This window comes from Amphiura filiformis, chromosome 17 (genome assembly GCF_039555335.1).
Source record: "Amphiura filiformis chromosome 17, Afil_fr2py, whole genome shotgun sequence".
Lineage (NCBI taxonomy): Eukaryota > Metazoa > Echinodermata > Ophiuroidea > Amphilepidida > Amphiuridae > Amphiura > Amphiura filiformis.
In genome coordinates this window covers 43,080,553-43,211,228 of record NC_092644.1, presented here as the reverse complement: position 1 = coordinate 43,211,228, position 130,676 = coordinate 43,080,553, and the positions used below count along the sequence as shown (strand labels likewise).

Sequence of the window (130,676 nt, the reverse complement as noted above, 5' to 3'; positions counted from 1 at the left end):
TTATTTTTCTCTGATTTTTTTTTCATTATTGAACTTATTTCACAAAAGAAAATATTGGCAAATTAAAATAAATTAAATACATTTTAGACCTTTTTTACTCTCGGTGAAAAGTTGGCGGTATCAAATAAAATGAGGTGGTCATATAGAGACTTTTCGTAAATCTGGCCAAGACAGAGTATCGTTGTTAAATATCTCTTCAAATCGCTGTTGGTTTAGGGATTCAATCATGTTTCACCGTTGTTCATCACCGTTTAACAACGATGCGGCCGCGTCGTCTGCGTGGTTTACTTCGCGAGGGCAGCTTTAGCTGCCCGAGCGAAGTAAACCACGCAGACGCGCCGGACGCGAGTTGTTAAACGGTGATGAACAACGGTGAAACATGATTGAATCCTTTCAACAACGAAAAGAAGCTAAAGATCGTATAATTCACATGATTATTTTATGAGGAATGTCAATTAATCATTGCCACTCGGCCTTACAAAAGCGTCGATGATTTCTCTGTTGATATCAGCAATAAAACCACAGAATAAAACTGCATGTTTTGCCGCTGCCTGAAAAATACTGAATTCAACTGGCAAAGTTTGCATACGCACATAGGTTCCAGGCGTGACGAATTTTACGCGCTCTCGCGTTACGCGTAGTCTCGGTCGCGTTCGCGTATACGCTACAGTAAAAGTGTGGATTCATCACGGATTAACAACGGTTGGCTGCTGTACAAAGGTATAGGAGGAGTTGTTGAATATAGAATATTGGGATTATTGTCCATCTCTAACCGAATTTAAGCTCTCGAAATATAGTTTTATTCTCTGTTCAATAAAATAAAATACTGCGTTGGCCATCGCATACATATCGAGCATACTATGGCTGGGCCTACTCAAATACCCCGGTAAATGTAACCTATATGTTGCATGTCACGTCACACATTGTCCGCACCAGGTAAAGAATTATTTTGTATAGCCATTATAAGTCTTTATAAACTGTCCGCCGGCCGCTGAGAGTAGCTTCTAAACTGAGCTCAAAAAGAAACTTATATTTTTTACAACTTGTGAATCACAAGGTCATATCTTAAAATACTGTCAATCAAAATGAACCAAAATTACACACAGGATTACATTAATACTCTACTCAAAACACATGTCAGTAACCAAGCAGTTTGTCCAACTGACACAACAGCAAAATGCACTGCCATGGGACAGCTTCCTGGACTTCCTCCACTTTCACAGCCCAACATTTGGCACCCAGCACAAAAAATCTGTGAGAATGCACACAAGATCCTTGCACAGATGATAAAACGGTGCTGCATTCAGCTTTTCATACACTTTTTTCATGAAACAGGGCTGGGCTGTGAATGTGGTCCACGAAGCTGTTCCATGTCAGTGCATTTTCCTGTTGTGTCAGTTGGATAACTGCTTGGTTTCTGACATGTGTTAAGAGTAGAGTAATGAAGCAAACCTGTGTGTAATTTTGGTTCAATTTGATGGACAGGATTTCAAGATATGACCCTGTGAAAAATTATAAGTTTCTTTTTGAGTTCAGTTTATATTTACAATAATAAATACTTGTACTCCGCGCTCGGTGAGCGATTGAGCGATTGGTCATTTTGGTTAAAATCCAATCATTGGCTAAAAAAACAATCGCTAATAGAGTATCGATGCAGGTTAAATCTATTGTCACTTTATTGTTGAAGGTCGATTCTTTCAATGGTTTGTAAACTCAGGGACAATAAGATCACATTCCTCAGTAAGTTGAGATGAATTGGTTTTATTCCTAGTTATAATGAAAATAGAATGATGGTGTAGATTCTTTTGATTCTCAAACAGTTGAATACACACGTTATTTTCGGTCAATTTAAAATATATGTGTTGAAAGAATATGATAATCGTATCTTAGTTATATTGAACTTCCAGTCAGTTTATTGAAAACAAAAAATGACAACAAATCATGTTGGCAACGTTTAAAGAGGGTAATGAGCATGCGCAGATCGTAAAAACGTGTCATTTGAACAGCTAATGAATGGAAACGCTGTGGTATCTTATATCGTTCAGGTGATGTGCTCTAAATCAAGGCTACGGTAGGTTAACTTTCCGCATAGTTCGGCAATATAATGTCGATTTTCATGAATACGGGTATGCACGCACATGCACGCAAATTACTCGGCGAATTACCATGGACAATTATGTGTGTTTGTATAGGTGGGGGTGCAGGTATGTATAAAGGGTGACTGGGTGGGGTTGGTCGGGGGTAGGGGTTTATGTGGGGAATCAGTGACGTAGCCAGGACTTTTTCAGAGGTGGAAAGAGGGCCAGCCCATTTTCAAGAGGGACAAAATTTGACGAAAATTGAAAATTGTTAAAAATGGGCTAAAGAGCACACCATGCCCCGGAAGATAAACTTAATATATAGGCCTAAGGGCTACCGACACGGAAGGCAAGCCTTCTAACTTCTCACTGTGTCAGCTTTCCCACTTCCCCTTCTGGCTACGCCACACAGTGTCATCGCCCCGATATCTTCATGGCAGAAATCGCCATGGTAGGTTAAATCCACCGCCACGCATGGCCATTTTGTATCGACCTGTTTAATAGTTTTGAGTCGCATAATGGGCCGAATGACATCTGACTAAGGCTACTGACAATAGCCCCGATTAGCTCGGTGACTGACCTCGCTGTGTGTCAGTGGAGCATGGTAGGCCATAGGTCATATGCTTTTAGATTACCTCCACGATTGTCCTATACACTGCGCTATATATAATTCGGCACATATAAATCAGAATTATAGTCAGTTTTTGACTCAAGACGCAAGCTACTCTCTCAAGACGCAAGCTAACGACTATCATATCTGTTCAAAATATATATTCATGTGCAAGGAACCACATCTGGTTTCTTTACACGAAATCATTTACGGGAGATATTCATCATTTTCTACCCCGGTATCCAAAGATTTTCTTCTCATATCAAACTCGTGCATGGCAAATTGACGTGTATCGATCCCGGGTATTTATTTTAGTATCTCTGCTGATAAAGTAATGTGCGAGTGCTCCAATCGATTGTGACATCACATATTATCATACCACAAATTTGTATAGACTTGAAAAACAAAATAGCTGACCTAAGCCTATATAGGTTGCATTTTACCATTTGCCCAGATATCGTCTCAGTGTTAAATTCTTCTAAGAATATAACCTTTTCATTCTGGTGTCGTCCAGTTTTCTTGCTTTTTAACGTGTGCTGATAAAACCATTGAGGTAATGACTAACATAGAGGAAATGAATTCAACAAAACCAATGAATAAGATGGAGTGCTGGTAACTGCCAGTTACATCGTGTATCCAACCTGGAAAGTAAAACACAAAATAGATTAACATACGAAATTGAATGGTTGACTTTAAAAGTTACTGAAATTGGTAATTAACAGTTACACTTATGGCTATTTAGAAGTTGTTAATGAATCGTCAACCATGTCTATTTTTTCTTGTATAATATTTATTCCAATAAATATGTATTATAGTAGGCCTATTTAAACTGATGGGAATTTAAACAAAAACGGCGTCAAAACTTTCACCACAAAATGTGTTTAGTTATTTTACATCTTTGAACAAGTTCATTTGGAATGTTAGATTCAACTGTTAACAAATCTCTTTTAGTAAAATTCCAGTAAAACAAAAGTAGTAGTTTACTAGTTTACTCACATTAGTGACGTTTCACCACTATCATGACTATACACTAGTTTCATCAGACTGGCAACCCAGCACACCTGACTGTTTTCTATTATAGACGAGAGGAATAAGGATGAGGGGCCCTAATGACTCGATTATATCTTTGACCAACTCAACACGCCATCAACAACGGTACATGTCGCCTTTAAAAGGAAACAGTTAGATGTGATGAGTTGCCAGTCTGAAGAAACCACTAGTATAGTGGTGAAACGTCGCTAAAAATGTGAGTAAACAACTGTGGATTTTACTGGAATTGCACTAATCGTCTTATTTTACCAACGTTTTAGCTAAAAATGACCAAAAATGTTTCAAGCTGAGCCCCGGGAGCTGAGCATGACACCTGTTACCAACTGTCAACATTTGACAACCAATTGCCTCAGGCGAAGGTTACTATCTGAAAAGCTGGACCGAACAAGATCATCTAATGTACGGTATAGTAACTGATTCCCCACCTGGGTAGCCCTTCACTGTATGACGAATAGGAAATAATTCCCTTGAAAACTAAAGCGGTCAAGAAGACTTAATTTAGATTTGTAGCGTAGTGAAATATAACATGCAAAGCTATATACCTGCCAAAGTAGTCCCAGGTAAGCATGCGACACCATAGAAGAAAAAGCTGTACGATAGCACAGTATCTAAGCTTTCTCTGATCTCCGCTGCCATCGGGACTCTCAAGGCTCCTCTTCCAAGCAATGTGAAACCACCAATGAAAGCCGCCAATAATTTAATAGAATACATAGGAATGAGGTAATCACAAACTATTGCCAGTATATTCAATATAGTCATGTAGAGATACACTTGTGATGATGTCATCCATTTGCGATCCACTATGGGTCCTAGATGGATCTGACCAATGAGACCACCTGTATATAGTAATGTAGGAGAAGGAATACATTAACAGCAATTTATTTATTAATTAATGCTGACGGGCTTGCGCCAAGATATATATAGCGGTTTGCCTCTAGCCTGAAGTTGTGCATAATTATAACAGCAATTTATTTATTAATTAATGCTGACGGGCTTGCGCCAAGATATATATGGTGGTTTGTCTCTGTGCATAATTATATGAGCTTATATGCTGCTTGGAAACAACATATTAAGGAAGGGTATTCCATATGCCGACAGAAAGGGGGGATGATCCCTTGTTGCTGACCTTCTCCTTTAAACTTACTTACCTATTCCACCGGCAGAAGATAAGTAGACAGCCCACTTCATTGGTATTCCACTATCCACAGCATGAGGTACCAAAAACACAGCCCAGGTCAAGACTGAAAGCCCCAATAGTGCGAAAATGGCTACGTGAATTTTAACTAATGCGGGGCCATATTGGTTTTTGTTTTCATTATGTAAAAGTTCACTCCGTTCACTGATGTCATTTTCTTCGGACAGTATCACGTGTTTAAATTTAGATTCGGGTATGTTTTCATAATTTGATTTTGTTGCTGCATCGTATTTGCTGATGTTGAATACTGTGGGTCTAAGTAATGCTACAATAGCACATATATGAAAGACAAGGCCTGACAATATTAATATCGAACCTCTCCAGCCGTAGATATCATTCAGGAATTCAGCTAGAGGTGGCATTATCATAATACCAAGGACTTGGCCGCTGTTTCCTATGGAATTTGCAAAAGCTAAGTTCTTATTAAAATGAGGAACTATTGCGACGTTTGAAGGCACTACGAGAAATCCTGCTCCCAGTCCTACAGAAGACAAAATAACAACAAAAGTGTTTTATACGTCAGTTGGGAAAGGCAACAGTCATTATTATTATGCAATTCGAAATCTTCAAATATCTTCCCCGTGAGTTATCTAACACATTAATGATATGATTGATATCCCTTAAAGAGACGCTTCCCAAAGTTCCAAATTTTCCGATAAAATAATGTATATCTAAAATAAGAGTTGCCAAGAAAGATATTACAATTGGTACATGGAATGTGAGGACGCTCAATGCTCTAGGGAAAGTTGAACAACTTGATCATGAAATGAGGAGGTATAGATGGTCTGTGCTAGGCTTAGACGAACTAAGATGGACAGGGATTGGTGAGACTACCACAAATGATGGGCACACATTATGGTATAGTGGAGAGGACAAACGTCATGAGAGAGGTGTAGGTTTCTTGGTGCACCGAGACATAGCGAGATCAGTGCTGGAATGCAGGCCAATATCAAGACGTATTATCATACTGAGGTTAGCAGGACAGCCTTTCAACGTCTCAATTATCCAGGCATATGCACCTACAAGTACGGCATCAGATCAAGAAATGGACATGTTTATTAAGTTTTACCGGCAACTTCATGGCATAATGACAACAATTCCTAAGAAAGATGTCTTGCTCGTAATTGGTGACTGGAATGCAAAGGTAGGACCAGATGCATATTCAACATGGCAGGGTACTGCTGGCAAATTTGGACTGGGAGTGACAAACGACAGGGGTCACAATCTGCTTGAGTTTTACGACCTTGTCCTGACCAATACATTGCATATCCACAGAAAGAATCAAGAAAAGCTACATGGCACTCACCAGATGGCAAAGTCCACAACATGATTGACTACATCATGATCAGCAAGCGTTTCCAATCAAGTGTGAACCCCGCCCAAACAAGATCCTTTCCTGGCGCTGACATCGGAAGTGACCATGACTTGGTGATGACATCAGTAAGAGTAAAACTGAAGAAGTTGAGGAAAGAGAAGTCACCTAGAGTTAAGTTTGATCTAGAAAAACTCAAGGATCCTGACATTGCTACTGAATTTGAGGCTAAGATTGGAGGCAGATTTGCTCCACTTATAGCAGCCAACTTGGATATCGAGAGTTTTAACAACCAGGTGAATGAAAACTTCATTGACACATCACAAGAGGTAGTGGGCAAAGTAAGAAAGAAGAAGCAGGCATGGATGACAGATGATGTATTACAATTATGAGACAGGCGCAGGGAGATGAAGAAGAGGCGTTTCATAAGTGACATCGACCATACCAACTACAGCAGAATTAACAGGGAAGTAAAGAAAGCAACTAAAGAAGCAAAAGAACAGTGGATCCATGATCAGTGCGATACAATAAACACCAATATGGAGCGTAACAACACTGCAGTATCTTTTCAAACCATTAAAGACCTTACAAAGAAGAAATCTGGTAGAACAACAGTAATTGAGGACAAAGATGGACATTTTTTGACTGAGAAGAAGGAAATATCCAACAGATGGAAGGAATATTGTGAGGAACTCTACAACTATAACCTAACATCAGATCATAACCTGTTAAATAGGCTGAAGGCAATGGCAAACACAGAGCAAGAGGAAGATCCACCAATCCTCACCTCGGAGGTTGAAGAGGCCATAAGAAACATGAAAGATGGGAAGTCACTAGGTATTGATAATGTTCCGGCAGAGATGCTGAAAAGCGGTGGCCAAACAACAATCGAGGCTTACACAAAACTCTGCAATGAGGTATGGACATCAGGAATTGGGCCGTCCTCATGGACACGGTCGATCATCATTCCTCTCCCGAAGAAGGGCAACCTTAAATCTTGCAACAACTACCGCACCATCAGTTTGATCAGTCATCCGAGCAAGATACTTCTCCGAATCATTCTTAATAGACTTCGACCTCAAGCAGAGAGAATCATAGCAGAAGAACAGGCAGGATTCAGAAAAGGGCGCAGCACAGTGGGACAAATCTTCAATCTGAATTCTGAGTGAGAAATTCCGCACAGATCAAAAGCCACTTCTCCACAACTTCATTGATTTCAAAAAAGCATTTGACCGTGTTTGGCAAGAAGCAATGTTTGACATCCTAAGAAAGTTCAACATCAGTAATGGAATTGTAAATGCAATTGAAGCATTGTACACTGCATCTAAGAGTACTGTACTGCTAGGAGATGAAATCAGTGAGTGGTTTCGTACCCGAGTTGGAGTCCGTCAAGGTTGACTACTGTCACCAACCATCTTTAACATCTTCCTTGAGTATATCATGATGGAAGCTCTTGATGGATTCGAGGGAACAGTCAGTATCGGAGGGTGAAGGGTTACCAACTTGCGATTCGCTGATGATATTGACCTCTTGGCAGGACAACCTGAAGAACTAAGTGACCTCACAAGAAGGCTAGATGACAGTGCAAGGCGACTTGGCATGGAAATCAGCGCTACAAAGAGCAAGGTCTTGAAGATGGGGTCTGATGGAATAGTAGAAGTTCATGTTGGAGGGGAAGAACTTGAAACAGTTACACAATTCAAATACCTTGGTGCAACCATCACAGATGATGCCAAATCAGTACAAGAAATCAAAATCAGAATTGCTGTAGCGACATCATCACTAGCCAATCTGAAACCCATTTGGAGAGACAAGAACATCTCAATGGCAGCAAGAATGAGCCTCCTGAGAGCATTGGTAATTTCCGTATTCCTGTATGGGTGTGAAACCTGGACGCTTAATGCCGAGATGGAAAAGAGGATTAACGCGTTTGAGATGAACTGCATGAGAAGGCTCCTCCAGGTCCACTATCTCTACGCATACTACCAACAATCAAGTAAGGGCAATGATGGAAAGTTTCATTGGAGAGCATGAACACCTGATCTCCATTGTGAAAAGAAGGCAACTCCAGTGGTTTGGCCATGTGATCAGATGGAAGAACTTCCCGAAGAACAGTCTAGCAAACACCATTCTGCAGGGAGGTACAGATGGGGTAAGGAAGAGAGGAAGACCAAAGAAGACGTGGATTGATAACATCAAAGACTGGACTGGATTGAACTTTGACCAGCTCATACGATCAGCTGAGGACAGAGAACTTTGGAAATTATGTATCTCTAAAGCCATCACTATGTCGCCCCAACGGCCTCCTAGCTATGGGACATAGATAGATAGAATGTATATCTTGACAAGTAAACTTTACATTATAACAAAATCACTTGAGAACAAGAAGGTCGTATGACTCGATCGTGTACATTTTTACCATTTGGCAGGATCTACAAACCGTTGAAATTAAAATAAGACCTTCACTGCTGTCAAGGTCCGTTCATACTACGCCGTAATTGCTTTGCGATAAGGTCCGTTCATACTATACCACCGCATTTACGATGCGTTGCTTTGCGATGCGTTGCCGCACTGCATCGTACTGCAAACTAGTACTACCATCTAATACTAAAGGTTCGTTCATACTACCACCGCATTTGCGATGCGTTGCTTTGCGATGCCGATATATCGATTACTTTTGCCGCAACTCAACGCAACTCGTCGCATTTCCAAGTTAAAATGTATTTAACTTTATTGCGATATCGCAATGCAGTAGTTTGCAGTACGATGCAGTGCGGCAACGCACCGCATCGCAAAGCAACGCATCGCAAATGCGGTGGTAGTATGAACGGACCTTAATACTGCATCATTGCGATATCGCAATAAAGTTGGAAATGCGACGAGTTGCGGTGAGCTGCGGCAAAAAGTAATCGATATATCGGCACCGCACCGCACCGCACCGTACCACAATTGCGGCGTAGTATGAACGGACCTTAATTTAGCGTGTTTAGGTGCTTGAAAGAACTCACCAACAATGGTAAAGCTGACCAATATGTAGAAAACTGTAGTTCCAAAGAAAGACGTAACGCTCCACCCTATGGTAAGAAGAAGGGCCCCGGACATCATACATAATCGGAAGCCAAAACGTCTACTTAGATATATAGCAATGGGTGCTGTAATTAAACATAATACGAAAGAAGGCAAAGTATCTAAACATATAAGATTTTTGGTGCAAAAATTATATATATTTTTGTTTGGTATTTGCCCAAAATTATGGAGCCCAAGAAAGAAAACATCCTTTCCCCGCGACTCCGAAAGGAACAGGGTGAGGCTAAAGAAGGCCTAATTAAAGGCCTATTCAGCGATCCCAGCGGAGGTGTAAAAAATTAAAATTGTTTATAAATTGTCTGTAGGATTCGTCATTAATATTGTCATTAGGTATTTTTGCTAAGAACAATTTGGCAAAAGAATGAGGAAATTTGCAGTATTTACAAAGTTGAAGCCCCATTCAAATCGTATAGTTAATCTTCAGAAATTACAGATTCGTGTAAAATGTCTCATTGATGACTTTCGGCTTAACCACAAGCAGCCTGTGTTAGCACATCTATGACACTAACAAAGATGCCAAAATCTGAATTTTTATGATTTTTACGATCCTCAGAATGACCAAATCACTGAATGGGCCTTTTAAAAGTAAGTATAGAAGGGTTGTTTCTTCAAAAAGGTGTTTAAAGCGATAATATATGATTTCAATCATATTTTATTGTGTCATTCTTTCTTTGCCTGCACTATAAAACTAATGCAATACCTGCGAATATTTAACCGATTTTCGGCCCTTTCGATATCATGGGGTTGTCCCACTGCCTGGAGCCCAATACAATTGGAAGGAATTACATGTTCCATCACTGGAGCCCCACCCTCTGCTACTATGATATAGTACATATACGATTCCTATAATTGGCACGTTCCTGCCGTTGATGGGGTGATATCGATATCACTACGCCATTCTTGGCCTCACATTCGTTATTTAATAATCACTTCTTGTCCTCGATTTCGTTACTTATATCGATGTTCCCCAGAAAAAGGCAGGAAAGTGTCAATTATAGGAATGATAGGAATGATAATTACATTTTAAATAGTTTACTATTTCTACATATTACCGTGTTGCAGTGCTTACCCATAATGTACGTCAAAGCTGATGGAACACCAAATGCAAATCCAAGTGCTGTAGCCGTACTATTCTTCAACTCCAGCTTAATATATTGCAGATACACCCCTAATGATTTCACCGTTCCTCCATGTAAGAAGTTTATGGTGAACATGACGCTTAAAAGTAAAAATGCCCGGTATTGTCCAAGACTAGCTAAACCACTCAAGAAAGCTAATGATGAAGAAAGTAATCGAGAGATGAAATTCATTTTTTGTCTTTTTTGTCTAACCAATGTTTCAAAACATAAAGAATAATAGTTATTGTCGCGATACAACTGAGATGAATATTTGATGGCAATAAACGTATGTACTTTCATAACCATTTAATGGTTAAAAAAGTCTTACAGCTGTCACTGCACTTTCCAGGTTACATTGATCATGTCGACATTGCGTTGGCGAACCAATCAAATATCCTATCAGCTTCCTTTCATAAGTTAAGGGTAGATGCGGTATTGTTGGTCTAAATGAATATATTATTTTAAAAAAAAACAATAATGTTTTGTTCTTTCTACAAATCATATACTTGCTTGATTTATTGTTGTTAATGAGTTACGGTACGTTTTGCAAAAGTGTTGTTGTTTCAGCCCTCTTTACAACATAACTCAAGAACCACAAGACCTACAAAACTATATCTATGATATTTGATTTCTTCTACAAACTCGCTATGAATTAATGCAGTTTATGCCTAAGCTCACTACCATTCGCAAGATGCTGTGAACTACCAAACCGCAACAGCTTAGAATATTTTCGGACACTCTCCTCATTTGTTTTACTGAAGTTCACTCATCATTACATCACAGAGCAACAAAGCATCCAACATAATAGTGCATGATCTAGCAAGTTTCAAGCCTCACTGGCGGCAAAGTAAAATAACAATTGAAATCTCCATTGGCGGCTAATAATGTTTCCCTCGCAGTAAATGATGTACCAGGTTTGGAACGTTGGGTGTGGCATGTAAAGATGGACCTGTAATGAAAGGACGAAATGCTATCAGTGATGCCTTTCAGTAGAGTGATTTATTAACTTATCTAAAACTAACAAGTATCAATAACCCTTGTATGCGGTCTACACACGATCAATTGATCAATATCAAAGACCCTGTAGTGTACCAATGGGTGTCAATCCGGTGGGGGGGGGCAGGGGACGTGTCCCCCACCTTTTGGCAAAATGGTCCATGTTTTGTTCTTTTCAGCCACTTTTTGACAATTCAGGCTGATTCCCCCGGGGATTCCCCCCCACATTTCAAGCCGGATTGGCGCTAATGCCTGTACCGTACACTCGAACATAGTCGAGTAGATGCCTTTTGTTCTTTCCCCATTAAAGCCATATTATAACATTTGCTGAGGAGGACGCCCTCACTGATTTTTTTTAATTAATTTTTTTACACGATTATATTGTACTTTATTAAACCAATATACCCTGAAAAAATCAAGACTCTAGGTGCTGTAGTTTGGTCAAAATCCGAGATTTTGAATAAAACGCCGGAATCAGCCTTTTATTATTACGATGGAATTATTAGTCGAACGCATACACGATGTTCATAACACACAGTACGTACACGGCGTGCGCGACGGTGATCTACACAACAAAGGGCCGTACCATAACATGACCGAAGGAGTGGTACGAATTGGCGACATATGCGCTGATAGTAAATTCCAATTTTCTTTGCTCTGCCGTAGTTGTTCGGCTCAAAAATAAAAGGGATATATCTGACAGTAAAACTAACATTTTATGGCAAAGAAATGCTAATCTATTTTGTATGAAAATGTTATAATATGGCTTTAATGCAAAGTTGCGTTGCGTATGACTAACATGATGTTTTCATTTATCGCAGATTCTTTACAGATCTCTACAGCCCCTCGAACATGAGTTTACTTCTTTTTGACTAAGCCTATATGAGCTTGAACACTGTAACATAATGATAATAAATGAAGTTGATACAAGTAAAACCTATTTATTATTGCTTCTTGCGATCAGGTTTCTTCTCATAACACAAGTTCTAAAGTTGAAATTGACTTACACGCTATCGATTCGATAGTAGAAATCATCTTTCAGGATATCCTTGTTCATTTTAATGACAATAATTACATTAATTTTGAACCACATTAAAATCATCAAATTAAAATAATGAAATAAATTGCACATACCTGCATGCAAGTACGAAATGCAACCAGTGATGCCAGTGAATGATGACATCACAAACAGCATCTTCACAGTAATCTTCACAACCCATTCACCATACCAAAATGTGTGAGGTCACTGAGGTGTGGCTAATTTATCACAAAACATTTGATAATTATACAGATTTCAGCCTATACACATTTTAAAGGACCAGAAAAAAGCGGTATAATCCGATTTCTTTTACAATACTCTTTGTTATTCCAAAGTATTGTGACGACAAAAGCCACCGTGTCACGTCATTATCCGCATAGTATCAGTTGCATGGGTCTCTATTATATCGCTAAGTCACATGCCTATGTCATTCAATCCAGAGATTTGATTTCTATTCAGAATTCATTCGATAATATTTAATGAAAAGTTATAATCAACTAGAGTCAACTAGACTTACTATTTTTGAACTGGCGACCGTAGCACATATTCTGGCGACATATTTGATAATTCAACTCTTTATATTAAATACAATTATTAGTCTTGTCAACGAATGGAAATATTAGGCTATATTATTAGTCTCTTTTGCGCATTGTGAGGGTTCATTGTCTTTTTTGTTAAATACCGGTATAGAAGGAAGACTACATTGGCACCATCTGATCTGATGCAAACATCATTTTGATTTGAACATTATTGTTTCCTCATAATATACCTGAATGCTTTTAAAACAGTGCCATAACTGAACGAGAGCTATACTTTTCCTGTATCGCAATATAAGACCAGCCTCCAAAGTAACAAACCAGGAGTACCTGCAATATCAACACCGTAACTTGCTACCGGAACTCAACTTTATCAAGAAGAACCATTGGCAGTGTAAGTATGCAATGACAATTCCCAGTTATTGCTAGACTCGCTGAGTCTCATGGACGCCGTTCCTATGTCCATCAGACTCGTATTTCCCATTTTGGATGTCAATGGGAAATACACACTTAACGATTTGCGCCGGTTAGAAACTTGAAAAAAAATCTTTAAAATTTTATTAATGTATATAAAAGTGGTACCAACCTTATTGTGCTTGCTAATTTAAGACTCGGTTGAAACAAAATTAAGGATCGAATGCATTTTAGTGTCCAAAAAGGCAAAATTATCGTCAAAGTTCTGCCGAAATCGGCACCCTTGCGAAGGGTTCAGAATTCGAATCGGGAACGAAAATATCCGATCTTTGCGATCAAAAACACAAAATTACAACTTTAAACATACTATTGGCAAAAGACATTATTACCAAACAATATAGAATAGAAAATTTGACATCATTTTCTCAAAATATTGAAGAAATTTGCTCACTAGACATCGAAAAAGTACGCAATCCAATTCCCGTTCAAACGCGTGAGAAACTGAAAGTGCATAATCCCGACTACAATGATTCACGATTCAATAACTTCACTGTACTAGCTCACATTAATTCATTTCACTGATATTTCCGTAAAATCAGCACATACTTTTCCTGGTATATAGATGTTCCATGGCAGAAGGACAAACTGATTCATAATAAAATAATTGTCTCATAATGTCATGTCGCTTCTGTGAGGATATTTTGTGAGGACGCCCGCATTGAAAGCTAAACTGGAGTCAGGGTGACTCTAAAAGCAGAGTCTAGCCACTCTGCGACCGTATGTCTAAAATGACTCCATATTGGGAGTCATCTGACTCCCTTGAAGAGACATAATTGAAGAGTTACCGTTGATGACTCTACACAGTCATCAGTGTACTTCGGTTATATCCATGGAGCTATTAAAGATGGAGAAGCAATAGATTATGTAACGCATTGTTCACTTGTGCCGATTTGAAATCTGACAAGCTATTCATCGAAAGGTACCTTTTGTTTGGGACACAGGGCTTCCGCCATTAAATTGGTAAGCTGGTCCGACAGTGTATTAAGGCTTTACCTAGCAGGCTAAGTGATCAAACGAAAGTAGCGTGAAAGCGCCTATTAGAACGAAAAGTACCTATTGTTATCATAAAACCCAAGGGTGTGATTGAGTAGCCGTAAGCACAAAAGGCACACATTAGCCGCTGATGTACAGTTCGTTGTCACCCTACTGAATTTAGGTGCTTCATTTAAATAAATTGAATGCGCTTGCTGAATGATTACACATCAAGGCTGCCATGTCTGCATGTCTATAGTACTGTAAAATGGTAATAGCTACGTATACATGTAACATATAATAAGTATACCGGTATAGGCCTATATAAAAGTTGTTTTTCACAAATTGACATTTTATTTTATTTTAAGAAGGAGAATGTCATAAACAGTGGCGTACTGAAGGGGCAGCTCTTCTGTGAGAGGTCTTGGGAGGGGATGAGGGAGGTAGAGGTGGAGGAGGGGATATGAAGAATGAGAGGGGGACTGGAGGAAGAGAGAAAGAGGAAGAAATGAAGAGAAATAAATAAATAGATATAAATAAATAGAAAGGTAAGGAAAATGATAGGAATGCGAGGGGAAAAAAAGTAAGAGGGGATGGAGAAGGGAAGGGTGATAAGAAGAGGGAGTGATACTTTAGCAAGGAAAGAATAAGTACAGAGAAAAGAAAAGAAAGGAATGACAAATAAATGTAGGCCTTATAATAATTATTATAGAAACTAAACACAGCCCCCCCCCACATAGGCCTAACACTAACAGCACTTTATGCGTTACGTATTTAAAACGCCCAGTCATATGTATTTTACACCTGCCAAGCACAAGTCACCCAATTTCGAAAATTGGACGTTGAATGTACACTCTCATGAATATTGATTGGCAACATTTTCCAATATGTCAGCGCTCAAATCGGACACAATAGAACAACAGACCATTCAGTGCGTTGGTTATATCTATACGCCGTAGAAGTGACATCATAATCGGGTTAGCTACCATAGCAATAGATGAATACAATTTTTGAATAGACCGCCCTGCACTACAAGCAGATTGCACTAATCACCTGTGTATGTCACCAAACATAGATTGAATACAATACCGCTCTTTTCAAAGATACTTATCTTACCGGTGCGAGTGATCAGCTATTCTTTGACATCTATGGTTCAATGAATCGGTACCGCGTGATCGTTGTAGTGCAGGGCGGTATAGTCAAAATTGTATTCATCTATTGCTATGGTAGTTAATCCGATTAACTACGTCACTTCTACGGCGTATAAATGCGCTTTTATAAATACGCACGTGACCCATGGCATGGCATATACCAAGACCAGCAAGCGTGACCAAATCCTCATGCATTGACCACTATACAGAAAGGGATAGGAACTCCCAAAATAAATATCATCAAATTTGAAGTCATAATGTACGATCTTATAATATGAATTTTGTTAATTTTTTCAAACCTGATTTTTTGGCATTAAAGGTCGGAACAAAATTGCCATGCGTGACTGTGGATTCAACCTATGGCGATTTCTGCCATGAAGATATCGGGGCGATGACACTGTGCAGCAGTCTCATGTTGTTCCGCCTTTGCATTCAAATGTATAGATCTAGAAGGACTACTCGCTATGTAGAAGGTCACTTCGAGACTTAACTGTCTATAACTAGCTGTTATGGCAACGCGGAGGTGGTCACGTGCGCATTTGTATTGAACCGAAGTACACTGGTCATTTGACTCCCAATATGGAGTCATTTTAGACATAGAGTCACGCAGTGGCTGGACTCTGCTTCTAGAGTAACCCAGACAACATAAGAGTCACACCGGCCATTACAGGGTCACTTCGACAGTCGGACTCCAGATAGGAAAGCTTACTATCATTAGCTTTACCTCACCGTCAGATTAAATTCTCCTGTGGAATCCAGCTCAAGACCAAGTTAGCCTACAACATGAAAATACCACATCACACTGTCCAAACATCAATACATGATACACCGTGCATGCGAATAATCAGCATGCTGAACAGCAGCAAGGGAACAGCATAATCCAAAATGGCCGCTACCTCAGCAATACACGTGTACCGCGTCGATGACTCTGAATGTAGGGTCAATTGACTCCACGGGTAGAGTCAATTGACTCTGTAGTGAAAGTCAGGTCTGATTCCTTTTGAGAGTCAGTGTCAAATAACGACCACGTCGTGCACGACTCCACAAGTAGAGTGTACTCTCTTGAGACAGTCAGTCGACTCCTTTTGAGAGTCAGTGCTAGTTTACTCCACTTTGAGAGTCACTTTACTCCATTATGGCTATCAGTGCGGAGCAAGGAAAGTCTCCTCTGCAGTGGGCATTCCTAGGAAGATATTTTGTGAGGATGTCCGGATCTTTCCATGAGATCTACAGCTCAACTGATCATACTTTTCCTACATTCGACCTTTCATGATTTTTGAGTTGACACAGTCATGAAAATAACTATAGATACTTGACAGACCATTAGTAGCCCAGTTCTGAACCTTTACATTGATCATTCATAACAATAGGTATCTGATAGATCAGTGAAGATAAGAAGGGATTATAATATATCCGTAACCTTGATATTATAGTTTATCTCGAGGAAAAAGTGCAATGGACATGTTTTCATTTTATGTTTCAAATATCCCGCGCATGAAAATTGAGTATTTAACCCAAAATGGAAAATGGAACAATTTATTGGAAATCTGTTTAACAGATTTTTGACATCTTTTCTGCACTGTATTATACCTAAATTAAGAAATTTTTATAAATATTCAAAGAAAATATAGGTCATCCAAATAATTGTGATTTTTACACATTTTGGGGCAAAAAAGTAAAAATAAGCAAAAATATCAAAATCTGTTTAACAGCTTCATTCATCAAGTCATAACAAACGGCCTACATGCTTAATTTCTAATAAAATATTGAAATTGTGAAAAATATAGGTATTTATTGATTTTCATGTTTTTTCTTGCAAATATGCTAATAATATGCAAATTATGAAATTGCAAAATAAAGTTTCTACATAGCATACATCTTTCAAGTGTGATGTTCAAAATGACAGACATCAAAAAGAGATTCGATGAAATGTAAAGGTATAGTAACAATTTTGGCATGGACTGGGTTAAATGGTCTATGGGTCAGGAAAAGTACGGTAAGTTGAGCTGTATAGGCCACCATTTTGGCTCGCTACTGTTAGCTCGCTTGTATTTTTTCAATACCAGCATTATGCGATGGCCCAAACTCATGACGAGTTGGTTGTTTTTAATATAAATGTGTGTTTTATTTAATGCCAAAGATGCTCATGTAATTGTAATTTGAATTAATGTCTTAATTTTATATTATTTCCACATACAGATTGATATCACGTATTCAAGATGTCACTAGAAAGCGTTTCAAGTACAATAGAGGAAGAAGAGATAGAATTCGTTCGATTTGAATTCTCAGACTTTTATGGCATATCGAGATGTAAAATCATTCCAGCGCGACATTTCGTTGATAAAGCATCAAATGGTATCGGTATCCCATTTTGTCATCTTTCTAGTTCAATCGACGGAGCTGAACTTCATTTGGATACACCATACGGTAATGGTGAAGTAGGAATTGGGGACGGAATATGGTTTCCTGAGTTTAACACATTTCGTATTCTACCCTGGTATCGCAAAACTGCATCCATCCTGCTGGAGCCGAAATACTACAAAGGTGAACCAGTATCCTGCTATCCTCGTTACATCGCAAGACAACAAATCGAACGTCTCGAGAAGCTGGGCATTTCCCTTCTGGCAGCGCATGAGCACGAGTTTTATGTTGTCGACCAAAAAACTCAAAAACCGTTTACGCAAGATATGTGTTTTCGTTCAACTATCAGAACCTACACGGATCCGAATCTGTTGGATCAGCTCATGACGAATTTGTATAAGGTAGGTATTGATGTCGAAAACTGTGAATCAGAGAGTGGCCATGGTCAAATGGAAATCACCTACAAGCCAAGGTTTGGAATTCAAGCAGCAGACAACGCGTACTTCTTCAAGACTACGGTAAAAGAGATAGCCCAACAGCACGGTTATATAGCAAGCTTTATGTCCAAGCCATTCGCTGATCAAATGGGAACATCCGCTCATTTCTGCCATTCTCTTTGGGACAAAGACTGCAAGAAAAATTTACTCTATGACGCCAATGATCATAACAAGCTTTCCGAGATAGGTCGTTATTGGATGGCGGGAATTTTGAAGCACTCGCCGGCGATCACCATGCTTATGGCGCCTACTGTAAACTGCTACAAACGATACGGGAAGCAATCATATGTAAGCACGACACCCAACTGGGGAATAGACAACCGCTGTTGCATGCTTCGGCTAAAGATCAATGGTACGAAAGGCACTTACTTAGAGAACAGAAGCAGCGGAGGTGGAAGCAACCCTTACCTCACTCTTGCCGCTGTAGTAGCTGCTGGTATTGATGGGATAGAGAAAAAGCTGCCTCTTCCGGAAGAAGAGACCGGTGACCCCTTTAGGATGACAAACAACGACCCTGCTAAAAACGGCTTACCGTGTACTTTGTCGAACGCGATATAAGCATTCAAAGCTGATGATGTGATCATGGAGGCATTTGGTGACGATTTTTCAATATATTTAACAGTTTAAAACATACGAAATTCGTGCTATGAAAGCCGCAGAGAATGACCTTGAAACAGCCAACTTGAATTGGGATCGCAAGATGTTCTTTAACTATCTATAAGTATAACTTAAAATAAAGTAAATAAGACTGTTTGCCCGGCGTGTTTGCTGAAGTACAGTGCTGAAAATAAACAAGGTACCGGGTTCTTTTCAAGACTCTGTTGCATAAAAATGATAAGAAATAAACAAATTCAGCGTTATTCTTTTAACTTTAATAGCAGGTGTAGGGGACTGAAATAAGCCCAATCGCCATTCTAACTTCCGGTTTTGGAGAGAAGTTTTGGGACACTTTGACCTCTGACATATCGGGGAAATTGACGTAATTATTATTAATTTACTTATTATTGTCATAATGTTATCATTACAAATACTTAAATAATTAATTTATAAAATAATAATATTTTTATATTTGTTTTAATTATTGTAAAACATTTTAGATTATATTTTGTATGTACTAAAACCCAATATTTCTGAATTTTCCCAATAGGTCAAAGAACAAAGTGTCCCAAAACTGCAAAAACTGTCCCACAATGCATTGCAAACTTCCAATGCCGATTTGGCTTATTGATATACGTGTATTGAAAAGATTATACAATCTTTCTGACAGTGAGTGTAGTGAATTTTTTTATTTTGCCATTCAAAACTACGCTTAATTCAAAATTGAGGTTGTTTTAATATAGAACTATCCACAGTATCCTTCCAACGAACGCATGGCTTTTTAAGATTAATTTGAATGATGTAGATGTATGTATGTTTTGCCATAAAGAACCATTACGCACATTTTTGCCTATTGTGAAGTTGTTAATTTATTGTGGCAAACAGTTAAGGAATATGTTGATGTGATACCTGACCTTACATCTTTTATTAAATTATATGGTCTTATTGATACAGATTTGGAGGAGTCTTTAATTATTAACCAAATCATTCTCACTGTGAAATATTAATTATATGTAAATGGGATGAGTCTAGATTGTCTTTTAATGCTGTTAAAAATTTGATTGCTGATGTAGAAATACTTGAGAATTATTGTGCAAGAAGGAACTGTAAAGAAGAGTTTCACTTAAAGGAGGATTTCGTGATCATAGCATCCTCTTTTTATGACATTTTTCAGTAGATATCCACGAAAAAAGCTTATTCCCAAAATTTCAGTTGATTCCGATTTTGCGTTTGCGAGTTATGCATGATTATGTGTAATACACTGCTCCTTAGACAATGTGTTGTAATTTCGTTCTGGTATAGGCCTACCAGAACGAATTTCAAATTTGGCGATATTTAGAAATATTTGGTACATAAACATTATGTAGCCAGAGGTTTCCAGTGGTATAAAAATCTCAAATTTTTTGAGAAAAGTGGGGGGATGAGGCTGTGGATCACGAAATGCCCTTTTAAATAAGTGGAGCCATATTATACATTTGATATGAATATTGAATTCGTCGCTGGGTGGACGTGATTGTGTGTTACAACAAAAGAATTGGTTTCTCCATAGGGCCTGTACTTAAGCAATTTTAGAACTGGCAGGTACGGTGACTAAGTCTTTATTGGGCGAATTATCGTGTGTCCACCAGTAATGTGTTTGGGGCAAGCTTTAACGTGAAGTGAATACAACATTTTGTCTAAAATGGAACTTGCCTTCTGGGTTCTTTTTATAATGTTATTAATTTCCACGCGTAGAGAGCACAAAAAAGACTTGTTTCCAATGGGAAAAAATCGTCACTTTGAGATGATATTTTGGTGCCGACCGGCCTGTGGCCGGACGGCACGTTAAATAACATACCTGTTAACTTGTCTACCGCAGGGGTAATCGACAGCCAGCTAAAGATTGGTACCGGAAAAGAAGACATGGATTCTACGCCACTTGTGTACGAGTCCGTCAACCAGTTAATTGGTGAAAGAAATCAGACCAAAATAGCCGGCCTGACGGATCTCAAGTTTCCTGGGAAAGACTCACTGAATACACGAAGAGAAATACTTAGATAACAAGATATAACTTCACTACAATCTTTAATTCCGCATATCAAATATAAACAAAGTCTCACAATTTAAGTTATGATTTCCCGTACGCTAGTGCGATGTTTCTCCTTCGATAGCTGGCCGTCGAGTACCTACAATCTACGAAAAAAGTCCTTGGAACGCTTGGCACACTCTGTCGAAATTCCGTGCAGAATTTCTTGTGATCATGGAAATGACTATGAAGCAATTTCAGTCAGTATTAGTGTCTTAAATTGACGAAAAGAAAGTCTCAGTTTCTTGATATTCATTCGAATTTTGCCAACAGTGTCTTGTAAAGTCTTGTATGAAAAGGACCCAAAATATGGATATTGACCCAGGTCTTAATATGAGGAGTTTCACCCTGGTGGGGAACTATTTTTATTATGTTCTTTACTCTTCTCCCTTTCATTTGGCACCCAGGGGCGTCGCTAGACCAATATATGATTCGGGGGTGTACAGTATGGTTTGCCGACGGAAATTTTTAAAAATGTGTTGACCCATATTCTTTTTAGCCAGGACGGCGCTCAGAAATCAAAGGAGTCAAATTTTTTTTATCTGTTATATGGCTCTCACAATTTGCCGACAATCACACATACCTTTGACTACATTTGCCGACAGTCACATGGTTTTGCAGTCGGCAAAACCATGGGTAGGGTAGGAGTCAAAAAAATTTTCACAAAAATTTTTTCACAATTTTTTTTTAAATTATGTTACAACACAATTTCGTAATACATTAATCTGTTATATGGGGGGGGGAGGAGTCAAAAATTTTTTATCTGTTATATGGCTCTCACAATTTGCCGACAATCACACATACCTTTGACTACATTTGCCGACAGTCACATGGTTTTGCAGTCGGCAAAACCATGGATAGGGTAGGAGTCAAAAAAATTTTCACAAAAATTTTTTCACAAAATTTTTTAAAATTATGTTACAACACAATTTCGTAATACATTAATCTGTTATATGGCTCTCACAATTTGCCGACAATCACACATACCTTTGACTACATTTGCCGACAGTCACATGGTTTTGCCGACAGTCACATGGTTTTGCCGACAACAGTCAAATCTTGCCGACAAAATTGTGTATTGGGGGGTGTCACACCCCCCATACCCCCCCTCTAGCGACGGCCCTGTTGGCACCACTCGGGGGTCATACCTTGTTGGCATTTCGAAATATGAAAAGGACCCATAATATGAATATTGACCCGGGTCTTATGAGGAGTGCCACCCGGTGAGAAAAATTTTTATTGTATTTTTTACTTACCTTATACATTCTCTTTCATTTTGACACCACTCTGTGGGTCATACCTTCTTGGCATTTGGAGATATACTGTCCACAACTTATAAGTTCCCACCTAATACTTTTCAGAATAAGTCAAAAAATATTTTACGAAACGTAAAAATGTAAAAAGATATGTATAGCCCTATTCGTGTTACACATGTGGACCAATTTATAGCGTCACACGTCATTGCGTTCAGTTACAATGGAAAAAAAAAAAAAAAAAGAGGCAGTTTTAAAATTTGCACCTGAGTCCATAGCAGTCAGGGTTTCTTTAACAAACACACGAATAGACCTGGCCTACTGTATTGTTTGAGAGCTGACTCCTATGGACTCAGATGCAAATTTTAACACTGTTTAAAACAGTCTCTTTTTGGGCGAAAAACGCGAAGCGTTTTTCGTCCTTATTGCGATGGGTTTTGGCATACTTATTTCCTCACAGCGTTGCAGAATAAAAATAAAATAATCGTGCTGTCTATGTAATCAGGAAACTACAGAGGCGATAGTGTACATTTAAATTTGTCATTACTACTTCATGTTGATATTCAAACAGTGCTATAAAGTTGTCTTACCATGGAATGTGTTTGTATTAAAAGAAATAATTGTTTTACAACTTGGATGAACTAGAATTACTTTTATGCAAATCCGAAAATTGCAACAGATATTTTTCATTTCTTTAAGATTTAGCGGTATTGCCAGATTGTACGTACAGTTGGCCTACATTAATAGCCTCATTATAGTTTTATTGATACTGGCAAAATACTTGCCTGTATGTGCTTGTTGTTCTGCTATAGCGTATAGAATCTGTTAATGATACCACACTGTCAATTAATTTATGTCAACATGACCTTTTCACGAGGCTGTGTTTATATAACTGAATCATTTATACAAACACAACCTTGAGTAAATTTAAGAGAGTACTTAAGGGATCTGGAATGGGCGTTTCGATAGTATTTTTTGTGGGACATGAGAGCACATCAGACATGGAATTGCATTCCTAATACGAAGAATGTCTTTCTGATATCAAATAATTTTCATTTTTTGAAAATCACGATGTAATAGGCCTACAAATTTTATGACAAATTATTAAAATTTGATATTTTTCATATTTTTGATATATAACAGTCCTCGAAGTTAATTTTATAAATCTAATGACATATTCTTAAAGTGTATGTAGCTGGGAGGAAAAGCCGATCAATTGAAAAATTTTGACCTTTCATATTGAAAATATGGATTTTTTCCCCAAAATGACCTAATTTTTTTGTGTTTTGGGAAAAAGATCCATATCTTCAATACGAAAGTTCAAAATTTTCAATTGATCGTCGGCTTTTTCATCCCACCTACATACACTTTAAGTGAAAATCATCATTTGCGAATTTCAAAAAATCAAAATTATTTTATATCAAAAGGACATTCTTCGTATTCAGAATGCAATTCAACATGTCTGATGTGCTCTAATGTCCCACAATAAATACTGTCCAAACGTTCATACCCCATCCCTTAAATGGTGAAACTTAGGCAGGCGATAAAGAGAAAATATATTTACTTTAGCACTGAGCCCTGTGCAATACAAATCGCCCGGACTTATTTGCTCAGACCATGAGTGTTTGCTTATTGACCAATTACCAGGAGAAAAGTCAATAACTGGTTGCCCTTTATCTGCTAACTTGGTTGAACCTGGTATGGTGGTATACAGTTGTATACGTTGAAGTCAATGTTCAATAAATGCCAAATGTTGCTAGCAGTAAAATAATTAAATAGGCCTACTGCCTGCAATGACAATAAAAAAGTTTATGATGTCGTCATGCATAGATCTTAAGGTGGTATTTGCGGCATATTCTAGAAATTAATAAATGGCTGAGACAAAACCGTTTGTCTTTCAGAAGATTTTAAGGTATGTAATTTGAAAATAAATTATTTGAGTTTGATTTGTAATAGGTCTAATTCGTTTTAGGCCTAAATTTTTCATTAATAGTATACTCTTTATAATATAGATATTTTATTACTTTCAGAAGATTTTATTTTGATTTTGATTTTGAGTTAATAGTATGATCGCCACATCTCTAACTTAAAAGACGGAAAATAAAGTACTAGTTTTAATAACCAGAGTGACATAAAAAGTAGAAATACAATGCATGGGGAGGTACATTATTGGCATTCAACATGTTCAAAATAAAAGAATTTTATGCAGAGGGTGAACTTGTTCAACTGATAAATAAATTTTGTAGATGTCAGCATGAAATTATTTTAGGTATCAATACTTTCGTTAACGAATAACCGGAGCAACATGAAAAGTAGAAATATGGGGGAGACTCACTATTGGCATTCAACAGAATGAACTAATGAATGTTTTCATTCAAGTGCAAATTATGTTAGCTTAAACTTTAATAATTGACAAGAACCTATTCATTTTTTTTTAATCAAATTTGATTCTTTTCTTGTCATTTTGATGAGAATATCCGATTCATTTTGAAGAGAAATATGTTCATTTTGCAGAGAAATCTGTTATATCCCCATCCGAATAGCTCCTCATGTCAAAAGTTTCTATTCAAAAATAATTAGATCTTTTTAAGAGTGTAGCCATAATACTCATATTATTTTTAACATGCATAGAGCACTTCCAAAATGCCTCAAATACCATCTTAATGCGAGAGCTTTTAAAAACGACTTGTTTGGAGATTATGGCAGCGAACGAGGAAGAGCGAGGTTTATAAACAATATTTTTGAAAATATGATTTTCACTAATCACACTGATTTAGCCATGTCAAATCGGTATAGACTACATTTACACTTTATTTAGTATTCATTAAAATATTTAAACAGATTTATTGTAACACAAAAAGTCGAGTCAAGTGGGGTATGAAAAGTCGGGTATGAGAAGTAGGGTCACCAATCGTACCAACCCCATTAAGACATAGATGTAACAAATTGTTATACGTTTATGAACATTAATAAATAGATGTATAGAGGATGTTACGCTTATGAACATGATTTTTAACAATGTTAACAATATTGCTAGTATGTCAACAAATGAAAGTTCTGTAATTTGTTGAAATTCTTCAATACTAAATTATTTTGAATGTCATCAAATTGTAAATCTCTAGTCACATTTTCGATGTATTAACAACTAGCTATGTAGCAAAGACGTTAACTTCATGTACAAAACATTAACGCTCTTATTTTGTAAACATTGTATACCCATAGCTACATTAATCAACAATACATGTTCTGTAATTGTTCCTTATCCTTCATTTCTATTAGACTTTCAGTGTATTAGCAAGTAGATGTATATATGTATAACAGATGTTATTCGTTTGTAAACACTTTATTTCATAAACATAGGAGAAGCTACTTATTATGCTAACAATGAACGTTCATTGACTTTTAGGCTAAGTAAACGTTACAGGATAATATGTATTCAAATTCTGCCTCAAGGTTCCTGCTTAAATTGTGTTCAAGAATCAACTAAGATTTATTTGGCCCACCTTTTGCCAGTAAATAGGCTGTCATGAATTATCCAGTGTATTTTTTATACGTGCCCGGTCTTATCACTTGGTACACAATAGCTCACCAATCTGAAAGCCTGCTTTAATCACAATGGTCAGAATTAAATAGCCAAAATGATTAGACAAATAGGCTACACTGTCCATACACTGAGTACAGTCTCATTGCAAGATCATAGGCTAAGTACCGTAGTCCTTGTCATTTGAGGTACGTAAAAACATACTCATTATGATCGATGCGAATTATAGAAACAGTTCAAACAATAAAATAACTACACCTTTATCTTGACACTTCCTCATTTGTTCGCCCTGTTCCTTTTAAAGGAATTTTATTTACATAATTAACCATTGTGACTGAACGCAATGACGTGTGACGTTACAAATACGGCTACACATACTTTTTACTCCTTTGCATTTTGTTAAATATTTATTGATTTATTCTAAAAAGTATTTAGGGGGAACTTATAAGTTGTGGACCCTTATATGTCCATTTCAGACCAAAAGGTTGCTGAGTAAGTAAGTAAGATAGGCTAATATAGACTGAGACCATTTCATGGTTCAGCAAAAAAAACCCTTTTTTAAAACAAATATGGCCCGGAAATATGGTTTTGAGATGTGAAAGTGTGATTTTGTGTTTTTCAAAGTTGGCATGTCCGTAAGAGCCACAAGATCTGTTGAATCATTGGATCTTTACAGTAAGGTTTATATTGCTTCCCATATTGTTGTCAGTTGTGGTTAAAAGGGTATTGTCCAATCTTGTCATGTGCTGTTTTATACCCGGTTTTATATCTTACTGAGGTCTACCATTTTAATGTTTCCTTGAGTTGTATTGTGTCAGCAGTTTTGATATGAGAAGCAAAAACATGGATTGTAGGCCTACAGTGGCGTACCGTGGCCGCCCCAACCCCGGGGTGCTGAAGAAGAAACAATTTTGCCGCCCCTTCCTTAACAGCCCGAAAAGGTTGACCCAATTTTTTCACGGCCGTTTGAAAAAGTGAAGAGCAAAAAAAAAAGCAACCTTTTTCAAACTTTTTTATGCTTTTTCAATTTTTGGCGCCCTTTTTTATTTGCTAATTCGTTTTGCCGCCCCTTCGTTTTTGCCGCCCCTGTTTTTGCCGCCCCTTCTTCTTCCGCCGCCCCTTCGTTTTTGCCGCCCCCTACTTTGACCCCGGGGGGCTGGCGCCCCCAAAGCCCCCCCCAAAAAAAAATACGCGCATGTTGTATAACAATGGCTTTAGGAGTGTATACACTTTTCGGTTACCACAATCCACTATGTTTTTGTTCACACCATCTAAACGAAACATATCATGAGCGATAAGTTTTACTGGGATATTATGCTAACGAGATTTCTTCTGATACCAAGATCTTAGTTTTGATGAGGAAAAATGGGGGATGGGGCTGTCGATCAGGTAAAGGACTTTTAAAAGTAGTAAATGTATAAAACTAGAGCGGTTACCGCACCATAGCTGAACCGTGGAGCTTATAATGTGACATGTTTCATGTTTGTTTTCATCTCAATTCACATCAATGTGATAACTAAGGGTTTCAACCGGCTTTTATGGTTGGCATTAATTAATAAATAATTAATTAATTAATTGCTTAATTTAATTAATTAATATTAATTAATTAATTAATAATTATTAATAAATAAGTAAATTACTGATAAATTTAATTAATTAATTAATTAACTAACTAACTGGGGGTCATACCTTCGTAGCATTTCCATGTCCATTTCAGACCAAAAGGTTAGTCAGTTAGTAACTTAGTAAGTAAGCTACTAGTACTAAGCTAGTAACATGCACTATTTTAGGCTGATACCATTTCATGGTTCAGCAAATACTAAATGTTAAAACCATCTACCCTCTCTGAACTGTTCTGGTCGTGGCTGTCAGCGAGTACTGAATATTTCGAGATCAGAGGGAAGGGCCCGGTGAAGGGGCTTTCTCAGCAGTCAGGACCTGTGGTGGTGATCAGAGGGTATGTGCTAGTCGATCACGAGTGCTCTGCGGAAAATATTTCGCGAGCTGCAGATTGAAGGAAGTTTTCAGAAGATGATCTTAAGGTCCGCATTGGACAAGATCGGTAATGAATACGGGTGCCATGCCATTTAAAGCCTTGTACTAAGTGACGAGCAAGATCTTATAAAGCGCTCTGTACTCAACTCGAAGCCCCGGCTCGAAGCCAATGCAGTTGGCGGAGGGGCAGTATCAGCTCAGGACTTCTAGGGGTGTGTACATAGTTTATGTCCGGGTCACTAGACTGGACTTGTGTCATGATTATGAGGCTCTGATTAAGATTTATTTGGCCCCTAGAAAAGTAACCGATGGGAAATTGTTTATTTCCGATTGAGTCTGCCAATTAGGACATGTGAAATTATTGTAATACATGCACATGTGTTTGACCGAATTACTATAGGACATTGAAGCCGTTTTATCGAAAAGTCTTACTGCCTGTTCTCAATCCAAGTATTTTGGCAATATTGCTGGTTCCTACACAACTTACACAGATAAGGTAAGTGGACAGTGATCTCTGACATTTCTATAAACCGCTGCCTGAAACACTTACAAAATGTGATTTTAATATGGGCAATTTCGGCAAAGGTCCTGATTTCTTAACTTGATGCTCTCTGAACATGTTGAAGTTATATTCGGTCATTTCAAGCACTTTAAAATATTGACTGCCAGCTACACACTACTAGTACGCCATGCTGACGAGTTTCTAAAATTGTTGTTACAATAAAACAAAAGTTAATGCACAGGTTAGGGAAACCCGATTATCTTGCCGGGAAGAGTGCATGGTAGGTTTTTCAAATGAATATTTTTGTGTACAAAATTAAGGTTGCAGTCAATTTGCTTTTGAAGTTACTAGTATATGGCTACTTTAATATTTGGCATAATAATTTATCTTACCATGTCAACATCAACATTTTTGCTAAGTTGATTAGGTGTGATAATGTATCTTGACATGTTAACATGCTGATAAGTCGACATGGCAAGATAATTATCTTGCCAAGTCGTAGCACTTAAACGCTTCCTTAAAATACAGATTTTTTTTGCAATAAAACAGAACAAATCGATTCATTGCTTGCAGTGCGTAAGTCACTCAAATATCACTAAAATCAGTACGTCTTGTTCAACTAGTATCCGATATTGCGCGTTTCCCAACTACATTATAGGGCCAATAATCCAATATGAGGAATAAAAGTCACATTCAGCATGTTCAGCAGTTTTTTTCCCCTACACCATATTTTTGCCTTGATCTCAATTACAAATTTGCCGGCTTGGGCCCTAAACCAGATATCACACATTGTTACAAAACATTCCAGCAACCTGTTATTTCAATTACTTGTCTTTATATGAATATACCAAAGTGAAGTCAAATAGGCTTATAGCATCTAACTCAATTCATACAAAATCTCAGTTTTGTTAGGCATTGAGTGTTAATGCTGTGCTGACCTTTCAATTAATATTAATTAACAACATTAACAACATTGAAGACAAACCTGCAGTGACAAAATCATTAAACGGAGACGAATATAACTATTCGTCTCAGATGTGACATGTTTTCATTCAAAGATTATTTATTCTATATTTCTCTTAATGAGTTAAGTGCTTTCAGTGATCCCAGCGAAAGTGCAAAGAAATTAAATTGTTTATAAATTATCTAAAAGTGAAGGATAAGTAATAAAATAGTCATTAGGTATTTTTGAAACGAAAAAACTGTGGCCCCATTCAAATCATGTCTTATTTTGTCTTAAATACATGGCTTTCAGCTGAATTACTATACCGTATGTTAGCACATCTATGACAATGCAAAGGTACCAAAATCTGAATTTTGATGACTCACGATACGATCGTCCAAATGAGCAAATCGCCGAATGGGCCTTTAAAACCTGTTACCTTTAAATCAGTGGCTCCGGAACCGAGGCAAATCCAGCATGTTTCCTTTAATCACTGCGTTGTCTTTTTTAAAGACATTTCTTGTTGTTCATCCGAACGATCGTAAAAATCATCCAAATTCAGATTTTGGTACCTTTATCATGTTTGTCATTGTCATATATAGATGTGCTACCATAGCCTGCTAGTGGTTCAGCCGAAAGCCGTCCATTTAAGACAAAATAAGGCATTTACATGAATTTGTAAATTATCAGCTATACATGTATATGAATGGGGCCTCAACCTTGTCAATTATACTGCTGTTCTCCTCATTTTTTGCCAGCGTTTTTTCATTTCAAAAATACCTAATGACAATTCTATATCTAATGACTATCCTTCACTTTTAGGAATTTATAAACAAATTTGATATTTTTTGCATTTTCGCTCGGATCACTGAAAGGAACTTTAACATGTTTAATGGAAAGTTTGCAGATATAGTATTGGTTGTAAACACTATCGTGAGCCAGGGGTGACGTTGTCTCGGTCCCAGCCGGTTTGTGTTCCTCAGTGACGAAGGAGCACAAATCGGCTGGGACCGAGACTAGGGGGGACGATCTACTAAAGGTTCCCAAAACTATTTCTAAATGAAATAAAGTTTTAATTTCAACACTACACTATTTTTCGCTCACCTGTAACGTTTTCACTTCACTAGTCCGAAAACGTTCCAGGTGAGCGAAAAATAGTGAAGTGTTGAAGTTAAAACTTTAATTCATTTTATCTACCACTACCTATAAATATCCACTCGTATATTTCTAAATGCATCAGACCATATGAGAAGTTTTCAAGAAAAGGTGTATATTAAGGCGATATAATACCCCGATTTTCATCAGTACCCCTCTTCTTTTTTTTTTCTTGCAAATTTATTAAGTACATATATATGTTTATCACCTCATGTCCTGAACTTATAAAATATATCTACATATAAAGTGAATTTCAACAATTTTAGTAAGTCATTTTAGCCCTATATATTTTTTGTTTACTGTAACCTAGTAACTCAGATCTGTGTTTCATAACAAACCATAATTTATTCTTTTGAAAATGTTCAAGTAGGGTACATGAATAGAATACATTAAATCCTTTGTTATACTCTCTATAGAAAATCTATAGTGGTGCATGCAAAATACCTACCATGATATAACACTGAATAAATTAAATAAACACTTATACAATGGATGCATAGTCATTAGTTGTTAGGAGAAGAAAAGGCTATTAGGTCACCGTATGTCAGGTTATAGGTCAATTGGTTCAGGTCAAATTTAAGCATCAATTTTGAATACACATGTGAGAGTCTGTGATATCATATGAGGCATAATTTTGATATTCTGTCTTTAACTGGATATATATCGAGAAGTGCATGGTGGATATACTAATATACCTTGGGATGTAAATGGTGAGTACAATTTAGAATGCCTAGTTGAGACGGATTTCACAAATAAATATAAAATAGTTACCAAAATCACAAAACTTAAGCTTACGGAAAACTACCCAATATGGTTGTATAGGTGACAAGAAATACAATTTTTTCATCATTGTTGTAGTATGGTTGTTGTAACCTGTTACCTATGGCTTAATTAAGTTTCAGTGCAATAATGTCGCAAGTTAAAAATGCAAAATATAGCTCAACATTGAAAATAGAAGCATTTTAACCAGTTCCTTTTTTTTTTTTTTTTTAACACCAAGTTCATGAAGTCATAAAAAAAATCAGGAACCACTTATTCCCATTTTACATATCAACTTTATTTCTCTAATGTGTTAGCAACACATATCCAAAATTTTAACGAAATCCGTTGATAGTAAGCTTTCCAAAATGAAGTGAATTTAAATCATCAGTGATGTACCTCCTTTTGGCTTCTATCTGTAAAAGCATGTAAGCTACATTGATACCGATACCACCAATAAAACGAGAAGATTTGCCCCTTCATTTTGCATACCACTTTGTCCAATTTTTTTTTTTTTTTCTTTACAAAATGCAAAAAACTGCAAAAAAAAAAATCAATGGGTGTAGTACCCCCTTAAGCCGTCCCTAATTGAGTTTGTTGAATGGCATAAAAATATTTTAAGCACGGAATTTTAATTCTCCCTGCACGGATTTTAAATCTCTGTATTATCTTAATAATGATTTCACATACAAAGAAGACACTCAAAAGCTATAATGAAAGAACCTAGTCATATACGCTGATGATTCCTAAATATTATATGAGTCAATTGCAGACTTCTTACGATATTAAGACAATTTTGAGGGAAGATTTTTAACATAAACTCACATAAGAACCATTTAAAATCAGTGCATATAGTGCTTTAATATACTATTTGGAAGCCACACACCACTGATTGAGATTTATTTGTGTATCAGTGCAAAATACATAATTATGTCATCAGAAAATGTAAAGATAGAGGGAAATTGTGAATAAAAGACGTTCTACATGTTCTAGTACACACTTAAAACTACGGGGTCAAAAAATGACCCAAACGGGGTCATTTTTGACCCCAGCATAGTTATCAACTAAACACCATACCACTAACGGGGTCATTTTGACCCCATTGGTCGGGGTCATTGCAATGACTACGTATTTGGGTCAAATAGTAACCCCATTGGGGTCAAAATATTACCACATTTCGGGGTCAAATGAAATGACCCCTTCAAAAGGGTTGCCTTATTGGGTTACTTAATGACCTCATTTCGGGGTCAAATGAAATGACCCATTTGAAAGGGTTGTTTTATAGGGTTACTCAATAACCACATTTAGGGGTTGTTTGGATTTTTTTTAGTAGGCCTATGGTCATGCTGGTCCCACCAGGACATAAGTGTGTTTCTGCACAGAGAAAGCATTACATAAACAGCAAACTGCCAAATGCATCTGTGTATCACACTCACACACAGTCAGTCATCGCCTATGACAGTTCACGTATTATAAGCTTACATGATATAAGCTTATAACAACTGCAGCCAAGACACCAGCCACGACAGCATGAAATTGAATGATTCTGCATGCATAGACAAGGGTCTATGCATCCTTGCAGTCTCACTTTTCAACTAACTTTTCATATTCCATCATGCAGACAAGCACACACGACAATCCGCTGAGCTGCACAATCAGAACAAATATGGCGCTGATGTGACCACGTGGGAAGCCGATGCACACCGTGTGTGCAAATAGTTCCGAAATGCAAGTCATTATAAAGTTGACAAATTGGGTAACTTCGGTCAAAAAATTAGTTTTATTTATTAATCAACAAACATTAATTGCAGCTCATGTTTAAACTCATTTATGAATTGAGATTTTCAAAGCGGAAGATTGAAACTGATATCAATGCGCGACGGTATCGGCAAAATGACCACTAAGTTTTTGACCACGTTCGTCGTGGCTAAAATGACCTCGTGAATGTGGTCAAATTAAAACAGTACAACCCCCTTGAAGGGTCAAAACAACCCCAAACGTGGTCAATTCAAAATGACCACGGAAAATATAACCCCGTAGTTTTTAGTGTGTAGTAGTTTCTCTTTATTTAGCTCTCATGCTAATTTAAGAAGTGACAATGTTATTTCGATTAAAGTCTGATTTTTGTTTATATTTCCCCATGCAGATTGAGATCACATATACAAGATGTCACTAGAAAGCGTTACAAGTACAATAGAAGAAGAAGAGTTAGAATTCGTTCGATTTGAATTCTCAGACTTTTATGGCATATCGAGATGTAAGATCATTCCAGCGCGACATTTCGTTGATAAAGCATCAAATGGTATCGGTATCCCAATTTGTCATCTGACCTGTTCAATCGACTGCGTTGATTTTCAGACGGAAACTATGGGAGACGGGGACGCAATATGGTTTCCTGATTTTAACACGTTTCGTATTCTACCCTGGTATCGCAAAACTGCATCTATCCTGCTCGAGCCAAAATACTATAAGGGGGAACTATTGTCCTGCTATCCTCGTTACATCGCAAGGCGGCAACTCGAACGTCTCGAGAAGTTAGGGGTGTCTCTTTTAGCAGCGCATGAGCACGAGTTTCATGTTGTCGACCAAAAAACGCAGAAACCGTTAACATCGGATATGAGTCTTCGCTCAACCGTCAGAACCTACACGGACCCCAATTTGTTGGATCAGCTCATGACGAATTTGTATAAAGTTGGTATTGATGTCGAAAATTGTGAAACTGAAACTGGCCACGGTCAAATGGAAATCACGTACAAACCAGCTTTTGGCATTCAAGCTGCCGATAACGCGCACGTGTTCAAGACTTCGGTGAAGGAGATTGCCCAACAACATGGTTACATAGCAAGCTTTATGTCCAAGCCATCTGCTGATCATATTGGATCTTCTGCCCACTTCTGTCATTCTCTTTGGGACAAAGACGGCAAGAATAATTTACTCTATGACGTCAATGCTCCTAACAAGCTTTCCGAATTAGGTGGTTATTGGATGGCGGGAATTTTGAAGCACTCACCAGCGATCACCATGCTTATGGCGCCCACTGTAAACTGCTACAAACGATACGGGAAGCAATCATATGTAAGTTTGGCATCCAACTGGGGAATAGATAAGCGCTACTGCTTGCTTCGTTTGAAGATCAACGGTGCAAAAGGCACTTACGTAGAAGACAGAAGCAGCGGAGGTGGAAGCAATCCTTACCTTACTCTTGCAGCCATAGTAGCTGCTGGGATTGATGGAATAGAGAAAAAATGCCTCTTCAGAAAGAAGAAACCGAAAACCCCTTCACAAACAGCAATCCCACTCAGAATGGCTTACCATGTACTTTGCCGGAAGCGATAGAAGCATTTAAAGCTGATGATGTGATCATGGGGGCATTTGGTGATGAATTCTTCAAAATATTTAACAGTTTAAAAGCATACGAAATTCGTGCTGTGAAATCAGCACCCGCATCGGCCAAGGATGATTTTGAAAAAGACAACTTTCAGTGGGATCAAGAGATGTTCTTTAAGTATCTGTAACAAACTTTGATCCGGACGTATTTTGCATGCAAGACATTCTGCCATGTTAGCTGTCTGAAACAAATAAGCACAATTCCTTTACTCTTTGCATAATAAGACCAGGCCTATTTCGATATTGCAAAACTTAATAATAATATTTAATTGTGATGCACATTATATTCATCAGAGCATTTCAGATTGACCCCTACAAAACCTGTGAAAGCACTCTCGTATGTCACTTTTAAGGACGTGTTTAAAAAGAAGCCATCGGATTAGTGTAGTGCGCCCTGAATATAATACGAGGGTCGGTCAATAAGTATTAATGAAAGTTGTCTTGTGACCCCATATGTATTATTTTCAAAGCATTTCTCTAGGATCACATTACCTTTGTCTTTCAAACAACACATGTAAAAATGATATCGCACACTTGATTACGTAACAGCATCAGCATAAAAACAATGGTCTACAGTCACTGGCTGAAATGAGGTATTGTTGTATTTATTTTTACAAGTTTCTCAGAAGTTAAAATATAGAGAGTGCTACCTTTTGGAAGAGTATAGTAGAACACAAGCTTCCAGCTTATCTTTGTCGAGCTGTTAAGGTTTATTAGTTTATGTGGTAAAATACATTAGACTATGGGGCATGCATCTCTACGGCCCTTGGTTTTCCACTTTTGTAGTCCCCTCTTGGGCACTACATGAAAACACAACAAATCAAGAGTAAAGATATGTCTGAATTAATATCCAAAAAGTTCCCACGTTTTACTTGGCACATTTAGAAGTTATTTAGGGTTAAAAATGTGTTTTTCGTGATTTTTTTTTCTTCAATTTTTGCACAACAAATGTCAAATATTAAAATAGCTGTAACTTTAAAATAAATTGAGTAGACATTTCATTCCTGTTGTAGATGTTACATGTCACATGCATGTCCAACACTGGTAATAAAACTGTCACAGCACAACTCTAAAATATAAAAAAAAAATGGCAAAAATCATATTTTTTGCTATTTTGGCCATTTGGACCTAAAATGTAATTTTTGCATGGGGAAAAAAAATAAATATATATTTTATTGATTTAAAATATATGTCATTATGTCAACCTAGTTATTCTGAACAAAAAAGTCAATGATGGTGAATGCCTGTGACCTATAGTTTTTGACCTATGGCCCTTTCAAATTCACATATGGACTAAAATAGCATGTTTTTGTTCAATATTTCCAATATTACGCCAAAAATGGTCCTTTATGGCCATTTTAACCAACTTGTTAGTTTTTGGAAAGTGGGAACTTCACTTAATATTTGGACATTGTACTTTAATGTTAAGCTATTTCAAGATCCACTAGTATGCCCACTACCGGGGTAGCAGCAATTTTATCTACTTTCAATGCAGTAAAATGTTGACTAAAATGATTTTGCTGCATTGAAATTAGTCAAATTGATGATATAATTGCTGCTGCCATGGAAACCGAGCTACCAGTGGATCTACAAATAGTTTAAAACGAAAGTACTATAATATATCCATAATATAAATGAAGTTCCCAATTTCCAAACACTGAAAAGTTTGTTAAAATTACTAAAAATGACCATTTTCAGCCTAATATTGGAAAAATTAACAAAATCATGCATTATTTAGTCCACATGTGATCATTAAAAGGCCCATAGATCAAAAACTATAGGTCACAGACATGCATCGTCATTAACATTTTTGTTCCAAATAAGTAGATTGACATAATGACACACTTTTTAAGTCAATAAAATATATATTTATTTTTTTCCCATGCAAAAATTACATTTTAGGTCAAAATGGCCAAAATAGCAAAAAAATATGATTTTGCCATTTTTTTATATTTTAGTGTTGTGCTGTGACATTTTTATTCACCAGTGTTGGAAATGCATATGACATGTAACATCTACAATAGAAATGAAACTTCTACTCAATTTATTTTTAAAGTTACAGCTATTTTAATATTTGACATTTTTGGGCAAAAATGGAAAACTATCACGAAAAACACATTTCTAACCCTAAATAACTCCTATATGTATGAAATGTGCCAAGTAAAACGTGGGAACGTTTTGGATATTAATTCAGACATATCTTTACTCCTGATTTGTTATGTTTTCATGTTGTGCCCAAGAGGGGACTACAGAAGTGAAAGATAAATGCCCACGCCCCATAGTCTACATGTATGTGTTCATTTTTGACAAAAACAAGGCTTTTCTTTCTCTAAACATTTTGATATTGCCAACAATAGCAAACGTGGAAGTTTAATTTTTTATGCCAGTTCTGTTTACTAACCCCAACAGTCTCACTAGAAAAATATATGAACCCGTGATTAAAATACAATTGTTATTCTACTATTGTTACGTTTATACAAAAAGTAGTGGTACAAAGAGAGGGGTCATCGTTTGAATGAGAAATTTTTATTTAAAAAATTTCTATTTACGTCAGGTTGAGATCATCCATAAAAGATCACATGAATTATTAAATTTCTATTTTCATAGCATTTTGTAATATTTTGAGGCCTACTTACATTAAACGGGATTGTTTATACATTGTATATAAGTACAATGCTTCCACTGTCTTTTGATGGTATTTTTACAGAACATCAAGCAAACTACCGTTAATAATGTATTTATTTTGATACATCATCCTGAATGACTGATTGACTGACATGTTTAATTCATTGCAAGTCAATTCCATTGTATATTACCTACAATCTTGGGGAAAATATTGTTCAAAAATGTTTTTGAATGTTTATCAAAATGTTTCATACCCTTTGGCCCTTCATTTAACGTTTTCTGTAAAACGTTGTGTGTGTGCTGACATTTTCGTAGAGGACGATCTTGAGATGTGTAGCATAAATAAGCATGATAGGACACCACCAGTGTCTTGTCATGTTTGAATCTCATTACGCGTAACGTGCAGTTCACGGGTCATTTTAATCAGATCAGCAGAGTGGTTCTTCCCGTGCCAGCTTACCTAGCAAAATCTGCTTTGAAACTTGGGAGTCTCCTAATTATGCAGAGAATTACTCCACAGTACTGTGGGACATCATAGCTCATCCTAACATCCTGATACATGCAGACTGCGAGTGGCTCGAGATGATGGTAAAATTTCAATGATTTGGAATTGGTGAGTATACACATCTTATGTTTGTTTGGTTTTTGGAAATTATTTTTGTAATGGTCTATTATGGTGAATGCTGTGGGAAAAAAAGCACATCATTATTGAGGTCATATATATAATTTATATGTGACTTTATATTTATTTATTTTATTATTAATTATTAGATTTAATTCTTTTTATAATTTTATTTTTAATTCGTTTACTCTATAGGCCTAACATATTTATAATTATAAGTAATTAATAAATTTCTTCTTTGGTCTGGGAGCCTAGTCAGCCTACTTCCCATTTCTGTTATCTAAATTCATCATTACGGTTTATTTACCGAGCACGATAATCATCATCATCATCATCATCATCATCATCATCATCAACATTATCATTTACCTCAACACGTCGTCACCGTTCGCGGCATCATCAGTTAACCATTATCAATTATTCATTTATGATCTTTATAATATTAATTACAATCATCCAACAAAATTACAAACATGCACTGTACTGTATCAGCTTGTATCTCTCTCCATAAAATAACTTCCTCGCATATCTGGCATGATAATTTGTGCATGTCCGATCTGATGAAATATTTTTGCAACATACAGGTTTAACAATTATCGTATTCTCGCACATTAATTCGGTTTTGTGAAAGGTCTTCCGGGCACGATGACAAGGCGATCGGTGCAAGTGCAACCAAAATATTTTATCATATCATTTCAACCTTATACTTTCAAACACACCTATTCAGATACATACGTAGTCTCATTCCTCACTGCATTGGACTATTCAGTTGAAATCCATACACCCCATGGAAAGCATGACCTTAATCTCCCACACAGGGTGTAGATTTCAAATGGTATTTTGAAATTCACACTCCCTGTTGGATTTATTCCAGCTTCTTCCACAAGGGGTGTACGGATTACAACTGTAATAGCCAATTATTTTTTAGATTAAACGTGCATTTTTCACACTAAGGAAACTATGCAACTATGCAGGTATTAAAAAAACCATGCAGGTATTTATCATGTTTGCAATATATCTGAAACCATCGTAAATTTGAGGATTATTATTAATTTAAGTCTAATTTGCCGTAACGTGTTTTTTTTTTTTAACTTTGTGCCACACACATAAAATATAATTATCAAGAAATATGATTTAGCTTCACAAACGCTATATTTTCCAGGACTCTATATACACTGTCATGCGGGAATAATTGCTCCAATTACAAGACCTCTTCTACATTGAGACTGGCTTTCCTTTTAATGGGAATTTTATTACCATACTGAGTTGTCATTGTAGCTATAAAATATAAAGGAATAAGAAATTGTCTTTATAACATGGAATATTACTAATGATTAATGCTGTATCTGGTGTATCACTTATATATCATTCTTTGCTGACGGGTTTGCTGAACAACATACTTCAATTACAAATTCCTAGGGTCCTCAATATAATAATCTACATGTATTATAGTTCTGGTAAATCGCTTAACATCATATACTATTTTACCAAAATAATCTTCTCAAAATTAAACGTCCGTATATATAAGGTACTGCATTTTGCTCATTTGCTTAATAAGAGACTAGTGGATGGATTTATTCTCCTCCCAGAATGATTTGCGGCCATACAATGTTTTTAAACGTTACAGTGATATAATCTACGGGCAATGGCACGGTTATAGATCTGTGGTGCAATGGCGCATTGTGGGTAGACCTGAAATTAATCTCTTCGTATCAGTGCATGTGGGACTCGGGGGCAAGTAGATTTTCTCTAATTTATTCTCAACCTGAGTCACCAATAACCTAAAGATAATAATTATGCTCCTACGCGAAATGCCAAATCAATATGTCGCCCTTGTATATGCCCGTAACCGGCAACAAACGACCTATATCTTAATTTGATTTCACAGGTCCATTTTGTCCACACTGATGAGTTCATGTCAGGGTTTATTTATCACTATATTTATTAATTAATAATATTCGTATCATCCCGTATCATCGCTATTGTACAAGAGACACTACAAGTTATTATTTATATTGGCTCAATTTTCGATACGGTGTATTTTTAAATTTGGTGGCAAAAATATAGATGAACTAAACGATGCAAACGACGGTGTCTCTTTTATAATTAAGAGCCGATCCATTTGTATCGATTTAATATCTTAGATATTTCAAATGAATTGAAAATGAAAGTGATATGCTCGCCCGAAGTGCCACTGCACTATATGTTAAGGGATGTGGAATGAGCGTTTCGACATTATTTTTGTGGGATATGAGAGCACATCAGACATATCGAACTGCATTCTGAATACGAAGAAAGTCCTTCCGATATCAAATAATTTTCATTTTTTGAAATTCGCGATACAACACAAATTTTATGACAAATTATTAAATTAAAAATTTTTTGATATGAGCCATTCCATTCCATGTCAACTCCAGGGATGTGCACCGCAGCACCTCTTCAATTTTTTTCTTTTTCTGTGTGGTAGTAGATATTGATAAGAAAGTAAAATCCTGAAAATTTGAGCTTCATACTCCATTTCGTTTTTCCGTGGCATCAATTTGAAATTTAGGGGGTCAGCGTAAAAATGTGTCGCAACAGGAAAGACGATGTTTGGAGGTCCATAAATGTATAAATGGAACCCCCAACAACTTTGAAAAGTATGTATCCTGGGGTACTTTTTTGTGTAGAATTCAAATCTGGCATCAGAAAACTTGTGACTCCTTTACTTTAAAAGATATAGGGCCCTCAAAATGCAACTTCGTCCATCCAGGACCAACTTCGGGGGGTCAGAACTCCAAAAGTAAAAATAATTTTTTTTGTCCATTTTTTGCCAGTCAGAGCCCTTTGGTAGGACATTACTCTTATCCCATATTGAGCCTATTAGAATACTTTCAGCTGAGATATTACCCATGCAAAACTCCAATTGTACATTTTTTGTACATTTTGACCCCCCTGAAAACCAATGTCAGACATTTTGCCCCACCATCAACTTCAGGTATGTTGAAAATATGTTCTTGGACAACATTTCTGAGAGATATTGGCTTTGGGACTCGATGACTTTGCTTTAAAAATATCAGTTAGGTTTGCCTACTCACATATATGTCATTCCAACCACATCAACAAAATGGGTTGGTTGGTCAGTGGTCATCCCCTCAAATTTTGCTGAATATCATTTCTAGCATACCTCTATGAGCATAATGAACACATGGAAAAAATGAATGCTAAACTCCAAGCGGTTTTGGAGATATGGCTTGTCAAAATTTGGCCCAGACCCCCACTTTTTGCTCTCTCAAGTTGCGTCGTTGAATTATAGTAGCGTTTTGGGCCATTCATGATCAATTGTATATGTTTATGACTAATGCAGGTCTTCTCTCTGAAGATCAATCTGGTTTCCGTGCCAACCATTCAACTACCACAACTTTACTTAATGTAGAAGATTTTATACTTAAGAATATGGACAGTGGATTCGCTACTGGTGTTATATTTATTGATTTAAAGAAAGCTTTTGACACGGTCAATCATGAAATACTACTTAAAAAACTTGAAAAATATGGTGTTCAAGGCAAAGAGCTTCTGTGGTTTAAATCATATTTGTATAAAAGATCTCAAACAGTTAGTGTAAATTCTTCTTTATCTGACTTTGAAAATGTTAATATTGGAATTCCGCAAGGATCAATCCTAGGTCCTTTGTTATTTATTATTTTTGTAAATTGTATGCCTAATGCTGTTAACTGTAAAACTATCATGTACGCAGATGACACAAGTTTAATGTGTAAAGGAAAGAATGTTTTGGAATTGCAAGCTAAATTAGAGTCAAGTCTTTGCAGTGTAGCAAATTGGTTTCATGCAAACAAACTTACTTTAAATGTTGATAAGACCAAGTTTATGGTCTTTGGTACCAACCAAATGCTTGAAAAGTTTAATGATATAAATCTAACATATGAGGATACTTTTATTATTGAACAAGTTCACGAGTTTAAATATCTTGGAGTAAAACTTGATTCTAAACTTTCTTGGTCAGCTCATGTAGATTATTTATGTAAAAATGTTTCTAAAAAAATTGGTGTCATTAGGCGTGTTAAATACTTCCTGCCTCGTCAAACCATTGTTATGTTATCAAATGCACTTGTTATGCCTCAATTTGATTATTGTAGTTCTGTATGGAGTAATTTTTCTTGTGAATCTCAAGCAAGGCTGCAAGTGTTACAAAATCAGCTAGCCAGGACAATTTTATCTGCTGATATTAGAACACCAATAAGTAACTTAATGAGTGCACTACAGTGGATAAAACTAAATGATAGATGGAATAATCAACTTCTTATTTTAGTTTTTAAGTGTTTAAGAAACCTGGGTCCATCTTATCTATCATCTAAATTTGAATTTGTTCATGATAGTCATATGCATATTACCAGGAATCATTCATCAAATACTCTTGTTGTACCAAAATGTAAGTCAAATTCAGGCAAGCGTACATTCCATGCCAGAGCTGTTAATACTTGGAATGAAATTGCACCTCAAATCCGCAAAGAATTAAATAATATGTCTTTGTATCAATTTAAAGCGCGAACAAATACTTCTGCTAAATAATTTGGGATTTCTATTCCCTTATAAATTGTACTTTTTATAAGGACATTTTAGCTTTAGCTTGTATTTTGTATAATCTTTGCCATATGAGTTCAATACTATTTATTATGTTATTGATTTACCATGTGTAAGATGTAAATTTACTATGTATCAATATGTATTACAGTATTTTATAATTGTATGAGGGCCTGCTTGGAAAGCAGTGCTTGACACTGAAGTGGAATTACCTCAATAAAGAAAGATTATTATTATTATTATTTTGGAACACTCATATTTTGACTTTGCGAAGAAGATATTAAGCTAGGAAAAAATAATTGCAAAAAAAGATTGCAAAGAAATAATACTAAAAACATGAATTGCGAAATTATATTGGCATTACCTAAATACATTACATCTTAACATGATTAATACAAGAAATTATATCTAAGAGATCCTAATCCTAATAACATCAGTTGGTCTATGGATGTCAGCTATAGTAAAATCGCGAGAATTTGGTTAAACTTTGCTTTCATTTATAGATCATTAATATTTAATTAATGCAATTTAAATTTAAATTTAAAGGGGCATTGAGAGATATCGCGCACAGAACGCCCTCAATTTCGGTCAAACTAGCTCAAAGTCTGGTTTTTTACATATACGTAATGGTTATACATATACAAATCTTAATCTGAAATAGTTAAGCGAAATTCGGCGTCTTTCGGGTAAAATTTCATGATTTTCTAATATTTTGTATAGATCTATACATAAAATTCCCGTTGATTTTAGGTTAATGCGTGCATTGCATCATGGGAATGAGCCATAACATTTACGTTACGTTGTTGATGTTGATGTTGGCAGATGATGAGTTGGCGAGCGAGTGAAACAGTGTTGTTGTACATGGTGCGATACACCCAGGACGATATGTAACTATTCGTTTCTTTAGCTTCAAGGGTCAGTTTGCTTGCGCTTCAGTTTAGTCATCCTCAGGAACCAACTGAAGTTGGAAAACTTTACATTTCAACCGTTGCGTGTGATGACGATGTATGTACTGTGTTCAGTCTGAGACGAATATACCGGTACCTACGCACGAGTGCAGAATTCGACAGCATGCACTTCTTCTCTCTGTTCAGCAACTGGATGCATGTTCAATATGCATTGCAATTTCATTATTTGCAACATCAACTACTAGTACCACGTATGTATAATGTAGCCGATCCTGTGTAAGTGAGGACGCGATAAACATTCTGATGAGCCTAATGGTGAAGTACATCAATACTAGACTAGTCAGTGCTATAACTATTGCACATGAATTAGTAGTGATCAAAGCATTACTTCACATGCTGGGCAAATAGGCGCAAATGCATGAATGGGGTGCAAATGTACATGATAAAAACATGAAAAGTGGGGAACATCATGGAAAATCAACGGAGCATTCAAGAATGATTTACTCGAGTCTAACTCTAGCTTCCATGGCATGGGATGGCGATAAACTGGAAATGACTTGATGGCACACACCGTCGACGTCCTATACGATAAATATAAATTTAATACTCCGTTGGTGAGCGACGGGCGAGTGGTAGTGAGCGACAGGCGAGTGGTATTTCACTGAACGCAAGAAAAGGAGTTCTATCTGATTGGCTAGCAATCGATCGCTTAGGTCGCTCAGTAGTCAACTACAAACTCATGCATTCAATTCGATTGAAATCGATTATTCTATTATTGACGAAGATAAAGAGCGTGATAGTGTGTCAATAATGTACATTGTATTGCAGCTGGATTCTACATGCATTCCTTTATATTATTATTTCTCAAAGAGTTGAATATGATCACAATTTTTACCCAGGATTTCAAATTTTTTACCCGCAAATTGCAGTTAAACATATCCACAGCAAAATACCGGTCCTCACTAATTAGTACATTTAATTTCCAGTTAGTACATTTAAACGAAACCTGTGATTTACGTGACAACAAATAAAATTTTCTTACAATAGAAATATCATATGGGATACTGATATGGTAGGCCGCAACCGCCACAACGTGGAGCTGCTACGCGTAGCTGACTTTTTGTTCCGTGGAGCCAAATTGACTGGTCATGTTAGAGTTTTTCATTACTCGGAGGTAAAACTGACCAATCAAGTACGACTTACTCATTACGTGAAGCGAATTTAGTCATTAAGAATTTGCCAGACGAGCTTCACGTAGTTGCAAGATATCCTCGGTCACGATAGTTATGATTCAAAAAGTAATTTATGAAAAGTACGAACCGACTTATTATTAAGATGGACATGCACTCACAAGAAACTCATACAGTATTGTACACAAATATATAGCTAGGCAGAGTGGTGGTAAACCATGCACACAATTCTGCGATCTGCAGTGTATCGCCGGGAGCTGATTTGTACATCTTGCGCTGGCGTGGCTCATGGAATTCGACCTTCAGCAAACCAGTTCGGATTTACTTTATATACTAGTAGTAGGCCATACATACTGTAGTTACGGTACTGCCCGTTTTCCTATATACAATACTCAGTGCGCCACCATTGACGCGTGACCTAGTGTATGTTAGAAGTATTATGCCATTGCCTATATGACGTCACTGTGTAAAAAATAACCAGTCAATATTTAAAGTATTCTCTGAAATTCTAGAAAATATAGTTTTGTAACATTTCCTAAATTTTTAGCTAATTTAGGTGTTTGGAAATATTGGTACTTTTGTGTTTTAGGAAGGATATGTAAACGACAGATAACACAAAAAAATATGAACAAATTATTTCTAAACCGTGTTAAGTCTGCAAACCATTACGCTTCTCATTTTCAAGAACGCTGGTTAACAATAAGCAGACTATTGTCTCATTTCGTAAACAAAAGCCCAGACAGTATTGTTACCTATGCGTTCGCTTTTATAATCATTCACCCAACTGAAACTATAATACCAGCTCATTGTTCATTGCACAGGTAAAACAGACACAAGTGCAGTGTGTATTTAACCAGAGAAGATCTGATGTAACATAGTTGAGCTGTTTTCATTGAGTGTTATCTTGGTTTAATAGCTTTTAATGGGGTTTAAGTCCTTCAAAGGTCGTGGTGAATTCTACTGTAGACATGACTGCATCATGATTATTTTAAAGTCAACAACATTCAACAATATGATCACCGTGATAGTATGACAGTATCAGTACCGTGGGTGTCAGTGATCCTGGCCTGACACAGTAGACAAACAAACAAACACGCCACACACATGGCACATGCATGCAAGGTAACATTGACTATACACTAATCAAACAATGGTATTGATCCTGTACAACTGTTGGTGGTTTATTTACATTCGATTCATTTAAAATCCACATAGTAAACATTAATTTTGGCAAGAGGTTTCACTCTCTGGAACGATGATGCATCAACTGGCTCGCGTAATGAAAAGATCTAACATGATTGGTCAATTTAGCTCCGCTGAAGTTTAAAAGTAAGCTACGCTGCCGTAGCAGCTCCATCGCCATGGCGGTTACGGCCAGCCATATACTGATCATGCGCGAAAATCGTAAAACATAGAATAGAAACAGTGTGGCGGCTCTCAAAATCTCAAATTGTATGCATAGCCTGAGTCGCACGGGCTATCTCGAACAAAATCACCATGCGTAGTTTTTGAAAAACGTGAGGATTTATCGTACTACCACGGCAATTTTTAACACGAAGATATAGGGATGACGACGGTGTGTGGCAGCTGCCAGCCATGCCAGCAGGGACTCAATTCAAGAAGAAATGCCATCGCATGATACCGGTAGCTCTTTTTGCGATGTGACCCCGGGATGTGACACCTGATATGAGACCTTTGACTGACATTCAAAGTTGATGAAATGTCATCGTATTGTTATGTAGTTGATCATGTACTGCATACAACAAGTAGTAAATGGTGTTCATTAAGGTGGTACTACACACCCTGATAAATTTTGTGACTAATTTTGCATTTTTCTCAAAAAATAGCTATGCATTGGTATCAAAAAAAATAGCTATGCATTGGTAACAAAAGTTATGTATATCATAGGGCAAGGAATCCAATTACTTCATTGAAATTTCAGTGATTCAAGACAAGTGGTTCAGTTACATTAAGAAATTAGGTACATTCTAGCGGTACCACTTTTCTTATCATAAATAACGTACCGTTTGTCTAGAGTCACTGAAATAATTATTCCAGTGTAGTAACTGGATTCCTTGCCCCTATAATATACATAAATTTTGTTACCAGTGTCAGTGTGTTATTATTTTTTTTGAGAAAAATAGTCACAAATTTATCTAGGGGTGTAGTACCACCTTAAGCCATGGATTTTCAGGTAATAAATTTGTGCCCGAGTACCCGACTCATTTTTCGGGCTGGTAATATGGTACCCAAAATTTTTAACAAATATTTTATTCCTTTTTCGGTTGTCTCTGGACCTACACATAGAGCTATTTTTTATAAATGCTAGGATCATTCATGGTCGACTTACAAAAAAAAGGTTTATGTTTTTAATATACAAATTGATAATTTGTATTCATGTTCCATTGTTCATACTCTGTTAAGAATTACTACACCTGTAGTAAATTGTGACCATTTTGCATTTTTCTCAAAAATAATAACACACTGAAAAGTTATGTATATTATTGGGGCAAGGAATCCAATTACTACACTGAAATTTAATTGACTCAAGACCGGGCTCAAGACAAGTGGTTCAGTATATATGATCGGATATGAGGTACATCCTAGCAGTACCTCATTTCTTATCCTAAATAACGAACCGCTTGTCTTGTGTCACTGAAATTCCAGTGTAGGAACTGGATTCATTGCCCCTATATTATACATTAACTTTTTTACCAGTGTGTTATAAGTTTTGAGAAAAAGCAAAATAGTCACAAATTTACCACAGGGGTGTAGAAAATACCCTCTTAATGATTTCAAAATGCATTGAATTTGTATATATATATATTGAAATCGAGTACCGGTATAACATGAACAAAAATATCACTTTGCATTAAAAAAACAACAACCATGAATGATCCCAGCATTTAGCTCTAGGTCCAGGGACACACTCCAATACTGGAAAAATAATTTTTGTTGAAATTTCGGGTACCTGGGCAGGGAATTTCCTGCCCGGTAATGTAATCTTGGGCGGAACCCGTGAGCAGTGTTCATAAGCATAAAGTTTTAAATTATGAAAAGTTTAACATAAGTTATTATTTGTAGGCCTATTCATGTCATTAGTCTATTGACATATTTCAAAATGGATACAAATCCAATGCATTTTGAAGTGCCAATTATAACTTTGCATATTGAAAACACAAAATGTAACTTTTTTAATTTTTTGAAAAGTCAACCATGGCTGATCCTAGCATTTAGCTCTTTGGTCCAGGGACACTCCAAATCCAAAAAATAAAATCCAATTTTTTGGACAATTTGTGGAATTTGTCAAAAACCTAGGGGTGGAACTTTACTCAAACATGGGACTTTACTATACTATACTATACTATACTATACTATAATACTATACCCATGTTCTGGGAAAAGTGAGGTGTTTTTGTATAATTATTGTAATTTACAATGTTATATATTAAAAGAAAAGGAGCAGAATAAAATAAAAGAGTAATTAAATTTATTTCCATAAAAGACTTCAATTTCTTCAATACTGTGTCCACTTTCCATGTTCTTATATGTTTGTAGCTGTACCAGTGGTTTGATCCTGGATCATCAACACATAGTGTTCATACAGTACATGGCCCATTCACTCTGTGAGTGGTCCAAGAGAGAAATTATTTTTGGCATACACATGCCCTGTGTCTTACATGTAGTTGTACGCATTGGCTGACTGGCTATATAATATGGGGATATTATATAGTGTGCATTCAGTGAAGGGCCTGTGGGGCTATTTTCTTTGGAAAGGAATGGGGGGGCTATCAGTGACCAGATTGCATTGTTTTTGTCACCTACATGTATCTGAAGTAAACAAGGTTTTTAAGCATTGGATAGGTTGGAGGGCCATGATGATACCTCATTTACAATCTTTTTCATTTTTCAATTTCAATTGTAAAAAACCCTCCATGTTCCACACATTTAGTGGAAAACAATTTGACCCCTTTAGTAGCCTATGCCAAACCTATCATTATTTTTCAATTTCAATTGTAAAAAACCCTCCATGTTCCACACATTTAGTGGAAAACAATTTGACCCCTTTAGTAGCCTATGCCAAACCTATCATGATCCTCCACTTATTTGGGACCCCTCCTAAGAACTGGCAGCACCCTGATGACATTGTTGAGTTCAAAAAGCTTACCCAAGCACTGAATACCAGTATGAATGTTGAGTCCACCCCAGACCCCAGTTATAACAAGTCACCAAAAAGTCAGGGCAAGTCAAGTCATTTCAAGTCACTTGATATCACAAGTGGTTGAAGCGTAAATGTAAAAAGCAAAAGTCAGAAGTGTAAAAAGCATGTCAGAATTTTAGAAAATTATATTTGCATTTTGCAAGTGATTTATGGATACTTTTGTGTGTGGGTATGCACTTGTGTTTCTAGGTGTTTGTGCTTTGTGAAATTGTTTAACCCATAAATGCAATTTGTATAAGTTGAAACAAAATTCTGACTTAGTTTACACTTCTGGCTTTTGATTGTGTTTATTGGTTAGGGTTAGGATGTGGGTTTGAATACAGTATATGTGGTTTGCATAAAGGGTCAATGTGTTACTATGATCCTGATTGGATTTTCTCAAGGGTTTTCTGATATCGTATGACCCGCATTAGGGAGCTGTCACTTTCTTCAGAAGGGGTCCCAAATATACAGGGGGGGGTAGTCATAAATTTCGGACAAAAAAAATAAGGGGTCATAAAATTTTTGATGACCAAAATGTAGGAAGTTGCAAGATGTCCACAGATAGTGTATTTATGTAAATCAAAAAGACAGATTTCAATACAATTTTAGCCTGCCGGGGGTATGGTGTATTGGTGGTGGACTGTGGTGGTGGGGAGGGGTGTTTGGGTCATAAAATTGTTGTCGAAATAAGGGGTCGAAATTTTATTGATGCTGACTTTTTGTAAATTTGGGACTGGGGGGCAAGGGGTATTTCTCTTGCCCCCCCCCCATTTTTTAGGCAACTTGACTCCCCCCAAAAAAAAAAAATCACACACATTTCCAATTTTTGCTGCAACTTTTTGCTACAAAATTGGTTGATCCCCCCCCCCCCTGAAATTCACTTCCCCCAAGTCCCCCTCCCGAAAAAAAATCCTGGGTCTGCCACTGATTACACGTAATCGTCATGCACTGAGGGAAATTGTATACATAAGCTTACTGGAATACTTCCTTTACATGTACGTGCATGGTTCTTCATGTATAAGCTGTTCTTATTTGAATTTTATAGTGGGAAATTAAACACGATAGTGGACAATATATTGCCGGGATATATTGACATGAAATCATTTATCTTTTCAAAAGAAAATGAATATAATTAGTACGGCGTAATTTGCTGTTTACATAGTTTGTACACACATGTCCATGTGCCCGATCGACGGTCAATTGTTTACGTATCGCGAGTTGTCACCACAGCTGTCAAATCGTTACCGAATTGCCTTGGTTCAATCCCATAATGCAACGCGAGTGCAAAACTCAAGATCTAGGCACGCTAAACGAAACGCTCATAAAATGTCGTTTATTTTACTATTTACTGTTTTTTTTCTTGAAATTACCACTGTGGTAGGTTTTTCTGGATCCCTTTTATCAATATAAAGTGAAATGTTCTCATTCAATTTTCCTGCGAAATCTCTCACTGCCCCTTTAAAGGTCATCTAAACCTGTCGTCGGCGGTAACACTATAATAAATTTGCATAATTAGACACCTCTGAGTCTGATGCATTTGCACGATGTCCTCAGCCTCATCAGGTCACCATGGACATGATCATGAATGATGTTAGACAGGAGTCTGGAATCATCCTCCAGAACGCTTGAAAACGCTTAATTTTACTGCGAATTTTGCTTAAAAATTAGTATAAATGGCTGTTATCACGGAAACTACCTTCTCTTTGAATTCCCTTAATAGCTTAAAATTAAAGACGCCCAAGTTGTATCAATAATATAAAGTGTAATACAAATTTTATAATGCAAGAAATTGCTAAAAATTATGACTTGACAAAATGATCAAGATCAATAAAAACATACATTTTATGCCTGCGTGTGAAATATTTCAAGAGGTCATAGGTCAAAATAACGTTTGTGATCCAAACAACCATCTCAATAAATTTAATTAAATCAATTTTAATGATGCGTTAATCATATTTTTTCAAAAATATTCCCATTTTTGGTCAAATTTGGTCAAAAATCACTAAAAAGTGACATTTCACCCGAAAATATCTCATGTATTGTATGAAGTTATGATTTTGCTCATAGATATTAAATATTCATGTGTCATGTATTTTTCCACAGCAAATATGAAGTTTCTATTAGTTTTAGTTCCAATGAAATTCCCATGTAAAAATTAAATGTTTGGTCAAATTTGGTCAAAATTCACCCGCAAAAGTGAAAATTTCACCCGAAAATATCTATTAAATGTATTGTATGAAGTTATGATTTTCACAATAGATAGAATTTCCTGATCATTTCAGTCACCGTACTCTATGTAAGTTACCCAAGTAATGGTTTCGTTATCAATACTGGTATATACCCCAAAAATCAGATATGTTCAGTAAGTGAGTTCTCATTATAATTATCAGGATATGTTTAAAATGATAATGATATCGATGATAATAATTAAATTAGCGTAGCTATTTTAATATTGATATGGGTAACATTTCATTTTGGAAAATCATTAGAAAAAATTCAAAATATTTTAACTCAAATTCAAAAATGTCAGCCGAGCAAACTGAACAGAACAGCACAAATTCTGCATGTGAATAATGCTTTTGACATTTGCTTAGTTTGCTGTGCAATATGCATTCATGAAGAATAACAGACTTTGATTATCTACTGTAATCACAATCTTTTCAGAGCCTGTACTGATTCTGGAATGCGTTTTGACTGCTAATTCCACCTTGTCAGTCACTAAGGGACGCACCATTTGATATTATCGGGGGGATAGGGAGTTAGGGTCAGGCATAATACTAGTGGGTGATTTTTTCCCAAACAACTCCCTCCTCCATATCTAATGGTGCGTCCCTAATGTGAATTGGCAAAACACATGCTTATTACAGTTTTGAGATTATTTGTTACAAATTTCCAACCCCATCCCCCAGGTCACAAAGAAATCTACGCCGCTGAGTATTTCATTTTCATATTATGGTATGATACGGGTAAAAGGAATTGGAAGGCACGAGCACACTCTGGTCAACATGTTACCATGTTCAAAAAAAGTATGGCTAACAGTTACTGTTCGACAATGCATCTTATATGAATACATGATCTTAGGACACACCCTGCGCGCGTAAGCCGCTTGTTGAGACGCTTCTCCAATTATAGGACACAAAGTTATGTCTCTAAACGTCTCAAAATTTAAGACACGGCGTCATGTCTCAATGCAAGACACGTGTAAAATGTAAGACGTGAGACACGTCTTCGTCAGCAACCTCATATGCCTGCTCTTGGGCGTATTATGTACTCCACAGATCATAGAAGGAACCTGTGATGATGTATCACACACCTTGTGTACTTCCCGGCGCATGCTCATTTCACTAACCAGTATGCTTCGACTATATTTATAAATACGTTTTTATAAATACGCACGTGACCCATGGCACGGACCAAGACCAGCAAGCGTGACCAAATCCACATGCATTGACCACTATACAGAAAAGGATAGGAACTCTGTGGATAAACATTAGCAAATTTAAATATTAATTGAATAGCAAAATTATTAAACATGGGAGGATTCCGAATTTGTATTATGCTATCAAAAACAACATTTTCAAAGTATTTGACGATGGGAAAAAATATTCAACGACGGAAACGTTTACAATATAATCACAATGTTTAACAAAATAGACAATTTTGCTGCACAGTAGTCTCATGTTGTACCGCCTTTGCATTCAAATGTACAGGAAGACCACCCGCATCGTAGAAGGTCACTTCAAGACTTACTGTCTACAAGCTGTTACGACAGCGCGGAGATGGTCACGTGCGTATTTATCAAAACGTATTTATAAATATAGTCGAAGCATACTGCTAACATAACAATATTTTTTTCTTTTTTCCAGTTTTTTACACAAGATTACTACACCAAACAGGTTACCAAAATGAATAACGAAGAATTGCAGAAAGCTTTAGGACCCATTTCATCCCTAATTAAAGAGGAAGAGCTTGAATTTATTAGGTTTGAGTTCAGTGACATGTACGGCATTTCCAGATGTAAGATCATTCCAGCAAGGTATTTTGTGGATAAAGCAAGCAATGGCCTGGAAATGCCTTTGTGTCACTTGGCTTTGACGGTCGATGGTGTTCTTCTGACCGAAACCCCATATGGTGATGACATCATTGGTTTCGGTGATGCTACGTGGTTTCCAGCCGCGGATACCTATCGCGTTATCCCTTGGTGTCGAAAGACCGCTTCCATTCTATTGGAGCCAACGTACAAGGGTGACATGGTGACCTGTTTTCCTCGCTTCATCGCCCGACAACAGCTGGAACGTCTCAAAAATCTTGGGATATCACTTTTTGCTGCTCACGAGCACGAGTTTTATGTTGTTGATCGTGAGAGCAAAAAACCGCTTACCCAAGATTCCTGTCTCAGATCAACGTTAAGAACGTATGCGGATACAGATCTTCTGTATCAGCTTATGGCAGATCTACCGAAGGTTGGTGTCGAGGTTGAAGCGGGGGAGACAGAACACGGCGATGGACAGATGGAAATAACCTATAAGCCTGCTTTCGGAATACGGGCTGCGGATAACGCGCACATCTTCAAGACTGCTGTCAAGGAGATCGCTCAACAGCGTGGGTACATTGCAACCTTTATGTCTAAGCCTTACCATGACCAGATGGGATCTTCCGCTCATTTCTGTCATTCCCTGTGGGATATCGATGGTAAGAAAAGTGTATTATATGATGCTAATAGCAAAATAGGACTGTCTAAAATAGGCCAACATTGGATGGCGGGAATTTTGAAACACGCACGCGCGATGACCCTACTTATGGCGCCCACTACAAATTGCTACAAGCGACACGGGCAACAATCATACGTCAACACACGACCCAATTGGGGTATAGATAATCGGACATGCATGTTACGCGTCAAGATCAACGGTTCTAGAGGTACTTTCTTTGAAGCCAGGAATTGCGCTAGCGCCAGTAACCCATACCTTACACTTGCTGCGGTCGTTGCGGCTGGGATCGATGGCATAGAACGGGAACTCCCACTCGTGGCACCAGAAACTGGCGATACGTTTAAATTGAAGCGTATCGACGATGAGAGTGACAACAAAGCTATTCCTCGAAACCTCTCATTAGCAATGGATGCATTTCAAAGTGATGACGTGATCAGAAAAGCATTTGGTGATGATTTTTGTAAAGTCTTCCTTGCTTTAAAATCCTATGAGATGAAAGCTAAGTTGGTAAACGACAAGTCACAAGAAGAAGACAGCTACGGGTGGGATCGAAAAATGTTCTTTAAATACATGTAGAATAAGATTAGTGCATGCATGGTCAGCGTATGGTTAGGGTTAAGACTAGGCTTAGGATTAGGATTAGGATGAATGATCGACCAAAATATTTAGCGGCGCCGAAAAAGTCAAACTCTTTAAACTTATTAAAGAGTCCATTTGGGTAGTTATATATTTCGAAAATTAGACCGTATTTGCCGATTAAACTCAATATAAAATCACTTCATTTTTATTAAATCTTTTAACCGGATAATTTTTATTTTTAACGAAAATAACGAAAGATCTTTTGGTGTCTGGTGTAATAAAGTTTTGCATAAAATCAATTGATGACAGCGCTTTGAAAATGGTGCTCGATTAAGCGCTCCACAGACTCCGAGTATTAGACGTACAATATTGTATGTAACATAAACGTTATTTAATCTATTGCCATTCTATTTCCAGTAATGTGTAAGTTCTAACGAATGTTTAATGACGAAAAATCGATAATATGTTAGATATAATATCTAGCAGAAATATATTATCGATTTTTCGTCATCAAACATTCGTTAGAACTTAAACATTACTGGAAATAGAATGGCAATAGATTAAATAACGTATATGTTACATACAATATTTTACGTACAATAAAAAGTCTGAATACTGCTTTATGGTGGTTTTGATACGCATGCGTGAACACCAGATGTAGCCAATACTATAGACGAATCCAACGAGCCAAGTCATGGTCAGGATTTGGTCGGCCATCTTTGGGTCCCCGCAACACCAAAAAGCCGCTTAAAAATCGATGTTAGATTCTTTTGTGTTGTAAATTGTCATCATTCTTTTGTCTACGTGTAACACGGGTGATAGAATGCAGTTTAAAATACCCTCCAAGGCCGCATTATTTCACATTTTAGGTGAGATTTAGCCGACGGGGACCCAACTTTGGCAGCCATTGAGGTATAGGAATACGTGAAATTGGATTCGTCTATAGCCATGATAGAAGTGTAGAATAGCACTTGTTCAGTGCGTTGGGGACCATGACAAGACCTCTCTGAAATAACAAAATCCACTTGGGTGCTTCGCGCGCACACCCTTGTCGAGGAACTCAAACTATAGCTGTCACGACAATGGTTGTGTCAGATTTTAGGCAAGTCTAGAATTAATCATTTCATGTAACGACATATAAACATTCACGTTGTGAGTATTAAAAGTATTAGTTTTCTCTGTTAATCCAGCTGTAAGATGTAACATAATTTGATCCAGTATATTTGTATATATTTGTAAAACCTCCTAGGTTACAGGTATACTAGGCTTATTATATAGCTACTTAAGTATAAACCCACATGATACATAGGCCAACATACCCTTAACGTCACTCTGGTAAGTACACCCCTACATAACATAGGATATCCTACACTCGACTCGGGGTTACTTATGGTTGTGGCTTGTTATTTGTGGGAGGTAATGGAACATTTTGAGATTTTGGTCTTAAATGATAGATAAGGGTTCTAGGAACTCAAATCAAATTGTTACCTTTTTTTTCTCCCAGCCCCTTGGCGGCCATCTTGAATTTCAAAATGGACGCCATTTTCGACATATTTTGGACTATAACTTGGCTTCTGAGCTCCACATCAAGCTGAAAGTGGTGGCAATACCCATGTTTATGATGTCAAGGATTACAATAAAGGCATATGCAGTGTTATACGTCATTTCGTTTGGTGGCCATCTTGAATTTCAAAATGGCCGCCATTTTCTAAATATTTTGGACTATAACTTGGCTTCTGAGCTCCACATCAAGCTGAAAGTGGTGGCAATACCCATGTTTATGATGTCAAGGATTACAATAAAGGCATATGCAGTGTTATACGTCATTTCGATTGGTAGCCATCTTGAATTTCAAAATGGCCGCCATTTTCTAAATATTTTGGACTATATCTTGGCTTCTGAGCTCCACATCAAGCTGAAAGTGGTGGCTATACCCATGTTTATGATGCCTAGGATTACAATAAAGGCACATGCAGTGTTATACGTCATTTCATTTGGCGGCCATCTTGAATTTCAAAATGGCCGCCATTTTCTAAATATTTTGGACCATTTCTTGGCTTCTGAGCTCCACATCAAGCTGAAAGTGGTGGCAATACCCATGTTTATAATGCCTAGGATTACAAGAAAGGCATATGTAGCGTTATACGTCATTTCGCTTGGCGGCCATCTTGAATTTTTAAAATGGCTGCCATTATCAACATATCTAAAGTTGTGAGCCACACAGCAAGCTTAAAATGGTGGCAATATCCATGTTTATGATGCAAAAGATTGCAAATAAAGCATGCACAAAGGTACAGGGCATTATATGTTTGGCAGCTCCCTCAGATTTCAAAATGGCCGCCACTAACAACATATTTCAGACTACAATATTTATCTTAAAGAAAATTACATTTGGGATGGCCATAATTGCAGGTTCTACATAATTATTTCTAATATTGCAAGATTGAGACATGAATTCTAAGTAAACCATTAAGAGCTGTAACTTACTAGCTTGACTATAACACTCCATTATAGTTACTCTCTCCTCTCTCCATCTTAATGCTTGTTTCTGCTCAGTCAGTGTGTTGCAACAGTCCTCGCTAGGATTGCACTTACACAGTTCAGTGCATTCTAAGTTATTACTTTTGCAGGTTTTTGCACAGTTACATCTAACAAGTTCTGCGACTGATTCCGGTGCACACTCTACAGATGTTAACACCAGAATTGATTTAGATCCATCTTTGCACCATCCAAGTGTACAAGGATCATAAATAACTAGGTGCAGAACATCATCCTGTGTCCATATGCTGGCTTGAAGATGCATGAGCAGGTTACATCTTTGGTACTGAGCAACATGCACATGAATTCCTCGCAGCCACACAACGTCAGGTGATGGTACGTTTCCTTTGCCGAGATCTTTCAGGGCATTTACAATGTTGTCTGGTGCTTGTAATAATTTTGAGAGGGCAGATTTCTTCCCCACTCCACTTATTCCTCTGGTGGTATCACTACCAGTCAGTACATGAAAACCAGGTAGGGCCATAGCTCTTGAGACTCCAAGTTAATTATAAATAGATTTGTTTCAAAGTTATAGCTCTCCTGTTTTCTGATGTTCCTGTGATTATGTTAGTGTCAAGCCCTACTTCAGAGAGAGAGTCTTTTTAATAGAAAATATGCATCTTGTGTGAAGAAATCGACTTCAATATCTGACCTCACAAGATCAAGACCATGGAAGATCATCAAGGTGTCTACCTCCTCCAGTGCGCTATGGCCAGTGCGGCAGTTCAGGTCTGATGTGTTTGTTAAGACATCTCTTAATTCTGTTGACATTAGCTACATATTCTGTCTCAGAACTTATTTATCTTTGAGTGTCAGCTTCTTGTTGTAGATATTAAAGATGACACGTCTTACTGTAAAATTCTTGAGCAGTGACTTAATACTGGTAACAAATAGTCTTGCAATATCACGTGTTTGTTAAAGGGACTTCACAATTTATGTTGAGGTAATTCTAGGGATTTTTCAAATGAATTGTCATCATTGTGTACATTTGCTGAAGCTGCAGATTCATCAGTTTGCTCCTCCTCTGAAAGACTTTCCAACGCATAGATGAGCTGACTCTTGTTTTGCATTGTAAGGCGGTGTCCAGTAGTGTTCATCAAAGTAGAGTTTATGGAATTGAGCTCATACTAAAACCTAAAATTGACTGTTGTGTTTGATCTTTGACAACCTGGTTAGTCATGACGTTATAGAGATTTCCCTAAAAATGTATCTTGGCCCAATAATGCTTTTCAATGCATGGATTTCTCTTTCCTGCTATTGTATCTTTGCCTGGGAAAGGAGATTGTGCTGATCTGCGGAGCTGGACGGAAGTCTAAGGATAGCCTAACTCTCTTTCTGGCTGATAAGGTCATTTCCAACTACACAAAACCTGTAATTACTGTCACCAGAAGAGATATCTCAGCAAACACATCAGACCTGAAGTACAGTACTGGCCATAGCACACAGGAGGCAGACATGATTGATGATCCTCCATGGTCTTGAACTTGCGAAGTCTGGTATCGAGGTTGACTTCTTCACCCAAGATACAAACTGGGGGTTCTGCTATTGAGAAGACTCCCTGAAGTAGGGCTTGATAAGCTTTGACACTCACATAATCACAGGAACGTCAGACAACAAGAGGGCTTTAGCTATCTATAATGAACTTGCATGGAGCATCAAGAGCTATGGCTCTACCTGGTCTCCATGCACTGATTGGTAGTGATACCACCGAACGAATAAGTGGAGTGGAGAAGACATCTCTCCTTTCAAAATTATAGCAGTAGACAATGTTGTAATTTGTAAATGTCCTGAAAGATCTCGGCAAAGGAAACATACCATCACCTGAAGTTATAGGTAGATGTGAGGAATTCATATGTGCATGTTGCTCAGTACCAAAGATGTAGCAGCCACTACTGCTGCTTCGCTGCGGTGGAAAAGATTCAAAAACTTAAACCTATACAGGGTATTGACAAGCTTCCTCCAATGCCCAATGCTATTTTACAGTATTATTACCTTTCTCATCTTCAAGCCAGCATATGGACACAGGATGATGTTTTGCACCCAGTTATTTATGATCCTTGTACACTCAAATGGTGTAAAGATGGATCCAAATTTGCACCGGAATCAGTCGCAGATGTAACAGTGCAAAAACTATGTGTTCTACAATGTGCAGTACCTGCAAGAGTATTAACCTAGAATGTACTGAACTGTGTAAGTGCAATGCTAGCGAGGACTTTTGCAACACACCGACAGAGCCAGAAACAAGTGAGAAGAATTAAGATGGAGAGATATAATGATGTGTTCCAGTCAAGCTAGTAAGTTTCAGTTCTTAATGGTTTACTTAAAATTCATGTCTCAGTCTTGCAATATTAGAAACAATTATGTAGAACCTACAATTATGCAGTACCTTACAAAATATCAAGAAGTACAAGCCAAAATATTTTAATAATGGTGGCCATTTTGAATTCTAAGGTGGCCATCAAAAATGATACTTTCTTGGAACTTTGTTTTGTAATCCTTGGCATTATAAACATGTGTACTACTATTGCTACCAGTTTAAGTAACTCTGCATTTAAGATAAACATTGTAGTCCGAAATATGTGGTTAATATGTTGTTAGTGGCGGCCATTTTGAAATCTGAGAGAGCTGCCAAACTAAATGCCCTGTAGCTTTGTGTATAATGCTTTATTTGCAATCTTTTGCATCAAAAATATGGATATTGCCACCATTTTAAGCTTGCTGTGTGGCTCACAACTTCAGATATAGCCAAAAATATGTTGATGATGGCAGCCATTTTGAAATTCAAGATGGCCGCCAAACGAAATGACGTATAACACTGCATATGCCTTTATTGTAATCCTTGACATCATAAACATGGGTATTGCCACCATTTTCAGCTTGATATGGAGCTCAGAAGCCAAGTTATAGTCCAAAATATAGAAAATGGCGGCCATTTTGAAATTCAAGATGGCCGCCAAGGGGCTGGGAGAAAAAATGGTAACAATTTGATTTGAGTTCCTAGAACCCTTATCTATCATTTAAGAACAAAATCTCAAAATGTTCCATTACCTCCCACAAATAACATAGGGTACTACACTATAAACAATAAAGGCATACACTATCCACTCATATAAATGATTACGCATGCGCGTGCCGACGAGTACACACGTTTGAGACAAATAAGCAATCAAAGTTGTTTTTCCGTTTCCTGGAAAGCCATTGTTTAGAGAAATCTTCACAATCAGGGCGCGCAATGTTCGTTTGCAGTCTTATCCTCCTGACCGAATGCTTACGTCCGTCTTTGACATTGCGTCCCATACTTGAATGTACCTTTATAACCAATAGTGTAAATATAAGTATATGTATATATTTATATTAAAATATATTATAAAACGTGTATATAATTAGATTTTGGATGTTTACGTATAATAACATTTTAATTCATATTTGTAAGCTATAGGCTATTCCAGATTTTTGATATTATTATTAAAAATAGCACTCCTTTAATACAAAAGCATACAAACATGTTTGTCTGACTATACGGAATACGCTAATTCTGTAAAAAAAAAGAACAACTATCGGCTTCTGTATAAAACTTGGTCGCAAATTTGATGTTTTAGGAATTTAGATTTTTAATTACAAAATTACAAAAAGGGATAACCGTTATTGTCTTCCACAGGAGATGGTGCATGTAAATTCTAGAATAGCTTGTCTAATTATATAGGCCTATAGAATTATATATATACAGTAATTAATGTGTTATCTATACTCTCGTATTGTGCATAAAATATGGGCTATTCCGGTTGAAATCCATACACCCCCTATGGAAGACATGACCTTAATCTCCCACACAGGGAGTGTAGATTTCAAATGGAGTAACCTATTCAGGTAACCCCTTTTCAAATTTACACCTCCTGTGTGTATTAATATATTAAGGCAATGTCTTCATAGAGGTTGTATAGATTTGCGCTTACAACCAAAACTGGTTGGCCTTTAAAGATTTGATCAACCATATAGGCCTAAGCTTATATAGGCTATTTAACAGGAACTTGAATTATCGCCTGCAGTGGCGGCACCAGAATTATTTTTTTTCGGGGGAATGGGCATGGCGGGTGGAAGGAGGTTAACAACACACTTTGTGCAAAAAGGGAAATTTTTGTAATGTCTGGTTTTTACGGGGGGGGACTTCTGACTGGAGTGGATGGGCATCTGCCCTCTCATGACCCCCCTCGTGGTATCGCCACTGGTCCTCTGGGCCAGAGATGTATTCTCTGTCTAAAGATAAAATATATCGAGGAGCTTGAATTGCAGGATCGTTGTTTTTCCTAGGATTTCTATTTTGATAAAAGAATCAAAATGTTCAACTCAAAAACACATCAATGGATAATTTATTTTGGTTTTAAGCCCTTGATATGAAGTATTTTAGTCAAGTATGCCCCTGTATAAACACACCCACCCCACATTATATATGCATTTTCTTCGTGAGCGACAGGCTATACTGTATGGAGACATCATAGCGTAAAAATAAATATGTTTTAATATTGCAAAACATATAGCTAGATTTTTAATTGTTTATAAGATTATTGTTCAGATACTCGGGTACAATACGTGTATTTTATGTATAATAACAATTTTTTTTTTCATTTATACATGTACGGGAACGAAATGCTTACATATACATGTAATATTAATAGTCCTTGACAAACATGACATTCCAAACAATATTATTGCTACTTTTATAACGCTAATTTTAGTCCTTTGTCAACGGTTGCCATGCTGTGGGCAATCTTAATGTTTTTCGTAGTCATGATAGTGGGCGTTCTAATGTTTTTCACATCGTTGAGCAAAATATTGAACAAGACACGGAAATTCTAAAAATTCCCGCATTTTCACACATTTTGGATAAAAACTCTCAGTTATTTTTTAAAATAAAAATAAACATGCATATTGTATCAAATGATTGGTACCCATCAGTTGCGATGTTTGTTGAAACAAATCATTTACAGGGGCCTAGATACAATGTGCATTTTAAGAATGTAGAATTTTAATTATGAAAACAAAATCTGGTAGTGGTTCCCATTGTTGTCATCCAAACAAGTTGTCTTCCAAAAAAGATTTCTAAAACATCCCAAATAACTTAACAGAAAATGCGTAGTACGGTTGCCTTTCCAGAGGCCTATACTTTGAATTTGTTTCTACGCTCACCTGTAATGGGTTTCAGCACTTTTGATTCCAAAGTTAGTCACCTGAGAAATTATAATCTCATTAATAGTACACTCATAAACATGTACATACGAAGTGTGCATCACACACCCCCACCACACCCATGGGTGGTCTTTGCGGGGGTGAGAAGGTCAAACCCCTCAAATGATTTTATTAATTCAATCTCCAACGAAAATTTCACCCCCCCTATTTTTACCCTATCTCGAGATTAAAACAATTAAATTGAACAAAACAAACGGTATTTGAGAGCTAAGACTACGCACTTGACGTTGATGTATGCATCATGTCACAACGGTATTTTCTAATTGCCAGAGAGGGCGCTTTTCACCTGCACAACTTTTTTTTTTGAGACAGGCTGTACATGTTATACTTTGCAAAGTAGTTTCCACTCTTTGCAATGCCATTGTTTAATTCCTTCTTTTTAAAATTTAATTTTACATACGCACACAGGAACATAAAATACGAATAAGAGAAATTCGTATTTCTTGTGTTACCCGGAACGGAAATGATCATAGTGGGCTTTTTTCGTTTTTCGTGGTTGAAACAAAAAACGATAAACGGTTATATTGGGCCTTAGTCGTTTTTCTTGGTTGAAAATGAAAAACGATTGGCCGGTACACGGACCGTACTCCCCCATATACAATTTTAATTTGCACTAACAATGTAAATAAACATAATTGTATTGATAGAATGTGTAACCTATATTATGCATATTGTCATGTTCTAATGACAGTTTTACTGCATGAAGATATTGTTAATAATAATTATTAACAACAAAAAAGAAACGCTAAGCAATCTGAAATAAATATACCATTTGAATGTCAAAAACGTTTGTGTTTTTTGCTTTTTTATTCCACAGAATTTCAATTGCGTGATACACTCAGTTCGATAGAAGTTAGGGTGTATCCTTCGTGTAAGAGAATACCAAACAAATCCCAACTCTAACCCTAATCCTACCCTAACCCTAACCATTAATATATTACCCTGACCCTAACCCTAATTCCTAACCCTAACTCTAATCCTAGTATTTCGTGCTCTCTTACACTGAGGATAAACCAAAAGTTATATGCTCGGACACCAGGGACTTATTTCCGAGGGTCTGGTACAGTGAAAAACATGTTTTGTTCTGATTTGGGAGCCCAACCCCACAAAATGAAACCCATGGGGAATTGTCACTTTCAAGGAATCGGATAGCAACGTTTGTATAGTATTTTTGTGGAACCTGAGAGCACATCAGACACATCGAATTGCATTCTGAATACAAGGAATGTTCTTCTGATATCAAATAATTTTGATTTTTTGAAATTCGCGATATAATACAAATTGTACAGCAAATGATTAAAATTTATACTTTTGAATTGATATTTAACAGTCCTCGAAGTAAACTTCGAGGATATAATGATATGTACTTAAAGTGTCTGTAGCTGAGATGAAGAGCTGACCATCAATTGAAAATTTTGACCTTTCATTCCACCCTCCAAAAGACATACATCATTTTTTTGGTGTTTTTAGGGAAATATATATATCTCTAATACGAAAATGTTCATGATGGACGGCTAATCACGGCTTTTACACTTTAAGTACATATCATTAGATTTGTACAATTTACTTCGAGGACTGTTAAATTTCAAAAATATCAATTTTTAATCATTTGCCATAAAATGTCTATTAGGCCTATATCGCGAATTTCAAATTATTTGGTATCAGAAAGACATTCATCGTATTCAAAATACAATTGGATATGGCTGATGTACTCTCAGGTCCCACAAAAAAATACGTGGAAATGTCGCTATCCGAGCCCTTAATGTTCCCCGGGTTTAAACTCCACAAATCATACCTGTAATTCCTCAGTTGACAAGATTTAGAAAAACAGAGGATTTAGAAAAAATTGACGTTTGATATTAGCTAAACACTGTAAATATAATGTGTATAGGTTCTAAGTGTCCATCAGCTGAATACATAAAGGTGTTTAGGAATAACTGAAAATATTTTGTTTATCATATTTTCACGGAACGATTGGTATTTTTGGAAACCCCTACTCTAAAACATCACAAATCACAAATAAAAACCTGACAATGTCATTCTGTTTTGAAATAGTGACACTGTTAAGTTAAACACATCAACATGTTCTACAAACACCTGTTTCTTGCAACACATGTAAGTTTCAATTCTAAATACAATATGGTGTTTAGCTTGTGTTTAGAGTACTATACAGGTTGATGTTTAATATCTAAACATGTCTCTTTGCTAAACGGTTTTTTTTCTGAAAAAGTACTGATAACAACAACAATTTGGCTAAACGCCTAACGCATGCTTTAAAAAGTGTTATAGCTATGGATTTACAGTGTACACTGTAAATCCCTAGCTATAACACTTTTAAACACGTTAGGCGTTTAGCGAAATTATTATTATTATCTACAATGTACCTTTTCTGAAAAAGATTTCATATTTTGAAACCTATAATTCTCCTACACATCACAAATCTAAAATAAAACCAACACCGTCTTTATAGGTTTACAAGTTATCGCTTTGAATATGTATCTAAACACCATGTTTAACTTTTTATGTGTTTTATATTATGTTTAGATATCACTGTTTAGCTTGTATTTAGATTATATACAGGTTGATGTTTGTTATCTAAACATGTCGTTTAGCTAAACGGTAGAGTTGTATAAAGGCGTTTAGGATAAACTGAAATTGATAACGGATAAACCAAAGGGACGGTGTTGATTTTATTTTGGATTTGTGATGTGTAGAAGAATATGTTTCGCTTTTCTCAAATTTGTGAATTTTTCCTCCCACAATTTTCGTCAATTTAGATATTTAAGGTAAGTTGTTATTGTGGACCGAAAAAAATTGGCTTGGAAATTCAAACTTGGCGCTTTTCTGACAAACTGCTAACTTTTGCAGATATCTGCCGTGCTAGTTGGATTCCTTTCCTTGCATCATTTTTTTCTGAAAATGTATACTTTTATCATCATTACTTTAAGGGATGGGGTATGAACGTTTGGACAGTATTTATTGTGGGACATTAGAGCACATCAGACATATCGAATTGCATTCTGAATACGAAGAATGTCCTTCTGATATCAAATAATTTTGATTTTTGAAATTCGCAATGTAATACACATTTTATGGCAAATGATTAAAATTGATATTTTTGATATTTAACAGTACTCGAAGTAAACTTTATAAATCTGATGATTTATACTTAAAGTGTATGTAGGTGGGATGAAAAGCCGACGATCAATTGAAAATTTTGACTTTCGCATTGAAGATATGGATTCTTTTTCCCAAAACACCAAAAAAATTTTGGTCTTTTTGGGAAAAAAAAATCCATATCTTCAATATGAAAGGTCAAAATTTCCATTGATCGTCGGCTTTTCCTCCCAGCTACATACACTTTAAGAATATATAATTAGATTTACAAAATTTACTTCCAGGACTGTTATATCAGTTCGGGGGCACTGCTAATTCAAAGACGTCTCTGATATCAAAGACTCTTCAGTGCCGAGTCACCTGACAGTATCATAATTCAAAGACGTCTCATAAATCACATACTCCCTAGTCTCAAAACCCAGCCGCAAACGATATTGTGAACGTGAACTGGCGCAACGGGAATAATTTTGCGAGTAGGCCTAATCAGCATGATCAGGGTTGTAGCTAGCCCAAGTGCCTGCTAGCTCCTTCTAATTTTACTATCCAATTTATTAATTAAATCGCGGGCTCGGGATACACTCTTTCTAGTGAACGTGAGAATCGGAGAATGCTAAAAAAATGTTGCTCTTTTCAGAATAACTTTGCTCCCTCGACGACATTTTGCAGACTTTCAATTCTCCGGACACATCAAAACTGTTTATTGGTTATTTTCGGAGCATATATTTTTGTACAGATTTCCAACTGAGCCGCGAATTTTAGTTTTAGGCCTATATGAACACTCGTGCTCAATAATTCCTCCAATTCAGCCTAAGTTTAGGCTTTTCTGTTTTGCTTGAGGGGGATGTGCTATAATAGGCCTATAGTCATTATATCTATGAAAGATAGGCCTATAATTCCTAACAAATGTCCTGCGGACCTGACTTCTGCATGGGTATGAACCTGCTCAATTAGGCCTATATGGATAAATGCAAGTTAGCCTTTTCTTTTTTGACGGAGAAGGGTGCTTGAGGGGATGTGCTCCCTCAAGTTGGAGAATTATTTTCAAAAAGTTGTGAAAGGCACAATAAAGTCATTTGGTGTAAAAGTTTACACTTATTATTCGTATTATTTTGGGCACAACAGATTTCAACGGACCCGACTTGTGAGGGGGATATTATCCTCAAACTAAAAGCCAATTTGTGCATCATTTTGCATTAGGCCATTTACTTATTTTTCCGACCATCATGATTAAGCATAGCATATAGGCCATATAACCATGTCATGATAATGCATAATATGTATTTTAGAATGGATTTCCAGTGGATGCGACTTCCGTGTCACAAATTTCTAGCATGAACATAATTATGATGCGCAATGACTCAGAACGTACTCTTCCTCGTTTCTTCTTGTTTTCTTTCCACTTTCCCCCTTTCGTTTGCCTAAAATCCCCGGATATTGAAATGAGCCTGGTTGGCTGTGGCAAAACAAAATTTTCAACCCACTTTTGCTAATATTTTGTCCTGATTTTTGTAACATTTTCGTCCCGATATTGGCAATTATTTTATATAGGCCTTTGTTTTCAGTTGTCGGGGTATTTCTTTCAATTTTTGGGAAATCAGATCGAAAAAGTAGACATTTTCCTTTTCCCTCCCTTTTCCGCCCTTCAATTTTTTAGGGGGCACTACTGCCCAACTGGCTATGCCCAGGCCCGTACGCAGAGTGGGGCCGTGCGGTGGGGCAAAAGTCCTCAAAAATCCTAACTTGCGACCGTAGCGAGCAAAAAAATATGTTTTTTATGCTTTTTTTAGTCAAAAAGAGGTCCAAAGTTTGTGAAGAAGGTCCACGTTTTACAAAATCGCCCCCTGGAAAAAAAAGAACCACTTTTTCAAAATCAGCACCCCCCCAAAAAAAACGGGCCTGGCTATGCCACTGCTCTGTCACTCCCCTTCCTCTCCCTCCCTCTCCCTTCTCTCTCTGTCTCCCTCATTGTTTTTAAGACCCGGGGCTGCAGGCCCCAAAGCCCCACTCCCTGGGCAGTGGGCACGCGCCTGGTTTACCGTAATTTGTTGATCTATTTTGAGCCACCTAATCATAACATAACCCTACCCCTATCAATAAAATACAAGTGTCCATATTTCTCCAAATTCATCCCATAAAAAAAAGTAAGTGATGCACGTGTGCAAGAGTCAGGCCACGAGGTTAGGCCTGAACGTTTCCGTAGGGGCCTTCAAGTCATTTTTGAATATATTTTTGAAAAGTTGCCGCCACAATGCGTGCCAAAAATCGCTCCCCTCCCCCTTCGTTGACTGGCCAAAAATTCATTGTTCCCTCCTTTTTTTCCCTTGCCAAAATATTCACTCCCCCCCGTGACTTGGGATTTTTTGTTACTTCAAAACGTTGGATATGGCTCGATTTTGCCAAACTAAGTGTTTTCTGGGACCATTTGTCAGAATTTGCACAGATAGATATGATGTTTGCACAGGCAGATATTTGCTAAACATAGGAAAACATATTCCGATACAGTCACCTTCTTTCCGATGTGCTGCATCTAGTCCCAAACTGTAAAAAGCACGACGTATGTGATATCACAGACCCCGTATGTGAAATCACTGACCCGTCTTTGATATCAGAGACGTCTTTGAATTAGCAGTGCCCCGAACTGATATATCAAAATGTGAAAAATATCAAATTTTAATAATTTGTCATAAAATTTGTATTATATCGTGAATTTCAAAAATGAAAATTATTTGATATCAGAAAGACATTCTTCGTATTCAGAATGCAATTCGATATGTCTGATGTGCTCTCATGTCCCACAAAAAATACTGTCGAAACGCTCAAAACGCTCATTCCAGATCCCTCAACGTTACAACACAAAACAATGTCTAAAATGTCCCACTTTGAGTGATCATACCTTCCCCCTTAATTATCTAACATCCGGCTAACCTCTCTAAACATTGGCTTTCAAGCGTTGTACTTCTAAAATGATATCCACAACGGCCGGCACGCGCACGCTAATTTGAAGGCGTGGAAACATATTTACCACCAATTTGTTCTGGCCTCTTCAACATATCCGAGACAATGTGGGTTAGTATTTCATTTTGGTTCAAATGAAAGACATCCAATAACTAGCACCGTGTTGTTCAATGTGGAATGTATTTAATTTATGCACTCATCAACCTAAACATTGATATTGAGCTCACCATCCACGAGCTTATAATCAGGTTTCTTAGTCCATGGATTAAGCAACCAGCCTCAGTTAATTAGCCGACTTTATAAGGACATGAGTTTTCAACATTCATAATCAGATGAAGTTTTAAAGCCCAACTTACGGCGCGATCAAGCCTTCTTTCTATTATCATCATGGTTTTTGCATAGAGATGAATCCACAATTACTATAAACCACCATTTTGTATTACATAGAACGATGAGGGCGTCGTTATTGATTTTTAGGCAGTGGAATTTTTTGCTGTTCGCACTTGGGAAGTACGGTAGCGCATTTCCCATGTTACACGTACACCCCCACACAGATATGGTTTATAGTATAACGTTATTCGTCATTTTGGAAAACCACAACGAAAATCATTATCAGTTATTAAACCGTCTCAGATCATACTTGGTACAAGTCATGTTCAGAAGGAGTATGACTACCATTCAAAACGCTCTGTACCCAACTCATCATTTTAGGAACATGTGTATAAAATGCATACATTCCAGGAACTGCGCATCCTTTCCCAGCGCTGACAATTCCAATTTGAACCCAGCGTGGTTCATCTGCCGATTCTACACGCAGCTTTCGCATTAATGGTCCACCAGAATCGCTTGAAACATGTATCTCTTTGTTGCTTTGTATACCCTGCGCAAAATAGTCTTTCTGAAAATTGCGAAACATCTTCTCCGATTTTTCTCAAACTTCTTTCGCAAAGTCTTCTAGGTCGTATTGGTACCTCAAGTTGTTGAAGCTGGTCTTCATACCGGGTTCCTTCACTGCTGTTGAGTGCAATCGGTGAACCATGACCCCATCCGATTACCATACCTCTGGTATTTATTTTGATTAATTTTTCTGCAAAAGGAAAAAATATTTAAAAATTTGTTTATTGACTAATATGGGAATTTTTTAAAGGAATAGAAAAAGCCACATGGTATTATTTTTCCTGGATTCCCATCACCTATAAATACAGAATAATTACAAAAGCAATAATGCACAAATGTGCTCCAAGCCTCCAATTCTCTGTCGTAGTGCACGTTAGTAACCATTGGTTACTGCTCCAAGCCTGGGCTTATACACCTGTTCCGAATTTTGATATGCCATAGGCTTTGTGTTGTGATCATTTCGATCAGTGGTTCGTAACAAAGAAAGCGTGATCCAGTTGACCTAGCAACGGTCATATTCTAACGTGCACTACGACAGCGAATTACGTTTTATTTGACACAAACGTAAAAAAAAAAAAAACGGCAAAAAAGTGAGATGGCATAAGATCCTCCGACTGAATCATTCCACCGTCTTAACAATTTAAATGTGTCCTCTTTGCTGGTACCAACCTGGATCATCTTCTGGTTGCAGAACAGGTGGAAGACAAATGGGTCTGACAAATGGATTAAATGATATCCTTCCGACTACGTGAAGCAAGCCAATATCATAATCAAAATCGATGAAATCGTGTCCCTTTGGTAAATAAAGACCATCAATGAAGAAGATTTGTTCTTTTGCAGTGCCAGAATCTGTTTCTTGATTTGTTACACCTGTATAGACAAATGGATATGTGACAGGGTTAAGAGAAAGTTGTGTACGCTGATAAATACAGCTTCACCTGCTACGTTCTATACTTATTCAGTTTTATTCCGTCTTTTTCATGTTTACGGATATCCTATGGTTTTATCTTTTTTTTTTTTTTTTCACAATCGCATTGAAGAAGTAAAATCTGCATAGTCTCAGTCAGTTATTTCAGTACAATTAAGGTAGTTTTAAGTTTTAAGTTCCGTTGGCATGTGTGAGGTTACGAGGTTGCAAAACTTAGATTTATAGATTTGCGAACTTTGCACAAAAATAAGTTTGCTTGAAATATTACATAGGCTACACTGTATCCGAAACTGAGGAACCCCTTTAAACTCATCAAAAAAGTTTGGAAACTTTAAAAAACGGCTGTATATCAGAAATTGAGGCTGGTATACTTCAGAATCAATGGCAATAGAGTATCTGACCAGACTATTTGCAATAGGCTTCATGAATCTGATCTGAATATGAAGCCTAAAATGACTCCACTTCATCGTCTTGCCCGTCTTCGCTGGTGCCGTCAACACCGCAGTTGGAACTCACACATGTGGCGCAATGTCATGTTTAGTGATGAAGCAAGATTTTGTTTGAGGAAGCTGGATGGCCGAGTGAGAGTGTGGAGAAGACGTGGCGAACGTTTTGCAGATTGCTGCATTGAAACAGCCTATGGTGGTGAAAACGTAATGTGGGCAGGAATATCGATGACAGGAAAGATCAGACTAAAGTAGTCAACGGAAATCTCAATGCAATCAACTATCGAGATGACATCCTTCAGCCAGTCGCATTTCAGTTGTAAATGACTTCCTGAAGAAGAAGGAATTCAACGAATGGAGCGGCCAGCCAATAGCCCGAACTTAAATCCTATAGAACATCTCTGGGACCAACTTGGTCGGGCTGTGCGCACTAGAGTGACAGATCAAACCACCTTAGCTGGTTTAAGACAGACCTTGCTTAAAGAGTGGAATGCCATCCTTCAGGAGCGAGTGGCCAGGTTGATAAGAAGCATGAGAAGAAGGTGTAATGCTGTTGTGAACGGATATGGGTTCTCTACGCGTTACTGATTTCAGGTAAGTGGCGATTGTTTTAATGAAACAGTGTGATATTCTTTAATCATGTTTACTGATGCAAATGGCGCAGACAATGGCAGATTTGGCACATTTTGTTTGAGACCTCCTTGTCTTTCAGAGACAGTTACTCAACCATGGAATAAGTTATGGTCACAAATTTGGTGTCATTTTTGACAGGGAAGACAATGTTTGTATTGATATGAAACAATATGGAAATAGATTTCAAATATTTCTGATATATAGCCGTTTTGGAAAGTTTCCAAACTATTTTGGGGAGTTTAGTTTTGGATAACTATGTTACATGTCTCATGATAATTATGTTTACTTATTAACAAACTGAAAAGTTTCCAAACTATTTTGGGGGAGTTTAGTTTTGGATAACTATGTTACATGTCTCATGATAATTATGTTTACTTATTAACAAACTGAACGATTTAAAATCATTTGTTAAGCATACCATGATATTCAAAGCTCTTTTAAGATAAAAATGCCATTCTTTGTGACAAGTTTTTCATTATCTCTAAATGATACCCAGCTCTACACATATCCGTCTGGTATAACGTCCTCAAATGTCACCGTATATGATGTAATGTCTTTTCTTACCAACGCGTACTTGTAGTCTTGCTATATCTTCATCATAAGCAAAGCAATGCCCAGCTGACAAAATCCACTCTTCCGATATCACCGATCCAGCACAAAACATAAACCACTGAAAAAATAACAAACAAATCGACGGCTCAGATTACACGTATTGTGAATGTAGTGGGGTCTTAAACAGAACGTGCCAAATTGACCATTATTCTGTGCAGCGAGCTACAATCCAATTTCTTCGCAATCTGGGACTGGGAACTAATGCAATCCTCCAAGATGACGAATACTCTCCCCCACAGAGCCAGGTTTACCAGCGACTACCTAGAGAATATGGCAGTAGAAAGAATTGAATGGCATGCCGTCAGCCCAGACTTCAACCCGATTACACTTGTGGGACCAGCTTGGTCGTGCTGTGCGTGCCAGAGTATAAACAATGCAACCACATTGAAAGACCTGCGACGAGTCCTGGTTGAGGAATGGAATGCAATCCCACAGTAACGTGTGACCAGGTTGGTGAGCAGCAAGAGGAGGGGGTGCCTGGCTGTTGTGGCTGCGTATGGTTTTTCCACCTGCTATTGAGGATAGTGACTATAGTGTTGTTTGAGCACAGAATAATGGTCAATTGTCACATGCTGTTTGAGACCCCACTACATTCACAACACATGTACTCGGCTGTAGAAATGGTGATTGTTATAAACGTGGTGTCATTGTTAAGAGGAATAAAGTAGCTGTTAAATAATATGCAACATATGATGTGAACATGTCACAAATTATCTCAGATATGCTTGAAAAAAAATCTTTTTCCCCCTTTTTTGAGGAGTTTATTGCGGAAGTAAATATCTAAATCGTATTACAAACCGTTCCATCCGCTCTCTGCCACCAGATTCCTGCTTGCCAAGGCCAAGCTCCCGGATTTGCATCAAATCCACCAACTATACGTCCACGTAAAGGCGGGGTGGTGTCACCTGCTCTACCACAAGATTTGAAATCAATGCGGTCATCTGGGGGGAAAAGAATCCCACACAAACATTATTGAACGTGTAACATAAATGTGCAATGTTGTGATTTGTTAGCGAAAAGTTCGATGATGTCCTGTAAACGAAAGTCATTTCATTAGTAGGGGTCAAAAGTCCGATTACGTTTGGTCAAAACATAGATACTGAAGGAGACACTATCTATGGTCAAAGTCGACCTAGCTTTCAGGTTGGAATTTTGAACACTAACACTTTCAAGGGGGGACAGCTTCCTAACGAAATGACTTTTCGTTTATACAGTTACATGACTTCATCGAACTTCTTTCCGATCTGTTTGTGGTAAGACTTATAAATCGGGGTATTACGACTTATAGCAGAAGAATACGGATGTGGACATTTGATGGCAAAATGTTATTCTGTACAAAGTTTTTCTACCAACTGTTTTAAATATACTAATTTATCTAGCATTTGCACAGTGACTGGTCACAGGATAGGATACATACGGATACACAATCGTATGTACCGTGTAATTTATGCAGATAACATTATTGTACGCATAAAAAGGATATGCCTCCTCTCCATGCAAAAGAGGAGAATTCTCATGATCAACATAATGAATACATCACAACTGACCTGGGACACAAAGTGGAGGTTCTGTTTCCCATTCACCATACCAACATTTAGACTCTGAGAAACCATCTTCGCTCATCCGATAGCCTGGTATACAATGGAAATGTAGCCATGTTCCATGATCCACATGATAATCAGTGATTTCTTCTTCTATTGTTAGATAACTAGGAATTGATGGTAATGCACATCCCTCTGTGGAAGCCAAAAATTCAGTAGAATAACAAAAGGGAAATCGCGCTGGTTTAACAAAATCACAATCCCCGTTTTCCACCCCATGAGTTGACTGTTTGTACATGCTTCAATGGCCCGGTTCAATGGGTGATTAGTATTCGACCCCCATTTGCTCACCCGGCAATATGTCACTAGATGCATTTGTAGGATTGGGGATTTGATATTTCAAACATTACTTGAGCTTAAAGGAAGTCTCCGGCAATCACAACATTATTCCTTATATGTTAGAAAAATAATTATCAAGCACGAATCACATGGTTTTATTTAAAACAAACTCATAGTGACCATAAAAACGAATAAAAACCTCCGTTTCTCAACACGCGATATTCAAAATTCCCGGGCGCCGAGTGCAATGACGTCCCAGTAATACAATGAAGGCTGACGACAATTGAACACAAATAACCATTACGTCATTACACTTGGACAATTTCGGCGCGGGAATTTTGAATATCGCGTGTTGAGAGCCGACTGTTTTATTCGTTTTATGGTCAATATGAGTTTGTTTTAAATAAAACAATGTGATTCGTGCTTGATAATTATTTTTCTAACATATAAGGCATAATGTTATGATTGCCGGAGTCCCCCTTTAACAAATCCAATGAAATGAGTAGGTCATGAACACACTGCTTAATCTTTGGTTGTCTGTGCTTGACCGCGCTCAAGTGATCTGAACAACTGCCTTTAATTCCCACTAAACCTGTTGTTGCGAAGTGACGATCCTTTTTGATCATTTGATCTAGAACGAACCAACTGCAGAACGACGTAAATCAGTCATTATCGACCATATTGCTCAATTTCAAGAAAATCGATAATCAAATAATTGAATGGTGTCCGGGAGGAAACATTCACCAGAAAATTTGGTTCCTTCCAAAATTCGCAACAAGGGAGCCAAGGCAATCAATCAAAAATATAGATCGGAATTCTCTCGTTCACGTATTACGATCCACTACTCAAAGAACGTCAAATTCCGGAAAACGTCAACAACAGGTTAGTTTCGCCAGATCACTTGCGCGTATCAAGCCGTCAGCCCAGACGGCCAAAGCTAAAACCGCGAGTACTTATTTCATTGGATTTGTCAAAAAAATAAAAATTTGAAATTGCAATAAGATTGTATTTCTTTGGACATGTTGGAGAACGAAGATAACGAAGATTATCGGAGTTGCGCGTTCAACCTGGCGAGTGTGGAAAGATGACCATAAGTCAATTTTAGATGTTAAAACAACGCCCACTGTCCAAAAGTGTGCAGGCTAGTTTGAAACGTGTTTGAAAATAGCGCAACCTTGCATCGACCTGATATTTCTTTAACCCTTGTCTACTTGCACGCTAAAAAGCCAACCGCCAACCGACTTGGGCAAATTGTGGGCCCATCCTTGGCACTTATTTTTGCGAGAAATATATTGACATACCACCTTACCTTTGCCCAAGAGGATGTGGTTCAACTTCAGCATCATTTTCAGTGGCGTAGCCCGGGCCGGTAGCGTGGGTCATCCTATTGGAGGCACCAACCATGATAGCTCATGATGGAGGGTGGAGCGCATCGGGTCTGAAGGGGGGAGGGGAGGGTCAAGACACAATCAAATCGATTGGGGGATACGTCCTCCCGTGCCCATATATGACGCTAAGCCACTGATCTGTGTTGGTCTTATGAAAACATTCTAATCTAAGGGCTATTGAATTCGTTTCATATGTAGCCGCGCCACAAACATGTATGTTTCTATAAACATTTTTACCAAAAATCGATTTTGGTTCATAAGTTTATGTAGAAGTGGGATTTTCGGTACAATTCTTGACGGCGTACTCATATAATGACATGACATCATAATGACATAATATGGAGACTGTTGGTATTTAATTTGGTATCAATGGGTATAGAGGAGACCCGTATTTATACCAAAGACAACAAGATAATAGAGAGATTGCGATTTCCAAACGTAGCATTGAACGTACGTGGAATCTTTTCAAAATCACGTCACAGGAGAGTGATTTTGAATAAATCGATTCCACGTACGTTCGATACGTACGTTTGGAAATCGCAATATCTCTATTTTATGATTGGTCTGTACGGAGTTCAGGTAGAGGGTTACAACAACCACTCCTTCAGTAGACGTGTTATAAAAAATACCTCCGGTAGACAAGAGGTTATTGGTTGAATAACTTACTTTCTATACAGTCAGGGTCTCCCGGATGCCACCTTCCTTGAAAGCAAGTGACAGGTGTTTCTGTAACAGCTTCAGCGTAATCGTCGTCGCATTCGTAGAACACTTGAGTCCCTTCACGGACAAAGTTGCCTGGGTAATCGGTTGAGTAAGTTCCTGCCCAGATACTGGGTAGTTCACATGAACCTATGTAATACAAAAGGAAAGAGAAAACACAGAGACATTTAAAATAAGTAAGTATTATCGGGGTTTTGAACAAAAGACAGCTTTTCGCGAAAGTGTAAATAGGCATAATTATTAAATTGCATAAATCATACATCTATATTTTTCATTTCGCTTGATGACCAATGGGCCATTTCGTCTTGTTGTCTGTTGATCATCAGTGGCGGCGCCAGGACATTTTTTTCGGGGGGCATTAGGGGGCAAAGTGAATTTCAGGGGGCAAAATCAACAAAGTTTGCGCAAAATTACCGTAAAAAGTGGAAATTTTCGTAATTTTGGGTTTTTTCGCAACAGGGGGGCAAGAGTTCTGACTGGGGGGGCATTTGCCCCCCCATGCCCCCCCGTGGCGCCGCCACTGTTGATCATCCAATCAGTGTGAACAATAATAAAGAAATTTATTTTGGGTCGCGCAATCTGCGAATCCTGTGCAATGGCATACCGGCTGACATTTCCAAGGGCGGAAAAAAAAACCATCCAAGACCAAGACAAATGCAAGTTTTCCGATTTAGTGCTACAATGGGACAAAAAGGTGGTTGGGCCTAATTGTGGTCTGAAACAGTCCAAAAGGAACTTAGACCTATCGCAAATTGTGGTCAATTGTGCGGCTTTTGCCGGTATTTCTATCGATATGAGCTGATATGAATATGATGAAGTTCCTTTGGGGCACAAGAGATTTGGTGCTTTGAACCTCTGAAACTTGATTGTTAGATATTGGCCGGAGGCGGTGATTTGGGGCCACCTTCTACATGTATATGGTGTATCTTTTTATAAGTCGCTTATAAGAAAGTTTCATTATATCATTTTCCAGTTATAGCCTCTTATTGGAGGGAAGTGGGAATGTTTTCCGACATCATTTCGGTTTTCAGTACGCGCTTGCCGATAATCCTCACCCATTCTTTTCTTCATGAATTAATTTCACTCTATATCCTCACCTAGGATGGTACCTGTTGCTCCGTCTACGTCTCCATTAGCAGCAGCTGCGTTACGCAGGCATAATGGTATCTCTGGTACCCACTCCCCTGCATTACATATCGGCATACCTCGACCGTATACCAGTGTCATCCCAATTGAGCAGGTGATGTGTGCGGTGGTTGCAGACATATATTTCCCGTTATCCAATACTTCTGTATCATATACGATGTTTTCAAGATTGTTTGCTTCAGCAGCCAATGGTGAGCAAGGATCTGAAAGAGAACAAAAATCGTAATACATGTAATGTCGATAATGACGTACAAAATCTTAATAAGACCTGAGCTATGCCATTGGAGATACATCATTTAATGGCTCATAGTGCAAGTAATTACATGGCATATTTTCCGTACACATTTTTCCAGGCAAAGGCACATTACAAGGCACATTTTCCATGCACATCTTTCCAGGCACATTCATGACATTTTCCATGTACCTTGATGGCACCGAGATTCTCACTTCTCAATTTAAAATGTGTTGGAGGAGAGAATTTAAAGCCTAATGTGGTCCAAAATGGCAGAATGATAAAATTGGACGAGCTGGAAGATGTTTTCTGATCATGGGATACACTCAAACTGACGTATACAGGCTTTCCTCAAACATGACAATCTCTGGGACACAGTTCCTTAGGACTTGGAGCCTTAAGGTGCAAATTTGGGACTAATTTTGCATTTTTCTCAAAAAATAACTACACACTGGTAACAAAAGTTATGTATATTATAGGGGCAAGGAATCCAATTACTTCACTGAAATTTCAGTGATTCAAGACAAGTGGTTCAAATAAATAAATAAATAAATAAATATATGTTAAGACATGAGGTACATTCTAGCGGTACCTCTTTTCTTATCATAAATAACGTACCGCTTGTCTTGAGTCACTGAAATTCCAGTGTAGTAACTGGATTCCTTGCCTCTATATAATATACATAACTTTTGTGACCAGTGTGTTATTATTATTTTGAGAAAAATGCAAAAATAGTGACAAATTTATCAAGGGGTGTATACTACCTTAAAGCTACTGTTTCTTGACAATTCTTTCATTTGACATGGGAACGGAGTAACAGCAACATATATTAGCACGGTATGCCCAACACGGTTATCTAGTCATTTTTAAGTAAAGGTGAACAATGAGGGCGTTATTTATCTTAAATCTTGTTTTCATCTTTAAAAGGGTTAGACACAACCAGGGATATTTCCTGGACACAACATCAGAAAAACAAATCAAACAAATGGCAAGGATATTTTAAAAAAAACCTTTTTATCATGAAATGTAAGGAATAAGTCGTGTTATAATGACATGTTACAATTCATACACGGTATTTCATATACGCAGTCACACGTTTTTGTGTTCTCTCTTTTGTCCTTTGGGTGCACAAGGTTGTTTTTCAGTGTATTATGCGGCTTCATGGCTATTTGGATGTTGTGTTTTTTGAAAACTCGCTGCAACCTTTCCGACACACCTTGCACATATGAGATTACTACCATGCCGTTGCTCTTTTCCGCGTTCTTATCCTTTTGTTTCTTTTTCTCTTTGGTCTTGTCTATCATTTGCTGTTTAACTTCGTCGATTGTCCAGTTGGGGTACCCACATTGGTTAAGAGATCCGCTTCCTCTTGTTGTTTGTCTTCTTCTTCTGTAACAATTGCGTCCTTTCTATCTAAAAGTGTTCTAACTACCCCTAATTTTTGGTGTCGGGGGTGTTGTGATCCAAAGTTCAAATATTGATCGGTGTGTGTCTTTTTCCTGTAAACTGTTAGCTTGGCCTCTTTCCTTGTCAACAGCGTATCAAGGAAGCGCAATTTGCCTTCCGCGTCTTTCTCGAAGGTGAATTTGATGTTATTGGTAGGGTCCGTATTGTTGAGTGGTGCCCTCGGGTATTATCGCCAATATATCGTCAACGTCTTTTCCATAGCTTGGGTCGACATGCAATGGGCGCGTTCGCGATCACTTGTTGTTCCCGCCATTCCATGAAGATATTCGCGATAATGGCGCTACAAGGGCTGCCCATAGCTGCTCCGAAATTCTGTTTGTATATAGACCTTTTTCCCTCTTTCCCATCATGCACTATTCCAGGGGGGTATGAGTGTCGCAAAATACATCATCTCCCCGGGGGAGTACAGAGTTATGTTCATTACATTCTGGAATACGGACATTTCGGCTGGTGCCTTCATCACAAAAAAGGAATCCCCGATCATCACGATAATGGCGCGCGATCACTAATACCTTTCGGGGCAAAAACAACATTTGTATGCCTTATGGACATGGTGTCGTCGCCAAAAAAAGTTTCCTGTTATTGAAACCTAACTTTGTATACATTTTATAGACCTAATGGTGAAAAACTGATTACGGGACACGCAGTGATATTTTACCGGCGTCCGTTTCACTTTTTTTCGAAGTTGAAAATAAAACGAAAACAAAATCTCTTACACAGATGTTCTGCATCGCTCCGTAACTGCATCACTCGTGTATTCAATAATTGCATAATTAGAAACATCGATGGCCTTTACGATAATCCGCATATATGGAATCAGTATGCCCATATTAAGACAAAATAATTGCAAAGGCCTGGTAAAGACCATCGGATGCACACGATCTATGAGGTTGATGAACTACGTCATACCCCCCTGGAATAGTGCATTGTGGGATAGAGGGAAAAATGTCAATTTCGCCCCTTAATGAAAAGTATGTTGTTGTTAGAACAAACTCGATTATTTTCTTTGGTGTCAAGAAGGGTTCTTTGTTTTAAGGTGGCGCCCCTATCCAAATACTCTCTCACTATCTCCAAAGTCTAATATTAATGGGGGTATTTGTGAAAAGCGACACCACGTCATGCAAATTGAAAATGTCCTCGTCATCTATCCTATAAACCGTAGCAAGCTCTTCCGCTATCTCCCCTCCGTGACCAGCTTGATTTCGATGGAGCGGAACCAAATTGGCTGCGGAGGAGACGGGTCATTTGGATATGCAAATGAGGTAGTGTCGCTGCCCTGGCACTGTACTTGGATTCGTACTAGGGTCTATTCAGGGCAGCGACACTACCTAATTTGCATATCCAAATGACCCGTCTCCTCCGCAGCCAATTTGGTTCCGCTCCATCGAAATCAAGCTAATCTGAGGAGACTACCTCCTTTGTGTTTGTTCATTTGTGTATGGAGAGCCCTTTTGGAGTCCGGAATGACTTAGGCTACGCTCTCAGCTAGAGTCCGACGCTGCATTGCACTAGAAATACCTTTTCTGTGAAATCGCTATAGAGCCAACCGGGAGCACGTATTCGTTTTGAAAATATAGCATTAAAATTAGTATCACCCTTGGAGTGGCCCCCGTGCAGTGGAAAACCTTAATTCTTTCATTAAAAGGAAATGAAAATTTAAAAAAACACGGATCTACCTGTGCACCCGATAAAATTGGCACAGCAATTTGTCTCAAATATGAATGAATTTTAAGAAACATACGGGGTATGATGAACATTGACCTGACGCCATGACAGTAGGATATATTAGTCGTTTTATATACAATGTATATACCGTATTGTCATAATACCAATATTTGTCATTATATATAATGAGTAATATTTTGCAACGTAAATGTGCAGTTCATATGCACAAACGAATACTGATCTTTATGATATTCAGGTTTTTGTACATCACATATAACATGTCACATAGGAGGTCATACGTGTTGACCTTCATCTATTGTATTTGTTCATCTGTGTATGGAGAGGATTAGCGCCATTAAACGCCATTAAAACTCCATCAGTATTAGGGCGTAGTTCAGTGAACTCACCGGATTGCTATTCCAAGTACTTTGATAATACAGATAATATGTATACGGTGTGCAAAAAGTTCGTTCCGCCCTTATGTCCGGTTTGCTCTGAGCATATTATCACTATAGTTAGAGCACCATCAGCTTTTGCCCTCAGGATTACTTGCTATGAATGTTCTTAAGGCATACACACTGTAGAAATTATCCAGCCATTTTAATTTTCTTCTAGTGCGGACAGACGTGTGTCTTGAGGAATTTAAAGAACCCCAAACCTCAGAGAATTTAAAGATGGCGTCCAAAAAAACCAACAATGGCTTGTTCAAGGAGAGAGAGATTGCAAGAGAATGGAAGAAGAAGGTCTTGACCCAATAGAGAAATGTTGTGGTCTAGTCTAAAAGAAAGTTTTTTTGAAACTCCTTATTGCAAAATCATAATACCACTTACAGATAGAGTCCAGAGTGTATGGCAAAGCCTAGATAAGAATTAGGAACTTCTTGTGCCATTAGTTGACATTATTTCTGTGGCAAGCGTGGTTTGGAGGTATCATGGTGATTGACCACCAAGGATCCTATGATTTCAAATAAATTTGTCAAACATCTCTACTCATGTAACAACATAACAAATAACAAGTAGCCTTTAAATGCATTGTGTGAGTTTCATCAGGAGGGTGAAAGTGCATAGGAACAATGCCGGAAGCTACGTCACGCTATTGTTCGACTTAGACTACATATTTTTAACGCATGCGTGTTCGTCAATACAGCTTTAGACTCCTCCACCTTCGCAACACGGTACGTGGAGTGACTGGAATCACACTGACGGCGGAGGAGAATACTAGCTGGTCAAACAGTTTAATTCTATCAAGCATATAATACCTGAACAATCATTGTCATTTGATCTATTTACTACAGAATATATTGTATACTCAAAATATAATTTTAAAATTGTAAACCTGTTAACTTGTATATTTGTGTACTAAAATATAAGGACATGTGAATAAAATCATGTTGAAGACAAAATGGCCGCAAATCCGCCTATTGTGAGACCTAGGATACATATTTCGAAAGAGGGCAGCATACTAGGATGCCTATCCCTTTGTCTATTATTCCTGGTTTCATTTTAAACATCTTATAAATGCTTTTGGGTAGGGGCGGAACGAACTTATTGCACACGGTATATTAATGGCAGAGAGTTGATATTCTTGAGAGGGCACTCTATTCACGTGGTTTCTTTTCCAACGCTAAAAGATCACGAATTTTGGTGGTTTGCAAATGAAAAGTGTCCGCACTATCGATTGATTACGTAACTGTTATGAATAATTTATTAGGTTTTTCAATGCAATCGCCTCGACCCATTAATACATATTATCTGTATTATCAAAGTAATTGGAATAGCAATCCGGTGAGTTCACTGAACTACGCCCTAATACTGATGGAGTTTTAATGGCGCTAATCCTCTCCATACACAGATGAACAAATACAATAGATGAAGGTCAACACGTATGACCTCCTATGTGACATGTTATATGTGATGTACAAAACCTGAATATCATAAAGATCAGTATTCGTTTGTGCATATGAACTGCACGTTTACGTTGCTAAATATTACTCATTATATATTATGACAAATATTGGTATTATGACAATACGGTATATACATTGTATATAAAACGACTAATATATCCTGCTATCATGGCGTCAGGTCAATGTTCATCATATCCCGTATGTTTCTTAAAATTCACTCATATTTGAGACAAATTGCTGTGCCTATTTTATAGGTGCACAGGTAGATCCGTGTTGTTTTTAATTTTCATTTCTTTTTAATAAAAGAATTAAGGTTTTCCACTTCACGGGGGCCACAGGGGTGATACTAATTTTAATGCTATATTTTCAAAACGAATACGTGTTCCCGGTTGGCTCGATAACGATTTCACAGAAAAGGTATTTCTAGTACAATGCAGCGTCGGACTCTAGCTGAGAGCGTAGCCTAAGTCATTATAGACTCCAATAATGGCTCTCCATACACAAATGAACAAACACAAAGGAGGGTAGTCTCCTCCGTGGCCAGCTTGTTTTCGATGGAGCGAAACCAATTGGCTGCGGAGGAGACGGGTAATTTTGCCATGCAAATGAGCTGAGTGTCGTAGCCCTGTTAATGGGTCGAGGCGATTGCATTGAAAAACCTAATAATTATTCATAACAGTTACGTAATCAATCGATAGTGCGGACACTTTTCATTGGCAAACCATCAAAATTCGTGCTCTTTTAGCGTTGGAAAAGAAACCACGTGAATAGAGTGCCATCTCAAGAATATCTACTCTCTGGTCTATTGATCAACGTATTATTCATGCTTGCTCAACTGAGGATAATTTGTAAACCAGCAACTCGCATGGTACCAGGGGGCTGACACTCACCTCATTTGCATGGCAAAATTACCCGTCTCCTCTGCAGCCAATTTGTTTTCGCTCCATCGAAATCAAGCTGGTCACGGAGGAGACTACCTTCCTTTGTGTTTGTTCATTTGTGTATGGAGAGCCCTTCTTGGAGTCCGTTTGGACTTAGGCTACGCTCTCAGCTAGAGTCCGACGCTGTATTGTACTAGAAACACCTTCTCTTTGAATTCGCTAGAGCAAGGAAAATAAAACTGGTTTCATTACTATCTGTTTTTGAGCTTTTTTGCATGTCTGCGACCATGGTGTTACCACAACTGTCTTTGCGTCATTAACATGTGCTGGAGTCTAGCACAGGTCAACCAAAGTCCCGGATTTTGCCGTCAACATGACATCGATCTGATCACATGCGGACACATGATGCGATCGGTGAGAAACGGCCACTGATGAGAATTTAATTTTCTCATTCTTCTTTTGGATGACAAAATAATAATGTTTATTTTGAGCTCAGCGGGGATTACCAATTTTCACCAGTTTTAATAAGACAATAATGATTGACACACACACCAGGAAGTTTCTCATCCAAAAGAATGAGAAAATTTAAATTCTCACCATTTTGGCCGTTTCTCATCAAAATGTCCGTTTTCTCATCCAAAACTTCCTTTAGTGTATTAAGTTAGCTTAGGCCTATTGATCCTAAATTTGCTGGTAGGGTAAAACTCGTTTTAGGGGGTGTTTAAAAAAGTCATGCGTTTAGGCCTACACTATCATACTTGAGTGCCCCCCACCCCCGGTGAAATTTGGGACTCATTTGGTCACCGTCCTAAGCGTCCTTGCCCACACGAGTCGCCCAGGAGTAGGCCCTACCCGGCATTATTAATTATTAGTGGTTAGCCCCTAAATACAGTCGCGTATCGTGTTGTCAATTATCGTTACTTGTGTCCATGGATATGACCCTATGTATAAGTAGTCTTCATAGAATTCACACAGTCTATGCCATGTCATTTACGGATTCAAAGAGGATAATAATGTTGAGGGCGCCCACAAAATCTTACACCGTCTTACACAATGTTCCAAGGCAAAGTTCAGTTTAATATTTACTCATCGTACAAATACAGACGTTTTATTATGTTATGATGTTGTCTGGATGGGTGGACAGTTGTCACACTGTGGAAAAACAACAACCGGGAATCCGCATTCATTTACAAATAGCATTAAATTAGTATCACATAGTGGCCTCCGTGCAGTGGAAAACCTTAATTCTTTCATCAAAAGAAATGAAAATGACCAAAAAACCGGATCCACCTGTACGCCTATAAAATGGGCACAGAAATTTGTCTCAAATATGAATGAATTTTAAGAAACATACGGGATATGATGAACCAATGACCTGACGCCATGATAGCAGGATCTATTAGTTGTTTTATATACAATGCATATACCGTGTTGTCATAATACCAATATTTGGCATAATATATAACGACTAATATTTAGTATTGTAAATATGCAGTTCATATGCACAAACGAACACTGATCTTTATGATATTCAGGTTGTTGTACATCTCATATAACATGTCATATAGGAGGTCATATGTGTTGACCTTCTCCTATTGTATTTGTTCATCTGTGTATGGAGAGGATTAGCGCCATTAAACGCCATTAAAACTCCATCAGTATTAGGGCGTAGTTCAGTGAACTCACCAGATTGCTATTCCAAGTACTTTGATAAATACAGATAATATGTATTGATGGGTCGAGGCGATTGCATTGAAAACCTAATACATTATTCATAACAGTTACGTAATCAATCGATAGTGCGGACACTTTTCATTTGCAAACCACCAAAATTCGTGATCTTTTAGCGTTGGAAAAGAAACCACGTGAATAGAGTGCCCTCTCAAGAATATCAACTCTCTGATGGTACAATGGATGGAAGGCGTTTCCAGTCCCTCCATACAAGGTCCCTGGTCTGACCGAGTATCCTTCTTTGTGGATTTTTGTGGTGCAGTAGATGCGCGGTGTGTTCTCAACAGTCATGACAGTTGGGTAGAACAATTTATATTGTCCCTCGTCTATCTTTTTCTGTTTGTTTTTTTGGGGGGCACGTTATCAATCGCAATGAAGGAACATATTCTTTGAGTCATGTATACGATCAGCTACTGAAAACAACAACACATCCTGGGGATGAGGACCAGAGGTGATGCAGCGGCTGTATCGGCGCATTACTGATGAAATCTTCCGCACGGAAGATGAAACGTCTAAAACGTAAGTAAAATTCTGGACTTGTACTAGACTCGCTGAGTCTCATGGACGCCGTTCCTATGTCCATCAGACTCGTATTTCCCATTTTGGATGTCAATGGGAAATACACACTTAACGATTTGCGCCGGTTAGAAACTTGAAAAAAATCTTTAAAATTTTATCAATGTATATAAAAGTGGTACCAACCTTATTGTGCTTGCTAATTTAAGACTCGGTTGAAACAAAATTAAGGATCGAATGCATGGTAGGGTCCATAAAGGCAAAATGATCGTCAAAGTTCTGCCGAAATCGGCACCCTTGCGAAGGGTTCAGAATTCGAATCGGGAACGAAAATAACCGATCTTTGCGATCAAAAACACAAAATTACAACTTTAAACATACTATTGGCAAAAGACATTATTACCAAACAATATAGAATAGAAAATTTGACATCATTTTCTCAAAATATTGAAGAAATTTGCTCACTAGACATCGAAAAAGTACGCAATCCAATTCCCGTTCAAACGCGCGAGAAACTGAAAGTGCGTAATCCCGACTAACTTGTACATATTAAATTTAACTATATCAGTCCTGATGAACTTATTCAAAGAGAGAAGCGTATATGTTATATAGAGCTAAAAAATTATGTGTATATTATTAGTGTGATATCTGTTGGCAGTGTTCATGTCTACAATTGAACCTTATCATGATTATAATTATAATGTTTGTTAGAAAAATTAATAAATCACCATATCAAACAACCGTACCAGTAAATAGTATGTGAGACCACAGTGGTGAGAAGTTGTTAATAATGTCCTTACCTGGCATACAATCCGGTGCAGGTGCCGACCAACTTCCTCCGATACATTCTGCCGTGTCTACTCCCCGTATCGAATAGCCTTTGAAACACCTAAATCTTTTCTTTACTCCATCAACTAACTGTGTCTGACTGTAGTAATTTTTGCCTACTGAGTATTTTACAAAGCCATAAGGTAGTTCTCTTTCGTCCGGACAATAAGCTGAAATAGAATCGCAGATAAATACTGAAATTAAAAAGATGTGAAAATATGCAATATATACATTAAATCTACTGATAAATAGGTACAAAAATGTAACAATGTGTTAATGGTCCGGCAAGGGCTCCACAACTAGGCAGAAGCCATCAGGTTGAAGCTTTGTCAGGGTGAAGCTTTATCAGTGTTGAGTCTGCCAGGTTTAATATACGTCCTCTCGCCAAGCCTATCCAACCTTACTGTACACCTTGAAGATGAGAGATACAATCTCACGGCCCTTATATTCGAAACAGCTCAAAATGTCCAGTCTATCAATGAGTTAATTGGTGAAAGCCTGCGTCTAAACGCACTATCTGGTCGAACCAAGACATCTCAAGGCCACTCAAAGTGAGGATTTACAGAGCCGTTATTCTCCCTAATGCCATCTACCGGGAGCAGAATCTTTGACATTGCGTAAATTTGACCAGCGTGAGCTTGCAGTATTGTGATGAGTGTGTCTTCGATCCATCCTTGGCCTTGGTCTATAATAAAGATAGAAATGAGGGGACCATCCAAAGGCCATGTCGGATGAAATGGATTTGTCATGTTGTCCGTATACCCCCCTTATACCCAAACTTCGCCTTAATTCCTCTCCGAGAGCTTGCCAGAAGGGTCGTTATTCCGAGGGTTTATTACTCCGAAGGTTCGTTATTCGAAGGGTCAATACTATATGAAGGCTCAATACTATGAAGACTCAATACTACAAAGTACTCCGAATTTACGGAAGAGATCGTTACTCCGAAGGACAATTATGCCGAAATTTGGAGTAATGACCCTTCGGAGTAACGGGCCTTTGAAGTATTGACCCTTCGGAATTAACTAACCTTCGGAGTAATGAACCTTCGGAATAACAAGCCTTATTTTAAATTCGGAGTATAACCCTTGGAATAACGACCCTCCGGATAACGGTCCTGGGGAGACCCAGTACGAGTTGTGCAACACGGTATAGAGATGAATACAGAATGCTGTACATCAGGCACAAGGTAGACTGGAATGGGGGTGGAAGATGACTTGTAGGAAAGCGAAGAGAAGCGTCGTCCTGTGTAACGAAGGCAAGTAAACATAATGGTACAAAAAATGGCAGTGCCGATTTTTTTAAAGCAAAATATATAGGTAGTCAAATTGTAAGTTCAGATGACAATTTGAATTGAAGAGTAACAATTAAGGTTGCCCATTGGTTTTGTTCTGACGACTGACGGTCAACATTCAGGGTCTTTTCTAGAAACACATTTTTGAAGGGCTCTCTTCGATGACTCGTCGTCAAGGCTAGTAGTGCCGGTCATCAGTTGCGAGACGTGAGTTCTCTAATCTGAAACACGAATGGTCAATGTTTTTGATGAACTCCGAAGTCCAACTATTCTTTCTTCGGAGCGACGATCTTTCGGAACAAACCTAGGACTAACGTATTTTGGAATAAATACCATTTAGAGCATGTTTATAGGCCTATTTTATTGTCAGAGGTCTGCACAAAGATAATTTAAAGCGACAGAGGAAAGTGCCTTGATTGCTCCGAAAATCTAATGTACCCTCTCCACCATGAAAAAGCAGGGGTCTTCGGTGAAATAAAAATGGTCATAAATTACAAGACAATTTTCGTCCCGATCGAATTGTTAGCCTATACGCAATACTCATTATTTGAGGTAAATATTTTACTCGAAATCTGTGGAAATATTAATATTCGAACATTAGAAAGATGACCATGACAAGCAGCTCTTACGTCATGGCAACCAAATTCTGTGCTAGCTGTCAAATCTCACTATCTTCTTTCAATACTGGTTTTGTACGTCAATGACCTCTGAGCTAATGGGTCATTCAGAGATCCGTCAATCCTGAATTATTATTTGGTTTTTTACGGACATATGGGATGAAATCAAAACTCAATCGCCGGTTCCGTCTGCTTTCCATTGTTTAGAACAATAGAAACCAGACGGAACCGGTGGTCGAGTTTTGATTTCTTCATCAAAAATGTATCAAATAATGGGACGCGATCTCAACAGACGGACATAACCTTTCAGTTTTCTTCATAATTTTGCCGGTGTTTCTGTGAAATTTGTTTTCCCGATTTATCAACCAGTTCAAGCAACTTCAAACAAAATTACAGATTTTAGTTGAAACATGGACCCTGGAAAAGGGTCCATGGTTGAAATAACTTATATATCAACTAAGTAATAAAAGAAAACGGTTTTTAGAAAGAAACAGCAAGAAAAGTGAATCCGTGAGCCAATTACCATGATTACACAAAATAATAATTCTGAGGAATCCTTGGTGAACTTATTATTGTGATTGTGATAAAATCAAATACTTTTGGAACAGACTGACCCAATTCATTAAAAGTAAAACTGGTGAATATTATATCATATCTAACTACACTAAGCCAAAAACGAAACTTAAAATCCATATCTTAAAATCCTGTCCATCAAAATGAACCAAAATTACACACAGGATTACTTGAATACTTAACTCTAAAGTCTAAACACATGTCAGTAACCAAGCAGTTGTCCAACTGACACAACAGCAAAATGCACTGACATGGAACAGCTTCCTGGACCACATTCACAGTCCAATAATTGGCACCCAGCACAAGATATCTGTGAAAATGTGAACAAGGTCCTTGCACAGATGATAATTCCCAAGGAGTAAATGGAATAGTGTGAAACAAGACTTGTTTCTTAAAGAAACTGCGCGAAAAGCAGAAAGCAGCACCGTTTTGAAAATTATCATCTGTTCAATGATTCTCACAGATTTCTTTTGCTGGGTGCCAATTATTGGGCTGTGAATGTGGTCCAGGAAGCAGTTCCATATCAGTGCATTTTGCTGGTGTGTCAGTTGGTCAACTGCTTCATTTGTGCTTGGTTACTGTGACGAACGAATAGCGTGGCCATTAACACACAAGTACACTTATTGATGTTTATATCTCTAAGCATAACTATTTTATTTCTGAAGATAAGCTTTTCACATTTCGATGGCGTTTTAAAATCTTCTTCGAACACCTCAGTGAGGTGCTCTCTGAGTCAATAGACTAACTTAATTTGGGATTGATATAAAACTATATGGAACTAATGTTAATAATAGGTCACCCCAAAATATACTTTTAACCAATGAGGATTCTCAAAAGTAAGGGTGTCCCTTTAATAGCCAATCATATTAATAATTAATATTCATCATGTATGATTTCCAAGATGAGCAAGTGGTCAAGTAGGAACAATTGTGGTCCACTGCCATCTATTGTCTTTCTTCGTTTTTGGCACATTTCCATTACCAAGAAATGTGGGAGGAATGACGATAGCATTTCTTTTGTCCTCAAAGCCTTGAGGAGGTTAATAACTTCATGAAAGAGGTTAATAACTTAATGAAGATCATTCTATATTATTACTATTCATTTTACTTTTACTTTTCATTGTGATAAACTGAGATCCACCCATAAGCTCTTTGGGTCAACCTCTCTTTTACAGAAATATTATTGATGCCAAAATCTTATGTTTTTTAAAGAACTTGTTTTTTTTCACCAAAGGTGACCAGTACTATGTATCAAATTTGGTCTTTAGATATTTTCCCAATATTTTATCAAATATTGTACAGCAATTAGTATTTTCACTTTAACTATGTCACATGCCCCCTCTTCGAAAAATGAAGTGGTATCTTCATTCTTTATATAATATGAATTTATTCATTGGTTCATTGTCCGTCATTTAAGTTCGTCTTCGTGATCCATGCTCTTCTTTGTGGTGTTCCTTTAGAGAATTATAGTTTTCAGTTCTTCGGCTTGATTGAAGACAAAGCGAACCACATCGACAAAAAGTTCATGATGAGCGTTGAATATACCAGTGTTCATACAGCCTGATGTTTTGTAGACAAACTGCTGTAATGTACATGTAGACAGCAAAAGTTTATTTACAATTTTGTAGATGATCCCTTGTAATTCTGGTTGCCTTGTAGTATCCATTTATCTTGGATTAGGCTCAGAAAATAGAAAAAGTTGTTAAGTAAGCAGCAGAGCCCTGACACTGAATAATTTGCATGGCAAAATGACCCGTCTCCTCCGCAGCCAATTTGGTTTCGCTCCATCGAAATCAAGCTGGCCATGGAGGAGACTACCCTCCTTTGTGTTTGTGCATTTGTGTATGGAGAGCCTTTCTTGGCAGTCCATAATGACTTAGGCTACGCTCTCAGCTAGAGTCCGACGCTGCATCGTACTAGAAATACCTTTTCTGTGAAATCGCTATAGAGCCAATCGGGAACACGTATTCAATTTATAAATATAGCATTAAATTTAGTATCACCCTTGTGGCCCCGTGCAGTGGAAAACCTTAATTCTTTCATTAAAAAGAAATGAAAAAAAAACAAAAACACGGAGCCACCTGCACCTATAAACTGGGCACAGCAAGTTGTCTCAAATATGAATGAATTTTAAGAAACACACGGGATATGATGAACCATTGACCTGACGCCATGATAGTAGGATCTATTAGTCGTTTTATATACAATGTATATAAGCTTATATACCGTATTGTCATAATACCAATATTTGTCATAATGTATAATGAGTAATATTTAGCATCGTATATGTGCAGTCCATATGCACAAACGAATACTGATCTTTATGATATTCAGGTTTTTGTACATCAAATATAACACGTCACATAGGAGGTCATACGTGTTGACCTGCATCTATTGTATTTGTGCATCTGTGTATGGAGAGGATTAACGCAATTAAACGCCATTAAAACTCCATCAGTATTATAGCGTAGTTCATTGAACTCACCGGATTGCTATTGCAAGTACTTTAACAATACAGATAATATGTACTTATGGGTCGAGGCGATTGCATTGAAAACCCTAATAAATTATTCATAACAGTTACGTAATCAATCGAAAGTGCGGACACTTTTCACTTGCAAACCACCAAAATTCGTTATCTTTTAGCGTTGGAAAAGAAACCACGTGAATAGAGTGCCCTCTCAAGAATAGGTTCTCTGTGGTAAGCAGGTTACATGTCCTTGAGACGATGTAAAGATGATCATTTGTATTCTTCTTGTTATTGAAAGCAATGTTGCATGGAATATAAATAATACTGGTATATAGTTAAAATAAACACTGCTTGCAAAGTCTATCCAAACTGGAATATTTATATCATGGAATATACTCTTCCTTTTCGCTGGAAATATAATTCAAGTTCATTCTGGATACATGTTCATATAGCAAATGTTCTTGACTATGTGCATTCCTCCATAGAAACTCGCAGTAAGTGTCGTTAAAGTTTTTTCTAGTTTTATCTCAGCAGGGCTGTTTATATTTTGCATCTGAGGCAGTTCACTGTACATGTACTATGTATTTGTATAAATGTACATGGACAAAGTTCTGAAATTAGTTATCATCATCATAAGTTCAAATATTTGTCTCATCTCCGTTGTTTAAGCAATTGGAGTCGTTTTTCACCATCCAGTTTCAACAGTTCTATGTACAACAGTCTTTTGTATCGTGACTGAATATGTACAAAGTTATCTCATGCCCCGGGTCTCATTAGCTCGAGATACTCTAGCTAAAATACAGGTTTACATTTACTATCTTACATTATCTTGCTGTCTCATGCCTAACGTAAGACGGTATGGTTTTGGAAGACCGTTGGTCACCCAAATAACTTTAGAGTATAGCCACCCATATGTTATGCACTGAAAGCGGCAAATGGTGGTTAAATATCATTCAACATTCAAGTTTAATATTAGTCACACAACTTTAGTAATTCTTTGTGTAATTTTGTTATTCATTTGCTTTCCTGCTTGCTTAATTGTTACTTTCTTGGTTCTTCACTTCTTAAATTTCATTGATCATATATCCAAAATGGTTTAAATTTTAATGATCACTTAAATTAGAACAGTTTCGAGTTTGACATTTCCTATAACATGTGTATAATATGTTAAAACATGTTATTATAGTAAGTTTTGCCTTTGTTGTCGGCAGTCAAAATTTCCATCTTAATTAGCAGGTAAGTTGCTTTTCTAAAATTTTAGCATGGCAGTTCTTTTCAAATTGGTTGCATAACAAGTCTCATTATGTTTTAGATTAGCATCTCTTGCAATTCTTCAAGAACACATCAGAGTGGCCAAAACATTGCCCTTTGTGGCAATAACAATATCACATCACCAGTAGGTTTTTCTGAAACCCTAGTGATAAATTGCACCCAACCGTCCTGGGTTACAACTTAATTATATGCTTTCAATAGATATGCAACAAGTAGATCTGCATTATTGTAAAATATGCAAGATCTGGTACTGATTCATTTCAGTATCACTTCAAACTCTTTATTTCAATGAAATGTAAATTCTAGGTATTAAGTTTAATTGCTATTAAACTTTCTTTTCACTAAAAAGAAAGATCCTAACTTTAATTCAAAGTTATCATGATATTAAATTAACATCAACAATTCAATATTATATCTTACAGAGCCAAATCATAAAAGTAGCCAAAAATACCTGTGCGGCGAACATCACAAAGGTCTTCCTGAGTAAACCCATCACATCACCATTAGGTCTCGTGCGACCCTAGTACCTAGTGATAAAATCAGGGAAGTGGCACTTCCCTGATGAAATGGCATACCCAATTGGAGGTACCCAAAAGGTGCCTGTGCAGCAAAACATCACAATAGTCGTCCTCACTAAAGTGATAAAGTAAAACCCATCACGTCACCGTGTGACCCTAGTCCTTAGTGATAAATCAGGAATTGGCACTTCCCTGATGAAATGGTATACCCTTGGAGGTACCCAACAAGTGCCTGTACGGCAAAACGTCACAATAGTCTTCCTGACTAAAGTGAAAACAAAATAAACTCATCACTCCACAGTCCGTCTAACTGTAGTCCTTTAGTGATAAAATCAGGGAAGTGGCACTTCCCTGATAAAATGGTGTACCCAAATTTGGGGTACCAAATGGCTATCTTTATATTTGAATGAAATAGATACAATATCATATTAAAATGTTGCTTCTTTAGTAATTTAAAATCGCTTGTAAGTGGGTACAATTAAATTTTTTAAGTGACTTGTTTAGTTTATCCGGCACACTTGGCCATTTTCTTTCAAAATTTATTTTATTACCTGTTGGTGAAGACAGGTCATCATCGGGGTCATCATTACATAAAAAGGTGAATCGATCAAAGCCAAAATTTAAATTTGCATCTGCCATATGCTTGACTGAAACTAAATCTTCTAATGCGAGGCCTAGTGTGACTAACACCAATTTGAATGTTGGATTCAAATTTACACCATAATGCCAATTTCACTACTTTAACAAATAGAAATGTGGGAGGAATGACGATAGCATTTCTTTTGTCCTCAAAGCCTTGAGGAGGTTAATAACTTCATGAAAGAGGTTAATAACTTCATGAAGATCATTCTATATTATTACTATTCATTTTACTTTTACTTTTCATTGTGATAAACTGAGATCCACCCATAAGCTCTCTGGGTCAACCTCTCTTTTATAGAAATATTATTGATGCCAAAATCTTATGTTTTTTTAAAGAACTTGTTTTTCTCACCAAAGGTGACCAGTACTATCAAATTTGGTCTTTAGATATTTTCCCAATATTTTATCAAATATTGTACAGCAATTAGTATTTTCACTTTAACTATGTCACAGTTACCTACATCTACAAGTATTTAGAGTAGAGTATTGAGGCAATCATGTGTGTAATTTTGGTTACTTTTGATGGACAGGATTTTGAGATATGACCTTGTGAAAAATAATAAGTTTCTTTTTTGGCTTTGTGTATTTTTATTGAGATGAACATGACATTTTCAATATACTAGTATGGTAAATGTCCTACAGTACAGCTACATTATGATGTTATTGATGTACCAGTTGTATTTTTCATTATCAGGAAGACAGGTTTTGTATGGGATGGGAGAGTGCCATTTATGCATTTACCATCATGTTCACATCACTTGAACATTTATTCGTGCGTAGAAATAGAATATGTTGATATTGAACCCTCGGTATTGTAGCTAATTTCCCAGCAATCTGGTTTAATGATACGGGATGTTCCTGAAAATTGTATTGTCGAACACTTAAATTTAATGCCAGAACCAACCATAACTAAATGTGTTTGAGGAATAAATCAGCTATCACATGCTTTTTGAATTTTGACAATTGACTCATTGATTGATATTTGAAGACGTGGAAAGGTTTGAACTCGTTTTTTTTTTTTTTGGGGGGGCTTTGGGGGCGCGAGTCTCCCGGGGTAAAAGCAGCGACGGCAAAAAGAAGATGAAGGGGTGGCAAGAAGAATTATTAAAGATAAAAGGGCGGGACAAAAGGGGCTGCAAGAAGAATTTTTCATGAAAAAAGGGCGGAATATTATGGAAAATGTAACTGGACCTTTTTGGTCGCCAACAGGGCCACAGCTCGAGGCTGTGGGTGTAATGGGAGGGGGAGAGGGAGGGGTGTACCACCTCTAATGCTGAAAAAACCCTTGTTGATATACATTTTGCCCCCCCCCCGAAGTTTCCGACGATACAGTTCTCAAAAGTTTCAGCGACAACGACATCCTGTATATAAATGACCTATATAGGTCTATATACATGCTGTCTGACAGTGTTTTGGAATAATCAGCTGTTTTTCTAAACTTCAATCCACTGTGCTCCAAGCTGTCACTGACATAATATTTGATCGTAAAAACAGATTTTTCAATATCATACATTCAGCCCTACAAAAAAAAGAAGATTTAGATGTATAAACACGTTTGTTTACCAGCTTTTTACTAACTTATTTATGTGTGGGTATGGGTATTAGGCCTAAGGCCACCACGGAAATTGACTAATAGCTTGTTGACCGTTGTAAACAATTATTACATAATAGTGATGACCATGGTAATTAAGATTAACATTTGCCTAACAACTTTAATCATTTAAAGCGTTAGTGTAAACTTAAAACAATTATATCAGTGTAAATTGGTTGACACATTATGACCGTGTACCCGTTCCACTATTTGATACCTTTGTCTATTCTTGTCTATTTTGTATTTAAATATTTGAATGACATTGCAGAGTTTGCCACTCAAAAACATTTAGTATAGTGCTTCGTATATTTAGTATATTTTCTTTTAGTTTACAAGAAATAACGAAAAACCCGGGAATATATGTACATACCTTATGTGCCCATGAAAAGACCCGTTATTTTTGTCAAATCCTATACACTCAATGACCCCGTTTTTCAGTAGCCTACACTGAATGACCCCCTTTTTTGAACAATTAGTCCTAAAAATTGAAATTTCGGCGCGCTTCGCTCGCATTTTGAAAAACATAAATGAGTTTTGTCTAATTTGTACTGTAAAATTGGGTAAAAAGCTATTTTTGATTGTTAATGATGTGAAATTTTGGGCGCTCCCATACAAAATCACCCCATTTTGGACATTGCCAACACAGGCTTTTTTCTGAAAATTTCTACACTGATAGACCCCTAGTTTCGTACGCTGGTGGGCACAGGTACGTCACTTTCATATTCGAGTTCCTCCCCCGGGGCAAACATCCAAAATGGGCCAACATGATGACTGATGTAGGCCTACTGTATGACAAAAAGTAATCACTATTTTACTGGGGTGCAATATTGTGTACTGACTTTGGGAACAAAATAATTTACCCCAATCAAGTAAGTTGGTTATAATCTGTTCAAAAATTGTCCTATACAATTACAGACTTGTTTATAGCTTTGTTAGAAACCATTTGAAGTCACGTTTTAAACAGATATGGTTTCTTGGATATAAATTCGTTTTCTAATTCAATTAAAAGAAAAAGAAAGGATGTTTTCTTTCAGTTGGAGCGTTTTTATGAGGAAACAAGTTTCGGTTCCTTATGTCAGTTAACCGTGATGATGTCGCTTTGTGAATATTCCTTCTTCAATTGCGACAGTCACACTGTTTGTATACTTGATTTTTTTTTAAACAGCTGTTTCCTTCATAGGCCTAAAATATAAAACATGAAAATAGGTGACACATAGTCTGGGGGGGGTGTAGTGTTTTCCAGAGTGTTGTTGTGTATGACCATAGACTCTGAATTCAGAGTCTATGGTATGACATAATTATGTTCCTATATGAGCAGCGAAAAGTTCGATTCCTATCAGTAGTGCTGCCGGATTAAACAATGTTTAAGGGGAGAGGGTAGGGGTGGGGAGGAGAAAACTAATGTTTTTTAACATTTCCGTTTCCATATCGCATAATAATTAATATGTATATCAAATATCTGGACTTTCCATCATTTTGTAGCCATGTACCGGGGCCATGTAGTGAAGGCCTATACCTTTGTAGGGTCTGGTGGATGCATACTAAACAATATAACATGATTAAAAACATTAAAGTTAGAGTTAGGCGTATATGTAGATACCGTATAGTGTCAAAATACATATTGATGCAAACACTACATATCAGTTTGATGTTAGCTTTAATATGTTTAAAAGTAGTACTTACGAACGTACAGTGCGATAATAATGGTCCATGAAGTGACAAGCAAATAAAGAACATAAACTATTCGGAGACAAAGCAGCATTTTAGCGTAGGAACTTGGCAGAACTGAGCAGGTAGTTTTCACGGTCCGATGTCGCGAAGGCGTTCAAAACAGATCAAGCTATAAACAATTGCAGAACATGACTTATCCATGTGCAATAAAATAAATGCAAACTCTGTCAATTTTTATGTGTATATGAATCATTGTAATTGTAGATTTTTTGCTTGCCAACCACGATTCGACCTTAACACTTGGGATGACCCGCAGATGCGGTTTGACGTATTGCTAGGCTCTGAATCGCTTCGTCAGACTTGGAGCACGGTTGCTTGGCAGGAAGTTCTTAACCTTCTAACCTCGACATGATGTTATCTTTATTACGTTTCCACGAATGTCAGTATCGGTGATGAAGAAGATTCATTGTACAGCTCAACTTACCGTACTTTTCCTAACCAGACAGTCCACCCATGCCAAAATTGTTACTACACCTTTACATTTCATCGAATCTCTTTTTGATGTCTGTCATTTTCCCGGTCATTTTGAACATCACACTTGAAAGATGTATGCTATGTAGAAACTTTATTTTGCAATTTCATAATTTGCATATTATTAGCATATTTGCAAGAAAAAACATGAAAATCAATAAATACCTATATTTTTCACAATTTCAATATCTTATTAGAAATTAAGCATGTAGGCCGTTTGTTATGACTTGATGAATGAAGCTGTTAAACTAGATTTTGATATTTTTGCTTATTTTTTCCTTTTTTGCCCCAAAATGTGTAAAAATCAATTTCTTAATTTAGGTATATAATAATACAGTGCAGAAAAAGATGTCAAAAAAATCTGTTAAAACAGATTTCCAATAAATTGTTCCATTTTCCATTTTGGGTTAAATACTCAATTTTCATGCGCGGGATATTTGAAACATAAAATGAAAACATATCCATTGCACTTTTTCCTCGAGATGTACTAAATATCAAGGTTACGGATATATTATAATCCCTTCTTATCTTCACTGATCCATCAGATACCTATTGTTATGAATGATCAATGTAAAGGTTCAGAACTGGGCTACTAATGGTCTGTCAAGTATTTATAGTTATTTTCATGACTGTGTCAACTCAAAAATTATGCAAGGTCGAATGTAGGAAAAGTACGATCAGTTGAGCTCCCGGGTTGAGCTAGACTCGCTTGCCAGTCCTATATACGCCGTACCTATGTATATTGAGGACTGGCTTACGCCATTTTGGATGTCAATGGGAAATACACACTTAACGATTTGCGCCGGTTAGAAACTTGAAAAAAAATCTTTAAAATTTCATCAATGTATATAAAAGTGGTACCAATCGTATTGTGCTTGCTAATTTAAGACTCGGTTGAAACAAAATTAAAGATCGAAAGCATTTTAGTGTCCAAAAAGGCAAAATTATCGTCAAAGTTCTGCTGAAATCGGCACCCTTGCGAAGGGTTCAGAATTCGAATCGGGAACGAAAATATCCGATCTTTGCGATCAAAAACACAAAATTACAACTTTAAACATACTATTGGCAAAAGACATTATTACCAAACAATACAGAATAGAAAATTTGACATCATTTTCTCAAAATATTGAAAAAATTTGCTCACTAGACATCGAAAAAGTACGCAATCCAATTCCCGTTCAAACGCGTGGGAAACTGAAAGTGCGATAATCGTGACTAGGTTGAGCTGTACTATGGGACTAAATAATAAAGGAATATATGAATTATGGAATATGTCATTTTTATTTAAAGTCATAATGTAGGCCTATACGATCTTATAATATGAATTTGGTTAATTTTTTTCAAACCTGATTTTTTGGCATATTTGTAATGTTTACACATGTCACAACTTGCACCTAAATGGAATCAGCCAAATTGTTCGTGTTTGTAGGTAAACAGAGCAAAGTTCAACATAAAGTCATAATTCAAAAAATTATGACTTTATGTCCTCCCATAGAACTGCGTGTTAAACGGCCAAAATAACAAGCAGTGTTTCTTTCACTTTACCTCGTTATTTCAGCGCCAAAATGGACAGAAACCATTCCCGATAATTATTTCAGCATTTTGAGTATATAATGACAAATTTAAAATTTGAAGGAAATCGTACATTAAGCCTTTAATGCTTATTTATTTTTTCCACCATAGCGGTATAACAAGGAATTTACACTTAATTTGGTGCACTGTATCTTGGGTCTAAAAAAGTGCCCATGGAAAATTCGTCCATATCGGTAAGCTTGCACAGTTTCCGCCATTATGCACTATGTGCGGGGAGAGCCTCGAACTGGCAGCATACATGAATGGGAATTGAACTAGTCATAACGTTCTGTGTAAGGTTACATAATTCTTCCTTTCATGTATGCTGCCAGTTCGAGGCTCTCCCCGCACATAGTGCATAATGGCGGAACCGTGCAAGTAGCGAATAGCTTTATAAATGTAAAGATTGTTTCTACTAGAATTGTGTTTTTCTTCTTAGAGAAATATTTTTAATTGCAATAATTCACGACCACAAACCCCAAATGGGTGCTATCGTGACTAAATTGGGCTATGAGTGTACACTTTTACCAAGTTGGCAATAGGTATTTCCCTCATTTGCATTAAATTGCCTATGCATAGTTCTTGTGATGGCCTTCAAGATGTGTGGCTATTATCAGAAAGAGAGATGATATTGTTTTGCAGGCAGATGTACTGGATATGTCATCTACTTGTGGATGAACGAAATTTGGTGAATGACTCCATTTCAGTCCAGATTGATAACAGACACATTCCAAATGGTTACATTTTGATGAAAATATGATATTTTCTCTTGAATTAACGAACAAGAAAGAAATGAAATCATCCCCACTGTTTAAAGTTCTATAATATTAGTACTCGGTGGTGGTATTCATCAATCCTGAATATTAGGTGTTCCAAAGATTTACATTTGTAGACATGCTGGTAGTACAGCATGGGATGTTTGATTGTAGGTATGTACATTGATAACAGATCCAATATTGACTCTGTGCACAGAATTAAAACCTTCATTGGTCCTAATATGATATCCTGTAGGGGAAAGTGGGGTAATGCCGGACTGTGGGGAATCCCGGACACATCGACTGCAGCTAAACGGAGAAGGGTGGCACTATTATACTCCCTTGGGGTATTAGCTACCTCAAGGTGTACCTCACGTGTACTACTACCAGCGCTTTGGGTCTCGTCTTTCTTTGTGAAAATTACGAAAAAACAGAAATTGTAATTTTTGACTTTTTATCTGAAAAGTGATTTATTAGCTGGGTGACAAAATAATGCGACAAGGGACACAGATGAAGTATGGATGAAAATTATGTTTGATACTTGATTGTTAGCTGGATGTATGAATTTTGGTATCTTAAAAATGGATTAGTAGAACAAGCACTAAAAAATTAAATCGGGACCGTGAGGGGTAATCCCGGACACACATGCGTCTCTGTACATGGGGTAATGCCGGACACTTGTTATTTCGAAAATATAGACAACAACAACAGTCCCCATAGTTGTATGCTTGAGGTAACAGAAGTACCTAATACATTCTAGGGGATTATCATCCTACTCCACTTTCCCTCTTAGCAGCAATCATGTGTCCGGGATTACCCCGTGTCCGGCATTACCCCATCATTTTTTACCATTTTGTTTTTTAATTATAACTTATTAACTATAGATGTTGAATTATTAAAAACTGGTTACCAGTTAGAACATTACTCCTACTTTGCATTGATATGATTTTCACTGATGAACTTTATTTAATCTTGTACCTGTGTAGCCTTAACGAAAGGTGCCCGGGATTTCCCCACTTTCTCCTATCGTTCTATGGATAACAATGACTAAAAATGTTATGAATGATATAATTGAGATATCTTAAACATTAATTTTGTCAAATTGTGTGATAGGCTTTTACGACGGGAGTTCATAACAATTTTTAGCGGGTTCGCCGTCGCGTCGGACAAGTTTGGAACTGTCAATCTTTTGTCAGAAGTATAGCTCTGACTTCTTTAGAACAAATACCTAAGAATGAGACATGTAGGCCGCGGTCTTTGCCTACTGATGGCTCTGAAAAGAGCCGTTCACTGCTAAATTTAAAGGTCCGTGAGTGACCAAACCGTTCCTAAGCCGTATACTTCTATTACAGTATATATTATGCAGGCTACATACATGTTTTCATTCTGGAAAATATGACGATCACATCTTGTGAACTTTTACTTTTACATCAATTTCAATAATGCCCATAGTGTTTTCTATGGGTAACTTATATGAAACATACATGTACGTTACCATTGAAAGGGGTACTGCAAGCTCTTTGGTTGATAATGCAAAAACTAATTGTTTGGCATAAAACAATGCAATGTCGCCTTTTAGTTCAAAAAGGGAATTGATTGCCTCAAAAAGAGTTGAAAAAGAATTAAAAATTTACATGAAACATACAATTAGGATACTTTTCATTGAGCCAATTTTTCTGTAATGCCGGCCCCTTTCCTAAGTACTTAGGGCCTACATGTATAATCATGGCGGTGTTATAAGAAAACAATACACGGGTAATCGGGCGCGATTTTAGTAAATTTTAGTAAGGTGTTAAAATTAATTGTAACGTATGTTTCTATCACGTAGGTTACATTTTAACTTCAAATTGCCCGTCATGTATGTTGGGAATGATATTAATAAAGTATAGTTGATCAATTTAAGTACACGTAGGCCTACCTGCGGCTGTAATTTGCTCAACAGTTTATAGCCACTTTTTTGTTTTAATTCTGCACTTTATGGTAACGTATGTTACATTTCTTAACCATACGGTCTGAATTTCCAAGGATTTCTCTCTGAAATACATAAATCATGTGGACCTGTACATATTACTATCATATACCGGTAACTTTGCATCATATCTGTGCATGTTAACAGCAGTGGTGTAAATTTCTTTGAACTTGAAACGGGGCGAAGTAGCGTGTTTAGCTGTCATAATTACGTTTCTTTAATGAATACCGTGATCTGGCACCTTTTAATAATCAAATAATGAACATTGAAGGAGAGAATTTGTAATTTGAAAGTGGCGTTTTCACGGGGACGTTCAGTGCTCCCAGATTAAGTTTCTCTGAATAACTTCCTCGCGAAGTTCAGAAAGTCTGCCAATTTCAATACCAATTCAAGTTAAAATGATCAAGAATGAAAATTGAATGGAACAAATGTGCGCGAAGCGCGTGAATTCGAAAGTACCGAATTTTGCTCCCAGATTGAACTTCTTGATATAACAAATTCTGTGCGATGCGCTAGGCCTACATGTAGCATTCATAGTACTTGTCAATGCAAAATTAGGGGCTGTGCAATAATTATGAGCCCTCAAATTGGGGGGGGGGGCGGCGGGGCAAGTTGTCTTTTTTTAAAGATATTTCTTGTTTGGCATACGCCCCGAGCTACGCCCATCTCTAGTATCGAAAGTCAGTCATCGAAAGTCAGTATCCGATCCGAGAACGGCAAAATATCAATTTGACCGCACCTTTTTGGTTACCAAATCCAAAAGGTAATCGCTGATTTCCAACCGCCGGAGCGATCTATGAATAATTAATTAAATGACGTATATACAAGCGTTCTAGGTATTCTGTGCAGTACACCAGTAGTGTACACCATGGGCAATTGGTTTATTTATTTGTTATTGTTGGTTAATTGTATTGTTTATTTGATTGTTTAATGGTTTGTTATTTACTTAGTAATTATTTGTTTATATTTGGTTTGTTTATTTGTTTGATTTTTTTTTTTGTTTTTTTGTTAATTGTTTTGTTTACTTGTTATAACTTGTTATTGACTTGTTTGTTTCAGCGTTTCTTTATTTATTTGTTTATAAGTTTGTTTATTCATTTGTTTGTTTGTTAATTAGTTTGTTTATAAGTTTGTTAATTTGTTTATTTCTTTGTTTATTTTTTGTTAATCATATTGTTTATTTATTTGTTTATAAGTTTGTTAATTTATTGGTTTGTTTGTGTTTTGTTAATGACTATTTGTTTGAATTTTGTTTGTTTGTTTATTTATTTGTGTATAATTTTATTTGTTTGTTAATAAGTTTGTTGTTAATTTGTTTATTTGATTTTATTGTTTAATTATATTGTTTATTTGTTTGTTTTATAAGTTTGTTTATTTGTTTGTTATTTTATATTATTTTGTTAATTTGTTTATTTTTGTTTATGTTTACTTGTTTATTTTTTAAAGTTTGTTGACTTGTTTGTTTAAACGTTTATTTATTTGTTTATAAGTTTGATTTTTTATTTATTTGTTTGTTAATTAGTTTGTTTATAAGTTTGTTTATTTGTTTATTTATTTGTTCATTTTTTGTTAATCATATTGTTTGTTTGTTTATAAGTTTGTTAACCTATTTATTTGTTTGCTTATTTATTATTTATCTTTTGTTTAATAACGACTTTGTTTATTTGTCTGTATTTTGTTTGTTTGTTTATAAGTTTGTTATTTTTGTCTACTTGTGTTTTTTTGATAAGTTTGTTTACTTGTTTGTTTAAACACGATTTTATTAATTTGTTTATAAGTTTGTTTATTTGTTTGTTAATTAGTTTGTTTATGAGTTTGTTAATTTGTTTATTAATTTGTTTATTTTTGTTAATGATAATGTTACTTGTTTGTTTATAAGTGTGTTTATTTGCTTGCTTGTTTATTTGTTTGTATTTTGTTTGTTTATAAGTTTGTTTGTTTGTTTATTTGTTTATAAGTTTGTTTATTTGTTGTTTACAAGTTTATTGATAATTTGTTTATTTATTTGTGTATTTATTTTTGTTAATTATATTGTTGATTTGTTTGTTTATAAGTTTGTTTATTTGTTTGTTATATTATGTTAATTATTTGTTCATTTTGTATAACTTTGCTAATTTGTTTATTTATTTGTTTATTTTTTGTTAATCATATTGTTTGTTTGTTTGCTTATAAGTTTGTTGTTAATTTGATAGTTTATTTGTTTATCTTTTGTTAATTAAATTGTTTATTTGTTTCTTTATAAGTTTGTTTATTTGTTTGTTATTTTATGTTAATCACTTTGTTTATCTGTTTTTGTTTATTTATTTGTTTATAGTTACTTCGGAGTGGTGTAAATCGTTGTAAGTTAATAAATTAATTGATAACTGTTGCTTGCTTGCTTATTGTTTTATCTTTTAATGCTTGCTTATTTATTTAGGGCTGTGCAATAATTATGAGGGGTGGGTATAATTTCCAAACGGCTCGCCAAAATCGCCCCCCTCTCGGACCGCCAAAAAAATCTTTGCCACCCCCCTTGTACATGCCAAATTTTTGGGATCCCAATTTGCAAACCTTAAATTGTCTATATACATGTTGCGAGCGTAGCGAGCAGGAAAATTTGCATATTTAAGTGTTTCCGTACGGTTTTCCTAAGCCTTTTTAGAGCGTTTTATTTAAAAGGAGCCCCAAGAATGTGTGCCAAAAATCGCATGCCCCCATCTCGGCTTGCCAAAAATTGCTTGTCCCTTTTGGCTCGCCAAAAATTTCTTGCCCCCCCCAATTTTACCCTTCCCCAGGGCTCATAATTATTACACAGCCCCTTATTTATTTATTTATTTATTTATTTATTTATTTATTTATTTATTTATTTATTTATTTATTTATTTATTTATTTATTTATTTATTTATTTATTTATTTATTTATTTATTATTTATTTATTATATATTTGCTTGTTTATTTATTTGATCTATTATTTATTTGTTAATCGCTCGCATCTAAATAAATAAATAATTAAATAACTTATCAAGCAAGCAATAAACAATCAAGCAGGCGTGTGTTCAAATACTAACGCGATCAAACGCAACCAACCTATCCATCAACATATCAATAATCAAGCAATCATTACTTCAGCAATCGCTCACACACTCATTACTCACCCAATCAAAATGACAGTGGAGTGATTGATTGATTGAGTGAGTGAGTGTGGGGGTGAGTGGGGGTGTGAGTGAGTGAGGACTATCTTTTATGTGCAATAGTAGTGATTGATTGATTGAGTGACCGAGTGATTGATTGATTTATTGATTGAGTAAGTGAGTGAGTGAGTGTGTGGGGGGTGAGTGTGTGAGTGAGTGAGTGAGTAAGTGAGTGAGTGAGAGAGTTAGTGAGTGAGTGAGTGATGGTAGAGTGATTGATGGAGTGATTGATTGAGTGATTGATTAATTTAGTGAGTGAGTGAGTGAGTGATTGATTGAGTCGGACCGAGTGATTGATTGATTGAGTGAGTGAATGATAGTGGAGTGGTTGATTGAGTGATTGATTGATTGAGTGAGTGAGTGAGTGAATGACAGTGGAGTGATTGATTGAGTGAGTGAGTGTGGGTGTGTGTGGGGGTGTGTGGGGGGGGGGGTGAGTGGAGTGAGGACTATCTTTTATGTGATTGATTGATTGAGTGACCGAGTGATTGAGTGAGTGAGTGAATGATAGTGGAGTGGTTGATTGAGTGATTGATTGATTAAGTGAGTGAGTGAGTGAGTGAATGATAGTGGAGTGATTGATTGACGGGGTGTGAGTGTGGGGGTGAGTGATCGAGTGTGTGAAAGTTGAGTGAGTGAGTGAGTGAATGAGTATAGTGAGTGAGTGAGTGATGGTAGAGTGATTGATTGAGTGATTGATTAATTTAGTGAGTGAGTGAGTGATTAAGTGAGTGAGTGAGTGAGTGAGTGAGTGAAGGAGTGAGTGAGTGGGTGAGTCGAGTGAGTAATGAGAGGGGTGAGTAAGAGGTGTGAGTGATGAGAAGGGTGAGTAAGAGTGATGGATGAGTGATTGATTCATATAGTTCGAGATGTGATAGGTGATTAAACAAAAATAATTAAATAAATAAATACACGCACAAACAAATAAATACAAAATGTAGATACATAGGCCCTAAGTACCATAAGTATAGGCCTAGGCCCTATAAATTAAATAAATTAATAAATAAATAAATTACTTAATATCTTAATAAAATAATAAATTAATAAATGAATAAATAAATTAATTAATAACTTAATATTTAATAAAATAATTAATTAATTAATTAATTAATTAATAGATTAATAGATTAATAAATAAATTAATAAATTAATAAAAAATAAATAAATAAATTAATTGATAAATAAATAAATAAATAAATAAATTAATTAATTAATGTAGGTCTATGCCCTAGAATTAATAAAATAATTAGATAAGAGTTTAATTAATTAATTAATTAAGTAATTAATTAATTAATTAATTAATTAATTAAAGACCCATTCAGTGATCCCAAGCACAAATATAAAAAATTAAAATTGTATATAAATTGCTTAAAAGTGAAGGATAAGTCATTCAAATTGTAACTTGGCATTCTGAAAAAGACAAATTTGGCCAAAAACGAAGAAAACAGCAGTAGGGGAAGGTGGGGCATAACGGAACACTTAACTTCGAGGATGCTCTGTGACGTCACCATAAGTAATATGACTGTAAAAGGTATATGTTCAGTTGAAGTTTGTATTTACCTTTAATATACCATTAACCAATATAACTTAAATCTTACAATTTTTTATAAAAATGAAGAAATATTTTCAAAAAAATAAATCCGTTTTGCCCCACTATCGGGGCAAACGGAACCTCCCTATGGGGCAAAACGGCACCCTGGGTGTAAACTTATATCAGCAGTTCCATCGGTAGGCCCTAGGCCTAGTTATATGTAGGTCTAGGTTACAATATTAAGTGGGCCTACCATCTCTGTGGAGTGAGTGGTTAACTTCTTATAGACCTAGTAGGCCAATGTATGTATGACCAATATTTGATTAGAAAGAAATATTAAGTAGGCCTACCCATCTCTGTGGAGTAAGTTAACTTTTAATCATTAATTCTATCTGTAGGCCTAGTTTAATATGCCTATGTTTCAGCGAAGTGTTTACCATGCTCGAGTAGGCCCCTAGATAACGCCTACATTTCCTTGAGAGAAGACGTATTGTGTCCAATTGGGGCAAAACGGAACCCATCTGTGGGGCAAAACGCCCGGGGCAAAACGGAACCCTGTTCCGTTATGCCCCACACTTGGCGTTCCGTTTTGCCCCATACCCGATTTTTTAGGAATAGGTTGCATGCATAATACATTGTAGCATATAGGCCATACAGTACATACAGCTCAAAACTAGTACCTTATAGTGTTTACAATATACACAATTATTTGGGAATCCGATATTAATGAAGTAAAATTTCCGCGCATTAAACATCTACATATCTTACGTCAGACAGGTTGTAATTTTTTGACTCGATCTTGCTCGGATGTCAGTAGATTGTTTCTGATCAAATTTTTGTTGTAAATCTGCGTGGCCATACTTGTGTTCATCAATATAATTCGCATAGACGGCAGTATTGCCAAGGCCTATTTTTCTCTATGGGTCCGTTTTGCCCCGGGGGTCCGTTATGCCCCACCTTCCCCTACTGATGAAGTTGAAGCCCCATTCAATTGCATGTAGCTAATTTAGATACTGTCAGTATCTAAATTACAGATTCGTGTAAAATGTCTTATTTTGTCTTAAATACATGGCTTTCGGCTGAACCATTCGCAGGCTATGTTAGCACATCTTTGACAATGACAAAGGTACCTAAATCTGAATTTTGATGATTTTTACGATCGTCCGGATGAGCAAATCGCTGAATGGGCCCCGGGAATGGGCCTTTAATGTAGGTCTAGAATGTAGGTCTAGGCCCTAGAATTAATAAAATAATTAGATAAGAGTTTACTCCAACAGACCATCATTGATTTAGATATGCAATACAAAAGAGTCTCGGCATGATTGCAATATTATAAGAACTATTATAAATTGAAACACTGCACCGAGCACCACATCCCCCACTATGTGTTTGATAATCTGTGAATGATACTCGAAAACCTGTTATGTACGTCATCAGATTAATTATTCATGAAGTCGGTCCGGCGGTTGGAAATCAGCAATTACCATCTAAAAATGGCGTATAGATTGTGTGTACGATCGCTGAAGGTGGGTGTATTTTGAGTTTGATTATGATTACAAAACGTTCAAACCTGACTCGTAGCCTATTGTTATTATAATGTCATCCTTTCATATGATAATAAAGTAGTCTTCACAAGATAATCCCCGGGGATAATCCCTGACAAGAGGTGAGCTCTTACAGGAACACATGAGTAAGTTTTAAAGGACTGCCGACTCTACCGTTATATTGATCGTATCGATAGAGGACACAGCAGGCAGTGCAGTCAGCTCTGATGGACATGATCAGTGACAGTGATGATCAGCAGACTCATCGCATGTGTGTGGGCCGGGCGTCGAGTCAGGCAGGAGCGAAATTATTTCTTTATTCAGATTTATTTATTTATTTATCAGTTTATTTATATTAATTTATTAGTTTAATTTGTTTTTAATTGGGGCTTGTATTGTTTCTTTATGATTATTTTTGCTGAACCATGAAATGGTATCAGCCTATAAATATTATGATGAGTGAATGTTTACTAGCTTACTAGCTTACTAGCTTTACTAATACTGACTAACCATTTGGTCTGAAATGGACATATCTCTAAATGCCACGAAGGTATGACCCCATTCTCTTGGTCGGGCTGACGTCACAAAGTGGAAATAACCTTGTAAAACCAGTGTACGCATGTGCAGCGCATGTGCAGCGCATGTGCAGTTCCCCTTTCTCGAGCTGGTTGCTATGCGCGCACTAGTGCAAAAGGGGACAATGTTCCCGGATGTCCGACCGAGTGAATGAGTGGTGTCATATGAAAGAGGAAAACATAAAGAATATAATAAAAATATTTCCAAAACGTCAGAGGTCATCCAGGGGTCACAGGGGTCAAAAAAGGTTATTTTAATCAAAAATGCTCCGATTGAGCTTAAATTTAAATGCAATGATCCTTATGACATTCTAAACATGTTTAAAACATTTAAAAATTTATTTAAGGTCATTAAGGGGTCATAAAGTGACTACATGATTGTATATCCTACTTCTTCGCTCAATCAATTAAGCATGATTAATGACGTCAGGCCGAGGGGGAGGGGCAAGCGATTTTTGGCAAGCCGTTCGGAAATTTCAGGTTTTAAATTTGGATTTTGGCCACGCGTTTTGAACTCGCCACCCAAAAATGGTGGTGTTGTTACGCTTTTCCAAATCGAGACTCGTTCAAATTGTTATATCTCTGCTTAAACAAAAGGTATTGAAGTGTGTTTGGTGTCATGTTGTAGCTAAATGTGTGCCCTAAAAGACCTCCAAAGGAGAATTGTTTATCAGCTAAGATAGTGGAGTTAGAGTTGTTTGAGTTCAGAATGACCGAGGTGGGGGATGAGGTGGTGGCGGATGAGGCGGTGGCGGTATGTGCAAAGTCTATGGGAAATAAAGATTTTGTGTGTGCGCGTTGAATCAACTGATCATATCTTTGCATCCATATGGGCTACAGACATGGTTAAGAGCTCTTTTGAAAGATTATTTATTCTGCTAATTGTTTTAATCATTTTGAACTCTTTATGATTGGTTTAGTCTATGAAATGCAAACTTTTATGTGCAAAACTACCTGTTTTCATATTAAACACTGTAGTAAGCAATGCGGATGTCTTCAAAATCTAAAAGTTGCCCTAAATTTTTAATTACTTATCCTATCATAGTCAAAGTTTACATTTTCTGAGAGGAAATTTGATGAGGAATCTAAATATGGACTTACTTTTTTTGTATGGGCTAGGGGTAAAATGTTTCAGTTCAAAATATGTTGAATTGTAAAAAAATTTGAACATGTTTTGGGACACCCTGTATTCGAGATTACCAAACAGCTGTGATTTTTTTTTCTTCCAAAATCAGTGGGCTCCCCCTAACCTCTAACCAAATCAATGTTGTTTACTTTCAGTTTATAACTGCAAGTTAGTAATAAGCAATGCATTAGGCCCTTCACAATTAATTCTTAGTTTCCTGTTTCAAGTTTGAAAATAAAGGACGAGGCGACTTTTAATTATTAATTATTAATTATCTATTAATTATTAATTATCTATTACTTTCTTTATTTTGAAAATGTGGTCGTGACTATTATCAACAGTCCATTTGGTCATTTTGACTAAGACTACGGATTTAATTATTTTACCTTCATAATTGATTTTTTACCTTAATATTAGTAGGGGACCCTACAATGTTCTTGTTTTATATTCATAATCAAAGTTGAGATGATCAAAAGCAGATATTAGCAAATAAAAGTAATTACAAAGTCAATTAAAAGATGAAAATACCTAAATAAAAATAAAATAATTAAATATTTTTCCATTCTTGATTTTGGACGCGTGAGGGAAACAGGAAACTAAGGATCAATTGTAATTGGCCTTAGGTGACCCATTTTTTATTTGGATTTTTTTTATTCCACCCTGTATAACTTCAAGGTCACCCTGTAAAATGAGTTGAAATGTGTATATTTAAATTGCTTATGCCTTCAGCTTTCCAAAAATGTATACTTTTGCTAGTTTAGGGTTGATAGTTGTGGAGATATTCTAATTTGAAACTTGATTGGTGTAAAAATTCATAATATTTGTGATGTAACGCTAAGGGTGGCGAGTTAAAAACACGTGGCCATCTTGCACATGTGTAAAGGGGGGCCTTGGGACATAGATTTGTTGTATGTCAAAAGGGGGTGCCAAAGCCAGGTTTTTTGGCACATCAAAGGGGCAAAGATTTTTTGGCATTGCCAAAGGGAGGGGGTGGGGAAGCAATTTTTGGCAGACTATTTTGAGAATTGCCCACCCCGGGTAGACATGATTATTGCAAAAACCTGTGCAATAATTATGAGCCCTGGGGAGGGTAAAATTGGGGGCAAGAAATTTTTGGCGAGCGAAAGGGGGAAACAAGCAATTTTTGGCCAGCCGGTGTGTGGGGGGCAAGCGATTTTGGCACACATTCATGGGGCGCGTTTTAATTAAAACGCTCTAAAAGGCTTCGGAAAACAGTACGGAAATGGTTTATGCAAATTTTCCTGCTCGCTGCGCTCGCCACTTATATATATCTAGACCAGTGTTCGAATTTAGGAAAAATAAATGGTTGTCCCACGGACAACCAGATTACAATTTCTGGTTGTCCGTCTAAGTTTTTGGTTGTCCGTAGGCCTACAAATGTGACTTTTGGCTAGATTTATGGTTGTCCGGCGGACAACCGAATCAGTATTTTTGGTTGTCCAGCGACTTTTTTAGTTGTCCCGGGCAACCGGACAACCAAAATTTCGAACGCTGATCTAGACCATAATTATAAGGTTTGCAAACTGGGATCTCACACATTTGGCATAAAAGGGGGGCAAAGATTTTTGGTGAGCCGAGAGCAGGGTCTTAGCTACAAATTGAGGGTTGCACGTCATTTGATTAAAATTGCCTGTCCTAATTTGACCTTTAAAACATTTACTAGACATCTACAGCCCATTGGGGGTTCAAGAAGTTCAAATATGTTCTGATATGGCCTTGTTCTACAAATTGGGTCTACTAAAAAGGTCATTTAGCTTCTCAAAACATACAATTTATAATATAGCATCTGTCAAAGGCATTAATTTTCCCCGTCCCAGGAGTAAACTCCCTGTCTAAAATGACGGCCAGACGGGTGGCTAGCTAAGACCCTGGCCGAGGGGGGGGGCAAGCGATTTTTGGCGAGCCGCTCAGAAATTTTACCTCGGGGGGGGGGGGGGGCTCATAATTATTCTAAGTGTTTTGGTTACTGGTTAGGATTTAATAGTTTCGGGTAAGCAAAAGCAATGACCTTGGGCAAAATAATTTGGACCCCTAAAACCGAGGATCACCCTAAACACATACTTTTACACAGAAAAATTAAAAGTGATAGTCAAAAGGAAATCAAAATGTTTAGGCATGATTATAGGCTTCAGTTCACCCAAATACAGTACTAGAGTCCCAACCCCAAAATATGTGAATTCTCATACAATGAGGATTCGCTTGAACAATATTTAATTTATTTATTTATTCGTTATTTATTCAGGAAATTCCACAAATGTACTGGTCTCCCTGGAAGACCTGATTACATGAACATGAAAAGGCCAAAAAAACATGTTTGTTTCCTGTAGCAGGTCAAATAAAAATTCCTTTAAAAGGAATAGGGCGAGCAAATGAATTGTCAAGATAAAGGTGTAGTTCCATATTGATAAGTCCAAGTAAAATAAAAAACATGTTTCACGTCCAGGTTTTTGAAAAAAAGGAGGAGGGGCCTTTTTATTTTGTATCGCAGAATCGATGTAAATACCCATATTTAGAGCTATTTTAGCGTGCACAATAATGCCTGCAAAAGGAGGAGGCCTCTTTTTATTTGTTGTTCTGAGGGTAGGTCCCTCTAATGATCTCAAAACCGTCCAAATTGTTTCTTGTATATTGGGAAGGCTATAGAAAGCATCTCAACTTCCTAGACATAATTTTTAAAAAGTTATAACTGAATTGCAAAATATAAAAATATAATTGAAGAAACCTCCAAAAAGGAAGCGGGAGGGGACGTGAAACATGTTTATTTTTTTATTTGGCCTAATTACTTCGATTATCACTTGTCATCATTAGCAGAGGAGTGAAATTTTGATTGACAAAATTAAACTAATAAGGGACGCACCATTTGATACTGAGGGGGTAGGAAGTTGGGGTCGATGAAAGTTTTGTTTTCTTTTGGGTTTTTTTATCGCCGCCGAAGGCGTCAAGTTTTTTTTTAATATCATGCATTTATACACAGTTAGGTGGGGAAGGTTTTTTTTAGAGTTGGTGGGGAAAGTTTTTTTTTTTTGCTCATCAAGTGGGTGAATTTTTTTTTTGAAAAACTTCCTACCCCCACCCTGAGAATCTAATGGTGCGTCCCTAAGAAGGTTTGTGTTTGAAGTTATATAAATAATGAAGAGACCAAGGAGAGCAATCAAATTAAAACAACAAAATAAAAAAATAAAAAACCCTACACCATAGGACTGTACGGTAAAACATGTACCAACAGGCTACTTTTTAATCACCCACATTTGTAGGACTACACAACAAAATAGCCCTCCACCATAGGACTTTGCGGTAAAATATTTATAGGAGTATGCCAATTAAACAATGAATCACCACTCATGACTCGAGGTCAACTCAAAACCATTATGTAAATAAGATAATGTTTGCATGTGATCTCAAAAAAGGAGATGTTGACATAAATTAATTGACTGTGCGGTTATAGTATCATTAACAGATTTTATACGCTATAGTAGAACAGCAAGCACATACAAGCAAGTATTTTGCCAGTATTAATAAAACTATAATGAGGCTATTAATGTAGCCCAACTGTACGTAAAATCTGGCAATACCGCTAAATCTGAAAGTAATGAAAATATCTGTTGCAATTTTCGGATTTGCATAAAAGTAATTCTAGTTCATCCAAGTTGTAAAACAATTATTTCTTTTAATACAAACACATTCCTTGGCAAGACAACTTTATAGCACTGTTTGAATATCAACATGAAGTAGTAATGACAAATTTAAATGTACACTATCACCTCTGTAGTTTCCTGATTATATAGACAGCACGATTATTTTCTGCAACGCTGTGAGGAATAAGTAGGCCAAAACCCATCGCAAATGAGCGAGAAATGCTGCGCATTTCTCGCCCAAAAAGTCAAATGCGAAATGCTGTTTTTAATTTTCATTTATTTTTTATAATCCATGTCTTCAAATAAAAAAAACCACCCTTTTTCCTGCAAATTGGAATGGAAATTTACAGTGGGTCTCTCTGACAATAAAAAATCATATTTCTTCATATTCAAGAATATTTATGATCCCCTTTCAACCTCTAGATTAAAAAAGTATTTAAAAAAATGTGTGTTGTTTTCTCCAGTAGTTTTTCACTACACTCGTTTGTTGTGTGATGTGTAAATGTTTACTCCAGTAGTGTTTTATAATAATTTATATTATTTGTTGTGATTTTTTTCCGGTTTGGGGATTTTTTTCTGAAGTGAAAAAAAAAATTCTAATGCACAAAATAAGATGTCAAAAAGCTAATGCGCGCTACAGGAAACAAACTTGGAGAATATAAGAAATATATATTTTACAAAATGAAGGAATTAAACATGATACAAAACAAAATGCAACTTACATCTTTTTGTAACAGACTAATTCACATTCTCACCATAGTGAGAAATTAGCTCAACAGTGAGATTTGATTATTTCAAACTTGCATTCCATATAGTCGAATCCAACGAAAAGTGTACACGGCATGTTCAGGGTCATAACTTAAAAGTATTAATCAATTGGCATTCGTTTTTTGTATTGTGTTTGTTCACCTTGAACATACGCTTCGCGCCATATATAATAAGACCCCCTTCTGTGAAATACTTAGACACAGAGATCCCAAAACATGCTATTTTTACCCATTTTTTTTCAAAATATTTCTTAAAGTATTTTTAAAAACATCTAAATCAGTTATGAAAAGAAGTCATTGGATTGAATCTAAATTGATTTCCTGAAAGGTGTGTATTCAAAGATTGCCTGTTCAATTTTTCACATATTTGTACATAATTATGAATTTTTTGTGATAATTTTTTGAGTGGTATTTTTTTACATTACCTACGAATACAATTTTTCATAGCACTAGATATATCTTTAAAAAATGGAAATCACTAATAAATGCACAATTGATACAAGCTTTGATATGTCCAATACTGAAATTCATTGCATTCGGACATCTTTATTATTGTGTTTAGCTGCCAGAAATTCTAAATGGCACAAAGGTAGGTTTGGTAAAAAATATGCATTACCTCCGAATACATGTTAAAAGCTGTGTCATTTCCACAAAGTGAGAGAATAGTAAACAATAGTTAAGCAATATGTGCAGGGTAATACACTCTTTTTTTCTACCAAGTTTCAATAGCCTGCCTTTAAATATTTCTGAGATGTCAACAATAAAAGCAAGTATTCGTAGGTAAATTTCGGTAACCGAATGTTACCTACGAATACAATTTGACATCATGACAGTATTGTGAAACACCACCATTCATGCCAATGCCCATATTGGTACATGACGAAGGCCTGAATGTTTGCTATCAAATCATATGTCAATGAAAGTTGCGAATTCACATACATGCCCACCATGCAAAAGTCAATACGGCTTAATTGTTGAAAAATATGTACTGAAATAGACGACGGTCTGCTCATTTGAAAGAAAAATCAGATTCAAAGAAGATTAGAGGGATAAATACTTGGATTTGTCAACTGTCATGTGTGCTTCATTTTAAATGTTTACCGACCTTCTGGTTTCTGAGTAATTTGTGTCCAAATTGATTTATTCAAGGTAACTTTTGATGTTTTCGCTAAGGTTACCTACGAATACCATGGAAAAAACGACTGTTCTCATTGTCTCATGATCTAGACAACACAGTGATGGACCCTGGTATAAAGCTAATTGTAGTTGCCCTCAAATGAAAGGCCACAAGGCGTAACTGACTCCAAGATGGACTTCACAAGTCTGCAATAACGGTTTTAAGCGATTTGTGTGCAATTAAGCAAATTAAAGTCACTTTAGTGCCTTTGTTTCTTACTTCAATCCTCTTTCAACCGCTGTGAACCGACATTATTTTGTTTGTTGTGTGATGTGTAAATGTTTACTCCAGTAGTGTTTTATAATAATTTATATTATTTGTTGTGATTTTTTTCCGGTTTGGGGATTTTTTTCTGAAGTGAAAAAAAAAATTCTAATGCACAAAATAAGATGTCAAAAAGCTAATGCGCGCTACAGGAAACAAACTTGGAGAATATAAGAAATATATATTTTACAAAATGAAGGAATTAAACATGATACAAAACAAAATGCAACTTATGTCTTTTTGTAACAGACTAATTGCGTAGCGTGAATTCACATTCTCACCATAGTGAGAAATTAGCGCAACAGTGAGATTTGATTATTTCAAACTTGCATTCCATATACTTTATTTTTTGTTCAGATAATCAGATTATTTTTATGTATTTCTCTGCCTGTTTTAAGGTGGTACTACAGTACACCCTTGATAAATTTGTGACTATTTTTGCATTTTTCTCAAAAATAATAACATACTGGTAACAAAAATTAATAAAACAATTTTGGCTAAATAATATTCAGCATTTAGTAACTAGTAGTTTCACGCCTCACGGCGATCGTCAGACTATTGCTCTGTTGTTGTAACAAAAATTATATATATTATAGGGGCAAGGAATCCAATTTCTACAATTGAATTTCAGTGACTGGAGACAAGCGGTACGTTATTTATGATAAGAAAAGAGGTATGTTACCTTGAATGTACCCCATTTCTAATGAACCACTTGTCTTGAATCACTGAAATTTCAGTGAAGTAATTGGATTCCTTACCTCAATGCCCCTATAATATTCATAACTTATGTTACCAGTGTGTATAGTTATTTTGTGAGAAAAATGCAAAATTAGTCACAAAATTGATCAGGCATTCTAGTAAAATGAGATACCGTATTGATTTGAGATGGTGTGTTATAAATTGCTTTGACTGCCAGTGTATGGCATTTTGTATGGTTTATCTGTAATGTAGAATGTATTATTTGCTAGGTTGTGTCTACTTCTGAACATGAAGTTGAGAAGTTGTTGATAAAAATATATATTTGATTTTGTACCGTATGTTATTTATATTTCTTCATTAATTGCTTGATTTTCAGGCATTAGCCAGCCCAGTAAGCAGGAGTGGAGTGAGATGTAAAGCAACAAGTGCAGAGACAGCAGCTGCTGGTGCTGCCAATGGGGGCTTCAACTTTGGTAAGTTATCAATTCTGAGTTTCATGTCACCTGCTCGCACTAGGGAGTCTTCAATTAAAATGAAAAAAACTGATTTACTTGTTTTAATAGATTTCTGAAAATCACTTCATTGGCTCAAAGGTTGTGTATAATCCATTGGAAATGTGCATATTTTTTTTCAAAAAGCCTCTAATGTGTACTAATGCAGTGTATATACACAGAATTAATGTTTGGGGGATATTTTTATTAAACTTGTTGTAAGTAGGCCTACCGTATTCATTCCATTAACCACCCAGTGGGCCCATGCCCCTATAAGCGACCACCCAGCGACTTTACTGTGATCCCCCACCATTATGTGCAGGAACTAACTACACATCAAGCATGGAACCATCTGTACAATTAAAATCAATATTTTGGGACATTGCTTATGTTTGCAGTTATGTAAACAATGTCAAAAATAAGCGCCCACCCAAAAGGATGTTGTTAAGCGCCCTGGGCGGTTAATGGAAAGGATACGGTAATTAATAACTTTGTTTGCCAAACATTTTAAAGGTCATGTTTAGGGATCGGATAGCAACATTTGCACAGTATTTTTGTGGGACCTGAAAGCATCAGACAATTGCATGATGAAAGGAATGACCTTCTAATATCAATTTTTTTTTTTCATTTTAAATTTGATATCATCAGGACATTCCTAATATTCAGAATGCAATTTGGTGTGTCTGATGCACTCTCAGGTCCCACAAAATACTGTCTGCATTCTTAAACACTTGAGAATGTTCTTGCAATCTTATTGGTTCTTACCTGTGTGATATGACACGATAGCACACAGCCACACACTTTAGCACATGTGTGTCAAAGCGATGTACTCGTACGCGCTATTTGAACCAATCGGAGGTGCATAGCAACAACGGGACTGATCAATTCTAAGCCCTAGATAATTCCTTGTAAAATGTAGGATTTAATTTGATTAAAATTTGGTATACTTTATAATATATTTATTTGAATTGAAGTGTTTAAGAATGAGAATAAAGGTATTGTTTTTAGCCGCTGTCTTGTATCTATCGTCTCATATAACACGCGACATCATTATTTTTGGCGTAAAATAATGATGTTGCCCTTGTTATATGAGACGATAGATGCACTCCAGGGGCAAGAACAATACCTTAATTTATTCTTTCAACATTATACATGGAAAATGTCCATTTCAACTTTCAGAACGTAGTGGATGCTGGATGGTAGCGCTCCCTAACTGACTTGAAAAAGATTAAATTGTTATGATATGAGTTCTAACTATAGTTGGAATTCAGTACCTTCAACTGAAATGGTAGCTCCTTTGATGACTGTCTGTCATCATGTTTAGGAAGTAACCACTGTGCCCTTGGTCTAATTCAATTATGTTTACTGTAAACACATTGTTCATGTATTATACTGTACTTTCATGGTTATAGTAGCAATGCACTTCTAAGATTCAACCAATCAAGTCTTGGCTTGACTTCAGAGTGTACAAATGGGCTGGAAAAGTCATCACTGGGCCAGCAAACATGATAGTGCCAGTGCCACAGCCTTTAAACAAAAATATGTGTAGCTATCCATATGGGATGTTTGCACACTGCAAGATTCTTGTAAAGGTGTTTCTTAGCAATTTATCTACTGTGTTAACTTTGAAATTAAGCAGGAATCAACTTTGATTCACATAAAAATCCTTATAAGATTCTTAAAAAACCGATTTACATTAATATTATTATGTTATCATATAATATTGTCTGTTGTTTTGCTTACTGCAGAGATAACATCTGAACAGCAAGAGTATGTGGACTTAGCCAGGAAGTTTGCCAGAGAAGAAATTATTCCCAAGGCTGCTGAGTATGATAAATCTGGAGAGGTGGGTGTTACAGGGCAGTGTTCATTGAAATGGTGCAGATTTGAAAGACTTACCCATCCTGGATTGGCACAAATTCTTTTTGAACACTTAAGTACAGCTGCTTTGTTATTAGAACTCAATTGTGTCAGCTTTGATTACTTGATACAATGATACAAAATCAGCAGCTATAATTTCTCTCTCACGCCACCAAGCCATTTTTGTGTCAAAAAGAAAAAACATATTTCCTGCATCCCCAAAATCATAATCCCTTTTCAATGTTACAAATGACATACCCTGATTATTGGGTCTGTGTAAGATTTAACTTGAGGTGTTGTGCAATTTTGTGACTGGACACTACGAATCAGCCGTAAAGTCGGACCCGGTCAATTTTGCTTTATTTCGTGTTTAGAAAATATATATCATAAGCTTTAAAATAGTGTATCATTTGACTTCAAACGATATCCAGAAGCGGGGTTATGGTTTCTTGAACTCTGCTCCTTCAACAAAATGGTACCTTTTTTCGGTTCTACACATGTCTCTTTTTCCACATTGCTTGTAATAAAGTCATAATTGGCGGTCATTTCAAATCATCCCCAAGTCAACGAGGTTCAGGAATGTCCTCTCATTGTCATTGTTGGTTATACATACTTAGACAAAATACAATGCAATTGTAACCCACCACTTGAACAGGATTTAGCCAAAGCAAACAAAGACTAGATCTATTTAATGATTCTATATGTAGAAGATTATTATCCTCTTCAGCAATAGGATTATTGATTGGTTCAAACGCTATCAAATGAGAAACATGTCGCGCCTAATTGAGACACCTATGAATACGTACATTTTGCACTAGACTACCCCGTAGTCCACTTGCCCATTGTGCATACTCTGGATATTGTATTTTTAAAACTCTGATTTAATTAATGTGTGCACAATTGATAGATTTTCACATCTGATCAGTCACCCTACTCCCTCTGTTTGTTAGCTTCCCAAGTGGACTACTGACATTGCCTTGCGGTTAAGATTTTTAACACAGGACTCTATGGAGAGTTAGGCCAAACTAAAATTGGCCATGATGTAATGCATCTTTAAATGGATCTGTCTTGTGATTGGTCGCCCATACCTCGCTATGGTTTAAATCGTCTGGGCCCGCGCCATTACCATTAACTACACCGTAAACAACTGTCTGTGGTATTTGCGGCGCTTTTGTGTTGATGCGAAAATCTCTCATCAAACATCTAGCGCGTCCATGCTTAGTACTTGTGGTTAATGGACTGATAAACAAGTATGCTTGACAGTGTGTTTTTAGAGAGCAAGGTCCAGGGGTAAAGTTCTGCTTACAATTCAAAGTTCATAGTCGAATTATCGGGGTTCGCTATCAATAAACTGGTAGATTCCAAATCAGAATTGTTCAGTATTAAAGTGAGCCGTTATAAAGATAATGTTGCATTCAATTACTTTTATTGTCACTAATCGTCTGATATTTTTAACTCTTTATGACCATTTTACTATTGAATACTTTAATTTTAATAAACATCAGTATAATTTTGAGTTCAACGAAATGGGTTCATCATGACTAATAATAACATATTTTTAATAAAATTCGACTATGGCATAGTCTAATTTTGCACTGTATCTCAGAATACAATTTGCGAAGCCAGTAGTGTCCACTCACAATTGTAAACTTTATGTGCAATTCTTTTAATAGTTTCAAGAATATGAATGTTTACAAATGTTATAATCTGGCAGCTACATCAGTTCAATACATTACCATCAATAACATCTTTTGTCATGTGATTTTCTTGACAGTACCCAGCGGATATCATCAAAAAGGCATGGGATATTGGTCTCATTAACACACATATTCCACAGGAATTTGGTATGTTAAAATATTTTGTGTTTCTGTGATTACAGCTATTCAATGTTCAATATCGGTGATAATTGGTACAATATGCGATGTGATTAAGCCAAGTTTGTAATTTTCAAAACTTTATAATAATAATAAATAACTCAAAGCACTGAACAAGCTTAAACATGTTAAAAACTATTAAAATATACCTTAGATTTACATGAGAATGACATATTAAACAAAATTAAAAGTCAACTACAATATTAAAATGCACTAAATATACACTTAAATAGGTTTACGAATGAAACATTATGTTAAGAATCAATAAAAGTCAATGATACAAATTATTTATGAACAACTTTAATAACACAGAATTGCAGAAACAAAATTATTAGCACAGAGAAACTCCATAGCGATGCAATAGCAGCGCCAAAAGTATGGTGTGTGTAGCTAACATGAACTAAACAGGTGCGTCTTTAAGTCCTTTTTGAAGGTGTTTAAGTCCCGGGGGGGTACTCAAGTTTGGTTTTGGTAGGGACGTGCCGCTGAGATTTTGGAAGTAGACCCATAAATATACCAATTTTTCAAGAAATTTGGACCCATTGATATACCAAAAGTCAAAATTTTCGGCCGAATTTACCCAAAATTGTCTTAGTTTTTACAAATTTTTCCAAAATCCCCCGGGGTTTAAGTCCTTTATAGCACGTAATAATTATAAAACTAAGGGGCTATGGCTATGGCTGCAGCTTCCTGATATTAAAATGATATTAGAACCAGATATTCATCATACCATGAACTTGGCTATACAGCTTTTGACTGCTGGTCTAAGTACATTTAAGCACACAAACCATATTTATAGGGTTGGTACTCCAAAATGGCTCAGATCTCTTAGAATCAAGGCACTAACTTGAAGTGCTAATGAAGCTGTAAAACAGCCCTTGTATTGTGTCATGATATTCAGCATCAAGGTATGTTAACCCCTTCCTGAAATCATATGGATAATGGGTGAACCAATGTCGACCTGTGAGTCTGCAACAGCGATCGCATCTGTAGCGACCAATTGCAGGTGCCTGGTACATGTAATATACAGTGCATGTTTAAAGCCGGTGAGACCAGGTTAAAGAATTTTGATTGTGGGAAGAACTATAGCATACCCTAACATGTACCCTAACCTTGACCTTAACCCCTAACTCTAACCCTGACCCCTAACCTTAAACCCTAACCCTAATCCCAGGGTGTGATAGGTAGTTATAGTTATACCTGATTGATTGTTATTGTATTTTCCTTACTTGTTATCACAGGTGGCCTTGGTCTAGGAATCATGGATGCATGTTTGGTGACAGAAGAGATTGCCTATGGTTGTACTGGTATTGGTACGGCAATGGAGGCTAACTCATTAGGGGTAAGCTATATTTTGTGTCTACTCCTGGGGTCCATATCAGTAAACTTTTAACCCTTCGTAACCCAAGTAACCGTTCGTAAGTTATGAATACCCAATACTAGACGTAATTTTACGAAGGGTCCCTGTAGTAAATCCCTATTACTTACGAAGGGTACCATTCGTAAGTATGTTTAGTGAAATGGAACTTACGACTCGTCGTAAGTTACGAATGATTTTGAGACTTACGAAGCTTCGTAAAGTTGAGTGAAATGGACCCCTGGTTTTTCTGCTTGAATCAAAGAAAAGATAATTACATTAAATTACGTTTTTTTTTAAAATATGTGTGATTATTTTCTTTTTGTTAATGAGTCCTAAAAGTAAGAAATGTGAAAATCTGCAACAAAATTTTTGAAACAAGTATAATAGTTAATTATCCAACCTCAAACGAACGAACCATATAAATGCTTGCCTATATTTTCCTGCTTGTTTCCCTTTATGTTGATATAAAGATTTTGTTTGTTTCAAGTATTGCTTTCTTGTAATTTTGTAGCAAATGCCAGTGATCCTTGCTGGAAATACAGAGCAGAAGAAGAAGTACCTAGGATGGCATATGGAGGAACCTATCATGTGTGTAAGTAATGTATTCCAATTAATCATAAAATCTCATGTTAAATTTGACAATAAAAATGTATATATAAAAGTACTTTTATTCTATCGTAATTTTAATGTCAAATTGTGTCTTTATGAGATTGCTTGCGAGTTTGTCATTTGTTCACTTCATTAGCACAACTATGGGTATTTCCAAAAATGCACAAATCTGAATTTGGATGAATTGTAGGGTATCGTAGTCTGGCAAATCACTGATTAGATAACATGAGATATGCAATGGAAATCACAGGTGAAGTGAAAAAATACCATACATTACTTTTGTAAATCCTCTCAAGTCAGGCCAATGATTATTTTCACAGAAATTTTATTCACAGAGACATACCACATCCTAGAAACAAAATCACTTGTTTAGGCACTTGGGCTTAGTTAGTATAAGCGCCTGTCATAATAGCACCTGACGTACCTGGCTTCGGGCCGCCTATTGAGAACCGCTAAACTAAACTGAGCTCAAAAAGAAACATATATTTTTTCACAAGGTCATATCTTGAAATCCTGTCCATCAAATTGAACCAAAATTACACACAGGTTTACTTCAATACTCTACTCTTAACACATGTCAGTAACCAAGCAGATATCCAACTGACACAACAGCAAAATGCACTGACATGGAACAGCTTCCTGGAATCCTGGACCACATTCACAGCCCAGCCCTGTTTCATGAAAAAAGTGTATGAAAAGCAGAAAGCAGCACCGTTTTATCATCTGTGCAAGGATCTTGTGTGCATTCTCACAGATTTTTTTGTGCTGGGTGCCAAATGTTGGGCTGTGAAAGTGGAGGAACTTCCAGGAAGCTGTCCCATGACAGTGCATTTTGCTGTTGTGTCAGTTGGACAACTGCTTGGTTACTGACATGTGTTTTGAGTAGAGTATTAAAGTAATCCTGTGTGTAATTTTGGTTCATTTTGATTGACACTATTTTAAGATATGACCTTGTGATTCTCAAGTTGTAAAAAATTATAAGTTTCTTTTTGAGCTCAGTTTATATCATATTGACGTTTAAAACTTTCTTATACTATTAATATATCATGTCTGCATCAAGTATATTAAATTAGGGCATTAAAACAAATAAACGTTATCTTATTCCAGGCCTACTGTGTCACAGAACCAGGAGCCGGATCAGATGTTGCTGGTCTCAAGACAACGGCAGTGAAGAAAGGCGATGACTATGTCCTGAATGGCAACAAGATGTGGATTACTAATGGAGGAAAAGCCAGCTGGTATTTTGTGTTAGCAAGAACAGATTCTGACCCTAAAGCACCTGCTAGCAAGGCTTTCACTGGCTTCATTGTGGATAGAGACACACCTGGGTTGACGCCAGGGAGAAAGGTACAGTGGAACCCAGATTGTCATTATCATAATGGGTATACCATTTTTTACTCTCATGTGGCAGTGAGGTCAGTGCGGATTTCATTGAGCACATCTTCGAATAGGAAGCGTTCGCTCAAAGCGCTGGCCAGTGTCTTAGCTAGCCACCCGTCTGGCCGTCATTTTAGACGGGGAGTTTGCTCTTGGGACGGGCAAAATTAATGCCTTTGACAGATGCTACATTATAATTGTAGGTGTTTAGAAAGTCTATTGACCTTTTTAGTAGACCAGGTTTGCAAAATAAGGTTATAGCAGCACATCTTTGAACCCCCAATGGGCTGTAGAAGTCTGTTAAATGTTGTAAAGGTCAAATTGGGACAGGCAAATTTATTCAAATGACGGGCAAACCTGAATTTCTAGCTAAGACGCTGGCGTATGCAGGCACATGCTTAAAGACATAACATAACAACAGCGCTTAATGTAGCGCAATACCAAAAATATGAACATTGTGCTTTACAAACAAATACAAAAAATAACAACAGCAAAATACATTAGAAAATATATGTTTTAAGACCCTTTTTGAAAGATTCAAGTCCGTATGAAAATTCAAACTTCAAGCAATATCACTTTTAGAGATTACAAAGTTACTATAAAAATGATCCAGTTGAAATCCTTGGTCCAAACACAGTACATCAACACCAAATTTGGAATGAGATGATAGAAAATATGGTCAAAACATACAAAATGTACAGAGCTGATGTGAGCAGCACCCTGCGCCTCCAACAATTAATCATATGTCAGAACCAGAAAGCCGTAACTCGCTTTGACCAGCTCTCACAAAATCAAGATGCACACATGAAAAAGCTGCCTCAACGTGTTGACGTCACTGCCACATCGGTGAAAATGGTATAGGAGCAGTTTAACTAGACAGAGTAGAACTGTACCCCAGCAAATACAAATATTTATGCCTGTGAATACCACCTGACTCTTACACCACTGCATGATCTGTGCCATTCATTTATCATATTGAAAGTGAATGTTATGATTTTACTACAGTGATTGTTATAAGTCTTGATGTATATGCAGGAGTTTTATCATATTTGTACAGATATTGTGTCTTGTAAGTTGTACCCCATGACATTTTAGCACTAGGTTGAGATTACCAAAAGACACATCTAGAAGTCACTTAGTGTTAGTATAATATAGAACTGATAAAGTAAATGTTTTATTACTTCGGTGGTCTGTGCTGTGGTTCAAGAGTGCAAACACATAAGTGATAAACAATAACGCTGATTGGCTGGTCAATGGTCTTGACAACAAGACAGTTGACCCATTGGTTGTTTGTGCTTAGAAGGGGAGGAGACCTCAATCACTTCTATGTGAATGCTGATCACCAATGTGTAACCGGACCATGGAAGTACTCAAAAATTTCTTTAGTTTATAACAGGCAGCCTTCCTTACTAGAACGGTGTCATCCCTAACATAAATTGCATTCTTAATGCAAGCAGCCCTTTCAAACACCTGAATTGAGGTCTGAAATTGGCTTTATATTACTAAATTGTGTGATAATTCATTGTGGCAATGATGTAACACATTACATGCCTGTGTTTTGTTAGTATTGATGAAACATTGAATCTTCTCACAGATTTGGAAGATTTGACTAAATTCATTATCAAGTGCGGTACCAACTAATGAATTGTTGCTTGGGTAGATAGGAATAGCTGGACACTAGATATTACCAATTCAACTTTATCTTTTTCATCTATTATTGTACCTCAAGGAATGGAACATGGGTCAGCGTGCATCAGACACACGAGGGATCACATTTGAAGATGTCGTGCGTACCCAAAGAAAATGTCCTCCTTGGTGAAGGTGCTGGATTCAAGATTGCCATGGGAGCATTCGACAAGACAAGACCACCTGTAAGTTGGTAGTATATGAGGAATGTATTTACTATAATTTGGTTCATCTCAGGTTTGATAGTAACGTATGTGCGTATTTCCCGTGCCGCAGTATCAAATCGCACATGTAAAGTTAAACACCCTAAGTGTGCATGCACACATACATGAGCGTTTTGTTCGCACGCTTGCAGTGCAACCGCGAAGAAGCATTGACGTCACTACCAAACTTGAGGTGAACCAAATTATAACTTTGAAGTAATGGATATTGGAAAAAGGTGTAGACATGTGCACCACATCATACAACTTAAAACCTTATTTAAATGGGATGGGATTAGCTGTTACCAAAGGCCAGCCATGAATTTGGTCTCCACAAGAGACAATCCAATATGGGAAAATTCCCATATCATTATGCTTGAATATATAATGGATTATGACATCTTCCATCTTATTTCTTTGTTTTGGATGTTAACGGCTTTAAAAATAATATTTTGTTTATTTAATTGGATTTTCCTCCCATAGGTTGCAGCAGGAGCAGTAGGTTTAGCAAGGCGAGCTTTGGATGAGGCCACTAAATATTCCATGGAAAGAAAAACATTTGGCAGGTACATTTGTGAGGTAGGTAGTTTGGTTACTTGTTAATTTTAAATAACTTGACAGCATATAGATTTTTCAATTTTACAGATGTGTTCTAAAGCTGTTGCAAAGTGCAGTCAACCCATTTCCATATGTAGAGCGAGGAGGAATTGGGTCATCAAAAGGTGCAGATCCAAGTTGAACTCAAGTTTAGAGCGTGTAAATCATTTTATTTTGAGCCTATTTTGAGCACAGTCTTATATATTCCATAGCCTGGAACATTGCTTGAATGGTTCATATGTTGCTTTTATTATTGCAAAGATTCTAAAAGATTCTCAAATGTCTCTCTACTAATAAACCAATATTGTGAAAATATTTAGAAAACCTGCCTTTGCATTGTTGGTTTTAAAGAGCTATTATGTGCAACAGTGGATAAGTTCACCCCACCCACCCAGGTGCAATGGGAAGCTGTTAGGGGTAGTCACAGTCGTTGTACTGATGGACCCTGCGCCACTTGTAGGCTGCAAACGTGGTTCCGACATATTCTAATGACGGCGGAATAAATGTAAAGCGCTTTGAGGCTGTTTACGGCATAAAGCGCTATATAAATATCTACATTTATTTTTTTTAGTTGAGTACTTGACATACAAAAAACATCTGTTCATAATGAGTTCATAATGGTCCATAGATAGAGAGCCTACCTTAAAGCAGTACTGAAAGATTTGCTGAGGAAGATAGATGCCCTCAATCAAAAATCTGTTTTACTGAATAGGATAATAAATGTATGTTGTATATATTGTCAACAAAAAAAGTAATTTTTGTCAGAAGTCTTACAATATTGCTTTAATTTGTGTATGATCAGTGAATGCCTTTTGAGGAGAGCGAGAGCAATCACTCTCTACTGCTCTCCTTAAATCTGATATAGGAGAGTGATTTTTATCTCTACTTACATTTAATTGTAAATGCTCAAAACAGCTCTCTTTGAATTCTTCAGAAGAGCTATGTATAATGTAATGCTCTCCTGCGAATTCCAAAACACAGTCCCTGTAAGATACTCTGATATTATTTGTTTGTTTGTGTTTGTTTCCCCAGCACCAAGGTGTAGCCTTCATCCTAGCAGACATGGCTATCGGTATCGAGGCATCACACTTGTTGACAATGCGTGGCGCCTGGGAAATTGACCAAGGACGTCGTAACACCTATTTTGCCTCCCTAGCCAAAGCCATGGCTGCTGATGTGGCCAACAAATCTGCCACAGATGCTGTGCAAATATTTGGTGGCAATGGATTCAATTCAGATTATCCAGTGGAGAAACTAATGCGAGATGCCAAGATTTATCAGGTAATGGGACATTCTGTGATCATAATGTTTGTCACTAAAACAGTTGGAAATTTGTACTTACCGTATTGTTTACAATAAATGCCCCAGGGGCGTTGTATTTTTCCCAAAGGGGGCATTTAGTAGAAGTGAATTTTTAGTGAAAAAAGCTTTTGGAAGAATCACTCACTTCCGGGATCAAATTCAAGATGGTGGCGCACACAGAACCGCATGGAAAATGATATTATCGCGATAAATGCAATGAAATTAAAACCATAAGTCCATCTTCGTATTGAAGATATAAATTTTTTCCCAAAGTTTTAGGTCTTTTGGGATATAATTGTATATCTTCAATACGAAATGTCAAAATTTTCAATTGATGGTCGGCTTTTCTTCCCAGCTACATACAGTTTAAGTACATATCATTAGATTGATAAAGTTTACTTCGAAGACGGTTGAATGTCAAAAATGTTAATTTTTAATAATTTGCAATCAACTTTGTATTATATCGCAAATTTCAATAATTTGTTGCTTGTCAATATATGCGGAAATAATTCAGGCCCAGTATACATGTGTGTTGGAATCCACCATTAAAAAGAATCTGGACTTATTATCACAGTACAATGTATGTGATCATCTCAGCAGGTTAGATCAGTCCCTACTTAATGAATGATTTGATTATTTGATATCAGAAGGACATTCTTCGTATTCAGAATGCAACTCAATATTTTTGATGTGCTCTTATGTCCTACAAGAAATACCGTGCAAATGTTGCTATCCGTTCCCTTAATGTGTGGTCATCCTTTACTTCTGGTACAGGAATTGACAGGATTTATCCATTTCCAAATCGGCTTTCAGTTGTAATCATATAAATAAGTTTAATGTTAAAATGGAAATGATTTCAATTAACAGTTTTTTTTGAGGATGACCATGATTCGAAAAGAATGAGTCAATAACAGACAACTCTCCACTCTCCAATTCTAATATATTATTTGTTTGTTTGTTTGTTTTCTTTCCTCCACAGATCTATGAAGGCACAGCCCAAATCCAGAGGGTGATTATATCCAGGGAGCTCCTCACTAAAGCTAAACAGATGGCAATGTAATCAACGACTCAACAAATATAGACTATGATTATTATATTGTTGTGATTTTCTCATACGCATACTGATGAATCACAGATAACTGTAAACCGTTCCTTTGTATTTTATTGTCTGTAGAGGGCCGGAGAAGATATCTTGCACTGCCCATAATGCATTTCTTTCATTTCAATATCCTGTACTGATTTGCAATTTAGTGCAAAAGGGGTCAATAGTGAAGAAATGTACCTCAATTCACAGAGCCCATCCAGGTCTTGCAAAATGGATTTATTTCTTAACTATCGGCACAGTAATATTCTCAAAATGATAACAAAGGGATCCTGCACAAATGTAATGGGAGTGTCATTGATGTAATGAGATGTATTATAGTAAGTGAACTGTTATGGCATTTCTTGCAGTACAAAGTCATCTTGCCATGGTCACTACCGAAGGACAGCAAATTGCTTGACAGGGTTTATAGGTACGGTTTACAGTAATCTTGTTATTTGTCAGTATGCAGAGATAACTCTGGGGCCATATATACATGTGTGTTGAAATCCATCATTTAAAAAAATCTGGACTTCGTATGTGATCAACTCAGCGGGGTAGGATTAATCCCTACTTTGAATAATTTTTAAAATTTCATGTGGAAAGAAGAGCACATCTGTCTTGAAATACATGAATGTGAGAAAGAGCAAATTGCTCTGTGTGAAATAACTTTTAATTTCAATAAATTAAATTATATATATTTAAAACAAAGTAAAAATAAAAATAAGCATATTGTGTAGATTAATGCATGTATATATGGATCTACAGATGATAAACTTTATACTGGCTCATATATGGACCCTTCGTTCACAATCTATGATGCATTGCACGCCTGGGCCAATAATGTATGCAGTTTTAAACATAAGAGATGTACAATGGTACATTTTTAGTATCTCTGGTATTTACCTCACAGCAATATCGTTATTTTAGGAGATTTTTAAAAGGTCTAATGTTTTGGTAAATATTGTATTTATATAAGCACTTCAATGCATTTTGTTGTACATTTTATTTTGCATGATTGTAATACCAATTTGCTTTCTACTCCAGTAGTGGATCCAGGGGTGTTTAGGGGGGGCCCTACCCCCCCCCCCCATATGGCAATTGTTGGGTTCTAACAGCTCTTCCGCCATATGTATGTAGCAACTGTCTTTTATTGAGCTATCAAATTTGAGCCCACATCAACCAGCCTTTTATAACAGCAGCTCTTTCTTATCTGTTGCTTGGTAAAAGGTAATGCAGAATCAATCAAACAGGCGAACCCATCTCTACCAAACAAGAAATGTCAGATGTCGGTGTTGTACCTTGTAGTAATTGATAATAATTTTTGAATACTTGCCAACATGCATACCATTTTCTGCATATATCTTAATTATTATAATTCAAAGGTATTGTTAATGTAACAATGCCTTTTAATCCAAAAATTGTTCTGAAAGCATTTTGGTCAAATTAAAATTACTAGTAGTATATAATATATTACCCCAAAATACAGGTTTTCTTTTGGTGTGAGATTAGTATACCTAGTAATATGTAGGTATACTAGTCTTAATGTTTGGCAAGAGGGGAATGTTATTCGCCATCGTAGTGAATACATTATACCTTAATTATTCATGCTGGGTTTGCACACCTACTAGCAACCTATTGACTACTAGTGATCATTTTGATTGTGGTTCCAAACACAGATAGCATGAACCAGTTGATCTGGCATTGATCAATTTTGACGTCACACTGCGATGGCAAATAATTATTTTATAAAATTAGGGATGGTATAATTCCGTGTTGTGAGATTTTACATATAATTTCAAGTTTTAACACAAGATTGTATTCAACAAAGAAACACATCAAATATTTTCTCAAAACAATTTATGCTGCACTTTGCTGAAATAGAACAAAACTGCATGCAAATTTGTAATAGATTTTGGAGGAGGAGAATGAATCCGTATTTAGCAATTGTTTGAAATAAAAGTGTCCCCTGCAGACAATCAAATTTTAATTGAATTGTGTTATGTCTCATCTTTTGTGTATTGTTCTACATGAAGATTTATGAATGTCATATGCACCTGCACATGGTGAAGATAGAAGCACAAAGAAACGGAGCGGAGGAAAATGGCTTGATCATTGGTCCATCTTTCAAAGCTAATCAAAATAATTCTACTATAAAATTCTTACAGTACCCATTTCCAATAGTCATTACACAAAAAGGTACCATTTCTATAGACACCAGCTATAATAGACATACCTTGGACATACCTTAGATGCCACACCTTCATCTTCTTCTGAGATGATGCTGTGGGTGGGGGGTTGTCCATTTAAAAACTTGGTGTAATGCAGAGGAGTGTGGGTGATTGGAAAGAACTTTCAGGTTCCAATTTTCCGCAAGATCAATCATTTTTCCACATATTATATCTCGTGTTCATATTTTTACACATCTGGCTAG

General features: G+C 36.8%; 6 protein-coding genes across 6 annotated transcripts; 4 read left to right on the top strand and 2 right to left on the bottom strand.

The window, feature by feature from the left end:
* Nucleotides 1-3,183: 3,183 nt before the first annotated feature.
* On the bottom strand, nucleotides 3,184-10,966 carry LOC140137227 (monocarboxylate transporter 12-like). The gene is made up of 5 exons (XM_072158877.1): nucleotides 10,402-10,966; nucleotides 9,254-9,397; nucleotides 4,887-5,414; nucleotides 4,281-4,574; nucleotides 3,184-3,329 (listed from the first exon to the last, which is right to left on the bottom strand). Exons 1-5 carry the CDS (start codon nucleotides 10,754-10,756, stop codon nucleotides 3,184-3,186), a joined length of 1,467 nt encoding a protein of 488 aa, XP_072014978.1. The 5' UTR covers nucleotides 10,757-10,966.
* A 6,871-nt stretch (nucleotides 10,967-17,837) lies between these two features.
* Nucleotides 17,838-19,034, top strand: LOC140137226 (lengsin-like). Its single transcript, XM_072158876.1, has one exon. It carries the CDS (start codon nucleotides 17,838-17,840, stop codon nucleotides 19,032-19,034), a length of 1,197 nt encoding a protein of 398 aa, XP_072014977.1.
* Nucleotides 19,035-28,296: 9,262 nt separating this feature from the next.
* On the top strand, nucleotides 28,297-35,634 carry LOC140137835 (lengsin-like). The gene is made up of 2 exons (XM_072159626.1): nucleotides 28,297-28,423; nucleotides 33,433-35,634. Exon 2 carries the CDS (start codon nucleotides 33,453-33,455, stop codon nucleotides 34,620-34,622), a length of 1,170 nt encoding a protein of 389 aa, XP_072015727.1. The 5' UTR covers nucleotides 28,297-28,423; nucleotides 33,433-33,452; the 3' UTR covers nucleotides 34,623-35,634.
* Nucleotides 35,635-37,721: 2,087 nt separating this feature from the next.
* On the top strand, nucleotides 37,722-54,516 carry LOC140137834 (lengsin-like). Its single transcript, XM_072159625.1, has 2 exons — nucleotides 37,722-37,911; nucleotides 52,670-54,516. The coding sequence occupies exon 2, from the start codon at nucleotides 52,709-52,711 to the stop codon at nucleotides 54,089-54,091; it is 1,383 nt and encodes a 460-aa protein (XP_072015726.1). The 5' UTR covers nucleotides 37,722-37,911; nucleotides 52,670-52,708; the 3' UTR covers nucleotides 54,092-54,516.
* A 13,595-nt stretch (nucleotides 54,517-68,111) lies between these two features.
* On the bottom strand, nucleotides 68,112-96,807 carry LOC140137831 (clotting factor C-like). Its single transcript, XM_072159622.1, is given in 10 exon segments — nucleotides 68,112-68,795; nucleotides 68,797-69,035; nucleotides 69,515-69,715; nucleotides 71,417-71,522; nucleotides 72,263-72,405; nucleotides 73,012-73,200; nucleotides 75,399-75,581; nucleotides 76,550-76,801; nucleotides 85,797-85,994; nucleotides 96,481-96,807. Coding segments are annotated over 10 exon segments (1,803 nt in total). The 5' UTR covers nucleotides 96,560-96,807; the 3' UTR covers nucleotides 68,112-68,582.
* Nucleotides 96,808-107,448: 10,641 nt separating this feature from the next.
* Nucleotides 107,449-130,232, top strand: LOC140137832 (medium-chain specific acyl-CoA dehydrogenase, mitochondrial-like). Its single transcript, XM_072159623.1, is given in 12 exon segments — nucleotides 107,449-107,523; nucleotides 116,182-116,278; nucleotides 118,045-118,142; nucleotides 119,931-120,000; nucleotides 121,272-121,372; nucleotides 121,902-121,982; nucleotides 123,107-123,346; nucleotides 125,106-125,162; nucleotides 125,164-125,247; nucleotides 125,746-125,841; nucleotides 126,892-127,140; nucleotides 128,141-130,232. Coding segments are annotated over 12 exon segments (1,287 nt in total). The 5' UTR covers nucleotides 107,449-107,490; the 3' UTR covers nucleotides 128,222-130,232.
* The last annotated feature ends 444 nt before the right edge of the window (nucleotides 130,233-130,676 follow it).

Bases quoted from the DNA above. Each gene is read 5' to 3' on its own strand.
- LOC140137835 (XM_072159626.1), top strand. From the start codon at position 33,453: ATGTCACTAGAAAGCGTTACAAGTACAATAGAAGAAGAAGAGTTAGAA.
- LOC140137227 (XM_072158877.1), bottom strand. From the start codon at position 10,756: ATGGTTATGAAAGTACATACGTTTATTGCCATCAAATATTCATCTCAG. The intron at 9,398-10,401 runs GTAAGCACTGCA...GTTTAATTACAG, and splicing joins AGCTTTGACGTACATTATGG to CACCCATTGCTATATATCTA. The intron at 5,415-9,253 runs GTGAGTTCTTTC...TGTCTTCTGTAG, and splicing joins GGTCAGCTTTACCATTGTTG to GACTGGGAGCAGGATTTCTC.
- LOC140137834 (XM_072159625.1), top strand. From the start codon at position 52,709: ATGAATAACGAAGAATTGCAGAAAGCTTTAGGACCCATTTCATCCCTA.
- LOC140137226 (XM_072158876.1), top strand. From the start codon at position 17,838: ATGTCACTAGAAAGCGTTTCAAGTACAATAGAGGAAGAAGAGATAGAA.